General features: G+C 46.5%; 2 protein-coding genes across 2 annotated transcripts in view; both read left to right on the forward strand.

The window, feature by feature from the left end:
• Positions 1 to 5871: 5871 nt before the first annotated feature.
• CPNE2 (copine 2) lies at positions 5872 to 120865 on the forward strand. The gene is made up of 16 exons (XM_075325843.1): positions 5872 to 6204; positions 51926 to 52119; positions 68274 to 68453; positions 70453 to 70527; positions 80041 to 80112; positions 80235 to 80318; positions 80707 to 80796; positions 80886 to 80984; positions 82150 to 82236; positions 85897 to 85956; positions 88083 to 88216; positions 98807 to 98861; positions 101878 to 101929; positions 104393 to 104526; positions 105640 to 105876; positions 114454 to 120865. The coding sequence occupies exons 2-16, from the start codon at positions 51952 to 51954 to the stop codon at positions 114559 to 114561; spliced, it is 1635 nt and encodes a 544-aa protein (XP_075181958.1). The 5' UTR covers positions 5872 to 6204; positions 51926 to 51951; the 3' UTR covers positions 114562 to 120865.
• An 11872-nt stretch (positions 120866 to 132737) lies between these two features.
• GAN (gigaxonin) overlaps positions 132738 to 144179 on the forward strand; it is a 97921-nt gene continuing 86479 nt past the window's right edge. The window contains exon 1 of the mRNA XM_075325431.1: positions 132738 to 134144. Within this exon, the coding sequence (XP_075181546.1) occupies positions 133969 to 134144 (176 nt within the window). The 5' untranslated portion in view covers positions 132738 to 133968. The remainder of the gene's footprint in view (positions 134145 to 144179) is intronic.

The raw sequence follows: 144179 nt of genomic DNA on the forward strand, positions 1-144179 counted from the left end.
TGGTGGGAAGGAAGTGAGTCAGTTGAGTTGAGCTGAGTGAGAGCGTAGTGAGAGCCCTCAAAGAGTGAGGAGTTGGGGAGAATGAGCTCCCGGAGAGCTAGACCATGGTTGGGTCGCAGACGGTGGTACGGGAACAGAGGAGCCGGGGACCGGTGGCAGTGACATTGGAAAGGGGTGCGACGGACATAGTCTAAGAGGACTGTCGGCACTAGCAAGCCCAAAAGAAACTGACCGGTACCGAGCATGATGGGGTACAGGACCCTAGGTCAGGAGCCGATTCAAAGTCCTGGCAATTAACCTGCAGAAGAAGGAGACCTTCAGGGAGTTTCCCACAGAGCTCAGGGATTGGGGGCATCAGCACAACGCGGGGGACAGGGTTTTCCAGCCAAAAGTAGCCCACTGAAGTCCCAAGTGCCAGAACTCAAGAGCACAGCTACACTTCACAAAGGTAGCGGGGCCCTAACAGCTTCAAGCCGAGGGGCCACAGACAGATAATTAATTTGTGCATGGAGGTAGGCTCTGGATTATCAAGTGACACCGGTGGGAGCGGACTCCTGGACGGGCTCCCCCGCAGTGACTGTGGCACACAGAGGACTTGGTTTACTTGCAGCGTGTGTGTCTTCTTTGCAATCCTCATATTGCACCACGACTACCCACAGTGAGTACCCTGGTCCCCTGCTCCCTACTCTCCCAAGCAACCACCAACACCCCTCAGCCCGGGGCCATCCCTACCTATGGAAGCACTAACATCAGGCTGCTTAACTCCATCTACCCCGGTACTCCTTACAACAGTGGCGGTACTCTCATTACCGCAACCCACAGGTGGGGTCACAAACTTCTCCCCTGTAAATACCCCCCCCCCTTTTTCACGGATCCAAAGTGTCCGCCAACCCGGGTCCGGGCCCCTCGTGCCACCACGAGCCCGGATCCGAGCAGCCCGACCAACATCGGGGCGGTACATATATACCCTGCAGTGATGTCTATGCATCCCAACGGTGTCTATGTCTCTCAGTGATCTCTGTGCTTCAGCATCTTCTGTGACGTATATACCCCCACTCCCTCTTTTGATGTATATACACCCAGCCCCTCCAGTGATGCATATGCCCCCAGCGTCTCCTGTGATGTATATGCAAGAGCCTCTCTTTTGATGTATATGCCCCAAGCATCTCCTGTGATGTATATGTGGCGCCACTGAGGCTTCAGTTGCCACAGTGTACTGTGCCTCACTTAAGATGCAGTATTCATCTCGGGTAAGGAGGGGGTTAATCACTGGTGTTTCCACATTTCACTTTACATGCAGCTTAGGTACCTTCTCACTGGTGACTGGACTAGGATAGGCTGGGGGTGGCCATCACGAGGCATGGGACTTTCCCGGTCACTTGGACAACCACCTGGGGGGCGGGTTCCACTTGGGGTAGAAGAAGGAGCAACTCACACAATCTTCAGTCAAGTCAGGACTACAATTCTGGCAACACGACACCACTTTCTTCTACACAGAGCCTGAGGCTTGAAGCAGGACGCTCAGCCCGGGTTCCTCACTTCTGAAGGGGCATCCCTTAGGAAAGGACACTTTCAAATACAGGTGGCTATATCTAACTAATCCGGGATCGGCTGGGGCCCATCACAGCGGCGACCGGTACCTCCAGGCAGCCCACGGTAAAGACCTTGAACCGCAACCACTGCGTCAGCCCGTCATTGCTGTCGTCCCGTGCTTTGGCGCCAACAGCCACTAGTACCTCCCTCATCCTCCCTGGGGCCTAGCTTCACCTGCGGGAAGCTGAACTATCCTAGCTGTGACACCACCCACCCCAGAGGACAGCGACCACAGCGACGGCTAATCCCTGGCCGCATATCGCAGGTGACATCATGAGACAACTACTACTCCCAACATCCTCATCATTCCACCATCCTCATCCCATCCTTTAATCTCACTTTGGTGTACACCTCGGGGCCACGAAGCTGGGCAGGGCCACTCGTGACATCCCAGACCCGACATTACTGGCCCAGCGATGAGTATTTCACCCCTGGCCCATGGGTGCTACATATATGCCCCCAGTGTATATGCCTCAAACGTCACCTGTGGTGTATATGCCCCCAGCATCTCATGTGATGTATATGCCCCCAGCGTCTCATGTGATGTATATGCCCCTGCGTCTCCTGTGAGGTATACACCGTGTGTAAAATTATTAGGCAAGTTGTAGTTTAGAGGATTTTTTTATTATTACTCAACAACTATGTTCTCAATCAACCCAAAAGACTCATAAATATCAAAGCTTAATATTTTTGGAAGTGGGAGTGGGGTTTTTTTAGATTTGGCTATCTTAGGAGGATATCTGTGTGTGCAGGTAACTATTACTGTGCAGAATTATTAGGCAACTTAATAAAAGCCAAATATATTCCCATCTCACTTGTTTATTTTCACCAGGTAAACCAATATAACTGCACAAAATTTAGAAATAAACATTTCTGACATGTAAAAACAAAACCCAAAAAAATGAGTGCCCAATATAGCCCCCTTTCTTTATGATGACACTCAGCAGCCGACCATCCATAGATTCTGTCATTGCTTGATCTGTTTACGATCAACATTGCGTGCAGCAGCCACCACAGCCTCCAGACACTGCTCCGAGAGGTGTACTGTTTTCTCTCCCTGTAGATCTCACATTATATGAGAGACCACAGGTTCTCTATGGGGTTCAGATCAGGTAGACAAGGGGGCCATGTCATTATTTTTTCATCTTTTAGATCTTTACTGGCCAGCCACGCTGTGGAGTAGTTGGATGCATGTGATGGAGCATTGTCCTGCATGAAAATCATGTTTTTCTTGAACGATACCGAGTTCTTCCTGTACCACTGCTTGAAGAAGTTGTCTTCCAGAAACTGGCAGTAGGTCTGGGAGCTGAGCTTCACTCCATCCTCAACCCGAAAAGGTCCCACAAGTTAGGCTGCTTTCACACATCCGGCTTGAGCTGTGCGGCTCAATCCGGCTGTGCAAGCTATGCAACGCATGCGGTGAAAACACCGCATCCTTTGCATAAGTTTTTCCCTTGCGGCCCGTCCGGTTTTTGCCGCTTGCGGCATGCTACTGAGCATGCGCAGTGGCAAAAACCGCATGTGGTGGCCGGATGCGGTTATTGCCGCATCGCGCCGCATCCGGCCGCCATAGGCATGCATTGAAAAATGCGCCGCATCGGCCGAATGCGGCGCGATGCGGTTTTTTTTTGCCGCACGAAAAAACGTGCCAGGCAACGTTCCATCCGGCCGCCGCATCGGCTAAATCTGCCGCATGCGGCAAAAACGGGCGGAACGCAAGGCCATGCGGCAGAATGCGGCACTAATTAAAGTCTATGCAGGAAAATCGCAACCGGCAGCAAAAAAAACCGGTTGCGATTTTCCTGCAAAGTGCCGGAGTGTGCCGCATTGCAGAAACCGGAGGTGTGAAAGCAGCCTCAATCTTTGCTGATACCAGCCCATACCAGTCCCCACCTCCACCTTGCTGGCGTCTGAGTCGGAGTGGAGCTCTCTGCCCTTTACTGATCCAGCCTCTGGCCCATCCATCTGGCCCATCAAGAGTCACTCTCATTTCATCAGTCCATAAAACCTTTGAAAAATCAGTCTTAAGATATTTCTTGGCCCAGTCTTGACGTTTTATCTTATGTTTCTTGGTCAGAGGTGGTGGTTTTTCAGCCTTCCTTACCTTGGACATGTCCCTGAGTATGGCACACCTTGTGCTTTTTGATACTCCAGTAATATTGCAGCTCTGAAATATGGCCAAACTGGTGGCAAATGTCATCTTGGCAGCTTCACGCTTGATTTTCCTCAATTCATGGGCAGTTATTTTGTGCCTTTTGTGCCCAACACGCTTCTTGTGACCCTGTTGGCTATTTGCCAAGAAATGCTTGATTGTTCGGTGATCACGCTTCAAAAGTTTGGCAATTTCAAGACTGCTGCATCCCTCTGCAAGACATCTCACAATTTTGGACTTTTCAGAGCCCGTCAAATCCCTCTTCGGACCCATTTTGCCAAAGAAAAGGAAGTTGCCTAATAATTAAGCACCCCTTATATAGGGTGTTGATGTCATTACACCGCACCCCTCCTCATTACAGAGAGGCACATCACCTGATTTACTTAATTGGTAGTTGGCTCTCAAGCCTATATGTGACGCCCTGGACTAGCCAGGTAGTCACAGGTAGTTACCAGTCCCACACAGGTAACACCAGCCAAACACAGTCACCTCCCTCAGGCTTTGATGGACACACCAGGGGGGGCGGAGCCAGGCGGTTGGCACACCCACCGAGGAGTCCAGAGGGCCTGAGGCAGGAAGGGCAAGTCAGTCAAGTCAAGTGGAGTCAAGTGCAGTCAGTTTTGAGGAGTGGAGTTGGAGAGTTCAAGTGTAGCAGACCTGTGCCCAGGTCTGCCGCAGACTGACAACAGGTGTCTGGGTCGGAGCCCAGTCACCTCTGGCTAGGAGGCAGACGGTGGCCTTAGCCTGCAGGAGCCGGGAAGACAGCCAGGTGGAACTATAAGGGACCGGGACAGGGTAGTGGCCCGCCGGTACCGAACCGGGGAACCGACTGGAAACCGGAGCACACAGGGGGGTACTCAGACCCTGAAACGAGGTCCAGAAGCCACTGGACTGAGTTAATTCACTGATTCAGGTCTGGGCTATAGGTCCTTTCCCACCCAAGTCCCGACTGAAGACAACAGCCCACCGAGGGGGATAGAAAGCCACCGCACAGGCAGAGAGATCCCACGGGCCTGCGTCGGCGGGCAAACGGGCTTTCCCGACACACATATTGCCGGGGAGCGGACTCCCGTCGCTGAAGCGAAGGCACTCTACATACACACTACACGGTGCAGGAGAAAGGCAAAGACCACCGAACCGGGTGGGGGACCAGACGCAGCTGGCTGCGGGCACCGACCACCATCATCTTGGGTTACCAGAGACTCTTGTGCATCAATCATAGTGAGTACAACTGTGTCCTCAGGCCGCGCACCGCCCTGCACCGCCAATCACCGACATACCATCCCAATTGGGTCCCGGGGCCATCACCCCTACCCACCGAGGGGTTAACACCTTTGCTGCACAACATCTCCCCCGGGTGCCTAGTAAACAGCAGCGGTGGTGTCTACACCTTCACCACAGCCCATGGGTGGCGTCACGAACGTAACTAAAAACAACGGCCCCGGCCGTAAACCTAACCCCCTACGTAGCGCCAGCATCCTTTCAGAGCGAAGTGACCCCGGGTCCGGAGGCGCTCGAGCCACCCACTAACGAGCCCGGATCCAAGCGGCTTGGCTGCAGCTGAGCACGGGGCGGTACATATACAGCTTGGAGTAGGACAACATGTATAAAAAGTATCATGTGATCAAAATACTCATTTGCCTAATAATTCTGCACACAGTCTATGTCTATGTCTCCAGTAATGTATATGCCCCGGGATCTCCTGTGATAAATATACCCCTGTGTCTCCTGTGATGTATATGCCCCCAGCGTCTCCTGTGATGTATATGCCCCTGCGTCTACTGTAAGGTATATGCCCCTATGTCTCCAGTAAGGTATATGCCCCGGGATTTCCTGTGATGAATATACCCCTGTGATGTATATGCCCCCAGCATCTACTGTGATGTATAAATGCACCAGCCTCTCCTGTGATGTCTATTCCCCAGTCCTTCCTGTGATGTATATGCCCCAGCATCTCCTATGATATATATGCCCCCAGCCTGTCCAGTGATGTATAGATGCCCACAGCCCCTACAGGAGATGCACATGCCCCCAGCCACTCACTGCACACACACACGGGCACACACACACACGGGCACACACACAGGAGGGCACCAGTGGATGGCTGGCACCCCGGCCGTGCTGTGGGGGGACAGTCTTGCTCAGTCTCTGCCTGTGTCAGTGCTGTCTTCTTACTATATTCCCACCCAGAGGGAGGAGACGCCTGAGAATCAGAAGAGTCACACACAGAGCGGAGATCAGCGCAGCTGAGGGAAGGAGCCGCGGAAAGTGGCAGCGCCATGACCCGGAGCCCGGGCAGCTGCTAGGAGCCGGCAGGGAGATGTCCCGGAGACCCCCAGCACCGCCCGGCTCCTGAGGACTCAGCGGGACCCCGGACACCGGAGCCACAGCCGGGAAGTGGCGGCACCGAGCGGCAAAGCACTCACATGGGAGAAGTCTGCGGCAGAGGAGCCTGAACTGTGAGTAACAAGTGCTGCCAGACTGTGCCATGTGCTGCCAGCCCAGTATATAGCAGCAGAGCCCGGTATATAGCAGCAGAGCCCGGTATATAGCAGCAGAGCCCGGTATATAGCAGCAGAGCCCGGTATATAGCAGCAGAGCCCGGTATATAGCAGCAGAGCCCGGTATATAGCAGCAGAGCCCGGTATATAGCAGCAGAGCCCGGTATATAGCAGCAGAGCCCGGTATATAGCAGCAGAGCCCGGTATATAGCAGCAGAGCCCGGTATATAGCAGCAGAGCCCAGTATATATAGCAGCAGAGCCCAGTATATAGCAGCAGAGCCCGGTATATAGCAGCAGAGCCCGGTATATAGCAGCAGAGCCCGGTATATAGCAGCAGAGCCCGGTATATAGCAGCAGAGCCCGGTATATAGCAGCAGAGCCCGGTATATAGCAGCAGAGCCCGGTATATAGCAGCAGAGCCCGGTATATAGCAGCAGAGCCCGGTATATAGCAGCAGAGCCCGGTATATAGCAGCAGAGCCCAGTATATAGCAGCAGAGCCCAGTATATAGCAGCAGAGCCCGGTATATAGCAGCAGAGCCCGGTATATAGCAGCAGAGCCCGGTATATATAGCAGCAGAGCCCAGTATATAGCAGCAGAGCCCGGTATATAGCAGCAGAGCCCAGTATATAGCAGCAGAGCCCGGTATATAGCAGCAGAGCCCAGTATATATAGCAGCAGAGCCCAGTATATATAGCAGCAGAGCCCAGTATATATAGCAGCAGAGCCCAGTATATATAGCAGCAGAGCCCAGTATATATAGCAGCAGAGCCCAGTATATATAGCAGCAGAGCCCAGTATATATAGCAGCAGAGCCCAGTATATATAGCAGCAGAGCCCAGTATATATAGCAGCAGAGCCCAGTATATATAGCAGCAGAGCCCGGTATATAGCAGCAGAGCCCTGCACAGCCCAGTATATAGCAGCAGAGCCCAGTATATAGCAGCAGAGCCCTGCACAGCCCAGTATATACCAGCAGAGCCCTGCACAGCCCAGTATATACCAGCAGAGCTCAGTATATAACAGGAGAGCTCAGTATATAGCAGCATAGCCCTGTGTATAGCAGCAGAGCTCCGTATATACCAGCAGAGCCCTGCACAGCCCTGTGTATAGCAGCAGAGCCCTGCACAGCCCTGTGTATAGCAGCAGAGCCCTGCACAGCCCTGTGTATAGCAGCAGAGCCCTGTATATAGCAGCATACTGCAGGCTGCTGTGCTGGGTATAATGGCTGCAGGCTGTGCATGTGTTGTACTGATCTGTATGCCAACCTGTGTGACCATGTAATAAATGTGCTGCACCCATGTGCACCATGCCTGCCCCTGTAATGTACCACTTTTCCCATTATATATCTGTAATATATCAGCCGCTACCCCCATTCTATCACCTGTAATGTACCGCTACCCCCATCATATCACCTGTAATGTACCGCTACCCCCATTCTATCACCTGTAATGTAAAGCTACCCCCATTCTATCACCTGTAATGTACCGCTACCCCCATTCTATCACCTGTAATGTACCGCTACCCCCATTCTATCACCTGTAATGTACCGCTACCCCCATTCTATCACCTGTAATGTACCGCTACCCCCATTCTATCACCTGTAATGTAAAGCTACCCCCATTCTATCACCTGTAATGTAAAGCTACCCCCATTCTATCACCTGTAATGTACCGCTACCCCCATTCTATCACCTGTAATGTACCGCTACCCCCATTCTATCACCTGTAATGTACCGCTACCCCCATCATATCACCTGTAATGTACCGCTACCCCCATTCTATCACCTGTAATGTACCGCTACCCCCATTCTATCACCTGTAATGTACCGCTACCCCCATTCTATCACCTGTAATGTAAAGCTACCCTCATTATATCACCTGTAAGGTACCGCTACCCCCATTTTATCACCTGTAATGTACCATTACCTCCATTTTATTACCTGTAATGTACCGCTACCCCATTAGATCACCTGTAATGTACCGCTACCCCCATCATATCACCTGTAATGTACTGCTACCCCCATCATATCACCTGTAATACCAGTGGGAGTTGTAGTGGCCGTATTGATTATGGCTCAGTTTTTTTGAAAGAAGGTGAATTTATTACAAGACTCCTCCTCTTCCAAAAAGAGCGCCATACCTGTCCATAGGCCGTGTGTGGTATTGCATGTCCCCTTTATATTTTTCTACACTGAGTTGCAATTCCTGGCACAACCTGTGGCTAGGGGTGGCGCTGTTTCTAGAAGAAAGCAAACCATGTATTTCCAACTTTCTGAAAAGTTTTGTTGCACTACGTAACTAATCCTTTCCGGGTGGCGCTGTGTTCTCCGTTCTTGCGCTTTGTATTGGCAGCACTGATCGTCCTGTTGTTGTGGGTAGAGATGGGAGTACACGGACTTGCCATCACTTTGTGCGTTTCCGGTGCCTGCAGCTTGATCCGCTTCAGCTTGAACCTCACACCTAAAAGAGGAATGTGAGCGCAGGAAATAATGTGTGTGAGTGGCACCCGGGAGCCTCCGTGTGACTGGCATCTGATGACGCACGGGGCGGCTGTGATGTGGTGCCTGCAGCATTGTCATAGAGCTGCCGGTTACGTGCGGCTGGACCCAAAACCGGCTGATGCTCTGCAAAAAAAAGGAATCAATCTCACATAAATCATCAGCATCAGTGCGGAGCCATAAGGGAGAATGGAGCGTAATGGAACGTACGGATGTAGCAGAGTTCAGTGTCATTAGGACAAGGATGCACATGGCGTCTAATATTTGTGTGATTGCATGGCAGCGAGTAACTTCCCAAAATAGCACTTTATCCCCTTTACATAAAATTAGCGATCACTAGGGATCCATTACTTTTGCACCCCAGCGATCCTGAGAATGAGTCTGTGGATCTCTAAGGAAAAGGTTCTGTAGAGCCCCTTGGAAAGTTCGGAGGCGCCCATGGTCAACCTCTGCTCCTTTCACTGTCTATAGGACCGCCGGAAATATCCAAGTACAGCGCTCCGCTAATTCTCAGCGTTCCTTGTGCAAGGCCAATCCATTGAAGACGAGGGTCTGTAGAGCCCAGTTCTCGAAAACGCAAGGAGTCAAAGTGGTTGGAAATTTGTCCCCTTCCCTATGAATAGTGTGTGGCTTAGTATCTTGGAAATAACCCTCTAAAGCAGAGATCCCCAATCTTTCTGACCTTCAGTCACATCTGGCGGTGAGATGAGGTCTGGAGCCGCATCCAGCCGTGAGAGGGCGTCGCAAGCCACATCAGGCTATAAGAGGAGGGTCTGGAGCCGCGTCCGGCGGTGAGAGGGGGTCTGGAGCCGCGTCCGGCGGTGAGAGGGGGTCTGGAGCCGCGTCCGGCGGTGAGAGGGGGTCTGGAGCCGCGTCCGGCGGTGAGAGGGGGTCTGGAGCCGCGTCCGGCGGTGAGAGGGGGTCTGGAGCCGCGTCCGGCGGTGAGAGGGGGTCTGGAGCCGCGTCCGGCGGTGAGAGGGGGTCTGGAGCCGCGTCCGGCGGTGAGAGGGGGTCTGGAGCCGCGTCCGGCGGTGAGAGGGGGTCTGGAGCCGCGTCCGGCGGTGAGAGGGGGTCCGGAGCCGCGTCCGGCGGTGAGAGGGGGTCCGGAGCCGCGTCCGGCGGTGAGAGGGGGTCCGGAGCCGCGTCCGGCGGTGAGAGGGGGTCCGGAGCCGCGTCCGGCGGTGAGAGGGGGTCCGGAGCCGCGTCCGGCGGTGAGAGGGGGTCCGGAGCCGCGTCCGGCGGTGAGAGGGGGTCCGGAGCCGCGTCCGGCGGTGAGAGGGGGTCCGGAGCCGCGTCCGGCGGTGAGAGGGGGTCCGGAGCCGCGTCCGGCGGTGAGAGGGGGTCCGGAGCCGCGTCCGGCGGTGAGAGGGGGTCCGGAGCCGCGTCCGGCGGTGAGAGGGGGTCTGGAGCCGCGTCCGGCGGTGAGAGGGGGTCTGGAGCCGCGGCCGGCGGTGAGAGGGGGGGGTGTCTTCTTTTAGCAGGCACTTCATATCTTTTTGGGATTCAGCCCATTTCATGGAAACATTCGGTGCCAGAAATCTGTCCCTTTTCTAACGCAGATGTTACAGTGGAAGTGAGAAAACGGCAGTAAAATACCCGAGGATCTTTACATTTTCCTGCTCGGCTGCCCGCCGCACCGAGACAAAAAGTGACGACATACCTTACTACTCGGTCACATAGAGAATGAGTGGCACAACGCTGCTCATATTCGGCCGCCGCTCCACCCATGGACCTGTTTTTGAGTTCGGTCGGACCTTCACCCCTCGGCAAATTACATGATCCGAAGCTTCTCTGACACGTGGACGTACAAGTGACTGTTTTGAAGCCGGCGAGTAACCCTGGAGGGCGCTGTTACTTCATAACCCTGGTCAGCTTCAGTGCAGTGGTCGGTTGCCTAGGTAACGAGCTGTAAACAAAGAAGGTTACTAACTTTTGTATCGTAAGCAGCACGTTTTTGTTACAAGCTTTGTCCGAAAATATCCATCTATGAAGATGGGAGTAGTCTGTGAGCCTTAGTAGTAAGTGGCTTTCCTGCTTGCTGATGGTTTCCATGTAGCCATCATTTTTTTTTTTTTTGTTTACATTTGATAGCACTTGTGACAAGAGGGAAAACTTTACAGCACAACAGGTTATATGTATCCAGCCCCTCCTGTGGCCGCCATATGCATCATGAGATAAGTGGACAAAGACAAACCCAAGGGCCTGAGAGATAAGGACAACCACAAGACGACTACAATTAGAAAGATGTAGCAGAGCCGAGCCAGACATCTCTTGATTAGAGTAGATTTTCCTGCAGTCCTATGTAAGAACACAGCTGTAGAAACTTCCTGACCTCACAATGCACTGCCACCACCTGTGCCTTTGCATAGGACTGCAGCCAAACCTCCTGAGCTCTGCTACACCGTGTGATATCAGCGCGTCATATATTCACTGTGGTCACAATGAGAGATTTTGTGCGTTAGTATATTGGGGAGGGGGTAGTAAGATAAACTCAAACATGGGGTTGGAATATATTGGTGCACATAGACGTAGCAGGGATCGGTTTGTTTATTATCAGTACCAAGATGAACCCTTCCCCTCCCCCGAGTTGTGGTGATGTAATGGGATTTGGTTGCAGCCCTATGAAAAGCCACAGACGACATTCTAAAACCATAAAGTATATAGATGTAGCGGAGTCAAATGTGTGCTGCAGCTCTAGCCGAAACCACAGGAAACCATATTGTGAACAGATGTAGCAGAGTTGAGTTTGTACGCAGCCCAACTACAATATGTTTGTCATGCGTTTCTGCAAATAAGGTAAAAACTCGCCAATTTCACTGCTTTTTCTGAAAATCATGGCACAAAACCGCATTGGGAACTGCCTATGTTCCTGCCTGCAAAAAACATTGCTGTTTTTTTCTGCTGCATTTTCCTATCTTCTTTATTGCATTTCGGCGTTTTTTTTTTTTTAATATATATAATATATATATATATATATATATATATATATATATATATATATATTTCCCCTTTTGCCTTTTTTGTGCATATTGGTGCCAATTTGAAACATTATTTTTGTGCAGAAATGCTTGTATTCAGTACTACGCAATTGCATTTTTTTTTTTATGCGCCTTATAAAAAAAAAAATATGCAGAGCTGAGTCATGTAAAAAAAAAAACCCCGAGGCCCCTATTACTGAAAGCCTGAGGCTGCCAGGAGGAATAAAGTTTTAAGGATTATTTCCTCCTGGCAGCGTGGCTCTCTGTGTGCAGGCGGCAGGGCTCTCTGTGTGCAGGCGGCAGGGCTCTCTGTGTGCAGGCGGCGTGGCTCTCTGTGTGCAGGCGGCGTGGCTCTCTGTGTGCAGGCGGCGTGGCTCTCTGTGTGCAGGCGGCGTGGCTCTCTGTGTGCAGGCGGCGTGGCTCTCTGTGTGCAGGCGGCGTGGCTCTCTGTGTGCAGGCGGCGTGGCTCTCTGTGTGCAGGCGGCGTGGCTCTCTGTGTGCCGGCGGCGGGGCTTTCTGTGCCAGCGTCAGGCAGTTGGGCTCTGTGTGCCAGGCGGCGGGGCTCTCTGTGTGCCAGGCGGCGGGGCTCTCTGTGTCAGGCGGCGGGGCTCTCTGTGTCAGGCGGCGGGGCTCTCTCTGTGTGCCGGCGGCGGGGCTCTCTCTGTGTGCTGACGTCCGGCAGCATCAGCTATTATCCTACAGATTAACCCCGTATCTGCAGGTTAATAGTGTTTTTTACATGAATGGTTCCCTTTAAACTCTCGGAGGGGGTGAGTTTTCGTGCAATCACATATATTTTGCTTGAACTGATACGTGTGTTTTTACATAAGATTAAAGTGCAAAGACACTACATAAGATCGCAGAATCACAGTGCGCACAGATGTAGCAGGGCTGAGTTTGTCAAGTGTTTATATTGGGGACTCGCTGCAGGTGTAGTGGAGTCAGTACAGCCCATACTTTCTAATGAAGCTGTACCCCACTCTGGGGGTCTATTGCACGATCAGTGGGGTCTGCGTCTTATCCTCAGGCAATAAGTCGCTTCCAAAGTTTAGTTACTCTTTTAGATCCAGCACATTCACGCCCACAAACCACATACTACTGCTTGGCCAAATGTTTACCCTGCTGTAAAATCTGAAAAGTCAAAATGGGAAACGAGAGGTGAAAAGAGTAACATAAATAAATATAAAATGATGTAACAAAGTTATGAATAGTGGAGTTTGTCACGAGGCGCAGCTGTCTGCAAAAAGAAAGTCTGCTGCAAAACTGGAAATGTGAGCACAAGCTGCATATTGGTGCAGAAGAGCTCGCGGTTACTTCTTGTATTTTCCTGTACAGATCTGCCACATCATTACTGTAAGTGCTACAGTGTATAAACTGGAGGGAGAACAAGAAGAAGCGAAATTAATCCAGATTCATGCGCTCGGTGCTTTTCCTTACATTCTGCATAATAAGAGACGTGGATGTTTCAAGAATAACTGCAGGCTGGATATATCGATTGCCTTCAAGCAGTAATATAAGTAACATGCAACAGCTGCTTTAATTGTAGTTGGTGTGACTGTGCAAAGCAAGCACAGGCATTTAGTGCACCCTCGGTGAGCGGTCCCCTGCACCCTCGGTGAGCGGTCCCCTGCACCTTCGGAGCCGGTGAGCGGTCCCCTGCACCTTCGGAGCCGGTGAGCGGTCCCCTGCACCTTCGGAGCCGGTGAGCGGTCCCCTGCACCTTCGGAGCCGGTGAGCGGTCCCCTGCACCTTTGGAGCTGGTGAGCGGTCCCCTGCACCCTCGGAGCTGGTGAGCGGTCCCCTGCACACTCGGAGCTGGTGAGCGGTCCCCTGCACACTCGGAGCTGGTGAGCGGTCCCCTGCACACTCGGAGCTGGTGAGCGGTCCCCTGCACACTCGGAGCTGGTGAGCGGTCCCCTGCACCTTCGGAGCTGGTGAGCGGTCCCCTGCACCCTCGGAGCTGGTGAGCGGTCCCCTGCACCCTCGGAGCTGGTGAGCGGTCCCCTGCACCCTCGGAGCTGGTGAGCGGTCCCCTGCACCCTCGGAGCTGGTGAGCGGTCCCCTGCACCCTCGGAGCTGGTGAGCGGTCCCCTGCACCCTCGGAGCTGGTGAGCGGTCCCCTGCACCCTCGGAGCTGGTGAGCGGTCCCCTGCACCCTCGGAGCTGGTGAGCGGTCCCCTGCACCCTCGGAGCTGGTGAGCGGTCCCCTGCACCCTCGGAGCTGGTGAGCGGTCCCCTGCACCCTCGGAGCTGGTGAGCGGTCCCCTGCACCCTCGGAGCTGGTGAGCGGTCCCCTGCACCCTCGGAGCTGGTGAGCGGTCCCCTGCACCCTCGGAGCTGGTGAGCGGTCCCCTGCACCCTCGGAGCTTTTGGGTTAGGGCTAGTAATGAGCGAATTCACAGATAACCGGGACCGGCGGGTCCATGTTATCTGGTTTCGAACCATATTCTGGTCCCCATATAAGTCTGTAGGGACCAGAATCCAGCGATTCAAAATGATGGTAGAAGGGATAGGGGAATGGGAGCATGTGCACTGTATTTACTGAGGCTGATTCCAGGCTGCACATTCATTTCCGGGGCCACGCATTATGTTAATTTCATATGCACTGCTTTCCCCGCCTACCAGCTTCTGTGATTGGTTAGTCAGACGCACCCCCACACTGAGTGTCTGACCCTTTCCAATCACAGGAGCTGTCTGCATCTATTGTAGTGTAAAAATAAATAAATAAAAAAGTTGGCGAAAGGTCCCCCATATTATGATAGCCAGCACAGATAAAGCCGATGGCTACAAGATGCAGCCCCCAGCTGTGCACTTATCTTGGCTGTGCATTAAAATATGAGGAACCGCATGCGCCTTTTTTTTTAAGAAAAAAATATTTAAAAAAATAATTTTAAAAAAAGTGTGCCGTCCCCCCCGATTTTAATACCCAGGCATGATAATGCCCAAAAGCTGGGGGCTGGTATTTTCAGGCTGGGGAGACCCATGGTTATTGGGACCCCCCAGGCTAAGAATAGCAGCCTGCAGCCGCCCCAAAATTGTTGCATCTATTAGATACAGCAATCACAGCGCTTTACCTGGCTCTTCCCAATTGACCTGGTGCGATGACAAAGTAATAGGGGTTAATGACAGCGCACAGCTGTCACTAAGCCCAGAATTAGTGATGAGTAGAGGTCTATGAGCCCCCCCCCATCACTAATCCTATAAGTCAAAAGAAATAAACACAAACACCAAGAAATGTCCTTTATTTGAAATAAAATACAGCACCCTTTTTCCCTCCTTATTAACCCAAAAAAGATCCTTGAAGTTCCGCCGTAATCCACATGACACCTCACGACTGTCCTGGCTCTGCTACATCCGAGCCTGGAGAGACCAAAAACGTGTCCAATCTCTCCAGGCTCCAGGAAACACTGATGAAAGGGATCTGGCTGGCAGCAGTGATGTCACTCAGTTCACCGGAGGTCATATCCGGGTTCCAATGGTATGACCTGGTGAACTGACAGTGGCGGCCAGGAGTCAGGGAGTGCGGGCCAGATGACTGTGAAGTCACCAAATGTCCTTGGACCGTCTCAACCTTGGACCGTCTCAACCTTGGACCGTCTCAACCTTGGACCGTCTCAACCTTGGACCGTCTCAACCTTGGACCGTCTCAACCTTGGACCGTCTCAACCTTGGACCGTCTCAACCTTGGACCGTCTCAACCTTGGACCGTCTCAACCTTGGACCGTCTCAACCTTGGAATACAAATGCCCCTGAGAAATTGCTCAGTTTGATTCCCCCAAACGCCGGCCCTGACTGTAACTAGGGCTTATTTTTTAAGTAGGACTTCTATTTAAAGCATACTCCAAAAATTCTCTAATGTCAACTTGGGGCTTCTTTCCAGGGCAGGTCTTTTTTTTTCGGGAAAACACGGTAGCTCTGACATTACAGGAGCCAGAGGAAGGTGGAAAAAGATGGTAAGGTGGTGAGGTGAACTGTTCGACCACACCAAAGCTGCACCAAGCACTTATGCTTGGTTTGAACAGTCAATTTGTCCTGATGGTCGAGTGTAGCCCCCAGAAAGACTGAGTATTCGTTACCAGCTTCTCCTGATATCTGCAAATCACTTGCTGCTGGACTTTACAAAACAGAAGGTATAGGGGTAGGACGTGTATGTGGTGGAAAGCTATGCTGCCCTCTTCAAAAGCTTTATGTAAACTGCTGTTTGCCTGCATGGAAATTACAAAGCATCTAAGAAATACACTGGAAACTATTTAAAACCTAAACAAAACCCATTTTCTCTCTAAAATCGACTACTCACTTTCATTACCTGATTCCTTCTGACCTCCCCATACTCGTGCACGCTCAGCTCAGGTGAGCGTGCATGTGTTTTAAATGAAGAGAGGGGGATAAAGCGCTGCTTGATATTTCTGTAAAAACAAAAGGATTGGGCATGTTGAAATCTTAACATGCCCAATCCTTGTTACCTCTTCCCTCTGGAGTGTGTTGAGATTCAGTGGATAGTTAGCCGCTCTCGTTGAAATCAGCCCGATATGTATGAGGATGTCCCTACTGTCCTCCAACCAGGGGCGTAACGACCGCGGTCGCAGCGGTCGCCACTGCGACCGGGCCCGCAGGGTTTTAGGGGCCCGGCAGCCGCTCTGCACAGCCGGCTCCTCTCTGTAACAGAGGAGATGCGCTGTGTAGTGGCCGACTACGCGACCGCCAGGGGGCCGGCCTGTGAGTCAGGGGGCCCGGTGTCAGCAGGGGGCAGAGGGGCCCCCTGACCTGGAGAGACCCACCAGGCGTTTCTGAGCTGCGGCAGAGCAGAAGCGCTCCTGCACAGCAGACGAAATCCATCCTTCCAGGACCTGCGATGATGTCATGCCCATGTGAGTGTGTGGGAGGAGACACAGGATGCCGGCAGAAAGCATCAGAAGATACGGATTCCTGAAGGAGACATGGACACATGATGACTGGTAATGAGAAAAGAGGGGGCACGAGGGGGAGGGGAGTGCAGGGTGAGTGGCATATGAGGGCTGCAGACTGTGACAGAAGGATGTGAAGGGGTGCAGAGTGTTTGAGAGGGGTAAGTTGGGGTACAGGCAGGGTGAGATATGTGGGGCAGGGTGTGTGACATATGGGGGTGTAGTGTGTGTGCTATGGGGGGTGCAGGCTGTATGGGGAGCAGTGTGTGTGACATATGGGGGCAGGGTCATAACTACCGTGGTTGCAGGGGTCAAAAGGAGAAGAGAGGTACTTGTTTTTTTATTTTGCTGGCTCCATGACACATGGAGGCCTGGAGGGGCCTTGCTGCATGACACATGGAGGCCTGGAGGGGCCTTGCTGCATGACACATGGAGGCCTGGAGGGGCCTGGCTGCATGACACATGGAAGCCTGGAGGGGCCTTGCTTCATGACACATGGAGGCCTGGAGGGGCCTGGCTGCATGACATGGAGGCCTGGAGGGTCCTGGCTGCATGACATGGAGGCCTGGGGGCCTGGCTGCATGACACATGGAGGGCCTGGGGTGGCTGGCTGCATGACACATGGAGGCCCTGGGGTGGCTGGCTGCATGACACATGGAGGCCTGGAGGGGCCTGGCTGCATGACACATGGAGGCCTGGAGGGGCCTGGCTGCATGACACATGGAGGCCTGGAGGGGCCTGGCTGCATGACACATGGAGGCCTGGAGGGGCCTGGCTGCATTACACATGGATGCCTGGAGGGTCCTGGCTGCATGACATGGAGGCCTGAGGGCCTGGCTGCATGACACATGGAGGCCCTGGAGGGGCCTGGCTGCATGACACATGGAGGCCCTGGGGTGGCTGGCTGCATGACACATGGAGGTCTATGGGACTGCATAAAAAACATGAAGGACACCTTATACATGGACTAGGGGTACATTATACATGGAGGAGTATGGGGCTGCATAATACAATATGAAAATTGATGGGGCTGGATTATAATACATATAGGACTATGGGGGCTGCATTATAATATATGGAGGACTATGGAGGCTACCTTATACATGGACTATGGAAGTGCATTATAAAACATGGAGGACTATGTGGTGCAGTATAATATATGGAGAACTATGGGGTGAATTTTAATACATGGAGAACTATGGGAAATGCATTATAATTGAAGGGCTACTTTATACATGGAGGATTATGGGGGTGCATTATAATATATGGAGGGCTATGTATCTGCATTCTAATATATGAAGGGTTATGTGAGACCCTTTATACAATTATTTGGAAGGCTATGTGGGGGCTGTTATAGTATTTTGAGAACTTTATACAGGGGGGACAAAGATACAAGTATGGGATGGAAATGTTTTGTGCTGAGGGAAAAAGGCTCTTTCCCTCAGCAGCCAACTTTCCCATGCTCTGCTATACATCTCTCAGCACCCAGCTTTCCCATGTTCTGATATACATCTCTCAGCACCCAGCTTTCTCATGCTCTGATATGGGAAAGCTGGGTGCTGAGGACAAGATAAATATCAGAACATAGGAAAGCTGGGTGCTGATAGAGGGATTTCAGGGTGCTGTGGGTGAGAGCCAAGTGTCAGCGTCATTATCCTGTACCCCGAGTGTCAGTGTCATTATCCCTTACCCCATACCTCCCAACCATCCCGGATACAGCGGGACTTTCACGCTTAACGTTGTTTGTCCCGTTGCCACGATCGGGACGGCCGGCTCCCGGGCTCCGCCCACCCACTCTCTCTCCGCCTCCCTGCTTTTCCCTCCTACCATCCCAGTAGACGTGGCATAACAGAGAGGAGCGCTGCCTGTGCTGCTGCTGGTACAGTAAAATCTCCCCAGCGCTGATTTCCCTCCCTCCCCCCCCCTCACCCCCGGCCGGAGCCTCTCTGTGCGGTCGGCCGGCCGCCTGTCTGTGCGGTCGGCCGGCCGCCTGTCTGTGCGGGCGCCCCCCGGCCGCCTGTCTGTGCGGGCGCCCCCCGGCCGCCTGTCTGTGCGGGCGCCCCCCGGCCGCCTGTCTGTGCGGGCGCCCCCCTGCCGCCTGTCTGTGCGGGCGCCCCCCTGCCGCCTGTCTGTGCGGGCGCCCCCCTGCCGCCTGTCTGTGAAGGCGACCGGCCACCTCACTGTGTGGGCGACCGGCCGCCTCACTGTGGCTCCCTGCGTGTCCATGCTGGAGGCCCGCCGGCTGCCTGCGTGTCCATGCTGGAGGCCCGCCGGCTGCCTGCGTGTCCATGCTGGAGGCCCGCCGGCTGCCTGCGTGTCCATGCTGGAGGCCCGCCGGCTGCCTGCGTGTCCATGCTGAATGGGTGTGGATGGGGAGTGGATATGGGCGTGACTGTGAAATGGGTGTGGTTAGGGGGCGTGGCTACGCGCGCCGCAAACTTTGTCCTTCTTTTCCTTCTTTAAAAGTTGGGAGGTATGCCTTACCCCAAGTGTCTGTGTATGTGGAGGGGGGGGCCCAGGTCTAAACTTTGCACCGGGGCCCATCCAACTCTAGTTACGCCACTGCCTCCAACATAGGTATAGTCCCTGTCAGTCTTGTGTATTTATTACAATGTATGATACTGGCAACAATGGCTGACATTTCCAACAAGTTTTGGGACGATGTTTCATACAGCCCCATATATACATTCATGCCATTCATGCCTGCAATTCGTAGCCTGTATAATCCTATAATAGAAGTGACGGTTACTATTTCTTCCCTTCCCTTCCCTCCAGCTAGTCTGTAGCTATGTAAGTGAGATACTCTAGTTAAAAAACTAACTACTGATTTTCCCAGCACTATCATGTTTTTAGAAGACGCGTGCCAAGCTTCAAGGCAACTCCAGACATACAAAGACACTAGGTTATTGTCACGCTAGGTACAGGGAAGTACCAACTGAAAGGGAAGAGAAACCCTCTGGCTGGGGAAGAGGGAGATGATGACCCCTGACCAAACCTACTTAGCTGGTCCCTGGGGTCCCTCACCACCATAGATAGGTTCCGCACCTATGCGCCGAGCCGGATATCTGACCCTAGGTATCCCTAGTGCTGGTCCCTGGCTTCCCTCACCACCCTAGATAGGTTCCGCATCTATGCACCGAGCCAGATACCTGACCCTAGGTATCCCTAGTGCTGGTCCCAGGGGTCCCTCACCACCCTAGATAGGTTCCGCACCTATGCACCGAGCCAGATACCTGACCTAGGTATCCCTAGTGCTGGGCCCTGGCTTCCCTCATCACCATAGATGGCTTCCGCATCTATGCGCCGACCCACATACCTGACCCTAGGTATCCCTACCGTTGACCCCTGGTTTCTCTCAACATCCTAAATAGGTTCCGCACCTATGTGCCAAACAGGATACCTGACCTAGGTTGACCCTTATCTGGGGCTCTAGGTAGGGAACGGATGGGATGAGAGCTTAGTCAACCCCACTAAGCTCTAATAGAACGTACAGGGAGCTTAAACAAGGAAAAGTGAACGAATAACTTATCTCCAGATGACTAAGAAAGAGGAACAGCAACAACAACAAGGTTTCTCCAGATGAATACAAGCCGACTGCTTGCACTGACGACTTGTTAAGGGTATTAGACCTATCACCAGCACAGAGTAAGGGGGAATGAAAGTATATAAAGACATCAAGGGAAGTGTTGATGAAAAACAGCAGCTGAAAAGTTGAGGAAATCTGCAGGGTCCTAAAGAGAAAGGGATAAACTCCAAGCAGGTAAAAAGGGAAAGTCAGAGAACAGCTTGTGTAGCCAAATACTGCGACCTTCTACAGCCGGAAACTACATGAGTGTCTGAGGAGCGTGACACGCCCGGGACAGTTACGACACCACTTGAATTATGTAAAAATTGTATTGTGTAACTAAAATTGTTTCACAGTGAAAACATGTAACTAAGAAGGCTCACCTTTTCATTATAACATCACAAGACAATACTTTGTGACATACAAACGTTCTGCCTTATCGAAGGTCTTGATACCATAAAACCAGACCATTCAGCTGCTCAGCACATGGAAAGAAGGGACTTAACAGAGGACTTATTAGCAAGTTAAAAGTGGAAAGTTTTTGCTCTTATTTTATTCATGTTCCTCTCCTGAGTTTAGCGTTTTTTGTTGTTTTTTTTTTTTTTTTACAATCCGCTATTTGGTTCCAGAAATATAGACCCTTATATTTATGGTCTATATCAAAGGAAGTGTGGCGCACAGGATCCTCAGGGGCGTGTCTTTAGGCTGCTCTGCATAATTACCTTTGAGCCACACCCCCTTGCAAAGACCAGAAGAATCAACACTAAGTAGCAAGGCCCAGATCTCTGGAACCGTATAGCGGATTGTGAAACCCCTCTCCCCCCCAACCCCCCCAAAAATGGAATACTCAGGGGAGCAGCAGGAATAAGACAGGCACAAAACTGATCTCTTTTCACCTGGTGGCAGTTAATCTTTAAGCCCTCCATACACATTTGATAGCTATGGGCTGACTGGTACCCCCCAGACTCCCACTACATACACCACCGAGCGATTTCTGAGAGAGATGCTAGCAGAATCCTCTGACAGTGTCTTGGCTCCTTGCTTAATAAAAGGATCAGCTGTTGAAATAATATCGTATGATTAGAGCAAGAGGAGCTAAATGGATTGATGTATAGTTTAATGGCTTGCTAGTCAATGAAATCCCTGCTCATTCTAGAGCTGGGAGTCCGGTGGGTGGAGTTGGGAATCTCGAACTGGCCAATTAGTGACTTCTGTTGGGGTTCAGGTCAAGTCTGGATGTCAAACTAAACTTTTTCTAAAGTCTGGCTGAACCAAACTTTCACGGGATCGCTCATCCCAACTTGGGAGTCCAGTGGGCAGAGTAGGTAGTCCAGTGGGTGGTCCTCCCAAGTGAGTGACAGCCTCACCTTTTATCACTGTATAGGCAGATATAGTTGCCAATTAGTAGGACCTCCTTCTGGACTCCGCCCCTCTGCCGGCTGGACTCCGCCCCTCTGCCGGCTGGACTCCGCCCCTCTGCCGGCTGGACTCCGCCCCTCTGCCGTCTGGACTCCGCCCCTCTGCCGTCTGGAATTCCCTCCTCTGCCCGCCGGACTCTGCGCCTGGGCCCCGCCGGACTCTGCGCCTGGGCCCCGCCGGACACCTAACTGTAGAATGAAAAGGGATTGCAATTAATAAAGGACTTTATGCTAATTGCAGAGTTCACAGCATTTTTATTGTGACTGGTTCCCTTTATATAATGGATTATTAAAGGTGTTTTTCCATTTCCAAAACTCATTTTTCTCTGCACTTCTATTATTCTTTTTTTTAAAACAAATTACAACCAGGGGAAAGGAGTTTTCTGAAAATGGAAAAATCCCTTTAATTTATTACATTCAATTTTTATATAGTGTGGCAAGGCTATCGTACAAAAAAAAGATAGTCATATGCAATATATATATTTTTTGTTGTGTTCACAAAAGCATAAAAGGACTATAAATCAATGTCTCACTTAGGAGAACTATAAATTCATGGTCGTCGCCCCGTGTGAGTGACAGGCGTGCCTACAATGACTTCATAATTGCTGTGATGTCACCGTCTCCTCCCGGCAGCGGCGGCGGCGTACACTACAGTTGCTTAGAAACCCTGGCTCGTATTGTATGGACATCTTGTTCTTATACATTTACACTGGTGCTTGCGGCTGCAGCGTGGAATCCGTCCCAGTGTCCAAATGTGCGTGAAGATTTCCATGCAACTGAATCAATTCCAGACATATGCTTGTAATCTCGTAGTAGCAGATTACAACGATGCTCACTGCGGGCAGAGCCGTATACATGTAATAGGGAGGAAAATCCACATATGTCATTTCAATGCTGGTGTCGTGTCAACCTGATTTACTTTAGTAATGCTGCTCAGTAGATGAGGAATTTCTTGCTTTTTCCTATTTTATTTGGATGGATTCTGCTCTTTGCCGTAACATGTCTGGTCTACCCCCTTCTGTATGATGTCAAATATAAGGCTCAGATATTATAATAGTTGATTAAAAGATGCCACTGGGTGGTTGCATAAATGGCGCCACTAAGCGGTTGTATAAAAGCCACCACAGGACGGTTGCACAAAAGACGCGGCCCGGAGGGTTACATTAAAGACGCGGCCCGGAGGGTTGCATAAAAGACGCGGCCCGGAGGGTTGCATAAAAGACGCGGCCCGGAGGGTTGCATAAAAGACGCGGCCCGGAGGGTTGCAGTAAAGACGCCGCCTGGAGGGTTGCAGTAAAGACGCCGCCTGGAGGGTTGCAGTAAAGACGCCGCCTGGAGGGTTGCAGTAAAGACGCCGCCTGGAGGGTTGCAGTAAAGACGCCGCCTGGAGGGTTGCAGTAAAGACGCGGCCCGGAGGGTTGCAGTAAAGACGCGGCCCGGAGGGTTGCAGTAAAGACGCGGCCCGGAGGGTTGCAGTAAAGACGCGGCCCGGAGGGTTGCATAAAAGACGCGGCCTGGAGGGTTGCAGTAAAGACGCGGCCCGGAGGGTTACAGAAAAGACGCGGCCCGGAGGGTTACAGAAAAGACGCGGCCCGGAGGGTTACAGAAAAGACGCGGCCCGGAGGGTTGCACAAAGGACGCGGCCCGGAGGGTTGCACAAAGGACGCGGCCCGGAGGGTTGCAGAAAAGACATCTCCAGTTAGCTGCCTAAATAACACTCTGCTGCATAAAATAACATTGCACTGTCAACAATCTAGTGGGTGCAATTGCCATTCCAAAATGTAATTACCAATTGTAGGATTGTGGTGCGTAGTCTGGATGCAGAGGGCAATAGGGTCATTGACAAACGACCCAGACATTTTAATGTAGCTCTATTGTAATCTGACTTCTTAGCCAAAAACATTCCAAGTAAAAGAAATATCCAAACGGTGTCCATTTCCTTGAAGACCCTTGTCCATCTCCTTGAAGATCCTTGTCCATCTCCTTGAAGACCCTTGTCCATCTCCTTGAAGATCTGTACTTGTCGTTTAAAAATAAAAAATAATAATTCTAAGGCAAAAAAATGGATATCCTGATGTAACCTGTCAGATTTGTGTGGGGTCCGTAATGGCATCAGTCATCTGTTATCAGCCGCACAAATCTCTTTTTTGTCTTCATTGTTTGTTTATGTAAAATGTATCTGGTTGTTTTGCTCATTGAAGATTTGCATAAACCGAAACCTTTATCTGCCTCTTTGCTGGCAGGTGGTGGTCAGGGTTGGTTTTCGGCTTCTGGATGAAAAAAATGAGTAAGCAGAGATCCTGGTAGGCCTGATATAACTTCCATGACCACCCAGTAATGCTCTGTGTATATACACTACCGTTCAAAAGTTTGGGGTCACCCAGACATTTGTCTTTTCCATAACAAATCATACTATTATTTATCTAATGAGTTGCATAATGAATAGAGAATATCGTCCAGACAGTGACGAGGTTAGAAATAATGATTTTTACATGAAATAATCATTTTCTCTTCACACTTTGCTTTCGGCACAGAATGCTCCTTTGCAGCAATTCCAGCTTTGCAGACCTTTGGCATTCTAGCTGTTAATTTGCGGAGGTAATCTGGAGATATTCCCCCCCCCCCACAAGTTGGATTGGCTTGATGGGCACTTTTTGCACCATACGGTCAAGCTGCTCCCACAACAGCTCTATGGGGTTGAGATCTGGTGACTGGGCTGCCACTCCATTACAGATAGATACCAGCTGCTGTTTCTTCCCTTCATGGTTCATGCATAATTTGGAGGTGTTGCTTTGGGTCATTGTTCTGTTGTAGGATGAAATTGGCTCCAATCAAGCGCTGTCCACAAGGTATGGCATGGCTCTGAAAAATGGAATGATAGCCTTCCTTATTCAAAATCCCTTTTACCTTGTACATATCTCCCACTTTACCAGCACCAAAGCAACCCCAGACCATCACATTACCTCCACCATGATTGACAGATGGCGTCATGCACTCTTCCAGCATCTTTTCAGTAGTTCTGTGTCTCACAAATGTTTTTCTGTGTCATCCAAGCACCTCAAACTTCGATTCGTCTGTCCATAACACTTTTTTTCCAATCTTCTGCTGTCCAATGTCTGTGTTCTTTTGCCCATATTAATCTTTTGCTTTTATTAGCCAGTCTCAGATATGGCTTTTTCTTTACCACTCTGCCCTGAAGGCCAGCATCCCGGAGTCGCCTCTTCACTGTAGACGTTGAAACTGGCGTTTTGCGGGTACTATTTAATGAAGCTTCCAGTAGAGGACCTGTGAGGCGTCGATTTCTCAAACTGGAGACTCTAATGTACTTGTCTTGTGGCTCAGTTGTGCAGCGCGGCCTCCCACTTCTCTTTCTACTCTGGTTAGAGCCTGTTTGTGCTCTCCTCTGAAGGGAGTAGTACACACCGTTGTAGGAAATCCTCAGTTTCTCGGCAATTTCTTGCATGGAATATCGTTTATTTCTAAGAACAAGAATAGCCTGTCGAGTTTCACATGAAAGTTCTCTTTTTCTGGCCATTTTGGTGAGTTGAATGGAACCACCAAATGTAATGCTCCAGATTCTCAACTAGCTCAAAGGAAGGTCAGTTTTATAGCTTCTCTAATCAGCAAAACTGTTTTCAGCTGTGCTAACATACTTGCAAAAGGGTTTTCAAGGTATTTCTAAACATCCATTAGCCTTCTAACACAGCAAACACAATGTACCATTAGAACACTGGAGTGGTGATTGTTGGAAATGGGTCTCTATACACCTATGTAGATATTGCATTAAAAACCAGACGTTTGCAGCCAGAATAGTCATTTACCACATTAACAATGTATAGAGGGGATTTCTGCTCAATTTAATGTTAGCTTCATTGACAAAATGTGCTGTTCTTTCAAAAATAAGGAAATATCCAAGTGACCCTAAACTTTTGAACTGTAGTGTAGGTCTTGATGGAACCTAGGAGATTTAAAAATTGTTGTGAATACTTGAAATTTCACCCCTTTTTCTAGAAACCTCTTGGACATTTTGTTGTAAAATATGTATTAATGCCCCCATACAAATTGGATGAAAGCCGGCGAAACTCTCCGATTTCTGCAGTACAGACCGACTATCTGATTAGTCTAGGGGTCTCCATTGAAAGATGATGTCGAGAGGGAAGGATTGGACAGTTGGAATTTCAATGTTTCAACCTTTTGTTTTCAGGGGAGATAAGCCACTGCCACCGCTATTTGGCAGCGGCTTTTTCCTCTCTCCCCATTGACCGCATGGATGCTTGGCCCCCAAAAGTTCTCTTGTTGATTGGAAAACTGTGAACATGAGCTATTCTTTAATGTTAATGGCCAATCAAAATACATTAAACTAATGTTTGTTGAAACCTAAAAATGTCACCTGGTTGTGCTGATAGCCTAGTACCTTGTTTCCCAAAACATAAGCCCTACCCCTTAAAAATAAGCCCTTGCAGGATTTTTAAAACATAAGCCTGCTGCAAAATTAAGCCCTAGTGTCTGTTCATTTTAGCATACCTCACTGATATATGGTTGTATCCTTAAATAGGGCTTGGGCAGCCCTTTCAGGATATGTAACTTTTATCACTGTGTGTTGCCCCGTTGTGTTTCTGTAAGCCCAGGAAAATGTATAGTAGTGCGCCTGGTGATTGGGTACAGTCAGACTGCTTTATTTCTTGCCCGTTAATGCAAAATAAATATTCACCACTTCCCCGAACCCGCCCCTCTGTTTCGGCATCAGTGATTGGGTGCAGTCAAACTGCCATATTACTTGCCCAAGGATTGCGTCACAATCCTGACTGGCCGTCAGATCTCCTGACCTGAGAGTGACAGCATGTATTTCTATGAAGCTGACTCCAGCACAGAGGGGTGGGTGGGGGAAGGGGTGAATATTCATTATGCAGTAAGAGGCGAGTAATACTGAAGAGTCACTGCACCCAATCACTGAAGCCGAAACAGAGGGGTGTGCAGGTGAAGGGGTAAATATTAATTTTGCATTAGCGGCCGAGTAATATGACAATCTGTCTGGACCCAATCAATGACGTCAGCACAAAGGGGTGGGCGGGGGAAGGAGTGAATGTTCAGTTTACATTAACGGGCGAGTAATTTAGCTGTCTGACTGGACCCAGTCACTGACGCTGGCACGGAGGGGTGGGCGGGAGAAGGAGTGAATATTCATTTTGCATTAATGGGCGTGTGATCTGGCAATCTGACTGCACCCAATCACTGACACCAGCACAGCGTGGCAGGCAGGTGAAGGGGTTAATATTCATTTTGCATTAACGGGTGAGCAATATAACAATCTGACTGCACCAAATCACAGACGCCGCCACAGAAAGCTCAGTGGGGGAAGGGGTGAATATTCATTTTGCATTAACGAGGGAATAATATGACAATCTGACTGCACCCAATCACTGTTACCACCACAGAAAGCTCGGTGGGGGAAGGGGTGAATATTCATTTTGCATTAACGGGTGAGTAATATGACTGCACCCAATAATCTGACTGCACCTAATCACTGACGCCAGCACAGAAGGGTGAGCAGGTGAAGGGGTGAATATTCATTTTGCATTAATGGGTGCATAATCTGGCAGTCTGACTGCACCCAATCACTGACACCATTACAAAAGGGTGGGTAGGTGTAGGGGTGAATATTCATTTTGCATTAAATGGCTAGTAATATGACCATCTGACTGCATCCATCACGGACGCCGGCACAGAGGGGTGGGTGGGCGAAGGAGTGATTATTCATGTTGCATTAACGGCCAAGCGACTATACATTTCCCGGGGTATACATCAACACAACAGGTCAATGTACAACAAAAAAAAAATCTAAGACCTATTTCTTCCTTACTACGTCCCTCGTGCACATTTACGTCCACAGGACCTCCGATATCGTGCATCACCGCAGCGTAGCCCAGTCCTAAGTGTTATTTTTACCACGGATTTGGCAATTATTCCATTCTGTGCTGCTGCGTCTGACCTTACGTTACCTCCCGTGGATGTTTCCTTCGTCATACTTTGCAGCCTTTTCGGCTTGTTTGGTAAATAAAGAAACATTTGAATGATCCCGATTCATTCGAGCCCCAACCAGACATTCCGTAGTATTTATATCTGCCTCTAACAATGGGTGTTTTCCTTGTCAAGGCGCCTACCCAAATTGTAAGGTCCCCAGTAATAAACTCTTGATCCATGATGGAACTGGAGCTGATGCAGGTTTTCTGATATTTCAGCACCCATCACTGCTCCCAGTAATTTGTAGTTCTAGTGCTGAGGGCATGCTGAGAGTTGTAGTTTGACAGCAGCTGGGGGCCGCAGATTGCAGATGGCTGCTGTCTATCATGAGCGGCCGCACACAGCTGTATGGGGCATAGCCGACATCCGGCTGCGAGTTACTGTTTGCTTTGGTGTCCTTGTTATTATTTGTTTTGGCGAGCGGCCCTGTTCTTCCTCGTGGGGCTCGGCTATCGTGCAAAAGTCATAGAACACTGTTACTTAGTGCACATTATTTAAGAAAAGAAATGTTTAGCAAAGGTCTAAATATGCGGAAAATAATCCCACATATCTCCTGCCTTTTGCCTTTTTCTTGCACATGAAAAAAGCAATCCGGGCTGTAAAATAATAAACTGTCTGATGCATAGGAGATAATATAAGTCTACAAAGCCCGTACTGTCCCTTTTAAATTCCCCGTTGCGCCAGAGGCGCCACTATATGGTCTATGTTTACATAGCTGCAGCTGTGAGGGGCCATTATAGTCACATCCATAAGTGCACAAATAGCCAAAATTGTCAAAATCATTGGTTATGTTCACACCTTGCATCTTTTCAAACCACAAAGATGCAGCCTTTTTTGCCCCAAAAAATGAACCAGCGGCAAAAAACGCTTGCGTTTATTACGCAATTTTGCCCAATGCGGTTTTTAAGTCAAATCCATTGATTGATTGGAAGGGCTCAAAACCGCTGGAAAATGCAAAAAAGAATTGAAATGCTGCATCTTCAAAAACGCAGCCAAAAAAAGATGCACAGTGTGAATAGCAGGATAGAAATCTCATAGGCTTTGCTGGGAGAAGGAAATGCATGCATTGATGTATCTGTAGGAAATAATGGAAACGAAATGCACCAGTGTATAATGCTGATGAACGCCATAGCATTGCCGAGTTGTCCTGCTCTTTCCCCAGAACCATTTTTCGAGCCCGAGCAATTAAAAATAAAATTGGGTATATTCAGAAAAATGGTGCCGAATTAGAGGTCCTGCGCAGGCGCACTTTGATTGTAGTGCGCCTGCGCAGGACCTCAGTGCCGGCGAGTTTGGATGACGTAGGACGCGTCGTGCACCCCGGCTTCAGAATAAGGAGGACAAAGATGGCCAAAAGGGGAGGCACCGGAGAACGGAGACACCCATCCAACCAGTCTGCACTGCACCGCCCCTTAGGTGAGTATTATAAAGTGATTTTTACGTTCTACACAGCGGCCTGGGCTCTGATATACAGCATGTTAGAATGCTGTATGTCACAGGGTCGTTCTCCCATATCACACAATCAGCAGAGCGAGAGATGGATGAACAATCCAAAGAATATTTATTCCATTCAATCCAGAAGGTCCATCAAATAATCCACCACACAGAGGCTAAAATAGTCCAGGAACACTGATACAGTCCAGTAAGTGATAAATGTCCAGGTCTCTCTGGGTAGCCTCAGCTTCTTCCACAGAGGATGAATCTTCCTGCTTCTCTCTTGAATTTCTCAGACAGACTGATTAATCTCCAGGTAGCAGAGAGTTTGGTTAGATTCCAGACCCACCTCCCCCAGACCTATTGACAGAAACACTGTAGGGGGAGAGTGCCAGTATTTGAGGTGCTGGGGAGTAAACTATGGACAGTCAAGAAATGGTTTAACAAAAAGAAATCAAATGGTAACTGAGCTAAGTTAATTAACTTGCAGACAAGATAACAAATACACAGAATGAATGTAGCAAGGCTCCTAAAATATGAACCTACACAAAATTATACACAACCCCCCATACTGTATATAAGAGCCCACTGGTGGTGGCCGCAGCTTATACAAATCTGGTGACAGGGTCCCTTTAAGATAGGAGTCGGAGGGGAGGCAGAGCTCCTTGAAGAGTGGTAGTCCTGTTTGGATTAAATCCTTTTGAGTTTGACGCCTGTTGGACTGCGTCATGTAAGGTATTTGCCTCCTTTTTTAGTTACATGGTGTCATTTGGGATCCTGGGAAGGTTGAATGACCCCCTCCGGGGAGCTGAGATCATGGGAATGGTTTTCTTCAGTTGGGCAAAGCCACCAAGTCTTCCAAGAAGAAGATGCTTCAGGAAACACCAGGTTTTTTGGGGCATATTTTTTTTTTTTTTTTGTCTGGTTGATTCATTTTTCGACTTTTGGCCATTTTGAATCGAAGTCAATGGGATAAAGTTCATAATGGAAAACCCCTTAAGTATGGACAGGTCACTTCTTTTGGCGTCTTTGGAAACGTGAAGCTCTTAAATGACCCTCCTTAGCCCGAACATATGAACAGTGAGTCGTTATTCCATAGAAATGCAGATGTTCATTCTTCAAAGAGTTTATCGTCGAGCGTTGATACCCTAATAGTGGCCGTGCTGGTGGTCACCATGCATCCAGAAATAGCCATGGCTAGCACACAGCTGGAAAGGACATTAGTACAACACCTTCCATGCTTAGCACACAGCTGGAAAGGACATTAGTACAACACCTTCCATGCCTAGCACACAGCTGGAAAGGACATTAGTATAACACCTTCCATGGCTAGCACACAGCTGGAAAGGATTTTAGTACAACACTTTCCCTGGCTAGCACACAGCTGAAAAGGACATTAGTTCAACACCTTCCATGGCTAGCACACAGCTGGAAAGGACATTAGTACAACACCTTCCATGGCTAGCACACAGCTGAAAAGGATTTTAGTACAACACTTTCCATGGCTAGCACACAGCTGGAAAGAACATTAGTTCAACACCTTCCATGGCTAGCACACAGCTGGAAAGGACATTAGTACAGCACCTTCCATGGCTAGCACACAGCTGGAAAGGATTTTAGTAAAGCACCTTCCATGGCTAGCTCACAGCTGGAAAAGACATTAGTACAACACCTTCCATGGCTAGCACACAGCTGGAAAGGATTTTAGTACAACAGTTTCCCTGGCTAGCATACAGCTGGAAAGGATTTTAGTACAGCACCTTCCATGGCTAGCACACAGCTGGAAAGGACATTAGTACAACACCTTCCCTGGCTAGCACACAGCTGGAAAGGATTTTAGTACAACACCTTCCATGGCTAGCATACAGCTGGAAAGGATTTTAGTACAGCACCTTCCATGGCTAGCACACAGCTGGAAAAGACATTAGTACAACACCTTCCATGGCTAGTACACAGCTGGAAAGGACATTAGTACAACACCTTCCCTGGCTAGCACACAGCTGGAAAGGACATTAGTACTACACCTTCCATGGCTAGCACACAGCTGGAAAGGATTTTAGTACAACACCTTCCATGGCTAGCACACAGCTGGAAAGGACATTAGTACAACACCTTCCATGGCTAGTACACAGCTGGAAAGGACTTTAGTACAACACCTTTAGTCACGTTTGACCATCACATACCTGCTCCCTGTGATAATTAAAGCAAAGACAACAAAAGTCAGGTCTGATAGAAGTAGTAATTACTCCCCGTGTTACACCCAAGCAAATTTCCATCTAGAAAATTACATATTAGCAGAGTCTGTGTCATTTTTCCATTGCATCATTTTGCCTTAAACCGTTAAAAGCCGTTTCCCCCAATGGATAACAGTGCGTTCTTTCCAGCAGCGGTCCGACATGTGCTCAGTGTTCAGCCTCCACAAGGCTCTGGAGACGGACGGTAAGTGGGCAGGTAAAGGTTTGGACGCTTAAGGGACCCTGTGTATGCTGTTTACTTTTCCCCCACCCCTGTCCTTCACCTAAAATCCCCAGCTCCGGAATCTCCGCATGTAGAAGCGATTTCTCATTTATATGTTGTATAAACTTCTGCAATGTAAGTTTATGTTCCATTTTTTTCTGTGGATTTCTAACAAATTTGCAACAAAAAAAAAATTTGCTAGCTGGTTAAAATTTTTGCAATGTATCAGTCCCATGTGGACATAAGGTCCCTGAAATGTCCGCTTGCGAACAGTCACCCTGCTATCCATCTATTACTTAATAAAGAGACAGTTGCACTCTGAAATGCTAAGATAAGTTAACAATGAATATAGGAATATGAACAGGCATTACTGCTAAGAAAATACACATTAAAAAATGAGATACTTAGCATATAAAAAGGTCAGTTTTATGTGAGCCCAACAGCCAACGTCAAGGCGTATCTCTTAATGTTGAATCCCTATTCTCTCTAATGCTTCTCTTTGGGTTAAAAAAACCCCTCCAATTTATGGATGAACAGGAACCTGATATTAAGGAATTAGAATTACCTAAGGTCAGTCAGAAAGCATGACCCTATAATCAAAGGAAAAAGATGAAACATTAAGCAATACGCCTTGAAGTTGGTTGTTGGGCTCACATGAACCTGGTCTTTTTCATATGTTAAGTATCTCATTTTTTATGTATGTTCTTAGCAGTAATGCATGTTCATATTCCTATATTCATTGCTAACATATCTTAGCATTTCAGAGTGCAACGGTCTCTGTATTTGTTGCACCGTATATCTCATGGTCAGTATGCACCTGTTCATGAAGTGCCTTTAGTCTTTTTTTCTTAGGCAACTCCTTTAGGCCTGGCTAGACATTCATAGTCTATGTCCAGGCCGGGGAGCTCCAAATCCAGGCCGGGGAGCTCCAAATCCAGGCCGGGGAGCTCCAAATCCAGGCCGGGGAGCTCCAAATCCAGGCCGGGGAGCTCCCAATCCAGGCCGGGGAGCTCCCAATCCAGGCCGGGGAACGCCCATCCAGACCCAAACCCAAGAGCCTAATGTATGCTTTATGAGAGGAGTTTATCCTCCACTGGCGATCCGGACGTGGCGTCCATCCTCGGCCCGTGGCTTTTGGACATGTGAAATCAGCGTCACTTGCACCCTCTGACTATGTTCACACGTTGCATTTTTGCAAGGTTTTTTTTTTTTGTTTTGCAGGAAAAAAACCTGCTCTTTTGCAGCAAACAAGCTGCTTTACAAAACAAGGTTTTGCTGCTTTTTTGCACTTTTTAATTATTTTCAATGGCAAAAAAATGCTGATTTGGTTGTAGAAATGTCTGCATCTTTTGGCATTAAAAAAATCTGACGTTTTTGATGCTTTTTTTTTTTTTCGTTTTTTTGCATGCAATTTTTCAATGCGTTTTCTATGTATTCTGGGGTGGAAAAACACTGAAAAAATTGACCTAATGCAGATCTGCAAGGGGAAAAAAAGCAACATGTGCGCAAAACTTCAGGATTCTCATTGACTTTGCTGGTGTAAGGCTATGTGCGCACAGCGTTTTTTTGGTGCTGCGTTTTTGTGCGTTTTGCAGCGTTTTTGATCACTGCATTTTGCTGCGTTTTCTTTGTCGCTCCATTGGGAGACCCAGACAATTGGGTGTATAGGCTATGCCTCCGGAGGCCGCACAAAGTATTACACTTAAAAGTGTTAAGCCCCTCCCCTTCTGCCTATACACCCCCCGTGCTCCCACGGGCTCCTCAGTTTTTTGCTTTGTGCGAAGGAGGTCAGACATGCACGCACAGCTCCAGAGAGTGGTCAGCAGCAGCTGCTGACCATGTCGGATGGAAGAAAAGTGGGCCCATATAGAGCCCCCAGCATGCTCCCTTCTCACCCCACTCTTGTCGGCGGTGTTGTAAGGTTGAGGTATCCATTGCGGGTACGGAGGCTGGAGCCCACATGCTGTTTTCCTTCCCCATCCCCCTCAGGGCTCTGGTGGAAGTGGGATCCTATCGGTCTCCAGGCACTGAGACCGTGCTTCATCCACAACTCCTGTGGAGCCTGCTGGATAGGAGCCGGGTATCGTTCAGGGACATGGCCCTGCTACTTGGAGGTACTCTGTATCCCGGTGGGGACCGCGCACAGCAACACTCCAGCTTTGCTGGGTGTGCTAGTGCACCGGGGACCGCGGCGCTGACCGGGTTAATATGTGCCATTACACACTCAGCGTTGCTGAGTGTGTTTATGTATAGGGACTGCCGCACTGACCGCCGCTGCCATGGAAACACTGCGGCGCGGCTGGGACTTGTAGTGCGCCGGGGACTTCCACGCGGCCGCGCTTTTACGGCGGCCGCGTTTATTACTAGAGTCCCCGGCTTTTTTTGCGGCCTAGTTTCCTTTCCTCCCACCCCCAGCCCTGACAGGCAGGGGAAGGGCGGGACGCTGCACAGAACGAGCAGCACGGAGGGCTGGAGCATGCTTTGCATACTCCACCCCCCTCACTGTGCACAGTGCGGGCACCAGTTCCCGCACTTTCTGGGTCACGCCCACGGCTCCCTCCTCTCCTCAGGACGCCGGCAGCCATTCCTGTCAGCTCCTCGGACGCTGCAGAGGGGGACAAAGTCTGGGAGACCCAGGCAGGGACTCTGGTGGCCTCACAACCGCTTTAAGCGGGTGGTAAGCAGCACCTGTGGTGCTAGCCCCATTGTGCAGTAGTGTAACATTATATGTTTATTTTACACTGTATGGTGCACAGTTGATTTCTGGCTATATACCCTATTGTGTTGCTCAGGGAAGATAATAGCATGGCGCCCACGAAAGGCAGGGGTGCCAAAACACAGGCTTATTATGTTGCCTGCGCCGCATGTACGACCCCGCTACCGGCAGGTTCCACTGACCCTCATTGTGTGCACTGTTCGGCCCCTGTGGCACTTGCTCAGCCAGAGCCTCTGCTAGGGGGGGCCCAGGGGGAGCCACCTGCTAACACTGTTCAGGTGACGGGGACGGAGTTTGCAAAACTCTCTGAGACTATGGCTAAGATACTAGAAGCCTTGCAGTCCAGGCCGGTATCTCAGCACAGGGACTCTGTTGAATCTTTGTTCCCTGGCCCACCTCAGCTGGACCAACAATGTCCTCCCGGGGTATCTCATGGATCCCAGGCTGAGGGTTCTGACACAGACCCCAGCCCCAGACCGACTAAGCGAGCTCGCTTAGATTTTCCCTCGACACCATCATATTGTGCAGGGTCTCAGAGGGGGGAATCTCTGGTTGATGATGCGGAGACAGCTGATCAGGATTCTGATCCTGAGGCCGCTCTCAATCTTGATACTCCGGACGGGGACGCCATAGTGAACGACCTTATGGCGTCCATCAATCGTATGTTGGATATTTCTCCCTCAGCTCCTCCGGTGGAGGAGTCAGCTTCTCAGCAGGAGAAATTCCGTTTCAGGTTTCCCAAGCGTACACCGAGTATGTTTCTGGACCACTCTGATTTCAGAGAGGCAGTCCAGAATCGCCATGCTTGTCCAGATAAGCGTTTTTCTAAGCGCCTTAAGGATACACGTTATCCCTTTCACCCTGACGTGGTCAAAAGTTGGGCTCAGTGTCCCAAAGTGGATCCTCCAATCTCCAGACTGGCAGCTAGATCCATACTTGCAGTGGAAGATGGGGCTTCACTCAAAGATGCCACTGACAGGCAGATGGAGCTCTGGTTGAAATCCATCTATGAAGCTATCGGCGCTTCTTTTGCCCCAGCATTCGCAGCCGTATGGGCGCTACAAGCTATCTCAGCAGGTCAAGCGCAAATTGACGCAGCCACACGCACGTCCGCGCCACAGGCGTCGGCATTTGCGTCTTACGCTATTAATGCTGTCCTGGACTCTGCGAGCCGTACGGCGGTTGCAGCCGCCAATTCGGTGGTGCTCCGCAGGGCTTTGTGGCTACGGGAATGGAAGGCAGATTCTGTTTCCAAAAAGCGCTTAACCAGTTTGCCAATTTCTGGCGACCGATTGTTTGGCGAGCGTTTGGATGAAATCATCAAACAATCCAAGGGAAAGGATACATCCTTACCCCAGCCCAAACCGAACATACCCCAACAGAGGAAGGGGCAGTCGAGGTTTCGGTCCTTTCGGGGCGCGGGCAGGTCCCAATTCTCCTCGTCCAAAAGGCCTCAGAAAGATCAAAGGAACTCTGATGCATGGCGGTCTAAGTCACGTCCTAAAAAGACCACCGGAGGTGCCGCTACCAAAGCGGCTTCCTCATGACTTTCGGCCTCCTCACTCCGCATCCTCGGTCGGTGGCAGGCTCTCCCGCTTTTGCGACACCTGGCTGCCACGGGTAAAAGACCGTTGGGTGAGAGACATTCTGTCTCACGGTTACAAGATAGAGTTCACCTCTCGTCCCCCGACTCGATTCTTCAGGTCATCCCCGCCTCCCGAGCGAGCCGAGGCTCTTCTGCAGGCGCTGGGCACTCTGAAGGCAGAAGGAGTGGTGGTCCCTGTTCCTCTTCAGCAACAGGGCCACGGTTTTTTACTCCAACTTGTTTGTGGTCCCAAAGAAGGACGGGTCTTTCCGACCTGTCCTGGACCTGAAACTTCTCAACAAACACGTAAAGACCAGGCGGTTCCGGATGGAATCCCTCCGCTCCGTCATCGCCTCAATGTCCCAAGGAGATTTCCTTGCATCGATCGATATCAAAGACGCTTATCTCCACGTACCGATTGCTCCAGAGCACCATCGCTTCTTGCGCTTCGCCATAGAAAACGAACACCTGCAGTTCGTGGCACTGCCGTTCGGTCTGGCAACAGCCCCACGGGTTTTCACCAAGGTTATGGCTACTGTAGTAGCGGTCCTCCACTCTCAGGGTCACTCGGTGATCCCGTACTTGGACGATCTGTTGATCAAGGCACCCTCTCTAGAGGCATGCCAACACAGCCTCGACGCTACCCTGGAGACTCTCCAGAGTTTCGGGTGGATCATCAATTTTCCAAAGTCAAATCTGACACCGGCCCAATCGCTGACATATCTTGGCATGGAGTTTCATACCCTCTCAGCGATAGTGAAGCTTCCGCTGATCAAGCAGCGGTCACTACAGACAGGGGTACAATCTCTCCTTCAAGGTCAGTCACACACCTTGAGGCGCCTCATGCACTTCCTGGGGAAGATGGTGGCAGCAATGGAGGCAGTTCCTTTTGCGCAGTTTCACCTGCGTCCTCTTCAATGGGACATCCTACGCAAATGGGACAGGAAGCCGACGTCCCTCGACAGGAACGTCTCCCTTTCTTAGGCGACCAAAGCTTCCCTTCGGTGGTGGCTTCTTCCCACTTCATTATCGAAGGGGAAATCCTTCCTACCCCCATCCTGGGAGGTGGTCACGACGGACGCGAGTCTGTCAGGGTGGGGAGCGGTTTTTCTCCACCACAGGGCTCAGGGTACGTGGACCCAGCAAGAGTCCTCGCTTCAGATCAATGTTCTGGAAATACGGGCAGTGTATCTTGCCCTGAAAGCGTTCCAGCAGTGGCTGGAAGGCAAGCAGATCAGAATTCAGTCGGACAATTCCACAGCGGTGGCATACATCAACCACCAAGGCGGCACACGCAGTCGGCAAGCCTTCCAGGAAGTCCGGCGGATTTTGATGTGGGTGGAAGCCACGGCCTCCACCATCTCTGCAGTTCACATTCCAGGTGTGGAAAACTGGGAAGCAGATTATCTCAGTCGCCAGGGCATGGACGCAGGGGAATGGTCCCTTCACCCGGACGTGTTTCAGGAGATCTGTTGCCGCTGGGGGGTGCCGGACGTCGACCTCATGGCGTCCCGGCACAACAACAAGGTACCGGCGTTCATGGCACGGTCTCAAGATCCCAGAGCTCTGGCGGCAGACGCCTTAGTTCAGGATTGGTCGCAGTTTCAGCTCCCTTATGTGTTTCCTCCGCTGGCACTGTTGCCCAGAGTGTTACGCAAGATCAGGGCTGACTGCCGCCGCGTCATCCTCGTCGCTCCAGACTGGCCGAGGCGGTCGTGGTACCCGGATCTGTGGCATCTCACGGTCGGCCAACCGTGGGCACTACCAGACCGACCAGACTTGCTATCTCAAGGGCCGTTTTTCCATCTGAATTCTGCGGCCCTCAACCTGACTGTGTGGCCATTGAGTCCTGGATCCTAGCGTCTTCAGGGTTATCTCAAGACGTCATTGCCACTATGAGACAGGCTAGGAAACCAACGTCCGCCAAGATCTACCACAGGACGTGGAAAATTTTCCTGTCGTGGTGCTCTGCTCAGGGTTTTTCTCCCTGGCCTTTTGCCTTGCCCACTTTTCTGTCCTTCCTTCAATCTGGACTGGAAAAGGGTTTGTCGCTCGACTCCCTTAAGGGACAAGTCTCAGCGCTCTCTGTGTTTTTCCAGAAGCGCCTAGCCAGACTTCCACAGGTACGCACGTTCCTGCAGGGGGTTTGTCACATCGTCCCTCCTTACAAGCGGCCGTTAGAACCCTGGGATCTGAACAGGGTGCTGATGGTTCTTCAGAAACCACCATTCGAGCCAATGAGAGATATTTCTCTCTCACGCCTTTCGCAGAAAGTGGTTTTTCTAGTAGCAGTCACTTCACTTCGGAGAGTGTCTGAGCTAGCAGCGTTGTCGTGCAAAGCCCCTTTCCTGGTGTTTCACCAGGACAAGGTGGTTCTGCGTCCGGTTCCGGAATTTCTCCCTAAGGTGGTATCCCCCTTTCATCTCAATCAGGATATCTCCTTACCTTCTTTTTGTCCTCATCCAGTTCACCAATGTGAAAAGGATTTGCACTTGTTAGATCTGGTGAGAGCACTCAGACTCTCTACATTTCTCGTACGGCGCCCCTGCGCCGCTCGGATGCACTCTTTGTCCTTGTCGCTGGCCAGCGTAAAGGGTCACAGGCTTCCAAATCAACCCTGGCTCGGTGGATCAAGGAGCCAATTCTCGAAGCTTACCGTTCGGCTGGGCTTCCGGTTCCCTCAGGGCTGAAGGCCCATTCTACCAGAGCCGTGGGCGCGTCCTGGGCTTTGAGGCACCAGGCTACGGCTCAGCAGGTGTGTCAGGCGGCTACCTGGTCGAGCCTGCACACTTTCACGAAACACTATCAGGTGCATACCTATGCTTCGGCGGATGCCAGCCTAGGTAGATTAGTCCTTCAGGCGGCGGTGGCCCACCTGTAGGAAGAGGCCGTTTTACGGCTCTCTTACGAGGTATTATTTTACCCACCCAGGGACTGCTTTTGGACGTCCCAATTGTCTGGGTCTCCCAATGGAGCGACAAAGAAGAAGGGAATTTTGTTTACTTACCGTAAATTCCTTTTCTTCTAGCTCCAATTGGGAGACCCAGCACCCGCCCCTGTTTTTTTGTGTACACATGTTGTTCATGTTGAATGGTTTCAGTTCTCCGATATTCCTTCGGATTGAAGTTACTTTAAACCAGTTTATAATTCTTTTTCCTCCTTCTTGCTTTTGCACCAAAACTGAGGAGCCCGTGGGAGCACGGGGGGTGTATAGGCAGAAGGGGAGGGGCTTAACACTTTTAAGTGTAATACTTTGTGCGGCCTCCGGAGGCATAGCCTATACACCCAATTGTCTGGGTCTCCCAATTGGAGCTAGAAGAAAAGGAATTTACGGTAAGTAAACAAAATTCCCTTCTTTCCAATGCATTGCATGGGTGAAAAACGCAGGAAAGAATTGACATGTCCATTTTTTTTTAATTTTTTTAAGCTCAAAAACGCAGCAAAAAAAGAAAAAGCAAAGTCATGCAGTTTTGAGCCCAAAAACGCACCCGAAAAATGCTCAGTGCGCACATAGCCTAAGGGTTTGCATGGAGTTTTGTGACAAAACTGCACACAAAAAAAAAACCCTTAAAAAAGTGATTAAAAACAAAGTTTAATTTTCATTTAAAAAATAGTTTTAAAATGCAGCAAAAGTCAAAAAAAAAAAAAAAGCTGTAATTTTACCTTTATGCAGAAAGTCACTTTTTTATCGTACCATTATTTATTTCTGAACCAGGAGGATCAGGATGAGCACTATTGTGCGTGACACCCAGGAGTAGAATTCCGGCCCCGCCTGCATTCCGAGATCACAGATCAGTTTTGCACTTTCTTCCTGTGTAATATTTTCCACTGGATTTGTACTTTGATAATAGGAAAGTGAAGGTTGTATAATATTAGTACAGTGCCAAGATTATCCGCTGAAGTTTGCATGCAGCCAATAATGCCAGCATGTCTACCCAGGTCTCGCTTCTGACCCGAGTGACAAAACCTTTTTTTTTTTTTCGAGAAACAGTGCCACCTTTTATCTATAGGCCATGCCTGGTATTGCAACCCAGATCAATGCATTTGAATATAATGGGGCTTATTTGTGGATTACCCAGACCTTCTCATGTGGATCATGTCACGCTTAGTCTTTTACTGCCCCGACCCCCCCATATTTCATGAGACACGTGTCAGACTAGATCGTCCCATGGCCGCTCCCTTATGACTTTTTTTTCCCCACCGATCAATACATGGTTTTATCCCAGTAAACACATCAGTGACTAGTTACTTTGCTGGACGGCAGAATTTACTATAAGACGTTTGGGGATCTCTAAAGGGGCCGTCCGGCATCTTTTTAGGGAGCGTTGAGTCCCTCGGAGTCGAGAGCAGCTACAAAGAGCATGTTTGCCTGGAGGAATCAGCATTACACACAGTACAGTGATTTTAGTATAAGTGGTGTAATACTTAATTTGCCCTGCGGAGGCGCTGTAGGGAAACAATACTTCCTGTGGCCACTCTATACAGATTACAGCTGATTGCTCCAGGTTGTAGTTGCTGAATTCTGTACACAACAATCCGCAGCAAAAATGTAGAAGGATGTGCATCTGTATTCAGCCCCCCCGTGACGATACTTTGTAGGATCTCCTTTTGCTGCAGTTACTGCTGCAAGTCTTTAGGGGAAGTCTCTACCAGCTTTGCACATTTAGAAGGTGTAACATGTTTGCTCATTCTTCTTTGCACACGAGCTCTCGCTTGCAATTTACAGGTCTTGTTAGATTTTGAATGGGATTTAGGTCTGGACTCTAACAAGGTTGTTCACACACATGAATATCCTTTGATATAAACCATCCATTGTAGATCTAGCAGGATGTTTGGGGTTATTGTCCTGCTGGAAGGTGAACCTATGTCCCTGTCTCAACTCATTTGCAGCCTCTAACAGGATTGTCCTGTATTTAGTTCCATCCATCTTCCCATTAACTCTGGTCAGCTTCCCTGCCCCTGCTGAAGAAAAGCCACCACCATGTGTGACTGTGGGGATGGTGTTTTCAGAGTGATGTTCAGTATTAGTTTTCTGCCACACATAGTGCTTTACATTTAGCACAAAAAGTTCTACTTCTCATCGCACCGTCTTCCAAATACTCGCTGTGTCATGGGTTTTTGCAAACTGTGAACAGAAGTTCTTATGGCTTGCTTTCAAAAATGGCTTTCTTTTTGCCACTTTTCCATTAAACCAGCTTTGTGGAGTCTACAACTAAGGCCAGGGTCACACTGGCATATAGCATGCGATGATTCTATTATGTGAGAGCATTGGATGCTATAAGCATCCATACAGCAGACACACTTGGCTCTGTGTCTGCTGTGAGCGCAATCCAAGTGTCGTTCTACTATGATATGATTTTCTCCAATGCGACAATCGGAGAAGATGGAAAGATTAATTTCTCCATCTCCTAAATTGTCTGTCTCGGCGTAGCACTGCACATAGAGGACATCCAAGTGCAGTCTAATGAGATGCATGCACCCATAGGCTTGTATGGGTCTGAGTGAGCTGATATACTCTGCCAATCGCGGCATGCAGCAATTTTTTCATAATGCCAAATTGGCATGAGAAAACCCTGCTGATCTGCAGTGCTCCATAGTAAAACATTGGAGCGCGTGCTATCCAATCACATATCAGATAGCACTCAGCTGTGTTATACAGTGCGTATGGAAAGTATTCAAACCCCTTTTAAATTTGTCACTCTTTGTTTCATTGCAGCCATTTGGTAAATTAAAAAAAATCTTTTTTTTTCTCATTATTTACACACTCTAGATTTTTTCACCACCAGGGGCAAAACAGTAACAATGCAGTGACATGACAAGAATCTGCATTGCTAATCCTATTCTAAATAGCTGCAAGTCAAATTTATGTATGAGATTGCCAAGATGATTGTGTATAAAATGAAGGTCGTCTCACGCTCAAAGCTGTAGTGGATGGTGAGATATGGAGCCTGAAAGCTAAAAATTCAAAACATTGTTACTCTTTTGCTTGTCACTAAACATTCACCCCATCCTGATGTATATGTCCCCAATCCTGAGCCCAACCTGTTGTGTATGCTCTCTCTGCAACGGTGATTGTTACAGTCCTGGATAGTGAACCATGGAACCTGAAAGTGAAAAGTTCAAAACATTGTTACCCTTTTGCTTGTCAGTGTAAATGTGATTGTTTATTTTTATTTTTTTTGTTGTTTCATTACTATTTTTTATGTTTTCATATTAGTCGCTGGCTAATATTTCCTGTTTTTATGCAGCTCAATTTTAAGCTTTGCAGTGTAGTTGAAGTAAGAATTAGCAGAGTCATCTCATTTACAGGATGAAGGATTTAATAACCGCTACTGTATGCTTGTGTGAGCGAGTCCTACTAGTTGTCTTCTGCAGCTCTTCCAAAGTAACCATGGGCCTCTTGGCCTCTTCTCTAATTAGTGCGCTCCTTCCTTGGGATGTTTAGATTAGGTGGACGGCTCTGTATTTTTAGTTTTGCAGTTGTATCCTACTTCTTCCATTTCTGGATGATGGATTGAACAGTGCTCTATCAGATATTCAGTGCTTTGGCTAATTTTTGTCACTGCTGAGATCATACACTGTATCAATTTGGTCTGCATGGCTGTTGTCCCAGAAGGAAGCCTCTTCTAAAGATGATGGACAAGAAAGCTGCAAACAGTTTGCTGAAGGCATGCAGACTAAGGACATTGATCACTGGACCGTCCTCTGGTCTGATGACCAAGATAAACTTTTTTGGTTAAGAGGGTGTCAAGCGTGTGTGATGGCAACCAGGTGAGGAGGACAACGACAAGTGTGTTCTGCCTACAGTCAGGCATGGTGGGGGGAGTCTCATGGTTTGGGGCTGTATGAGTGCTGCCGGCTTGGGGGGGGGGGGTTACAGTTCATTGAGTGAACCAAAAGTGCCAACATGTACTGTCACATACTAACGTAGAGCATAATCCCCTCCCTTCATATTCAAACATAACGACCCCAAACACCTCCAAGACCACCACTGACCCACTAAAGAAAGTGAGGGTAAAGGTGCTATAGTGGCCAAGCATCTCCAGACCTAAACCCTATTGAGCACCTGTGGGGCCTCCTCAATCGGAAGGGGGAGAAGCACAAGGTCCCTAACATCCATCATCTCTATGATGTCCTCATGGAGGATGGAAGAGGATCCAGCGGCTCCTGTAAAGCTCTAGTGACCCTCCACACCCAAGAGAGTTAAGGCAGTGCTTGGAAGTAATGGTGGCCACACAAAATATTCACAATTTGGGCATTTTGACTTAGGGGTGTACTCACTTTTATTATCAGCGGTTTAGACAGTAATACCTGTATGTTGAATTATTTAGAGGACACCAAATTTACACTGTTATACAAGCTGCACACTGACACTGTATAACAGTGTTACATCTTCAGTGTTGTCCCATGAAAACATATAATACAAAATTTACAAAATTGTTAGGGGTGTACTCACTTAAGTTGCTGGCAAAGACTGGATGTGTGGTTGGGCACTGATGATCTCTGCCCCCGCAGGTGCGCTGAACCTCACGTCACAGACGTCCCCTGTCTCCTGTGTAATCGGTATTTAGTGTATATAGTGGGGATACATCAGGCGGTCACTGGACAGGAACATCGGTCACCCTGGAAAAATCTGAGGTCATCAAAGAAACATTTCTTCAATAGGATTCCTGAGAAAATACAGAAGGAAGAAGACGTATCCCTGACGAGCCTAAGCAAGGTCATGGCAGCTGTCATCTCCACAGGGACTAATGACCTGGATAGAGAGGGAGGTGGGGAAGGAGATGTTTTATGGATACAGGGACAGGAGAATCTTCCATCTGGAGGGGAATTTGTGACGAGGTTTTAGTATGTAAGAATTATGTGCATTGAATGCAATGAGAAGAGTTCTTGGCAATGTTTGATTTCAAGGCATGTTCTGCAATCCCCTGGTGCAGATTGGCTGCTTCTAAGGGAACCTCCTCCCTGCTGCTTCTGAGTCTTCACTCACCTATACAGACTGGCAGCTGCTAAGTGTCCCTCTTCCCTGCTGCTGAATATTCACCCACCTATATGGATTGGCAGCTGCTCAGTGTCTCTCCTCCCTGCTGCTGAGTCTTCACCCACCTCTACTGACTGGCAGCTGCTCAGTGTCCCTCCTCCCTGCTGCTGAATCTTCACCCACTTAAAGGGATTAGCAGTTGCTCAGGGTCCCTCCTCACTGCTGCTGAGTCTTCACCCACCTATACAGACTGGCAGCTGCTCAGTGTCCCTCCTCCCTGCTGCTGAGTCTTCACCCACCTATATGGACTGGCAGCTGCTCAGTGTCCCTCCTCCCTGCTGCTGAATCTTCACCCACCTATACGGTCTGGCAGCTGCTCAGTGTCCCTCCTCCCTGCTGCTGAACCCTCACCCACCTATACAGATTAGCAGCTGCTCAGTGTCCCTCCTCCCTGCTGCTGAGTCTTCACCCACCTATACTGACTGGCAGCTGCTCAGTGTCCCTCCTCCCTGCTGCTGAGTCTTCACCCACCTATACTGACTGGCAGCTGCTCAGTGTCCCTCCTCCCTGCTGCTGAATCTTCACCCACTTAAAGGGATTAGCAGTTGCTCAGTGTCCCTCCTCCCTACTGCTGAATATTCATCCACCTATACTGGTAGATTCTCAGTGTCCCTCCTCCCTGCTGCTGAATATTCATCCACCTATACTGGTAGATGCTCAGTGTCCCTCCTCTCTGCTGCTGAATATTCATCCACCTATACTGGTAGATTCTCAGTGTCCCTCCTCCCTGCTGCTGAATATTCATCCACCTATACTGGTAGATGCTCAGTGTCCCTCCTCTCTGCTGCTGAATATTCATCCACCTATACTGGTAGATGCTCAGTGTCCCTCCTCTCTGCTGCTGAATATTCATCCACCTATACTGGTAGATGCTCAGTGTCCCTCCTCCCTGCTGCTGAATCTTCACCCACTTAAAGGGATTAGCAGTTGCTCAGTGTCCCTCCTCCCTACTGCTGAATATTCATCCACCTATACTGGTAGATTCTCAGTGTCCCTCCTCCCTGCTGCTGAATATTCATCCACCTATACTGGTAGATGCTCAGTGTCCCTCCTCTCTGCTGCTGAATATTCATCCACCTATACTGGTAGATGCTCAGTGTCCCTCCTCCCTGCTGCTGAATATTCACCCACTTATACTGACTGGCAGCTGCTCAGGGTCCCTCCTCACTGCTGCTGAATCTTCACCCACCTATACGGACTGGCAGCTGCTCAGTGTCCCTCCTCCCTGCTGCTGAGTCTTCACCCACCTATACGGACTGGCAGCTGCTCAGTGTCCTTCCTCCCTGCTGCTGAGTCTTCACCCACCTATACGGACTGGCAGCTGCTCAGTGTCCCTCCTCCCTGCTGCTGAGTCTTCACCCACCTATACGGACTGGCAGCTGCTCAGTGTCCTTCCTCCCTGCTGCTGAGTCTTCACCCACCTATACGGACTGGCAGCTGCTCAGTGTCCCTCCTCCCTGCTGCTGAGTCTTCACCCACCTATACGGACTGGCAGCTGCTCAGTGTCCCTCCTCCCTGCTGCTGAGTCTTCACCCACCTATACGGGCTGGCAGCTGCTCAGTGTCCCTCCTCCCTGCTGCTGAGTCTTCACCCACCTATACGGACTGGCAGCTGCTCAGTGTCCTTCCTCCCTGCTGCTGAGTCTTCACCCACCTATACGGACTGGCAGCTGCTCAGTGTCCCTCCTCCCTGCTGCTGAGTCTTCACCCACCTATACGGACTGGCAGCTGCTCAGTGTCCCTCCTCCCTGCTGCTGAGTCTTCACCCACCTATACGGGCTGGCAGCTGCTCAGTGTCCCTCCTCCCTGCTGCTGAGTCTTCACCCACCTATACGGACTGGCAGCTGCTCAGTGTCCTTCCTCCCTGCTGCTGAGTCTTCACCCACCTATACGGACTGGCAGCTGCTCAGTGTCCCTCCTCCCTGCTGCTGAGTCTTCACCCACCTATACGGACTGGCAGCTGCTCAGTGTCCCTCGTCCCTGCTGCTGAGTCTTCACCCACCTATACGGACTGGCAGCTGCTCAGTGTCCCTCCTCCCTGCTGCTGAGTCTTCACCCACCTATACGGGCTGGCAGCTGCTCAGTGTCCTTCCTCCCTGCTGCTTCCATCTCATACTCATCCACTCAGGCCCTCATGAGCTATGTAGCTATTTAATTCTGTCAGACCTCATCAAATTCTTATCTCCATAGATTTTTCAAAGCAAGTACACCAGCTTCATTAGGAATAATAGATCTGTATAATAATAATAATAATTGATGTTTGTATTATGACATTTACTGGCATATCACTTTTATTTTGTTATATATTTAAGGCTGCTTTCACACTACGTTTTTTTAGCATGCGTCATGAACGTTTTTTTGCTGCAAAAGCGGATTCTGTTTTTGCAAAGAAAAACGCATGTGTTATTTTGCAGGATCCTGTCACTTGAGGTTTATGGGCGGGCATTGAAGTCATGGGATCGGGAGTGAGGGGAACTGAACGTGATGGACTGGGAGCCGGCATCTGACAGCTGCGGTAAGCTGTAACCAAGGTAAATATCGGGTAACTAAGTGAAGTGCTTTGCTTGAATACCCGATATTTACCTTGGTTACGATCCCGCAGCTGCTAGGAGCCGGCTCCCTGCACACGTAACCAAGGTAAACATCGGGTAACTAAGAAGCGCTTTGCTTGGTTACCCGATATTTACCTTGGTTATGAGCGTCCGCCGCTCTCAGGTGGGAGAGAGAGAGAGGGGGAGAGAGACAGAGGGGGAGGGGGAGAGAGGGAAGGAGAGAGAGAGAGACTGATCACGTGAGGCTGGTTTCTGGGCATGCTCAGTAGAGCAAGCAGGATCCTGTCTATCAGCATGCCAGCGTTCATATGCGTCTGCGTGCAGTATAATAGTCAGGATCCAGCGATTTGCAGTATTTGGACGCAGTTCAAAAACGCTACAAGTAGCGTTTTTGAAAAAAGTTAAAAAAAACTGCAAGTCGCTGGATCCTCACTATAACGCACGCAAACGCAGGTGAACGCATGTTGACGCGAGTCCATTGCACATGCATTGAAATTAAAACGCATTTGCACTGGATCAGTTTCTGCGTTAAAAAAAACGTAGTGTGAAAGCAGCCTAATAAAGACTTGTGTTCCCTGTGTGATCATAATAGATTTGGTGTTTTGTATTATTCCTCTGTTATTCCTCCTGGAAACTGAAGAATGACACAATACATGGTCCGAACTGTCAATCATTCAGGAGTTCACAGCCCCCCCTCCCAACAAGAGGAGGTTGGGAGGCAGAGGAGCAGTGGTCTTCTGAAGTCAAGTGTATTGAAGGGTCTTAGATACTGTGTTAGGCAGAGTTCTTCTCCCTTCAGAGGACTCAATGGTCACTGACTTCAATGGGTGCCATGTCCGCTGAAGCACCAGCAAGCTCACTGTCTGTGTGCGGTCACGAGTATGTTATATCATGTATTGTAGTAGATTTACTTTTCATTTTACCCTTTCCCTTCTGGCTGAGATTACTTCTAGCCTTAAAATCACAACTGCAACATCTTATCTTCATTCCCTTCCTCTATATTTACCCACTCCTGGCTTCACTCCATGCCGGTGATAGATCTTCTATACTGAACACTTTGAAGGTGTTTTTTTCTGGAGGAGCTGAGGTGTTCGTTTCAGTTGCAGCTGTAAAGTTTCCTGCTGGAACAAACCTGAGCAGTGCTCTTTGTTGTGTCTTACCTCACCCGTTTTTATTTTTAAACCAAGTTCAAAAAGTCAGCGTAGGGGTGATAATTAAATGCAATTTGCCAAAAGGCAACTAAATGCCTAAACTAACGACTCTCATTAAAATATAACTTTTAATAATTTCAAATAATATAACAATGAAAACTCACTATTCAAGTATTTAAAACTACTTAGTGCAGCGATAGGTGTATTAATTGCTGATCAACTTTCTTAGGTGAAGTCTACAGACAGCCCTGATTTGTTGTATAGATTGCATATAGCTGAACATTGAAAAATAGAATAATATGCTTCTTACCTTACCGATTTGTGTTTTGTTTTGTTTTTTTACAGTAGCGAGACTAGTGTCTCATTGGCCTACTCACTAGTCAGGGTGAGTTCAGGGACAGCAAGGGCCTAGGCATATCATGGCGCACGGGGAAACGTTAGGAAGTTCAGGGATCAGACTGTCCCTATATTCAGGGCCTTCCTTTACATCTTGTATTGTAGCGCATGCCACGTGTCCTCTCGCACCCGCGTGACAGATGCTTTGCTCATTGGACATCCCCTATAAGGTGACCATACTTTACCAAAGCTGATTTTTCCCTTTTATTAAATATAGTTTCCTCGTAATATAAATACTAAGGAAATAATACTGAAATACTAGTGCGCGTTCCACTTACAGTTAGGTCCAGAAATATTTGGACAGTGACACAATTTTCGCGAGTTGGGCTCTGCATGCCACCACATTGGATTTGAAATGAAACCTCTACAACAGAATTCAAGTGCAGATTGTAACGTTTAATTTGAAGGTTTGAACAAAAATATCTGATAGAAATTGTAGGAATTGTCACATTTCTTTACAAACACTCCACATTTTAGGAGGTCAAAAGTAATTGGACAAATAAACCAAACCCAAACAAAATATTTTTATTTTCAATATTTTGTTGCAAATCCTTTTGGAGGCAATCACTGCCTTAAGTCTGGAACCCATGGACATCACCAAACTCTGGGTTTCCTCCTTCTTAATGCTTTGCCAGGCCTTTACAGCCGCAGCCTTCAGGTCTTGCTTGTTTGTGGGTCTTTCCGTCTTAAGTCTGGATTTGAGCAAGTGAAATGCATGCTCAATTGGGTTAAGATCTGGTGATTGACTTGGCCATTGCAGAATGTTCCGCTTTTTTGCACTCATGAACTCCTGGGTAGCTTTGGCTGTATGCTTGGGGTCATTGTCCATCTGTACTATGAAGCGCCGTCCGATCAGCTTTGCGGCATTTGGCTGAATCTGGGCTGAAAGTATATCCCGGTACACTTCAGAATTCATCCGGCTACTCTTGTCTGCTGTTATGTCATCAATAAACACAAGTGACCCAGTGCCATTGAAAGCCATGCATGCCCATGCCATCACGTTGCCTCCACCATGTTTTACAGAGGATGTGGTGTGCCTTGGATCATGTGCCGTTCCCTTTCTTCTCCAAACATTTTTCTTCCCATCATTCTGGTACAGGTTGATCTTTGTCTCATCTGTCCATAGAATACTTTTCCAGAACTGAGCTGGCTTCATGAGGTGTTTTTCAGCAAATTTCACTCTGGCCTGTCTATTTTTGGAATTGATGAATGGTTTGCATCTAGATGTGAACCCTTTGTATTTACTTTCATGGAGTCTTCTCTTTACTGTTGACTTAGAGACAGATACACCTACTTCACTGAGAGTGTTCTGGACTTCAGTTGATGTTATGAACGGGTTCTTCTTCACCAAAGAAAGTATGCGGCGATCATCTACCACTGTTGTCATCCGTGGACGCCCAGGCCTTTTTGAGTTCCCAAGCTCACCAGTCAATTCCTTTTTTCTCAGAATGTACCCGACTGTTGATTTTGCTACTCCAAGCATGTCTGCTATCTCTCTGATGGATTTTTTCTTTTTTTTCAGCCTCAGGATGTTCTGCTTCACCTCAATTGAGAGTTCCTTAGACCGCATGTTGTCTGGTCACAGCAACAGCTTCCAAATGCAAAACCACACACCTGTAATCAACCCCAGACCTTTTAACTACTTCATTGATTACAGGTTAACCAGGGAGACGCCTTCAGAGTTAATTGCAGCCCTTAGAGTCCCTTGTCCAATTACTTTTGGTCCCTTGAAAAAGAGGAGGCTATGCATTACAGAGCTATGATTCCTAAACCCTTTCTCCAATTTGGACGTGAAAACTCTCATATTGCAGCTGGGAGTGTGCACTTTCAGCCCATATTATATATAGAATTGTATTTCTGAACATGTTTTTGTAAACAGCTAAAATAACAAAACTTGTGTCACTGTCCAAATATTTCTGGACCTGACTGTAGATAGACCACGGGCAGTGAATCAATGTGGTTTGATCTTTTTCCTTGTGATATACGGCTTTCTGTAAGTGAAGGTCGTCTTTCAGCAGGTAACGCGGCGCGTCCCTCGAGATAAGCGACAATAGGACCGCATACGTCGCCGCGTGTCACAGAAATCATGGAACGGTTGTAGGATTTTCACAAGGACGATGTGAGATGAACAGAAGAGCAAGAACGTTCCTTGCTATAAACACCCGAGGACAGGGACTCTGCGCAAGAAAAACCATTCCATTATACATAGAAGGAACAATCTAGTTTGTATCTGCAGCAAAGAGATGACAACATAGTTTAAAGGGTTATTTCTCCCCCCCCACCCCCGTTGGGGTATGACCATTGGGCCCCCAGAGATCATGAGATCAGGGTTCTTAATCTCTATTCTGAATAGTGTGGAGGTGTCGGGCGCTCAACCTCCCCTCCATTCATTGTTTATGGGACTGTTGGAAATAGCCAAGTGCTGTACTCAGCAGTTCTATAGATAATGAATAGATTGGAGGCCAAACGTGTGCACCTCCGCTCCATTGTATTCTTAGGATAGGGGATAATGTTCTCTTCTGGGGATGCTGAGTGACCAAAAATGACCTCTTACAAAGATGCCACTAATGGATGACCGTGCACTGGGGCGGTGGGTATGCCATATCAGAGCCCGGTGCGCTCCAACCAGTATCTCTGATCAGTCATCCCTCTTTCCTTCTCCAAATTCACCTCGCAAAATGACGCCATCCCGCTCACCTTCTGCGGCTAGTTGTACCGTACAGTCTAGATCCGTCTTGTATTATGAAGGTGGGGTGCCCCTCTACAGGTGGCCTTCTCTAGATCTGTCTTATATTATGGAGGGGTGCCCCTTTATACAGGTGGCCTTATCTAGATCTGTCTTGTATTGTGATGGTGGGGTGACCTTATACAGGTGAGCTTATCTAGGTAGGTTTTGTATTATGAAGGTGGGGTATCCCTTTATCCAGATGACCATTTCTTGATCTGCCTTGTATTATGAAGGTGGGGTGCCCCTTTATACAGGTGCTGTTATCTATATCCATCTTGTATTATGAAGGTGGGGTGCCCCTTTATACAGGTGCTGTTATCTATTTCCATCTTGTATTATGAAGGTGGGGTGCCCCTTTATCTAGATGACCGTTTCTTGATCTGTCTTGTAGTATGAAGGTGGGGTGTCCTTTTTGTACAGATGACCTTATCTTGATCCATTTTGTTATTATGAAGGTAGGGTGCCCCTATACAGGTTGCCTTATCTTGATGTGTCTTATATTATGAAGATAGGGTGCCCCTTTATCCAGATGACCATTTCTTGATCTGCCTTGTATTATGAAGGTGGGGTGCCCCTTTATCCAGATGACCATTTCTTGATCTGTCTTGTAGTATGAAGGTGGGGTGCCCCTTTATCCAGATGACCATTTCTTGATCTGTCTTGTAGTATGAAGGTGGGGTGCCCCTTTATCCAGATGACCATTTCTTGATCTGCCTTGTATTATGAAGGTGGGGTGCCCCTTTATCCAGATGACCATTTCTTGATCTGTCTTGTAGTATGAAGGTGGGGTGCCCCTTTATCCAGATGACCGTTTCTTGATCTGCCTTGTATTATGAAGGTGGGGTGCCCCTTTATCCAGATGACCATTTCTTGATCTGCCTTGTATTATGAAGGTGGGGTGCCCCTTTATCCAGATGACAATTTCTTGATCTGTCTTGTAGTATGAAGGTAGGGTGCCCCTTTATCCAGATGACCATTTCTTGATCTGTCTTGTATTATGAAGGTGGGGTGCCCCTTTATCCAGATGACCATTTCTTGATCTGTCTTGTAGTATGAAGGTGGGGTGCCCCTTTATCCAGATGACCGTTTCTTGATCTGTCTTGTATTATGAAGGTGATGTGTCCTTTTTTATAGAGATGACCTTATCTAGATCCGTCTTGTATTATGAAGGTAGGGTGCCCCTTTATCCAGATGACCTTTTGTTGATCCATTTTTTGCTTTCTTCCTTTCAGATTGCCGCGCCCTGTTGCTGCCACCCATGGCGTACACTTACAGCTCCTCGTCCGCCGCTCCGGTGGGATCTCAGTACTGCGTGTGCAGAGTTGAACTTTCCGTCTCCTGTCAGAACCTCCTGGATCGGGACGTCGCCTCCAAATCTGACCCCTTTTGCGTCTTACTGTTGGAAGTAAATGAAAAATGGACTGAGGTACCGTTATAAACGTGTAATGTGTCTCACTGCATTATATAGTGCTGGGGAATTATTGATTACGGTTCATCCAGAGTCTCATTTCTCCGAACTGGAGCCATCACATGAGAGGTATTAAGTGGTCATAGCCAGGGTTTTAGTATCCCCGAGGATCAGAAAGGTGACCTTATAATTCACTTGCTTTCGTCTCCGAGCTCAGAAAATAGATTTTCTGTTTTTTTTGCTTTCTGATCTCATGGGGGTCACAAGGTGCACGGCTGTACTGTAAATGCTCATGTAACAGGACGAGATGACTTCATCTATGTGTTGTCCCATATTCCTTTTATAAAGGATTTATGGATGTCCTCTAAGGAGAAAAAGGAGTGTCTGCTCTGGAGGACTTAACGCTTGCACCATTGATAGATGGGTCAGACAATCTTTTTATTTTAATGCAGCTCCCCCCCCCCTTCCCATTTCCTCTCTGACAGATATTGAGGGAGAAAAAGGTTCCGGAATGTTGGATTTAAAAATTTAAAATGTAACTGACATTTCAGGTGAACTTGCAGCAGAATGTCTAACTCCTCCCCTCTCCATAGAACTTTGAGCACCAACTGTCCTCTCCTCTCATTTAAAATGTAACTGACGTTTCAGGTGAACTTGCAGTAGAACGTCTAACTCCTCCCCCTCGCCATAGAACTTTGAGCACCAACTGTCATCTCATTTGAAATTTAACTGACGTTTCAGGTGAACTTGCAGCAGAATGTCTAGCTCTTCCTTCCTTCATAGAACTTTATAAGCACCAACTGTCATCTATCTCAGTTATTGCAAAATCTGTATTCATTAAAGGGGTTATCCGGCTTCTTTGACATTTTTTTTTTTATTTCCCTATTGGGCTACATTGGGGCAGGTGAGTAGATAGAGACCACTTATCTGCCCTGCTGTCAGCCCCTCTCCCCCGGCTCAGAGCGGTCATGTGACCGCTCCTGCCGCGATTTTGCTGCTTCCGGTCATTTCATGTCAACATGGGCAGGGCCATGTTGACATGCAAATGTGGAACAGCTTGTCGCCTCCCTGCTGGGTGTCTACAGTGTGAGCCCCGCCCCCTTCCCTGCACCCTCCCACACATTCCCCCGCACCTCTTTTGCTCTCCAGTAACCTCCCCCTGCACTGCTTTGGGGTCTGTGACCTGGGGGAGGGGCCTGGCGGCGGCTGCCGTGGTGTCAGCTCCAGCACCGGGCCCCCTGCTCAGGATCACACATTCAAATGTACCGGCATCACAGATCACAGATGCCGGTACATTTGAAAGTGCTGATGAGAAGCAGCGCAGCGCTGCTTCTCATCACTGTCGCTCCCGCTGTCTGTGCTCTCTTCAGCACAGCGGTGACATCACTACTGTGCTGAAGAGAGCACAGACAGCGCGCGAACGTGCAGGAGCAGCGGGGACCGAGGACGGGTGAGTATGTACTCCACATGTGTTCCCGATGGGGATGGAGATGGGGGGGTTGCAGAGCCATATGTGTGTGGTGCAGAGCCATATGTGTGCGTGTGTGGTGCAGAGCCATATGTGTGTGTGTGCGGTGCAGAGCCATATGTGTGCGGTGCAGAGCCATATGTGTGCGGTGCAGAGCCATATGTGTGCGGTGCAGAGCCATATGTGTGCGGTGCAGAGCCATATGTGTGCGTGTGCGGTGCAGAGCCCGATGTGGGGCTGTTATTTGCAATGCTGTAGTGATACCAGGTCAGGTGCTGGGGCAGAATACTGACAGGGAATGTGTGTGTAGGGGGCGGGCAGGGGGCGAGGCTGGACACTGGGGTGGGTGGTGACAGCTCTGACTGAGGTTTTGCACAGGAAGTGGTCAGTTTGCTGGTTCTAAATGTAAACAAGAAGCTGCACAGAATAAAGGGATAATTCAAGTGGAACAAAAGTTAGAAAACAAAAAATAACAATGTAGGTGTGATTTATATGACAATACAGCACAGATAAACTCAAAAATTTTTGTTAAGCTAATGTCGGACAACTCCTTTAAAAACAGATTTTTCCATTAATTTAGATAAAAGCACCAGTCCAGGAGGAGCAAGAAGTAGATTTTGCTGATAAGATAAATTACAAAGTTGCTAATTTTTAAGTGTCCTATTGATTTATTAACTAAAAATTAAAACGACGGTCACTATTTAAATTTATGATCCTTTTTGTTCTTTACGGATATATGTATTTTCCAGAGGTGTCTGTCTACAGATTACTGCTCTCTTCCCATACAGAGAACATGGGGTGTAACTGTCTGCTTATTCGGCGACAACTAGTGAACATATTCGCCCAATTAAAAGGGGTTTACTCACCAACAGCTGTAATACCCGGCGTTGCCTGGGATAGTAATTGTCTCTCTCCCAGTCTCTGTCTGTGTGTCGCTGTCTGTCTGTCTCTCTGTCTATCTCTTTCCTTGTCTATCTGTGTCTGTCTGTTTCTATCTCTCTGTCTGTATTTGTATCAGTCTATCTGTCTCCATCTCTGTGTCTGTCTCTTTGGCCGTCTGTCTCTTTGGCCGTCTGTCTCTTTGGCCGTCTGTCTCTTTGGCCGTCTGTCTCTTTGGCCGTCTGTCTCTTTGGCCGTCTGTCTCTTTGGCCGTCTGTCTCTTTGGCCGTCTGTCTCTTTGGCCGTCTGTCTCTTTGGCCGTCTGTCTCTTTGGCCGTCTGTCTCTTTGGCCGTCTGTCTCTTTGGCCGTCTGTCTCTTTGCCCGTCTGTCTCTTTGCCCGTCTGTCTCTTTGCCCGTCTGTCTCTTTGCCCGTCTGTCTCTTTGCCCGTCTGTCTCTTTGCCCGTCTGTCTCTTTGCCCGTCTGTCTCTTTGCCCGTCTGTCTCTTTGCCCGTCTGTCTCTTTGCCCGTCTGTCTCTTTGCCCGTCTGTCTCTTTGCCCTTCTGTCTCTTTGCCCTTCTGTCTCTTTGCCCGTCTGTCCGTTTTGCCCGTCTGTCCGTTTTGCCCGTCTGTCCCTTTTGCCCGTCTGTCCCTTTTGCCCGTCTGTCCCTTTTGCCCGTCTGTCCCTTTTGCCCGTCTGTCCCTTTTCCAGGTGTGTCTCTTTGCCCATCTGTCCCTTTCCAGGGCAGTCTCTTTGCCCTGCTGTCTCTTTCCACGTCTGTGTCTGTCTGTTTCTCTGTCTGTCTCTATCTCTTTCTGTGTCTCTGTCTGTCTCTATCCTTCTCACCACCGACATCTTATTACCTCACACATAAGCTTCTTATACTAACAGTTTATTTTGTTCCTATAGCAACAACTGACAGTTGCTATTAATAACCTATAGCTCCCAACTCCATTCAGTTTAATGGAGGCAGGATTTTTGAAGAGTAACTCTAATGAGCGGGGTTAAATTTTCCCGCCCAAACATAGTCTATGACGTTCCCTGAGTCACATGGGGCGTCTGTGCAAAATTTCGTGATTTGTAAATGCGACGGTGCGGATAGCTTTAGCGGACATACATATCCACACATACACTCAGCTTTATATATTAGAGAGAGAGATATTTTATATATAGATAGATATATAATATCACAAAAAAAATATTGCAATTTTCCCACTGGACACCAGGCCCAATATTACACTTTTTTTTTTTTCCTGTTGGAAGAAAAAAAAAATACTTTTCAGCATTGAACTGAAACACCTAGAAGCCCAGCCGCTGTTGGGTCGTGGTACTGTTAGCAGCGAAATGTGCGATCATGACCTGCAGACCAAAAAGAAACATAAAAGGAAATAAAAACATGCAATATTTAATATGAAAACTAAGAATTAGTCCAGGATTTAAAAAACATGGCTGCTTTGCACGATGGGTTCCAGGCAGTATAGCCACTGAGCTCCATTCACCTTAATGGGGATGAGTTGCAATATCAGACTCCACCCATGGGCAGAGGTGGCGCTATTTCTGAAAAAAGCAGCCATGTTTTTATCATCCTGGGCAATCCATTTAAGGTATACACCTTCCATGATTTATAAAAATTTAGCCAACAGCAGAGAATGGGTTAAATACCAAACACCCTATATTTACCCCTTCAATCACTTGTCTCTGTGTTCACTTGCCATACATGTCAGCATTACCTCTAAGCTCAGTAATTGGCTGCAGCAGCCACATGAGTAATGTATGCCATGTAGTTACTGTAAGATGTAGAGGATGTGGACACCTTTTTAACTTAATTCCATGTATTTTGGTCTAAAATATCATTTTTGCAAATGGTTCTATTAAAAAGTTTGCCCTTTGCTTTCCCTGACTCAAGAATGAGTTACCCGAGAATCCATCAGTGAGTTCCTACTGACTTGTAGTTTGAAATACTTTGATATGTCTTTTTCTGTGCTTCTGTCAGCTAATTAATGACCACATCAAAGTGCAGCTCAACTTTTGAGCTTGTCTCAGCTTAATAATGACCACATCAAAGTTCAGCTCAACTTTTGAGCTTGTCTCAGCTTAATAATGACCACATCAAAGTTCAGCTCAACTTTTGAGCTGGTCTCAGCTTATTAATGACCACATCAAAGTTCAGCTCCATTTTTGAGCTCATCCCAGAGGATTAATCACCACATCAAAGTTCAGCTCAGCATTTGAGCTTGTCTCAGCTTAATAATGACCACATCAAAGATCAGGTCAACTTTTGAGCTCATCTCAGCTGATTAATTACAACATCAAAGTTCAGTTCAGCATTTAAGCTAGTCTCAGCTGATTAGTGACCACATCAAAGTTCAACTCAACCTTTTGAGTTCATCTTAGCTCATTAATGACCACATCAAAGTTCAGGTCAACTTTTGAGCTAAATGAACTTAGAGACGGTCAATCAATATCGGGACACTCCCATAAACGCAAGCAATTCATCATGAAAAAATTGATAATATATTTTCTCAAAAAGAGGAGAGTACAACCTCCAAATCACATCAAAATTAATTTTATTATGCAACAAAAATTGACAAAATATTCCCACACCAATAAAAGAGATATATGCAGAGTATCGATGTGATGACAGGACTAGCAGCATACAAAAAAATGGCATAAATGTCTTATTACCATCCAGATAAAGTGACATGTGCCTGAAAAAACAGTAAAAAACTACTCTGGATAACAATACCTACTCCAGTTAAAATGTACATAGTGTCCAAATTGCACATATCCCACTAGTGAGGTAGTTAGGTAAACAGGATCCAAAGCTGTTGTAAAGTAGACAATCAGCCAGTCACTCCTGGAGGTTTAAAGACATTACATGCCGCCTCCCGGTAAAGGAATCATTTATGCTTACAATATGGTAATCAAAGCGGAGGCACACTCTCAATGGTGCACGTGTTAAGTACAAGCTGTAAGTATAATGACATATACGTTACACCGCACACCGCAATGAAAGTAAACTATATATTAGTAAATTACCTTAATGGAGGATATAACATGTGCTGCTGTCCCGAACAACCCGACGCGCGTTTCGCACCCGGCTTGACTTTTGAGCTAGTCTCAGCTGATTGATGTGGTCACTAAAGTTCAACTCAACCTTTTGAGCTCATTTCAGCTGATTAATGACCAAATCAAAGTTCAGGTCAACTTTTGACCTCGTCCCAGCTGATTAATGACCACATCAAAGTTCAGCTCCGTTTTTGATCTTGTCCCAGCTGATTAATGACCACATCAAAGTTCAGGTCAACTTTTAAGCTAATCCCAGCTGATTTATGACTACAGACCTCATCGGAGGACTAAAGACTAACGGACAAGACGAGTCCAATAGTGCAAATGATTTTTAGCCTAAAAAAAAGCCTGGTTGGCTGGTCCCAACTAAGAAAATAACAGATGATGATTCATGACTACTATGATGGGGGTTGTCACATATGCAACGTTATTATCAATTTCATGACTCCTGTTCTTCTTGCTCTTCAGTTTCCATGTCTGGCATTCAATCCCTGAATCAGGAGGCTCTGGATGAGCAGGTGCTGCTTTTTCCGAGCCTTTTTGGAACCACCAGACGTTCCGAGCATACCCCTTGATGGCCGCACTTTCTCCTGGATTTTGCTTCTTCTCTCTCCTTTCCTCCTGGGTTGTGGCGAAATGTAAAAAAGAGAACAAGCCGTTCCGATGTTGGCTAAATACGGCTGGAGATCAGGCTGATAATCTTTTGCGTGGGCAGTTTTTTTCTCGTACAGTAAATTAAGACAGCGGGACCATTTACCCGCGCAGTGGGGCTAATTTTATGGTAATTTTTTTTTTCTCTGAGGTTCCTTTATGGCTAAAAGTGCAGAAAACGGTGACCTTTTAAATCCGTCTCTAATGGAAGCCGCGGGAGCTCTTATGGTGCCTAGAAAAAGTATTTTCACCGTTCTGAAATAAAGGCGAGTGTTTGCAATATGCAGAAAGAGCGCCACATAATAACAGTCTTTATGTCTATTTGTAGCACATTGTCTGCGGCGCTCGGATTGTACCGGTGAGTCTTTCCTCCCTCCGCTCCCGAGGGCCCGTTCTCCCATTAATTGACACGTCTGTGATGTTCATTTACTTCGTACAATACTAAAAGTCATTTTCTTGATATATAAGAAAAAATTAATTGGGAATAAAATAATGAAAATGGAATAAACGCCAACATGTTCTCTTCTGGAGGAGAGTTAAAGATCACCAGATAAAAAGAAGTACAGGAACGAATACCAAAGTATAAGAGTGGGACTATTAGTAGGGTTGGCGCATCATTACCGTATGGACACCATTGTCTCACATTTTAAAGTTATCCCCCTGGTCCATGGATTTGGATGTTCAAGCGCTGGGATCCCCACCAATCCCAAGAATGGAGCGGTGATCAATTTTGTGCATTGACACTACATTCATCCTTATGGGAACCGCCAGAGATGCTTCCAACGCCACCGAGTGAGTCATATCTCTACAGTTGGGCACAAATCCTAAGGCTGGTTTCATAGATCAGTTTTTTGCCATCAGGCACAAACAGATGCAACTGATCCGGCGAAAAATCGGATCCGTCGCATCAGTTTTTTTTCATGCTGTCCTTCCGTTTTTTTTAAGGCTCCGTTGTGATACGGAGCATGCGCAGTTCAAAAAAACGTTGGCTTCCGTCATGCCGGATGACGACGGATCCGGCGCCCGTAGGCTTCCATTATACAACATGCCGGCGTGGTCCGTTTTTTTGCCGGAGACAAAAACTGCTGCATGTTGCGCTATTCCGGCAGCCGGATGAAGACATTTCGCCGGACGTCACATGCAACGCAAGGCTATCCGGCACAATCGGGCGCTAATACAAGTCAATGGGGAATAAAACGGATCCGGTGCCAGTTCCGTTTTATCTGTTTTTTGCCGGTTTGTGCCTGATGCCAAAAAACTGATGTGTGAAAGTAGCCTTAGGGGCGCGTGTCACTGTCGCAAGGAAACTGCACGTCATGGGTAAAAGCGACAACTGGAGTGAAAAGAAACAACATGGAGGAGTTTATAAAGCAGTGGAAGCGATGGCTGCAGCAGGAACAGCGACGGCTGCAGCAGGAACAGCGACGGCTGCAGCAGGAACAGCGACGGCTGCAGCAGGAACAGCGACGGCTGCAGCAGGAACAGCGATGGCTGCAGCAGGAACAGCGACGGCTGCAGCAGGAACAGCGATGGCTGCAGCAGGAACAGCGACGGCTGCAGCAGGAACAGCGACGGCTGCAGCAGGAACAGCGACGGCTGCAGCAGGAACAGCGACGGCTGCAGCAGGAAGCGACGGCTGCAGCAGGAAGCGACGGCAGGAGCGACTGCAGCAGATGGCAGTCCTGGATCAGATGCTCCGTCTGAGGGAGGCCACACCACCCCCATGTCAAGGTGATGGTTCACACATGCGGAAGACAGTAAAGAGAGCCTTGTAAGCGATGACATCGGGTGATGTTGTTGAGGCATTTGACTGTTTTCGAAAGGGTGGCGGAACTGGAGAAATTACCTCCGGAATAGTTGGTGGAAGTGCTTTTAAGCCATATCTAACAGGGGAACCGCAGAAGACCGATTATGACCTTGCTCTTCATGCCGCAAATGAGTAGGCCAAGTTGAAAACTGAAATCTGGATGCGGCTAGGAATAATTATGACTGTCCGGGCGCAACGGGTGCATTGCGGTGACAAACCTCTCTTCATCCAAATGTTTGATTTGTTACATCTGGTCCAGAAGTGGTTGCAACCAGAATCTTCTTCCCCAGCACAGATGATTGAAAGGGTCGTCATGGACAGGTTCATTCACTCCCTTCCGTGGGCAGTTCAGTCCTGGGTTGTCCAGAGAGATTCCCAGAAAGTTACCAGGCGGTTGAGAAGTCCTTGAGGAAACAAGGGGCTGTAGCTTCTCCATACTAGGGTTCCCAAAGAGCGAATCACACCCAAAACAAGGGAACTAGAATCGCAGATGGGGCATCCAAGGGCCGTTTGAGTTGTCGCCAAAGGACCCAGCTAATAACGTGATTTGTTGGACATGTCCTGGTGAAGATCACATAGGCGGCCATTGCCCCATGACAACCAAGCCAATATACTGCAACATGGGTCGGCGTTGCTCATATTAAGCCCTTCACCCCCGTGCGATTTTTCGCTTTCGTTTTTTGCTCCCCTTCTTCCGAGAGCCGTAACTTTTTTTTTTTTTCCAATCTTGTCATATTACTGTTTTATTTTCAATAAGGTGAATGGGGGAGGGAGGGTTTAAGTTTAACTTTTAGTTGTTGTTTATATATATATATATATATATATATATATATATATATATATATATATATATATATATATATATATATATATATATATAGTTTATATATATATATATAGTCTCCCTAGAGGACTTTATGGATCAGCAGTCTGATCGCTTGTTCATTTCCGTTGGTCAGAGCTGTACAGCAGCGTTCCTGTGAGAACAGTTGGCTCTCACAGGAAAAACGTCATGGTCACGTCAGAGGTCATCACATGCCCCTGTGCTACCATGGCAACCATCGGCTCCCCATGATCATATCAGGGGGCGTCTGATGGCGGCAGGGAACGGTGCGGTGGTCCCCGCCACAGCCATTTACATCACGCTGTGACAGCATGAGCTAAGTGGCAAGCAGTCACGGGTGGATTGCCGATCCACCAGCGCCTTTTAGCCCTACATGTCTGCTGTTCAAATCAGACATGCGCTTCAATCACAGCGACATGACCGATGACATACCAGTACGTCATTGGTCATGAAGGGGTTAAGCATACCCTGCCTGAAGTGACTGCAGCCATGTCCCGTGTAAGTGAATGGGATACAAATGACTGGTCTGTTTGACTCAGAGAGGTTGATGACCCTAATAGTGGCCACACTTCCTCACCAGCTGATTCCTGGAAAGATGGTGGGTGTTCACTATATCAACGGGAATGCTAAGGACCACCCAGTGGCACTGGTGGACATACAGGCAAACTGTGGTCCTAAGTTCCATAAGGTTGGCATAGTCAAGGAGTTGTTACACACTGTTATAAAAGGGCGGGACTTCTTTTGGGGCTTGCAGGGAAAAAGGGAATTGCCGAGTTGCTCGGACAAAAACCGGGGCACCACTAAAGAAACCTGTTGTAGCCTGGGTTTGCTGGGTTTCCCCTTTGTGTGCTAGCTCTACAGGCTACCTCTTAGGCTAGTTTCACACTTGCGTTGAACGGTATCCGTTGCATTGCGTTGTGTGACGGATGCAACGGATGTGTTGCATATAGTGGCACAACGGATGCAACGGATGCTGCAAAACAACACAATTCGTTTTGTTTTGTTTTTTTTTACAGTTTTGCCGTCGGCAGACTACTGTGAACGATCAGCTGATCGCTAACAGTAGTCGGCCGCCGGGTGATCAGCCGATCACTCCCAGTAGCTGGCCGCCGGGTGATCAGCTGATCGTTCGGTCGCCGACAATGTGTGCGGGGGCGGGGGCGGAGTGTGAAGTGGGTGGAGCCGAGCGGGGCCATGGCTGAGGACGTCAGTGCCGCGGGGACTGCATCGCTGGGGGACAGGTGAGAGAGAGTGTGTGTGTGTGTGTGTGTGTGTGTGTGTGTGTGTGTGTGTGTGTGTGTGTGTGTGTGTGTGTGTGTGTGTGTGTGTGTGTGTGTGTGTGTGTGTGAGCGGAGCCGAGCGGGGAAGTGTCGGGCTCACGGCACACGTAACCAGGGTTCCTTGGTTACCCGATGTGTACCCTGGTTACGGGTGGAGGGAGCCAGAGAGAGCATGCGCAGTGAAATCCAAAGGATTCCGCTGCTCAAAAAAAGTTACATGCTGCGTTCCTTCCGCCCGACGCAACGTCAAAATAACGACGCTGTGTCGTCCGGCGGATGCAACGCTGACACTTGCGTTACAGTGCGTCATCCATACAAGTCTATGGAGAATAGCGAAGTGCGTTAACGGACTGCGCTATTCTCCAGAGTGACGGACTCCGCTGAACGCAAGTGTGAAATTAGCCTAACACCCCTCCTCTACGAGCAGACGATATGTGGATTCTGCTGTGTCTGGGAGCACAAGGCCATAGTGGCAAAACCCCGAAGAAGAGACAGGGAACAGTGGAAAGCGAAAGTGACTGTCATGAATTGGACTGTTAGGCTGGGTTTTCCTGGGATTCACAGGGCCAGTAAGAATGGAAGCAACCCAGCTGGAAGATGAAGATGAACCATTAAGTAGAGAGTTGTTGGTGAAACTGAACTGGTGGTCTCCTCGTGAAAGCGAGTCATCATTTGGTCCTGGCCAGCCAACAGCAACATGCGGGCCTACACGGGATACAGTCCACACGACACAAGTCCACATACTCTGGCAGGACCATATCATTTATGTAACGTGTCGGGGCGTCAAGAGTCAATCACTTGCCCATGACTACTGCTCCATTGCACTCTACACTTCGGAACAGTTTTTAGAAGGCCTTTTTCTGTTCCTCATCACTTTGCTCACTGTGCAAAGCAAGATTCATGAATACAAGGTTGGAGGAGTTTAGTGGAAGAACATGACCTCAGGCCCATCCTACCTACACCTTTGGGATGAACTAGACTGGTGATTGTGAGAGTTGTCTCCCCTCCAACATGTTTCTGACCTCACAAATGCTCCCTTGGATGAAGGAGTGAAAACTCCCCCCAGATAAACACGTGGTCAAAATTGTTATTACCTCTCGTCCCTCGTTTAATGAAAGAAAAACCCACAATGGTCACAGAAATAACTTGAATCTGACAAAGTAATAATAAATAAAAAATCTATGAAAATGAACAAATAAAAGTCAGCCATGTGACCTCCAAAAATGTCCTTTTGGCCCATATCCACTTTGTCGCCTTTTGCAGATCTCCATTTTTCCCCCTCTTCCTCATTCTGCTTAGCTTGCTCCTCGTTCTTTTACTCACCCACTTTGCTTTGAGTCATTTCTAAAGCATTTCTCCTGCAATAAAAAAAAAAAAAGCAGCAGAAAAAAAACTTTCAGGGTAAAGACATGTTATTTATTCATGTGCAGTGGCAGATGTTTATTACGCCCATTACTCTGTATATGCTGGTCTTTACTCAGATTTCCTCTCACCCGAAAGACCTATACAGTTTATAAACTTTCACTTTTGTACAGATTTAAGCCTCACGAATGTGTCAGACCTGTTTGCAGGAGGCTATAAGATGGCACATGGTGTTTGAACAGCTGCCTCCACCATGCTTCACTGTGGGTATGGTGTCTTCTTGGTGTTGAGCAGTGTTGACCTTGCACCTAACATACCTTTTGGAATTATGTCCAAAAAATTTTACATTTTAGTCTCATCAGATCATATCTTGTTTTTGCACATGATTTTGGAAGACTTGATGGAGGTTTTGCCAAAACACAGCTGGGCTTGGATGTTTTTCGTAGTAAAAAAAAATCTAAGATATCCAAACTTCTATCTTGCCACCTTTCACCACAGACCAGGCATATGAAATATGTGAAAAATTGTTGTCAACTAGTACTTGCCAGAAATTTCTGCAGCTCTTTTAATGTTGCTTTAGGCCTCTTGGACAATTTTCTCCTTGCACGTTCAACAATTGAGTGACATCCAGTTTGGGGTAATGTCACTACTGTGCTTGAAGCCATTTCTTGAAGACTATTTTCAGTGTTCCATAGTCTATCTAATGCTTTGGGGAAAAAAAAATTGTATCCTCCTCCTGACTGATTAACTTTCAACAATGAGATACCTTTGCTGTGTTGTAAGCTGTTTAGGGTCCATGACTTTTGCTGTAATATGCAACTAGGCAAACTAGACTGGAAGTGCACTGGTGGCATGTCAAAGTAGTTAGAAGAAATTCATGTGCAGTGACACACCCCATTGCACTTCCATCCTGATTTGCATCCTAATTTGCATATAGCGGAGATAGATTCTATGGCGCTTGCAGTAGAATGTGTCAGCTTCCAGCTCCTCCCTTCCCTCATAGAACTTTAAAAACACTGTCATCTCGCTAATGCGGACATTTTCTCTTTACAGAATACAGATTTTATCCATGAATTAGGAGAGAGAGTTCAATCCAAAATTCTCAACGTAGCAGGATAATTTGTCTTCAGTGACTACACATTTTCTTATTACTGAAATAAGAGATGACAGTTGGTGCTCATAACTTCCTATGCAGAAATGTAATGGTTGTTTCAGGAGAACTTGCAGCAGAATATCTGCCTACAGCTTCTCCCTCCATAGAATCTTCCAGAGAACAAATGTGGAAAAGGGTTTTCAATGCCGCGCCAAATGATCACTGGTTCAAGTCGTCCGATTAATGAATTTTTATTTTGCACAGGTCTACGCGTTTCTGGAGGCAGCTCCCTTCCTCAGGACCGTCAGGCATAGGAAAACATCAATTTGTTTCAAGTCGTCATTAATCGGACGACTTGAACCAGTGATCATTTGGCGCGGCATATGAAAACAATTTTTCCACATTTGTTCTCTGTTATCTGCCACTCGGGTTGCTGCTGCCGTGATCTAATTTATCCATGCTTATACAGTAGTTGTGACTTTCGCAACTATATCTGGTGAGTACTATTGCTCCCTGTCCTCCTCCCCATACATTATTGGGGTAAGACCCTATTGCGCTTGTTTCTCCACAGCTCTTCACTTATCCATAGAATCTTATAAGCACCAACTGTTTGTTATCTCCCATCTCCGTAATCTGAATATCTGTCTTCACTGAATCCAGCAGTAATGACGTCTGATACTTCAACTTACAAGTCACCGCAAGTGCAGGAAGAAAGCAAATGTATCATTCCCAAAACTCCAAGGAGGATTAATCATCTAACAGCCCTTATATTTATTAGATTTCGAACAGGTCTTATGTCTATGGGCAATTTATGCATCACTTGCAGCAGGAAGGGAATGTGAATATTCAAGCTAATGTCTGAATGGGATGGGCTCCTGTGTTTTAAAAAAAAAACAAAACAAAACCCTATTGTTTAAATCAGGTGTGTTTTTTATGATATCAAGCTTTAAGAATTGTTTAAAAAAACCCGAAATGATCCTGTAATTTTCACATTGGCCCCTAGGGTTTTTTTAGGCTCATAGTTCCTGTTCTTTCAGGAAATGTTTTCAGCAGGCTCTTTATCAGCAGAGCTGATAAATGACTCCTAAGCTGTCCATCAAGCTAGGGAGCTTTATGCTATCCCTAATCTTAGGGATACTCTTGATGGTGGAGATGCCTGAGTCTCCTTCCTTGCCCTGCTACTGACCAGTCCTGATCTGATCCCCCAAGGATGCACGGGACAGGAGAGTACTGAAATTCTGAAATTCACAGAGTTTTGGTTTCCCTCCTCTGTCTATCACACAGCGCACATAACGGTAAAGACAATAAGAGATTTAGGAGGAAACAAGAGAAGGAAGGAAGCAACAAGACAACAGGGGTAGACTTCCATAACTGCACCAAGCAAATAGCACAATTTTCACCAGAGAATCTGGGACACCACACATCATAGACCAACATAGAAACTATAGCTGGCATAGGTGGAAGGATTCCTCCAGCATAAATAGGAGGGGAGCAGATGTGATAGGTCTCCTCACAACATGTGATTAAAGTGGCCTAACAAGCAGACTAGCAGAGATTAACTCCCACTAGCCTACCTATGAATCAGCACACACCAAGTCGATTCCCGAGTCTGCCTATGTTTATCCCAGACACCAGAGAAACCATCAGTCGGAGTGTCAGAATCTGCAATCTGAACCGACTGAAATGAGTCCAATGACGCCAACATAGCAGTGGGCAAAGTTTGTGCAAAACTCTGTGTGTGTGAGAGAGGCAGGATTACAATGACAAGACTTATGCACAGCTGACAACATGGGATGCACCAATTGTAATAGGCGATGTCACAGCTGACCTGCTCCCCCTCCCTTCACTTTTACACATGCTCATTAGATGCTTCAATACAAAAGATAATGTACATGTGTTGTTTCCTGAAACACAGTCTAAAAAAAAAAAGTTCCAGAGGAATCTGTGAAAATTGCAAGAGTTTTACTTTTAATAAAGTTTGTAATATGGAGGGGGAAAAAAAAAAATAATAAATAAAAAAAAGATATATATATATATATATATATATATATATATATATATATATCTATATATATATATATATATATATATATATATATATATATAAATAATTTTTCTCAAAACTCAGTTTAAACATTAGGTAATTTTTAGATGACACGTTCCCTTTAAACATAGATCCTTATGAAATGTAGTGTGTCGGCCTGATAGGGTTAATTGTCTCACAAGATAATGACACTTATCATTTTGTCTGTTTTTACCCCAAACATTGGAGCCCTTTGTGACTGCATCCTCCACATCCCTAGCACAATCCCTCCTAATTATCACAGCAATCATTACCGCTATCCAGTGATCCATAAGCCGAGCCGTGAAATCTATGTGCATTGTTATCTCCAATGCACAGCTGCACTGATATTACTGTAATATCGGTCGGGGCCCCGTCGTGGGTCTTTTCTCGGGATCAAATGTGATTAAAAGAGCCTTGTACAAAACATTGTCAGATATTCCATTGCGAAGATTTGCATCTGCAGAGAAAATGTGTGCACCAAAGAGATGGCCACATTACACCGCTCATAGCCGTGCTCACAGTAGAATAATCCTCACTGTATAAGAAGGACAGTATGACCCTAGGACTAATTGCCTTCCCCCTTCAGGGTTAAGGATAAAAAAAAGCCTATTTTTCACACTCTCACTCTTATCAATGCACTGTGTTTGATCATGTTCTACAAAATAGGTCTTAGAGGATCTGTCAAAAGTGCCCAGTGTTTCTTATGAATTTATTCCCTCTGCTCCCCTGAGTATGACATTTTTTGTTTTTTTCAAATCCGTCATACGGTTCCAGAGATAGGAGCCTTTTTATTTGGTTCATATTTATTATGGTGTTTACAAAGTGGGTGTGGCTCAAGGGGTAATTATGCAGAGCAGCCTAAAGACACGCCCCCGAGGATCCTAGGTTTAAATAAAAAGGTCCTTATCTGTGCAACCGAATGGCGCATTTCTAAAAAATAAAATGCAGAATGCTCAGGGGAACGGTGGGAATAAAAGCAACAACTGGCCACTTTTGAATTGTTGGTATGGTCTCTTTTTAAAGGGGTTCTCTGCTCTAGAACATTTCTGCCAGTTAGAAGAGTGACCCATTTGTGGTCAATAAGTATTTAGTGTTCCTGCAGCACCACCACAGTTGAAATAAAGTGCCCATTCATAGCCATGGACTTTGTGTAATGTAGGACAGAACAAGTCATTCTTTGTATTCAGCTGGATTGTACCTTTTAAAGCTGAGTATGACTTATGACATATATCCCAAAGTAAGAAATGGTGGGAAATTTTGTGAGCTTTCCTAGGCAGATCATTCCAAGGCTTAAAGGAGTTTTCCAAGCATAATATATTGATCCTTATCCTTCGAATAGGGGGTTGATAACAGATCGGTGGGGATCTAACACCTGACTCCACCACTGATCAGCTATTTTCAGTTCCTATGTGAACAGTGGCTGAAGCCAAAACACTGCTGCTGCTCCACTTTTATTGAAGTGAATAAGGACTGAGCTGCAGCTGTCAGGAAAAGAATGATAGGGCATGTTGGATTTCAGCATGCCCAATCCTCTTTTGTTTTTTTTTTCTTGGGGAAATATACCACTTTCTGGGACATTGAGGTGCATAAAGAACAAATTACTTTATTATTAAATCTTTACAGCATAACTGATGAAGTTGCTGCTCTCTTCTAGATTGACAGGACGGAGACGAATGTTAACAATCTGAACCCCGTGTTTGCAAAGAAGTTTACAATCAACTACCACTTTGAAGAAGTGCAGAAGTTAAAGTTTGCCATATTTGACCAGGACAAGTCGAGCGCTCAGCTTTATGAGCATGACTTCCTGGGGGAGTTTGTATGCACGCTCGGATCGGTGAGTGGCCACTGATTTGTATACATGGCAGTTCAATTAAAATATAGTTTAAATGTTTTAGCCGTAGTTCCCGTTTTGCGTATTTGATGTCAAGAATAAAAAAGGGGTAAAAAAAGGTGTATTGTCCAAAAAAAAGACTGCTATTCATCAGCCCCAGATGAAGCTCATAAGCGAAACACGCGTTAGTTGTTGTTAGCTGTTTAGACTCATACTTTTACTTGGTAATATTTGTATTTTTGTATTTGTCTAAGCAGTTACCATTACCCGAAGCGCGTTTTGCTTATGAGCTTCATCTGGGGAGACAAATCTCAGTCCTTTTAGCCTCCTGTTTTCTGGTTTTCTCACACCTGTTGTATTTATGTGCAATAAATATGTATATTTTTTTCATCTATCCTGTCATTTTAATGAGTAACTTGTCTCCTGCACTGGTTTGCAGAAATATTGTGTTGTGCAATGGTTGCGGAATTTGCCAAGCAGAAAATTTTCAAAGTAATATCAGCTAAGTAGATGAGATTTAGACAAATCTCATGTACACATTGTGTATATTTTCTGCATATAAATAGATCTGCAATGTGGATTTAAAAAAAAAACCAAAAACCTCTTTGCATGGATTCAGCTCAAATTTCACCATTTGCACCAAAATTCATGGCAAATACCCAAAAAGCTAAGATAACCAATATAAAGGGAAATGATATTCATAGACTGCAAACAGTAACTTAACCCATAGATATGACCATTTTTATTGTATGGAAGAAGCCACGGCGAAACGTGCGTCAAGCATTAAATAAGCTAACATATATCTTGCACTCTGCGTACTTTCTTCATAGGTACATTGTACTTTTGCATATGATACCACTATGATATATGTTTTCCTTTTACCTGTTTTCGAGTTTATCATACATTATTTGTTGTGAATTATCTGAATATCACCTTAAAAATTAGTCCTAATACTATTAATTGTTTAACTTGTTTATGTATTTCTTGTACTCAGCTATTGTTATCAGTGCATTTTATATATCCACCTTTTATAAAGGCAAAAAAAAAATCACCATTTTTTTTTTCTGTATATATTATGTTTTCAAACAATAAAAATTATTAATTTCATACATGTGTGGTCATATCTATAGCTTAAGTTGCCACATACTTTTTTCAGATTCAGATTCTGCTCTGAAAATTTGAGGAATAGCTCATGTGTGGTATATAATTGTGGCAGAAATCAGAGCATTAACCTCATTTTCTGCTGTGAATTTCAGTTACATTTTTTCATTTAAACGGAGTACACCCTTTAATTGCCGCTGTTCTATTGATTTGAGAACAGTTTTTCTTTTTCTCCTGGGCCCCTTGGTTCCAAAGTTATAGTGCAAATTTTCCTTTCAACTAACTGGGCGCGTGCATGTGTGCATGTGGGTGTGGCCTTGTTTTGATTGGCCAGTATCTGAGGAGGAAATGCAAAAATCTCACAGGGAAGTTCCGTGACTGGAAAATTTGCACCATTACCAGGGGGTCATAACTTTGGAACGGAGGGGCACATAAGAAAAAGAAAAACTGTTCCAGTATCAGTGGGGTAGTGGCAGTTAGATGAAAGACTCAGTTTAAATTTAAAAATCCAGTGAAAAGTCCCCTTTAAATATTTTTTGTGTTTGGAAATTAAAAATCCGATACATCTGAACATCCCCCGACGTTTTTCCTCTCTGCGACGCATTTTCCCAGTACAATTTGTACAATGCCCTAATATAAATGATTAAACCGGCTGCGACCCAGAGCTTCACATTAACCAATTCCTAAATAATAGTACAAAGTGTCACCTCCCGTTGTATCGGTTCCTTCAATATCCAGTGGGACACATTTACCAGCGAGCGCCATTAGTCAGGCTTATTATGTGCGGCACGGAGGCAGAGAAAGCCGCAGATGACAATTATGTCGGCGATCGTTAGACACTCGTCAGAGGTCTAAATCTAGCAAATAATAATTGCCTTGCAACTTTTGTTTGATATTTCAGATTGTTTCCAGCAAGAAGGTAACACGACCCTTGGTTTTAGGAAATGGGAAGCCAGCAGGGAAGGGAGTCATAACGGTAAAGAGGTTTCTTTTTCTGTACCGCCTGTGTCATTCTAAAAGCTGTTTGAACTTCATACTGAGATAATCGCCTGATTATTCCTCCGGTTAGCAATCATTCTGTTTCTAGTAAAAGCCGAAAGACATCGTGCATCATAGCAACAGTAACCTAGCAACAAGATAACGGCGTCGGGATAACAATGTGCTGCGTGTTCCTCGGTGCGGAGACCAACTCGAGAGCGCCAATTGTTCCATTATTCCTGCAACTTTGTAAACAAAGTGAACATTGTGCGCGGCCGACTATATTATATCTCATGGGAAATGCCGCTGTTCTCCTAAATCCGGCCATGTTTTCCTTTTGTTCCTGGCGTTCTCCGTTGCTGAGGTATGGCCGTCTCTGATTTGTATATACAGCTAGTCTATTTAACCAACTGGGCGTGGTTCACAAGAACAGCCCCATGCTGGGGACCACACCCACTAAAAAACCCCTACATTTATATACAGGGAAGAAGGGGCCCGTATCTCTGGAATGGAGAGGAACAAATGAAAGACAATGCAGAGATAGATACAGGAATGAATACAGGGATAGATAGATGGATACAGGGATGGATGGATACAAGGATAGATGGATAGATACAGGGATAGATGGATGGATAGATACAGGGATAGATGGATGGATACAGGGATGGATGGATACAAGGATAGATGGATGGATACAGGGATAGATGGATGGATACAGGGATAGGTGGATGGATACAGGGATAGGTGGATGGATACAGGGATAGGTGGATGGATACAGGGATAGGTGGATGGATACAGGGATAGATGGATGGATACAGGGATAGATGGATGGATACAGGGATAGATGCATGGATACAGGGATAGATGGATGGATCCAAGGATAGATGGATGGATGCAAGGATAGATGGATGGATGCAAGGATAGATGGATGGATGCAAGGATAGATGGATGGATGCAAGGATAGATGGATGGATGCAAGGATAGATGGATGGATGCAAGGATAGATGGATGGATACAGGGATACATGGATGGATACAGGGATAGATGGATGGATACAGGGATAGATGGATGGATACAAGGATAGATGGATGGATACAAGGATAGATGGATGGATACAGGGATAGATGGATGGATACAAGGATAGATGGATGGATACAAGGATAGATGGATGGATAGATGGATGGATACAGTGATAGATGGATGGATGCAAGGATAGATGGATGGATGCAAGGATAGATGGATGGATGCAAGGATAGATGGATGGATACAAGGATAGATGGATGGATACAAGGATAGATGGATGGATAGATGGATGGATACAGGGATAGATGGATGGATACAAGGATAGATGGATGGATACAGGGATAGATGGATGGATACAAGGATAGATGGATGGATACAAGGATAGATGGATGGATAGATGGATGGATACAGTGATAGATGGATGGATGCAAGGATAGATGGATGGATACAGGGATAGATGGATGGATACAGGGATAGATGGATGGATACAGGGATAGATGGATGGATACAGGGATAGATGGATGGATGCAAGGATAGATGGATGGATACAGGGATAGATGGATGGATACAGGGATAGATGGATGGATACAGGGATAGATGGATGGATACAGGGATAGATGGATGGATACAAGGATAGATGGATGGATACAGGGATAGATGGATGGATACAAGGATAGATGGATGGATACAAGGATAGATGGATGGATACAAGGATAGATGGATGGATAGATGGATGGATACAGTGATAGATGGATGGATACAGTGATAGATGGATGGATGCAAGGATAGATGGATGGATACAGGGATAGATGGATGGATAGATGGATGGATACAGTGATAGATGGATGGATGCAAGGATAGATGGATGGATACAGGGATAGATGGATGGATACAAGGATAGATGGATGGATACAGGGATAGATGGATGGATACAAGGATAGATGGATGGATACAAGGATAGATGGATGGATACAAGGATAGATGGATGGATAGATGGATGGATACAGTGATAGATGGATGGATACAGTGATAGATGGATGGATGCAAGGATAGATGGATGGATACAGGGATAGATGGATGGATACAAGGATAGATGGATGGATACAAGGATGGATGGATAGATGGATGGATACAGGGATAGATGGATGGATACAAGGATAGATGGATGGATACAGGGATGGATGGATACAAGGATAGATGGATGGATACAAGGATAGATGGATGGATAGATGGATGGATACAGTGATAGATGGATGGATACAGTGATAGATGGATGGATGCAAGGATAGATGGATGGATACAGGGATAGATGGATGGATACAAGGATAGATGGATGGATACAAGGATGGATGGATAGATGGATGGATACAGGGATAGATGGATGGATACAGGGATAGATGGATGGATACAAGGATAGATGGATGGATACAAGGATAGATGGATGGATACAGGGATAGATGGATGGATACAAGGATAGATGGATGGATACAAGGATAGATGGATGGATAGATGGATGGATACAGTGATAGATGGATGGATGCAAGGATAGATGGATGGATACAGGGATAGATGGATGGATACAGGGATAGATGGATGGATGCAAGGATAGATGGATGGATACAGGGATAGATGGATGGATACAGGGATAGATGGATGGATACAGGGATAGATGGATGGATACAGGGATAGATGGATGGATACAGGGATAGATGGATGGATACAAGGATAGATGGATGGATACAGGGATAGATGGATGGATACAGGGATAGATGGATGGATACAGGGATAGATGGATGGATACAGGGATAGATGGATGGATACAGGGATAGATGGATGGATACAGGGATAGATGGATGGATACAGGGATAGATGGATGGATACAAGGATAGATGGATGGATACAGGGATAGATGGATGGATACAGGGATAGATGGATGGATACAGGGATAGATGGATGGATACAAGGATAGATGGATGGATACAAGGATAGATGGATGGATACAGGGATAGATGGATGGATACAGGGATAGATGGATGGATACAGGGATAGATGGATGGATACAAGGATAGATGGATGGATACAGGGATAGATGGATGGATACAAGGATAGATGGATGGATACAAGGATAGATGGATGGATACAGGGATAGATGGATGGATACAGGGATAGATGGATGGATACAGGGATAGATGGATGGATACAGGGATAGATGGATGGATACAAGGATAGATGGATGGATACAGGGATAGATGGATGGATACAGGGATAGATGGATGGATACAGGGATAGATGGATGGATACAGGGATAGATGGATGGATACAGGGATAGATGGATGGATACAGGGATAGATGGATGGATACAAGGATAGATGGATGGATACAGGGATAGATGGATGGATACAGTGATAGATGGATGGATACAGGGATAGATGGATGGATACAGGGATAGATGGATGGATACAGGGATAGATGGATGGATACAGGGATAGATGGATGGATACAGGGATAGATGGATGGATACAGGGATAGATGGATGGATACAGGGATAGATAGATGGATGGATACAGGGATAGATAGATGGATGGATACAGGGATAGATAGATGGATGGATACAGGGATAGATGGATGGATACAGGGATAGATGGATGGATACAAGTAGGGATGGGTGGATACAAGTAGGGATGGATGGATGGATACGGGAATGGCTGGATGGATGGATACAGGGATTGATGCATGGATACAGGGATTGATGCATGGATTGATGCATGGATACAGGGATTGATGGATGGATGGATAGATGCAGGAAGGGATGGATGAGTCCAGGGATTAATGGCTGAATGAATGGATACAGAGATTGATGAATGGATGGATACAGGGATTAATGGATGGATTAAGGTATGTATGGATTGATATAAGGATGGATGAATACAAGGATAGATGGATGGTTAAAAGTATGGATGCATTCAGGGATTGAAGGATAAACAGATGGATACAGGGATTGATGGATGGATAACAGTATGGATGGATACAGGGGTTGAAGGGTTGATGTATGGATACAGGGATTGATCAATGGTCACAGGCATGGATGGATACAAGGATGGATGGATACAGAGCTGGATTGATGGATAAAGGTTTGAATCAATATAGGGTTTGATGGATGAATACAGGGATGCATGGATAAGAGGGATTGTTGGATAGACAGTTGGTTGGATACAGGGATTGATGGAAGAATGGATGTATACAGGAATTGGTGGATTGGTACATGGATGGATGTATACAGGGATTGATGGAATGAAGGATGGATGGGTAAAGGGGATGGATGGATGGATGGATATAGAGATGGATGGATACAGGGATAGATGGATGGATGGATATAGAGATGGATGGATGGGAACAGGGTTGGTTGGATTGAAGGATGGATGGATACAGAGATGGATGGATAGATACAATCTAGAAGATTGACAACATCAGAGCAAGCTTTGGCCCACAATCACCACAGCCCCTCATCATCCCTACTCAGCCCTCGTCCTCCAAATCCAGCTTCTCCACCATGACAGAAAACAATCTTTCCACTCTACTCTCAAGATCCCATCTAACCACCTGTGCACTTGACCCGCTTCCCTTCGCACCTCATCCCCAACATCACCGCAGTCCTCATCCCAGCCCTAACCCATCTCTTCAACCTATCACTAACAAGTGGTGTATTCCCCTCATGCTTTAAACATTCCTCCATTACACCCATCCTCAAAAAGCCCCCCCTTGACCCATACTCTGTGTCAAACTATCGCCCCATATCCCTTCTCTCCTATGCCTCAAAACTACTGGAACAGCATGTCCATCTTGAATTGTCCTCATCTCTCTCCTCCTGCTCCCTCTTTGACCGGTTACAGTCTGGCTTCCGACCACATCACTCTACTGAAACTGCCCTAACCAAAGTCACCAATGATTTACTAACCGCAAAAGCCAAGCGACACTACTCTATCCTCCTCCTCCTGGAACTGTCCTCTGCCTTCGACACAGTAGACCATTCCCTCCTACTAAAGATTCTCTCATCTCTGGGCATCACAGACTTGGCCCTATCTTGGATCTCCTCATACCTAACCGACCAAACTTTCAGCGTCTCCCATTCTCACACCACTTCCTCATCTCGCCCCCTATCTGTCGGTGTCCCCCAAGGCTCAGTTCTTGGACCCCTGCTGTTCTCCATCTACACCTTCCGCCTGGGACAGCTCATAGAGTCCCACGGCTTTCAGTATCATCTCTACGCTGATGACACACAGATCTACCTCTCTGGACCTGACATTACCTCTCTACTAACCAAAATTCCACAATCTCTGTCTGCTATTTCATCCTTCTTCTCTGCGCGATTCCTAAAGCTTAACATGGACAAAACAGAATTCATTGTCTTTCCTCCTCACTCATCCCCTCCAAGAAGCCTTTTCATCAAACTTGATGGTTGCTCACTCTCCCCAGTCTCACAAGCTCGTTGCCTTGGAGTAACCCTCGACTCTGCTCTATCCTTCAAGCCACACATCCAAGCCCTCTTCACCTCATGCAGACTACAACTCAAAAATATCTCCCGGATCCATGCTTTCCTTAACCAAGATTCAGCAAAAACATTAGTGCATGCCCTCATCATCTCCCGCCTCGACTACTACAACCTCCTGCTCTCTGGCCTCCCTTCCAACACTCTTGCACCCCTCCAATCTATCCTAAACTCTGCGGCCCGCTTAATCCACCTCTCCCCTCGCTATTCCCCAGCCTCGCCACTCTGCCAATCCCTTCACTGGCTTCCCATCGCCCAACGACTCCAGTTCAAAACATTAACCATGACATACAAAGCCATCCACAACCTGTCTCTTCCATACATCTGTGACCTAGTCTCCCGGTACCTACCCGCACGCAACCTCAGATCCTCACAAGATCTCCTTCTCTGCTCCTCCCTTATCCCCTCTTCCCACAATCGCGTACAAGATTTCTCCCGTGCATCCCCCATACTCTGGAACGCTTTACCTCAGCATATCAGACTCTCCCCTACCGTGGAAAGCTTCAAGAGGAACCTCAAAAACCACCTCTTCCAACAAGCCTACAACCTACAATAACCCTCAGTCCAGTAGACCACTGCGCAACCAGCTCTGTCCTCACCTATTGTACCATCACCCATCCCCTGTAGACTGAGAGCCCTCGCGGGCAGGGTCCTCTCTGCTCCTATACCAATCTGTTTTGTACTGTTAATGATTGTTGTATGTATACCCTCTTTCACTGTAAAGCGCCATAAATAAGAAGAATAATAATACAAAGATTGATGAATGGCTGGATGGATAGATGGATGGATATAGGAATGTATGGTTGGATGGATACAAAGATGGATGGATGGGTGGATGGGTGGATGGATGGATGGATGGATGGATGGGTGGGTGGGTGGGTGGATGGATGGGTGGATGGATGGATGGGTGGGTGGGTGGATGGATGGATGGATGGATGGATGGATGGATGGATGGATGGGTTCAGGGATAGATGGAGAGATGAGAGAGATAGTAACAGAGAATTATCTGGACACTGCACACGCTCTCCAGTATTAATAATACTATTGATCTGTATTACCATTACCCGTTATTACATTACACCATATCACAGAATACCATTGGCCTTTGTGGGTTTCAAGGACGTGTTGTCTCAGGTGGTGTGATCACCGGTGTACGGGCAGCTCCAACATCAGCATTGTGGGATCCCGGGGCCGGGCGTTACATCCGTGATCAGTGTGTGTCCCCTGTACGGGGAAGGCCCCGATCAGCCTTATCCTCCTATTAATAAGTACAGATCCGTGTGCCTTAGACGTCTTAGTAATTCATTATCAGGAGGAGCCTATACAGATACAGTTAGGTCCAGAAATATTTGGACAGTGGCACAATTTTGGCGAGTTGGGCTCTGCATGCCACCACATTGGATTTGAAATGAAATCTCTACAACAGAATTCAAGTGCAGATTGTAACGTTTAATTTGAAGGTTTGAACAAAAATATCTGATAGAAATTGTAGGAATTGTACACATTTCTTTACAAACACTCCACATTTTAGGAGGTCAAAAGTAATTGGACAAATAAACCAAACCCAAACAAAATATTTTTATTTTCAATATTTTGTTGCGAATCCTTTGGAGGCAATCACTGCCTTAAGTCTGGAACCCATGGACATCACCAAACGCTGGGTTTCCTCCTTCTTAATGCTTTGCCAGGCCTTTACAGCCGCAGCCTTCAGGTCTTGCTTGTTTGTGGGTCTTTCCGTCTTAAGTCTGGATTTGAGCAAGTGAAATGCATGCTCAATTGGGTTAAGATCTGGTGATTGACTTGGCCATTGCAGAATGTTCCACTTTTTTGCACTCATGAACTCCTGGGTAGCTTTGGCTGTATGCTTGGGGTCATTGTCCATCTGTACTATGAAGCGCCGTCCGATCAACTTTGCGGCATTTGGCTGAATCTGGGCTGAAAGTATATCCCGGTACACTTCAGAATTCATCCGGCTACTCTTGTCTGCTGTTATGTCATCAATAAACACAAGTGACCCAGTGCCATTGAAAGCCATGCATGCCCATGCCATCACGTTGCCTCCACCATGTTTTACAGAGGATGTGGTGTGCCTTGGATCATGTGCCGTTCTCTTTCTTCTCCAAACTTTTTTCTTCCCATCATTCTGGTACAGGTTGATCTTGGTCTCATCTGTCCATAGAATACTTTTCCAGAACTGAGCTGGCTTCATGAGGTGTTTTTTTCAGCAAATTTAACTCTGGCCTGTCTATTTTTGGAATTGATGAATGGTTTGCATCTAGATGTGAACCCTTTGTATTTACTTTCATGGAGTCTTCTCTTTACTGTTGACTTAGAGACAGATACACCTACTTCACTGAGAGTGTTCTGGACTTCAGTTGATGTTGTGAACGGGTTCTTCTTCACCAAAGAAAGTATGCGGCGATCATCCACCACTGTTGTCATCCGTGGACGCCCAGGCCTTTTTGAGTTCCCAAGCTCAACAGTCAATTCCTTTTTTCTCAGAATGTACCCGACTGTTGATTTTGCTACTCCAAGCATGTCTGCTATCTCTCTGATGGATTTTTTCTTTTTTTTCAGCCTCAGGATGTTTTGCTTCACCTCAATTGAGAGTTCCTTAGACCGCATGTTGTCTGGTCACAGCAACAGCTTCCAAATGCAAAACGACACACCTGTAATCAACCCCAGACCTTTTAACTACTTCATTGATTACAGGTTAACGAGGGAGATGCCTTCAGAGTTAATTGCAGCCCTTAAGGCCCCGTCACACTAAGCAACATCGCTAGCAACATCGCTGGTAACGAACAACTTTTGTGACGTTGCTAGCGATGTTGCTGTGTGTGACATCCAGCAACAACCTGGCCCCTGCTGTGAGGTCGTTGGTTGTTGCTGAATGTCCTGGGCCATTTTTTAGTTGTTGCTGTCCTGCTGTGAAGCACACATCGCTGTGTGTGACAGCGAGACAGCAACAACTAATGTGCAGTGAGCAGGAGCCGGCTTCTGCTGAGGCTGGTAACTAATGTAAACATCGGGTAACCAAGAAGCCCTGTCCTTGGTTACCCGATATTTACCTTTGATACCAGCCTCCTCCGCTCTCACTGCCTGTGCTGCCGGCTCCTGCTCTGTGCACAGATAGCTGCAGCACACATCAGGCAATTAACCCGATGTGTGCTGTAACTAGGAGAGCAAGGAGCCAGCGCTCAGTGTGCGCTGCTCCCTGCTCTGTGCACATTTAGCTGCAGCACACATCGGGTTAATTAACCTGATGTGTGCTGTAACTAGGAGACTGGGGGCTGGTCACTGGTTGCTGGTGAGCTCACCAGCAACTCGTGTAGCCACGCTCCAGCGATCCCTGCCAGGTCAGGTTGCTGGTGGGATCGCCAGGTTGCTGGTGGGATCGCTGGAGCGTCGCAGTGTGACAGCTCACCAGCAACCTCCTAGCAACTTACCAGCGATCCCTATCGTTGTTGGGATCGCTGGTAAGTTGCTTAGTGTGACTGGACCTTTAGAGTCCCTTGTCCAATTACTTTTGGTCCCTTGAAAAAGAGGAGGCTATGCATTACAGAGCTATGATTCCTAAACCCTTTCTCCGATTTGGATGTGAAAACTCTCATATTGCAGCTGGGAGTGTGCACTTTCAGCCCATATTATATATATAATTGTATTTCTGAACATGTTTTTGTAAACAGCTAAAATAACAAAACTTGTGTCACTGTCCAAATATTTATGGACCTAACTGTTTGAGGAGTGCTCTGCTCATTTAGGACAAAGAAAAAAGCAAACCAATAATAACGTAAAACATATATATATACGTTAGATTCTCTGGATGTCGTATAGATATAGGAACCAGGGATCGCTTACGTGGAGGGTCCCTTATTTTTTAGATATTTACGTGTCAATAAATCTCAGAATTCATATTTATTTTACATCTGTCCACCATTCTAGGTTATTGCAGAAGAGCTGTCTGATAACCGGGTGATCACACTCTCCATGGCCGGGAGAAAGCTGGATAAAAAGGTGAGAGATCGGCCGCCATCATTCACACCGGGCCATACCCTCTGCTTCCGGGGCAAGGACATTTTATTTATTTATTTTATTTATTTATTATTTTATTTTTTTTTTAATTATTTTCCCAACAGGATTTATTCGGGAAATCCGATCCATTTTTGGAATTCTACAAACAAGGAGATGATGGGAAATGGATGCTGGTGCATAGGACAGAGGTGAATGTATAGTGCAATATTCCGCTGGACCTCCGTGTAAATATAAAACTTTCCATGTAGTGTCCACCTCTGACGTCTCGGGAGACGAGAATTGGACGTTGATCTTCAACAAAACATCATTTTGCTTTCCCCGGAGAAAATCTGCTGCCAAAGGAGACACAGCGGCTTACTCCCCTTTGCCCATGCAGAACGCATGCACATTCCGCCAAGCTGAGCGTGAATGGGTGTAGGCGGCGGGTAGAAATGGTCGTCGGATCATCTGACTCCTATCTGACGCATATAGGCAGATTTTGCTGGCAGATTTTGCACATAATAAGTGATTTTTAATTTATATATATTTTTTTTTTTTTTTTTTTTTTTTTACGGTCATGTTTTTTCCTGTTGTCAGGTCATAAAATATACGCTAGATCCAGTGTGGAAGCCGTTCACTGTGCCCTTACAGTCTTTGTGCAACGGAGACATTGAGAAGCCAATAAAGGTTAATTCTGTGCTACTGACAGTTTTACGTTGGAGTGTGTGTGGGGGTTTTTTTTTTACGTATTTCCGCTAATAATTATATGTTTACAGATTATATGCCATGATTATGACAATGACGGAGGACACGACTTTATTGGGGAATTTCAGACTACAGCAATCAAATTGTGTGAAGCTCGCGATGCCATGTCTGTGAGTAGCCACCGATTCCACGTCAGCAGGTTTTTGCTATGTAATCTGAAAACGGCATGCTGTAGAGGTTAACCAACAGATTTCAGCTGTGCCTCACTTATCAGGGTTGTGCTGTTCTTTTCCAGCAATGTTTGTTTTGGCTTCAGGAAATTATCATTGCTGAACTAGTCCATCACGCCTCCTGCTGTCATTAGCAGCACATTCTGCTTAGGTAGAAGGCGTGGTTAGCTTTCTTAGCTCTGCTGCACTGCTAATTCTAAAAGCCCTGATTGTGTCACAATTGCTGCAACCAATAAACTAAGTGATATATCACTGGATTCACTGTGTCGTTGCCTACATCATGCTGCACACGGATGACGTTCCAAAAACCTGCTCACAGATTTCCTTTAAGAGGAACATACATGTTAGGATTAAAGGGGTGGGCCACTACTTGTACACTGCACATCCGCCTCCCATTCTAATCAATAGGAGGCAGATATGCAATACCCTGCCATGTCCACTATCAGAAGACACACAAGCTGTGGCACTAAGTATTTCCGGCTGCCTAGTGCTGTCGCCGTGACCAAGAACAGCTGATCAGCGGGGGTGCGGCGTGTCAGATCCCGGCCGTTCAGACATTGATGACCTGTCCTAAGGATAGGTCATCAGTGTAAAAGTAGTGGACAACCTCATTAACAATAGGTGGCTGATCGCTGGGGGGCCAGCTGCTGGGGGTCCAGCTGGGGGGGTCACAAAGTCCCTTGTGTGAATGCAGCTGTACTGAGCATGTGCAACAAGTTGCTCCGGCAGACAGTGGTTGCACATGCTCAGTACCTCTCCATTCATACAAGGGGGAAAAAAAACCCAACATTTTTGGCAGCGATCATTTTAATGCCCCAAAGTTGGGTGGTTGTTAGCCCTTATCAAGAAATCCAGACTTAATAAAAAAAAAAAACGCCCAGGAAAGCCACAGATTACGAATAGGTAATGATTTACATCACGAAGAGGAAGAACCCTGGAAAGTGGTTTTAATAAAATGAGCCAACCGGACAGCTTTCCAGGATTTCCTAAAAGTTTTAATAAATTACATGTCCTCCTCAATGTTGTGCTACCCTCTAATTAAAGGGGCTGAACAGAACAACCCCTTTAAGTATAACCTAATACAGGAATCTTTTTCCTTTTTTAGGTGGAGTTTGACTGCATTAACCCAAAGAAGCAAAAGAAGAAGAGAAGCTACAGAAACTCTGGAGTAATCATAATTAAATCTTGTAAGGTAAAGAACTTCTCCTAAACGTTGAATTTCTTAGTTTAAAGGGTAATTCTGCTTTTATCAGCTTTGTGTCGTCTGTTTGGGGTTTCTCGAGTGGAGAATCTTATGTGAGATATGGTTGATTTTAGCCCAAAGTGCTCACATCACTGTCATAGTCGCTTTATACGTGTGCGGGAGCAGTTGGGTTCCTTTTTTAATCTTTTGAACCATGGAGATTATCGGGGTCCATACTTAATGGACACATCTAGAAGGGAGTCTGTGTAAGGTAGTGTTCATATGTTTGTGCCCGATGTTTAGTGTGTATGCCATCAAAGCTTCTGACGTTCACACTAATGTGTTCATAGGACTCTGTTGAAAGATGGAGGTTATCTAAAATATATTTTTGGCTTTTGTCTAGCCATATATGTTAGCATATTTAAAAAAAAAAAAAATGACCATTCTTTTCCATCTGTTGGATGCAGTAAATATAAATAAATAAAATTATCTATGTATTAAATGGAGAGCAGTAGGGGAATCTGTTATCAAGTTTTTGCTGTGTAATCTGAGACCAGCATCATGTAGGGAGAGAGATCCTGATTAAAAGAATGTGTCACTTATTAGGATGTATGCTGTAGTTTCAATAGTCCTCCATAAAGAATAATGGTCCCACATAGCCCTCCATACAGAATAATGGCCCCACATAGCCCTCCATACAGAATAATGGCCCCACATAGCCCTCCATACAGAATAATGGGCCCCAGATAGCCCTCCATACAGAATAATGGGCCCCACATAGTCCTGCATACAGAATAATGGGCCCCGTATAGTCCTCCATACAGAATAATGGGCCCCACATAGCCCTCCATACAGAATAATGGCCCCACATAGCCCTCCATACAGAATAATGGCCCCACATAGCCCTCCATACAGAATAATGGGCCCCACATAGTCCTGCATACAGAAAAATGGGCCCCACATAGTCCTCCATACAGAATAATGGGTCCTGCATAGCCCTCCATACAGAATAATGGGTCCTGTATAGCCCTCCATACAAAATAATGGGTCCTGCATAGACTTCCATACAGAATAATGGGCCCCGCATAGCCCTCCATACAGAATAGGCACCATATAGCCCTCCATACAGAATAATTAGGCCTCACATAGCCCTCCAATTAGAATAATGGGCCCCACATAGCCCTCCAATTAGAATAATGGGCCCCACATAGCCCTCCATACAGAATAATGGGCCCCACATAGCCCTCCATACAGAATGAGCCCCACATAGCCCTCCATACAGAATAATGGGCCCCACATAGCCCTCCATACAGAATGAGCCCCACATAGCCCTCCATACAGAATATTGTGCTCCACATAGCCCTCCATACAGAATAATGGGCCCCATAGTCCTCCATACAAAATGTGCCCCATATAGTCCTCCATACAGAATAATGGACCCCACATAGCCCTTCATACAGAATATTGTGCTCCACATAGTACTCCATACAGAATAATGGGCCCCACATAGTCCCCCATACAGAATAATGGGCCCCACATAGCCCTCCATACAGAATAATGGGCCCCATATGGTCATCCATATAGAATAATGGGCCCCACATAGCCCTCAATATAGAAAAATGAGCCCCACATAGCCCTCCATACAGAATAATGGGCCCCACGTAGCCCTCCATATAGAAAAATGAGCCCCACATAGCCCTCCATATAGAATAATGGGCCCCACATAGCCCTCCATACAGAATAATGGGCCCTACATAGCCCTCTATACAGAATAATGGACACCGCATAGCCCTCCATACAGATTAATGAGCCCACATAGCCCTCCATACAGAATAATGGGCCCTACATACAGTCATATGATAAAGTTTGGGCACCCCTATTAATGTTAACCTTTTTTCTTTATAACAATTTGGGTTTTTGCAACAGCTATTTCAGTTTCATATATCTAATAACTGATGGACTGAGTAATATTTCTGGATTGAAATGAGGTTTGTTGTGCTAACAGAACATGTGCAATCCACATTTAAACAAAATTTGACCGGTGCAAAAGTATGGGCACCCTTATCAATTTCTTGACTTGAACACTCCTAACTACTTTTTACTGACTTACTAAAGCACTAAATTGGTTTTGTAACCTCATTGAGCTTTGAACTTCATAGGCAGGTGTATCCAATCATGAGAAAAGGTATTTAAGGTGGCCACTTGCAAGTTGTTCTCCTATTTGAATCTCCTATGAAGAGTGGCATCATGGGCTCCTCAAAACAACTCTCAAATGATCTGAAAACAAAGATTATTCAACATAGTTGTTCAGGGGCAGGATAGAAAAAGTTGTCTCAGAGATTTAAACTGTCAGTTTCCACTGTGAGGAACATAGTAAGGAAATGGAAGAACACAGGTACAGTTCTTGTGAAGCCCAGAAGTGGCAGGCCAAGAAAAATATCAGAAAGGCAGAGAAGAAGAATGGTGAGAACAGTCAAGGACAATCCACAGACCACCTCCAAAGACCTGCAGCATCATCTTGCTGCAGATGGTGTCAGTGTGCATCGGTCAACAATACAGCGCATGTTGCACAAGGAGAAGCTGTATGGGAGAGTGATGCGAAAGAAGCCGTTTCTGCAAGCACGCCACAAACAGAGTCGCCTGAGGTATGCAAAAGCACATTTGGACAAGCCAGTTACATTTTGGAAGAAGGTCCTGTGGACTGATGAAACAAAGATTGAGTTGTTTGGTCATACAAAAAGGCGTTATGCATGGAGGCAAAACAACACGGCATTCCAAGAAAAGCACTTGCTGCCCACAGTAAAATTTGGTGGAGGTTCCATCATGCTTTGGGGCTGTGTGGCCAATGCCGGCACCGGGAATCTTGTTAAAGTTGAGGGTCGCATGGATTCAACTCAGTATTAGCAGATTCTTGACACTAATGTGCAAGAATCAGTGACGAAGTTGAAGTTACGCAGGGGATGGATATTTCAGCAAGACAATGATCCAAAACACCGCTCCAAATCTACTCAGGCATTCATGCAGAGGAATAATTACAATGTTCTGGAATGGCCATCCCAGTCCCCAGACCTGAATATCATTGAACATCTGTGGGATGATTTGAAGCGGCTGTCCATGCTCGGCGACCATCAAACTTAACAGAACTGGAATTGTTTTGTAAACAGGAATGGTCAAATATACCTTCAATCCAGGAACTCATTAAAAGCTACAGGAAGCGACTAGAGGCTGAGATTTTTGCAAAAGGAGGATCTACAAAATATTGTCACTTTTATGTTTAGGTGCCCATACTTTTGCACCGGTCAAATTTAGTTTAAATGCGGATTGCACATTTTCTGTTAGTACAATAAACCTCATTTCAATCCAGAAATATTACTCAGTCCATGAGTTATTAGACATATGAAACTGAAATAGCAAAAACCCAAATTGTTATAAAGAAAAAAGGTTAACATTAATAGGGGCACCCAAACTTTTTCATATGACTGTAGTCCTCTATACACAATAATGGGCCCCACTTAGCCCTCCATACAGAATAATGGACCCCATATGGTCATCCATATAGAATAATGGGCCCCCATAGTCTGTAATTCTTTGCCCCATGGTGCCCATTATTCTCCATAGGTATCGTGGCCATATTACCAAGTATGAACTGCTGCCATGTCTGCCTTTCAGATTACAAGAGACTACTCCTTCCTGGATTACATACTCGGAGGATGCCAGCTCATGTTTACAGTAAGTATTCGCTGCAGTTATTATATTTACACAAGAAGTGACCCGTTCTATAGGAAATGAGTCCTTGTATTTCGTGGAAATAAAAACTTATTCCAATGTTGTTCGAGGTTAGCTCATGTGACTTTTATAAAAATATCAGCCCTGCAATGATTATAGATTTATAAACCTTACAAATAGTCCTGGAATTAATAAAAATCGTATTATTCTCTGTCCACAGCGTGTATGCAGACCTATGTGTCTCCATAGCAACAGACTACAAACAAATCCTGTGTGTAGTCTGACCCCGCTTTTATGACTTTTTTCACCTTTCGGACTCTAAAAGACAGGGCAGGACATAGACAACCCCCCTTCCCCCCCTCCCTCCAACCTGGTGATCTCTAAATATGTCTCTCCCCTTGAAATCAATGAGAATTTCTTCAAGGAACTGCAGCCTTAAATCTAAAAAGCATTAGAAAATGGATTGCATAATATCCACCCCCTCCTGCAGATGACTGGTAGACATAGGGCGAGTCTATACCTGCCACACATGTATTTATAGGGATTTTTTTGCAGTGGTTCTTGCCTGATTCCTGTAGCACAATGTGTATTCTATGGCAATATATCTGTAAAAATCACGGCCGTCCATATCCGTAATCTCTGTATTTATCAAAGCTCTAGGATACCATTCACGTAATACCCTTCCTAATAGATGGGATGGATATACGTTTCTTCATAATTTTGTCCCAGAGGAAAACAAGGGCTAGAAATAGTAGTAGTAGTAATAATATTAGCAAATTACTCCAGTTAGAAATGTAGTATAGTTCTTCTGATTAACTATGCCTCTTGCCTCATGTGCAGGGCATTGCAGCAGCTTAGGTATCCATGGTTACATCCACTCACATCCTATCCTAATATGTAGTAGGTATAATAATAATAATTTTAGTAAATACCTCCAATTAGATATGTAGTATAGTTCTCCTGATTAGCGATGTCTCTTACCTCATGTGCAGGGCATTGCAGCAGCTTAGATATCTAAGGTTATATCTATTCACATCCTATCCTAATATGTAGTAGGTATAATAATAATTTTAGTAAATTCCTCTAATTCGAAATGTAGTATAGTTCTCCTGATATAGCCATGTCTCTTACCTCATGTGCAGGGCATTGCAGTATCTTAGGTATCCATGGTTATGTTCACTCACCTTCTAACTAAGTATGTAGTAGGTGTAATAATAATAATTTTAGTAAATATCTCCAATTAGCAATGTAGTATAGTTCTCCGGATATAGCTATGTCTCTTACCTCATGTGCAGAGCATTGCAGCAGCTTAGGTGACCGTGGTTACATTCACTCGCATCCTAACTCAATATGTAGTAGGTGTAATAATAATTATTTTAGTAAATGCCTCCAATTAGAAATGTAGTATAGTTCTCTTGATTAGCCAAGTCTCTTACCTCATGTGCAGGGCATTGCAGCTTAGGTATCCATGTTCCCCTACCCCTGTATTTATTAAAGCTCTAGGACATGGTTCACATAATACCCTTAATACAAATTGGGATGGGTACATAGGAGAATTTTTTCACATTTGTCCCAGAGGAAAACCAGGGCTAGAAATGTGGAAATCTGCACAAAACACTGATCAATAGGGAAAAAAGACCATCATATCTTGAAAATGTTAAAGGGTTATTCCCATCTCCAGGATCCTATCCCAATATGTAGTAGGTGTAATAATTATTTTAGCAAATACCTCCAATTAGAAATGTAGTATAGTTCTCCTGATTAGCTATGTCTCTTGCCTCATGTGCAGGGCATTGCAGCTTAGGTATTCATGGTTACGTCCACTCATATAGTGACAGATATTTATGGTTACGATCACAAGTAAATAACTATCACTATATGAGTGGACGTAACCATGGATACCTAAGCTGCAATGCCCTGCACATGAGGTAAGAGACATGGCTATATCAGGAGAACTAGACTACATTTCTAATTGGAGGTATTTTCTAATATTATTATTATTATTATTATTATTATTACTACAGCTCCTACATATTAGGATATGATCTTGGGGATAGGAGTCCCCCTTTTAAGTCATTATTTAATATGACTTTTTGTACTTTACTCATGAGGTTTCGCTTTATCTGCAGGTTGGAATTGACTTTACAGCATCGAATGGAAATCCTCGAGACGCCTCCTCTCTGCATCATATTAACCCTATGGGCACAAACGAGTACCTTTCTGCATTATGGTCCGTCGGACAAATCATTCAGGATTACGACTCGTAAGTATTTATTGGCCGCTAGATGTTATAGTAGACTCATACATTGTGTTACTGACTTTTCAGCAGTCTCATTATCATATTCCGTATATACAATAGGCGATGTCACAGCTTACCTGTTCCCCCTCTCTTCACAATGATCTTTATCCTGGTGACAGCACACTCATTAAACTCACCATCACTAGTTGTCCATCGACAACTTTATATCTCATATTTGTTGCTGCATTCCCAATAAATGAGCGTTTTAATACATATGCAAATGGAATGTTCGGTGCTCTGGGCGTGACAAAGCACTTCCAGAGCCTCTTCCTCCTTAATTTTGACTGCTGAGCACCAGCCTCTTTGACATAGTCGATAGCTCACGGTCTGATTTTTTTTTTTTTTTTTTGCCTGACACTGTCAAGGGAGAAATTTAGGTAAGACTGCTAATGGAGTCTTTGTTCAGGGCAAATCCAAAGGACGGGTCCAAATTCGCTATCTGCGCAGATTTAATAAATAACTCAGTAGCAATGACCACAGAAACTGTGTTCACCCTTTGAGCCAGTATAGGCGTCTGACTCGTGTATTTCAAAAGACTCGTAATTATACCATACAACATTCGACTTCAACCTTGAAACAAGAACAGGGAGTGATCATCCCACATATTACATCCCTTATTTCAGCTGTGAGAAAATCATAATTATAAAATTCTCTCAGTATATTATGATATACCTCTCTATTCATTATTTATTCTGGCCTGATTATCTAGTTAGCACATGCCTTCTTAGTGTGATATCACTGATAAGACTCTCACTAAAGGGTGCTTTACACGCTGCGACATCGCTAGCGATCTCGTTAGCGATGTAACACACCAGATCTCACATACGATTTGCCGAGATCGCACACGTGACCGACGCTACAAAAATTGACCTATGTGCGATCTCTGCAAATCTTATCTGCAATCTGGCGTGTCACATCGCTAACGAGATCGCTAGCGATGTCGCAGCGTGTAAAGCACCCTTAAGGGCTTCACTGTTCATTGTTTATACATCTGTTCACTCATCCTTGGTTAACCCCCTCTTGAACATACAGCTTGGAATCATATTATGGCGTCTGTGCCATTGTCATATAGACAGACAGATAATTATACAACTACATCTATATTTTGATTATTTACATACACAGATAATCTTATTACATTTGAACAAACAACCTATAGCCCAGGCTACCTTCACAACATCACACACACAGTGAAGCTATATATTAAGTGAAAGAGGCTAGTGCTGGGCGGGGAGGCGGAATCCAGCAACAAATATAAGATTTAAAGACATCGATGGCTTTCACTTTCAAAGACCTAAATGCCCAGAAATGTGGTTTGCAGAAGGTTGATGTCAATGAGAGGTTTCTATTTCGAGTCATTTAGAGGAATGTAATGATTCGCTTAAATTTAAACTGGCCCCAACAGCGCTCACTGGAACCTTCAGTAGTTTAGAGATTCTTCTGTAACCAATACAGTCAGTATGTTTTGCAATACAATTGTGAAAGTTTTGAGACAGCTCACTAATTTTACCCATCATGAGATGTTTCTTGTGTGGCAACTTGCCTATATAGATTGGATGGACTGTTAAAGAAATCTAGCTTAATTGGTGACGTGTTCAATACTTATTTCACACGCTGTATATTAAAAAATTAGAAGGACGGAAGCCCATTGTATCTTGGTGCTCTCCATACAATCTTCGTAGGACAGAAATACTTAGTCATTGAAATTGGATATTCTGCCTGCAGACGCCATTTATCATACAATCTAGCATTGCAGGTATGGGTTAATGCGTCTTCTCCCTGTATGGATCGATCTTTGTTACTTGACCACCCATAGCCATCCATCATGGATTGTCTTACCGTTTGGAGGAAGGGTCAGCTTACCGCTAATAGGTGACGTTTCGCTGACTTGCATTATTTGAAGATTATTTGTATCTTTCATCATTTTTAAAAACCATTCTAAATGTCATCTTTGGGGCATTTGATTTATTTTTCTTAAATAAAGGGACGTATTTAACATATTTTGGATCATTTGGCTTCTGCATCCTCTGTATATTATAGTGCATTCCAGGAAGAGTGCACAGAGAATTAGTCAGTGAGTTCCTATGATTATTATTAACTGTTATCTCTGGCCTCTTGAACCATCTTCTAAGTGTAGATTTCTAACCAGTTGATGGTTGAGGTTCATTGAAATATTTACCAATCGGGGGTCTTTTAATAGTCTGTTGCCACAAGCCCACAGCATTTCAGATGCCCCCAGAATGATTAGTAATAGATCTCTCAGTGGGCACAGGTTGCCATTGCACCCTGCAGCACAAATCTTGTTTACATGAGATGACCTGCAACAGAGAATGATGATATTTTGTACAGCACAACAGATCATTTCACCCGACGAACAAGTGTTTTGCTCCTTTATTGGGTGATCGTCAGCCTGCCCAAATATTAGGAAACCGCGTTCCTTGTTTATGACTAGACTGTCAGAACCATGACCGGGTCAGAAGACAAATAAGGGACGTTGTGTTGGTGAAGATGGAATTCTATGTAATCAATCACTGTAGTGATTGCAGCAGCAGGAGGTGATTGTGTTCATTATATCCGATGCAGTGACCTTTCAGTTTATGAGCTGATGTGAGATCAGATCCGTATGTGATTGGTTGGTGACATGGATGTAGAGACAAACAAAACATATTTTGCCCAATCAGATGATAGTAATGATCATAGCAGCAGGAGATGATTGTGTTGATTATGGCAGATGCAGTGACCTTTCAGCTCACGAGAGGATGTGAGAACATATCCATATGTGATTCCATATGTGATTGGTTGTTAAAGTGGACGTAGGGACAAACAGAAGATATTTTGCCCAATCAGATGGTAAGAAATGATCATAGCAGCAGGAGATTATTATGTTGATTATGTCAGATGCAGTGACCTTTCAGCTAACGAGATGATGTGAGAACAGAGCTATGATCATTCCTATCATCTGATTGGGCAAAATATGTTCTATCAGATGATAGGAATGATCATAGCTCTGTTCTCACATCATCTCGTTAGCTGAAAGGTCACTGCATCTGACATAATCAACATAATAATCTCCTGCTATAATAATAATAATAATAATAAACTTATTATTATTATTATTATTATTATTATTATTATTATTATTATTATTGCAGCAGGAGATTATTATGTTGATTATGTCAGATGCAGTGACCTCTCAGCTCACGAGATGATGTGAGAACAGAGCCATATGTGACTTGTAGGGACAAATGGAACATATTTTGCCCAATCAGATGATAGGAATGATCATAGCAGCGGGGGACGAGTGTGTTGATTATGGCAGATACAGTGACCTTTCAGCTCACGAGGTGATGTGAGATCAGATCCGTATGTAATTGGTTGGTGACATGGATATAGGGACAAACAGAACATATTTTGCCCAGTCAGATGATTGGAATGATCATAGCAGCAGGAGATGATTATGTTGATTATTTCAGATGCAGTGACCTTTCAGCTCACGAAATGTGAGAACAGACCCGTATGTGATTTGTAGGTACAAACAGAACATATATTGCCCAATCAGATAGTAGGAATGATCATAGCAGCAGGGGACAAGTGTGTTGATTCTATCAGATGCAGTGACATTTCAGCTTACAAGATGTGAGAACAGGGCCGTATGTTATTGTCCCTACATTGCGTCATCAACCAATCACATATGGCCCTGTTCTCACATCATCTTGTAAGCTGAAAGGTCACTGCTACTGATATAATCAACACACTCGTCCCCCGCTGCTATGATCATTCCTATCATCTGATTGGGCAAAATATGTTCTGTTTGTCCCTACATTCACGTCACCAACCAATTACATACGGCTCAGTTCTCAAATCATCTCATGAGCTGAAAGGTCACTACATCTGACATATTCAACATAATCATCTCCTGCTGCTATGATCATTCCTATTATCTGATTGGGCAAAATATGTTCTTTGGTTGATGACGCGATGTAGAGGCAAAGAACATATTTTGCCCAATCAGATGGTATGAATGATCTTCGCAGCAGGAGATGATTGTGTTGATTATGTCAGATGCAGTGACATTTCAGCTCACAAGATGATATGCGAACAGGGCCGAAAATGATTGATGATGCGATGTAGGGACAAACTGAACATATTTTGCCCAATCAGATGATAGGAATGATAATAGCAGCAGGAGATGATTGTGTTGATTATGTCAGATGCAGTGACCTTTTAAGCTCACAAAATTATGTGAGAACATATCCATATGTGATTGGTAAAGTGGATGTAGGGACAAACGGAAGATATTTTGCTCAATCAGATGATAGGAGATGATCATAGCTGCAGGAGATGATTATATTGATTATGTCAGATGCAGTGACCTTTCAGCTCAAAAGATGATGTGAGAACATGGCTGTATGTGATTGGTTGGGGACGTGCATGTAGGGAGAAACAGAACGTATTTTGCCCAGTTATATATGTTGCCCAATCAGAAGATAGGAATGTTCATAGCAGCAGGAGATGATTGTATTGATTATTTCAAATGCAGTGACCTTTCACCTCACGAGATGAGAAAACAGGGCCGTGTGTGATTGGTTGATGACATGGATATAGGGACAAACAGAACATATTTTGCCCAATCAGATGATAGGAATGATCATAACAGCAGGAGATGATTGTGTGGATTATATCAGAGGCTGTAACCTTTCACCTCACGACATGATGGGAGAATAGAGCCGTATGTGAGTGGTTGATGACGTGCATGTAGGGACAAACAGAAAGTAGTTTGCACAATTATATATTTGCCCAATCAGATTATAGAAATGATCATAGCAGCAGGAGATGATTGTGTTGATTATGTCAGATCCAGTGACCTTTTAAGCTTATGAGATGATGTTAGAACATATCCATATGTGATTGGTTGGTAAAATGGATGTAGGGATAAACGGAACATATTTTGCCCAATCAGATGGTAGGAATTATCATAGCAGCAGGAGATGATTGTGTTGATTATGGCAGATGCAGTGACCTTTCAGCTCACGAGATGATGAAAAAACAGGGCCTCATGTGATTGGTTGATGACGTGAATGTAGGGACAAACAGAACATATTTTGCCCAATTATATATTTTGCCCAATCAGATAATAGGAATGATCATGGAAGCGGGGGACAAATGTGTTGATTATGTCAGATGTAGGGACCTTTCAGTTCACGAGATGATGTCAGAACAAGGCCGCATGTGATTGGTTGGTAACGTGGATTTAGGGACAAACGGAACATGTTTTGCCCAATCAGATGATAGGAATTATCATAGCAGCAGGAGATGATTGTGTTGATTATGTCAGATGCAGTTACCTTTTAGTTCATGAGATGAGGTGTGAACAGATCCGTCCGTATGTGATTGGTTGGTGATGTGGATGTAGGGACAAACAGAATATATTTTATCCAATCAGATGTTAGGAATAATCATATCAGCAGGAGATGATTGTGTTGATTATGTCAGATGCAGTGACCTTTCAGCTCATAAAATGTGAAAACAGGACCGCATGTGATTGGTTGATAACGTGAATGTGAGGACAAACAGAACATATTTTGCCCAATCAGATGATAGGAATGATCATGGCAGCGGGGGACGAGTGTGTTGACATTGCTGTAGGCAGTGACTTGGAGAAGGACAGTGTCACGATCAGAGGGAAGATGATGCCGTAGATCGCTGGAAGGCACAGGCAATGCGAGATATCCAGTGATGCTCATAAATCTAAAAATGATAGTGTCAGACACTTCCCTGCGTGAGGGAAAACTTCTTTTCTTCTCCACGTTGGACAGTTTCTTTGATAATAAAATTGTCATTAATTGTCAGTTGTGGCATTTCACATCGAAGTACAAGAAGCCCCTCACATAAGAAAAAAAGAAAACCCTGTGCGCGGAGAATGTTAAGTGATTATACTGAAATCGGCACAACAGTTACCATGGCAACGCAGTCATTTGTCTTCTGTCGCTTGCTGGGATAGAAAAATGGATTCCTGTCAAGTGACAAAAAAAATCATCTTAAGTAAAAGCTTTCGTTAGTCAGAAATCGTTGTCTTGTCAAGAATAAATATGATGTGGATGACATGGGGAAAATAAAAAATATATATACAGTATGTCACAAAAGTAAGTGCACCCCATGACATTTTTTTTAATAAATATTTCATTACGGGACAACACTGAAGATCTGACACTGCATAACAGGGTAAATTTGGTGGCCTCTAAATAATTCAACATTAATGTCTAAACCGCTGGCAACAAAAGTGAGTACACCCCTAAGTGTAAATGGCCATTTTCCTTCCCCGGTGTCATGTGACTCATTAGTGTGACAGGTCTCAGGGGTGTTACATTTGGTGTTATCGCTCACATACTCTCTCATACCGGTCACTGGAAGCTCAACGTGGCTCCTCATGGCAAAGAATTCTTTGAGGATCGGACAAAAAGAACATAAAGATGGCCTAGGATATAAGAAGATTGCCGACACCCTGACACTGAGCTGCAGCACAGGGGCCAAGGCCATACAGCGGTTTAACAAGACAGGATCCACTTAGCACAGGCCTCGCCATGGCCGACCAAAGCAGCTGAGTACACGTGTTCAGTGTCCTATCCAGAGGTTTTCCTTTTAAGAATAGACGTATGAGTGTTGCCAGCATTGCTGCAGAGGTTACTGGGGTGGGGAACCTGCCTTTCAGTGCTCAGACCATACACCGCACATTGTATCACATTGGTCTGCATTACTGTCATCCCAGAAGGAAGCCTCTTCTAAAGATGATGCACAAGAAAGCCGCAAACAGTTTGCTGAAGACAAGCAGACTAAGGTTATGGAACCATGTCCTGTGGTCTGATGAGACCAAGCTAAACTTATTTGGCTCAGATTGTGTCAAGCGTGTGTGATGACAACCATGTGAGGAGGACAAAGACAAGTGTGTCCTGCCTACAGTCAAGCATGGTGGTCGAGAGTCATGATTTTGGGCTGCATTAGTGCTGCCAGTTGTGGGGAGCAACAGGTCATTGAGGGAACCATGAATGCCAACATGTACAGTCATATGAAAAAGTTTCGGCACCCCTATTAATGTTAACCTTTTTTCTTTATAACAATTTGGGTTTTTGCAACAGCTATTTCAGTTTCATATATCTAATAACTGATGGACTGAGTAATATTTCTGGATTGAAGTGAGGTTTATTGTACTAACAGAAAATGTGCAATCCGCATCAAAGATGCAAAGATGGCCAAAGCAAAACACAGCAACACAGCAAATGTAATTTATACAGAGACTGTCCCAAATTCCGTGCTATGCAATCAGTTAATTGATGGACAGCAGATTATCTTATTACTCTATATTTCAACTCTCATTTAGACATGCATGAAAAAAAACAATACTCACTGGTGATGCCAGAGCCTTACCCAGAATATTCGGGAAGTCAGAGAGAGTGAAATAAAGTGTAAGAATAAAGCTTCTCACCTTGCTGCAGCTGAAATTTCACTGTCTCAAGAGTCCCCAACTTCTTCCGAATAGGCTGGTTGGCCACGGCTCCACGTTGGGCACCAAAAACTGTTGTAGCTGTTCTGTTTCAAAAGTCAGCTTATGGGATCACCAGTGAGGTCCTCTGAATTAGGCCTCTTCAGGCCTAATCAAGATTGAGCGCTCGGGGAAAAGACCTGCATTCATGTGAGCATGATCAGTTTTCTGTTTATTTAGCCAAGGTACAGTTTATTTATACCATTTACAGATCAATGTGATATTGCAAAAAAGGCTTCTAGCTGGAATTTACAAGTTGATCATTTGACCTTTTAAGTTTTAGAAAAACAAAAATGTAGAGTCATACATATGAGATAAGAAGAACATTTAGCAGACAATAATAATCCTTGAGCTTGTTTCTTATTCCGAAGGCTCCATAATGACTATGAACGACCACCAGATATACTTACTAATGGAACAATAAAATATTTAAAATCAAGAAATAGAGAAACTATTAACCCTTCTATATCAACGGGGAAAGAGACAGACAAACTGGGAAAGATAGAGACGGGGAAAGAGACAGCCCGGGAAAGAGACAGACAGGCAGGAAAAGACACAGACAAAGAGATAGACAAAGACGGACGGGGGAAAGAGACGGACGGGGGAAAGAGAGAAACAGACAGACACTGAGATAGAGAGACAGACTGATACAAAGACAGACAGAGAGATAGAAACAGACAGACAAGGAAAGAGACAGACAGACAGACAGAGACTGGGAGAGAGACCGTTACTATCCCGGACAACGCCCGGGTACTACAGCTAGTATATATAGATAGATAAATACTGTGTGTATATATATATATATTTTATACTATGTATATGTACAGTATATATTTTACACACGCACACACGGTTTTATATATTTATACCCCTCATTGCAAAATAGGCGGTGATGCTTTTTGCAATTAAACCAATCAGACTGGAAAATGTAAACAAAACTAATATAATAAGTGGTTTCTCCAAATTCAGAACAAAATGTAATTTTTTTTTCTGACAACTGCAGCCTCACTCTTTGTATAGTCCCTCATTAGTTAACACATTTACAAATCAGGTGTTTTGTTAGTTGCATCTGTTTTGCTCCAGATAAAACATCCAATATCTGACCTGGCTGGTGGTTAAGCAAAGCGAGTGGTTAGAAAAGCCAAAAGAAGAGATCATTGCCTTGTCCAAACAAGGAAAAAGATACAAAGGCATTGGTAGTTTCTACAGATGTATTTGGAAGTAGAATTCACAAATTGAAAGTTAAAATTACAGCGGCTAAAATACCTGAACATGACAGAAAGAGGAAGATGTCAGCGGCTGCCACCAGATTGCAGAGCTGAGGAGGCACGTAGTCAAAAACATGAGAACATACCTGGTTAATTGCTCAGCGATATGTCTGGAGAAGGAAGAATGATCCATTTGTTGAAAAGAACCCCCTTGCCCAAAGTATAGCATGGTGGTGGTCGGTGATGTCTACTGTGAAGCATAGATCAAATGGAAAGAGGTGGGCTTGTTCTGCGCTGTGTGAAAGATCAACCATGCTGAAGAAGTCAAGGACAAACAAGTGGAGAATATTCTGTTTGTTCTACATGTCGTAATGTGGGGATCCTGAAGAAGCTAGATAGCTTGGATTCCCATGGAATAAACAACATGTTCAGCACTCGTGTGCCCTGGACTTCTTCCGCATGATTGATCTTTTACAGAAGCGCAGAACACGCACACCTCTTTGCGTTTGATCTCTGCTGCATCTCCATGTGTTTCTGCAGCTGCTGATGTTTCATACTTATAAGGTGTTGTGTTCGACACAATCCACCAGGTGAGCCCACCACTGTCATCTCCAGCCTGTGGGGTTTTTTTTTTATCCAGTTAAGACCGTATTGCTTTTTTTGTTCTGTCATTTACTGTGAAGCATGGCAGTGGCACAGTGATGCGTACAGTGAAACATGCCGGTGGCTTGGTGATGCCTACATTGAACCATACCGGTAGCTAGCTGATGCCTACAGTGAATCATGGTGGTTGCTAGGTGATGCCTTAAGTAAAACATGCCGGTGCCTAAGTGATGCCTACAGTGAAACATGCCGGTGACTAGGTGATACCTACAGTGAAACATGGCAGTGGCTAGGTGATGGCTATAGTGAAACATGGCAGTGGCTAGGTGATGCATACAGTGAAACATGGCAGTGGCTTGGTGATGCCTACAGTGAACCATACCGATGGCTAGCTGATGCCTACTGTGAATCAAGATGGTTGCTAGCTGATGCCTACAGTGAATCATGATGGTTGCTAGCTGATGCCTACAGTGAATCATGATGGTTGCTAGGTGATGCCTACAGTGAAACATTGTCGGTGGCTTGGTGATGCCTACTGTGAAATATGCCGGTGGCTAGGTAATGACTACAGTGAAACATGGCAGTGGCTAGATGATGGCTTAAAGTGCCATTGAGGCTTTGTCTCGGAAGAAGTCCTGGGAAATTCTGGAGTGGATGTCAGAGTCACCTGACTTGAACCTGATAGAAAATCTTTGAATGGACTTGAAGAAGGTGGTTCCAGCAGCAAATCCAACAATATAAGTGACCTGGCACTCAGGTTGAGGAACGGGCTAAGATTCCTCAGGAACTCTACCAGAAGCTGAATTAAATCTGCACATGTATCATGTTTACAGCAGGTTATAACAGCCAGAATGGATCTATTAAGTACTAAACACATTTGGATGAATAATTGTGAGACTGTAGTATCCGAAAAAGTGGCATTTTGTGCTGAATTTTTGGAGAAACCACTTGTTATATTACTTGTGTTGAGTAATATACTTTGTTCTTGTTATAGAAGAAAGTTTGTATATGTTCCTAATAAACTAATTTTGCACTGCGGTGAATAATCTTGATTACAACTGTATCTAATCATTCTAATGAAAATTATTCTATAGAATATGAATGTATAAAATCAGACGTGAATGTACCGATATGATCATATACAGTGTGTGTGCACTCATATTGACTGACCGATCATTTATATATTTTTCTGTTTTCTTTACTCAGTGACAAACTTTTTCCTGCCCTTGGGTTTGGTGCTCAGCTACCTCCAGACTGGAAGGTATCTAATCTGCCTGTATATTGGAGCCTTATTGCACTGTGCACTGTGACTATACTTTAGTCAGAGAGGTTTAGATCGGTTTTATATCGGTGTAATTGGGGCATAATGACCCAACCTGTCAAAAGGGTTGTCAAAAATGACGACTTTTCATTTTAGGATGTACTCAAAAGTGTTGGTTTCCTTGAAATTGTTCCACAAAATGAAATATTTCTCCCAGAAAATTATTGCAATTACACATATTTTGTTAATCACGTTTATTTACTTTGAGTGTATTGGAACAATACAAAACAACTAAGAAAAAAAGCAAATGGGACATAATTTCACACAAAACCCCAAAATGGGCCGTACAAAATTGTTGGCACCTTTCCAAAATTGTGGGTAAACCACTTTGTTTCAAGCATGTGATGCTCTTTCAAACTCGTCTGTAGCAAGTAACAGGTGTGGGCAATATGAACATCACACCTGAAAGCAGATAAAAAGGGGAGAAGTTGCATTATGTGTCTGTGTGTGCCACACGAATTATGGAGAACAGAAAGATAACTGTCTGAGGACTTGAGAACCAAAATTGTTGAAAAATATCAACAATCTCAAGGTTACAAGTCCATCTCCAGAGATCTTGATGTTCCTTTGTCTACAGTGCGCAACATAGTCAAGAAGTTTACAACCCATGACACTGTAGCTAATCTCCCTGGATGTGGACAGCAGAGAAAAACTGATTAAAGGTTGCAACGCAGGATAGTTCAGATGGTGGATAAGCCCCAATCAAGTTCCAAAGAAATTCTAGTTGTCTTGCAGGCTCAAGGGGCATCAGTGTCAGTACAAACGATCAGTCCACATCTGAATGAAATGACACACTATGGAAGAGACCCAGGAGGACCCCACTGCTTACACAGAGACATAAAAAAAACTGGACTGCAGTTTTGCCAAAATACATGCGAGTAACCAAAATCCTTCTGGGAAAGCGTCTTGTGGACAGATCAGACCAAGATAGTTTTCTGGTCAAGCACATCATTCTACTGTTTACTGAAAATGGAATGCGGCCTACAAAGAAAAGAACACCGCACCTACAGGCAAATATGGTGGAAGTTCAAAGTTTTGTTTGGGGTTGTTTTGCTGTCTCTGGCACTAGGGACCCTGACTGTGTGCAAAGTATTATGAAATCTGACTAATAACAAAGAATTTAGGGTGGCAATGTAGTGTCCAGTGTCAGAAAGCTGGGTTTGTGTCCTAGGCCATGGGCCTTCTAGCAGGACACTGACCCCAAACATACTTCATGAAGCCCCCATAAATGGATGAAAGCGTTGGAGAGTTCTGAAGTGTCAGCAATGAGTTCAGATCTAAATCCCATTGACCCCTGTGGAGAGATCTTAAAATTGCTGTTGTAAGAAGAGAAGACTCCTTCAGATATGAGAGACCTGGAGCAGTTTATAAAGAAGAGTCCAAAACTCCAGGTGAGAGGAGGAAGAAGCTTGTGGACGGTTATAGGAAGCGACTGATTGCAGGTATTTATTCCAAAGGGCGTGCAACCAAATATTAAGCTGAGGGGGACAACAATTTTGTCCGGACCATTTTGTGTGAAATTATGTCCAATTTGCCTTTTTTTCTAATTTTATTTTTTTTGTGCTCTTCCAAATCGCAAAGTTAATAAACATGGAACTGAAATAATTTTCTGGAACAATTTCAAGGGTGATCCATCCATCGATCTATGCTATCTATCTATCTATCTATCTATCTATCTATCTATCTATTCTATCCATCCCATCCATCCATCCATCCATCCTATCCATTGATCTATGCTATCCATCCATCCTATCCATTCATCCATCCATCTATGTTATCCATCCATCCTATCCATTGATCTATGCTATCCATCCATCCTATCCATTCATCCATCCATCTATGTTATCCATCCATCCTATCCATCCATCCATCTATCCATCTATGATATCCATCCATCCATCCATCCATCCATCCATCTATCCTATCCATGCATCCATCCTATCCATCCACCCATCCATCCATCCATCCTATCCATCCATCCCATCCATCCATCCTATCCATTGATCTATGCTATCCATCCTATCCATCCATCCATCTATCCATCTATGCTATCCATGCATCCATCTATCCTATCCATCCTATCCATTCCATTGATCTATGCTATCCTTCCATCCATCTATCCATCTATGATATCCATCCATCCATCTATGCTATCCATGCATCCATCTATCCTATCCATGCATCCATCTATCCATCTATGCTATCCATGCATCCATCTATCCTATCCATGTATCCATCCATCTATCCATCCACCCATCCATCTATCCTATCCATCCATCCATCTATCCCATCCATCCATCTATGCTATCCATCCATCCTATCCATCCATCTATGCTATCCATCCATCTATCCTATCCATGCATCCATCCATCCATCTATGCTATCCATGCATCCATCCATCCATCTATGCTATCCATGCATCCATCCATCTATGCTACACATGCATCCATCCATCTATGCTATCAATCCATCTATCCTATCCATGCATCCATCCATCCATCTATGCTATCCATGCATCCATCCATCCATCTATGCTATCCATGCATCCATCCATCCATCTATGCTACACATGCATCCATCCATCTATGCTATCAATCCATCGATCTATCCTATCCATGCATCCATCCATCCATCTATCCCATCCACCCATCTATGCTATCCATCCATCCTATCCACCCATCTATGCTATCCATCCATCCATCCATCTATCCTATCCATCCATCCATCCATCCATCCTACCCATCCATCTATGCTATCCATGCATCCATCCATCTATGCTATCCATGCATCCATCCATCTATGCTATCCATGCATCCATCCGTCCATCTATCCTATCCATCCATCCAAACATCCATCCTTCTGTGTAATGTACTGTATATATTCTAAAGGGCATCACTCGCATACATATATGATATTATAATGATATGAAAAAAATCTCTTCTTTTCTCTTTTCCAGGTGTCTCATGAATTTGCCATCAATTTCAATCCTACCAGCCCTTTCTGCTCAGGTTAGTCCTTGATCCGTCAAAATATTTGATCACAGAAATTACCAGTCCCCATGTCTCTTAAAGGGGACTGGTAATCCCTTTAATCAATTCAGGACCCCCATTGAAATAATGTCTGTGTATTGTACCCCCTACAGCAGCGCTGATCCAGCTCACCGGCTGCAGCTGCCATGTAACCCAATAAGTCACGCCACTCTCCGATTATAGCGGCACCTTCATCGGAGAGTGGCTGATTGTGTCACGTGCCGGTGCAGCCTCAGGCTATGTGCGCACTAGAAAAGTGATTTTTCTCAATAAAATTTCTTGAGAAACTTCTGGTAGTTGAAGATTTCCGCACCTGCGGAAAAATCCGCGGGAAAAACGCATGCAGATTTGCCGCGGATTTACCGCGGATTTACCGCAGGTTGGTCCCTGCGGTTTTGCAATAAATAATATAGATAATCGATAGACAGATAATGGATAGAGGGAAAGATGGATAGATGAATCGATAGATAGATGAGAGAGACCTATATAATGTCCCACCCCCCTGCATATTCTAAGCTGGCACCCTTTAGTGACTTTCATGTTTTTTTAGTGACTTTCACTTTCAGCCATAAAATAAATAAATAAATAATTAAAAAAAAAAAAACGACGTGAGGTCCCCCCATCTTTTGTAGCCAGCTAGGGTAAAGCAGACGGCTACAGCCTGCAGACCACAGCTGGCAGCTTCACCTTGGCTCGTAATCCAAAACAGAGGGCACCCCACGCTGTTTTACATTAAATAAATAATTTAAAACAAAAAACGTGGGGTCCCCCCAAATTGCATCACCAGCCGAGGTAAAGCGGACAGCTGTGGTCTGGTATTTTCAGACTAGGGAGGTCCACTGTTATTGGACACTCCCCAGCCTAAAAATAGCAGGCCGCAGCCACCCCAGAAGTGGCGCATCCATTAGACGTGCCAATCCTGGCACTTCGCCCCAACTCATCCCGTTGCCCTGGTGCGTTGGCAAACGAGGTAATATATGGGGTTGATGCCAGATGTGTAATGTCACCTGGCATCAAGCCCTGGGGTTGGTGAGGTCAGGCGTCTATCGGATACCCGACATCACCAACCCAGTCAGTAAGAAATAAAAAATAGACGACAAAAAAAGTTTTATTTGAAAAAACACTCCCCAAAACATTCCCTCTTTCACCAATTTATTGAAAAGAACAATCAATTCCACGTCCGGCGTAATCCAATATGGGGGAGGGTCCCACGGCGATCCATACCATAGTCGCTGTCCCAGTCAATGAAGAACAGAATGTTCCCCATTGGCTGGGAGAGCAATGCAGTGACCTGAGCTAACATCAATAGCCCAGGTCACTGCATGGGATGCCGAGCGCTGCTGCCAGGAGGATAGATGAGATCATTACCTGCTGTGATCATCTCCTGTACTGCTGACGTCAGCGCTGTCACTGACTTCTATGCCCGCCGCATTGTCAGAAGTATCGCGAGAGCCCGTGACGTCACCGCTAGTGACAGTCTCAGGCCGCTCGCGAGACGGGCATAGACAGCAGTGACAGCGGTGACGTCAGGAGGCAGGAGATCGTCACAGCAGGTAATGATCTCACCTCCTGACAGCAGCGATCGTCATCCCCGCGGCTGCCAGCACTGCAGGGTGTCAGTGTCTGCCTGCGCTGCCACGTGACAGGCTGCTGACACTGCGGGCAGACACTGACACCCTGCAGTGCAGTGTCAGTGTCTGCCTGTGTCAGTGTCTGCCTGCGCTGCAGCGTGACAAGCTGCTGACACTGCGGGCAGACACTGACACCCTGCAGTGCAGGCAGCCGCGAGGCTGCAGCGGGACACAGACTGCACGGGCACCTGGAGGTCGCACGGAAGTGCTTCTGTGCGGCGTTCAGGGAGTTTGACGTGTGTGTTTAATCTGCTCCGCTTACTCTTCTGGCATAATGACATTGCTTTCTGCAAAACCGCAGGGAGCGATGAGCATTACCGCAGGTAAATCGCGGCTATACCGGGGGTATATCGCACATCATTTGCTACCTGCGGAATACCCCCGGAATTTCGCGATTACATTACAGTGAATGGAGTGAAATTCCGGGGGTATTCCGCAGGTACCTGCGGAAAATAATGGACATGCTCATTTTCTCAAGAAATTTTCTCAAGAAATTCTTCTCAAGGAAATTTCTTGAGAAAAATCCACAGCGTGCGCACAGCTATTTTTTTTTCACATAGGATTTGCTGGGAAATGTCTGCACAAAGATTGCAGACATTTCTCAAGAAATTTCCGCGGCAAATCCGCGGGTAAAACGCACTAGTGCGCACAGGGCCTCAGCCTCTACTATTTCATCGCTGCTCCCGAGTCTCCAGTTGGCAGTGTTATAATGCCCTGGGTTGCACGTGGGCTGTTATGTGGGTATTTCCACTGTATCGCAAGAATGATTCACCCTTCTGCACAAATAATTGCTGATGTCTTCTTTCTTTAGGTGTGGAGGGCATTATAGAGGCCTATTCTACTTGTCTCCCTCACATACGGTTCTATGGACCCACCAATTTTTCACCCATCATTAATCATGTGGCACGATTCGCAGCTCAAGCAATCCAGCAGCCATCAGCAGGGGTGAGCACCTTACCAGAAGGGCGACTGTTTCCACCATCTATATCATCATACTGTAAACCTGGCCACACACATTAGATTACTGCTGATTTCATGGGGACTGGCCAATCTTCTATGTCCCTTTACATAGCCATCTACGTAGATGCCCAGCAATCAGCAAGTTACCATCTTTCCACAGGGTAATTGTGACAACCCCTTTAAGGTCTATTCACACTTTGCACCTTGCAGGGTTTTTTTAGACAATGTCATGCTCAGACTGGCGGGTGTCCGAACACACGGCATGACAGAAGTGCATGGACCAACGAGTGTCTGATGCACGGTGAAATATACCGTTGTCAACGGATATGGTAAGGGAGAGGAAGGCCCTTTCAGTGTGGAGTGGAGGTTGGGAAACTGCCTTACACTAAACTGAGTCTATCCTATAGGCCCCCCTAAGATCCCTAAAAGAGTCCTTCCCCTCTTCGCTGGCACATGCCTAGTCCCTAACTGTCCCTCCACTCACCCTGTATAGTGCCAAGGCCAGTGAGTGCACTAGACGTCACCACTTTGCTACGATAACACAGAAAAACATAGACGAAAAAAGGATATACATCAACTTCACCGTTCCAGCCAGACACCAGGGCTGCAGGCAACATGGCTTCAACAACAGGTCTCTAGCAGCAGGTCACCAGCAGCTCCTAGATGCTTCCTTCCTCCCTGCTGGCTAGTTAGCAATGATGATTCTATTACCGGCATCATGTGATGGAACATGTGACTATTTAAAGGAGATGGGAGTAGTCACAAGCCAGCTTCTTCTGAGGAGAACTAACTAGAAGCTGCTTGGAAATAAAATGACCTTAACCCTTGTTGTACCAAGAGAAGGCAAATTCCAGTTTCACAGAGCTGTCCCAAGTCTCCTAATAACAGGAGACACTTGTGACACATATTTTAGTCAAACACTGAAGTGGACTTGTCTTGAGCACAACAGGCACTTTATGGAAATAGTTGTGTTACTAATCATGGAGGATCTCACTGCCAAATTCCTATAGGGAAAAGTAGCCATGGAAAATCATCACATAAGCTGTGTGCGCTTCACTCACCACTTTCTTTTTTTTTTTTTTTTCCTTTCTCCACCAGCAATACTTTATCCTCCTCATTATAACGGACGGGGTCATCAGTGACATGGACGAAACGAGACACGCCATTGTCCAAGCATCTAAGCTGCCCATGTCCATTATCATCATTGGGGTAGGAAACGCAGACTTTTCTGCCATGGAGTTCCTCGATGGAGACAACCGAATGCTCCGATCTTACACCGGGGAGGAGGCGTCCAGGGACATTGTGCAGTTCGTACCATTCAGGGAGTTTCGTAATGTAAGTCGCAGGCAAACCAATCTCCAAAAATAACAAACTGGGCTGGGGTGATTTTCTATCTACACCCCTAGAGATAGGATTGATCTATACTTATACATCCAGCTATCTATGTGACCCTAGAGCAGGGGCCTCCAGCTCGGCTGGGTGTATGGGCCGCACATAGAAAAAAATTATTTGGGGGTTGCATTGATTGCGCGACAAAGTGACATTTTTATTGGCACCATGTTTCTTTTTTTCTTTACACTTTTTGGATCACTGTTTTTGAACAATTTTTGCTAGTTTATTATCACAAACGTGCACTTTGTTGTTTTAATATATATATACACAAAAAAACATTTTTAATGGTAAAAAAAAAGTCCTGCTTTATTTTTTTTTTGTTTATTTGTATCCCTTACTTGTAAGTAATTTAGATTTACAATTGGCATCATATAGTAATTTTGGCCAACATCTTTTAGTAATGACCTCCATCCTGTTCCCCTTCTTGAAGTAATGTTCCCATACTGGTTCCCATTCTACAGTAATTAGTGATGAGCGAGTACCAAAAAGCTCGGGTGCTCGAGGCTCGGGCCGAGCATCCCAAGATACTCGTGTACTCGGCCCGAGCACCGAGCCCAATGTTATCCTATGGGAGACCCGAGCATTTTTCTGAAATGACCCCCGGCAGCATGTAGAAACCCTAAAAATGTCACAAAAGTCTCAGAAGAGTGCTCAAATGACATGGCAACAGCATGGGGAAGACCCCTTGAAGCATTTATCACTCAAAAGTCACAGCTGTGAACAATTTTGTCCGCGTTTTACGCCATTTTTACGGACTCACCAGAAAACCTTCCAAAATGACACCAAAATTAATTTTCATGGCGGAAATGTTAAGGGCAAATACCCAATAGTGAGATAGAGCTAATGTATGTTACTTTTTGAGATTACATGAAAGATTTTACATGAAAACATTGTGTGGCACTCCGATGTCCCTGAGAAGAGACGTGCATAAAGGCCTCTTGAGTCTAATGTGCCCATTTTGAGGAAGTGAGTCTTTGTAGTATTTTCCTTTGCCAGGGCAGTCCAAAATTGTGAGGTTCACCAATGCCCCTGCATACAGACGTGCATGATGGCCTGTAAACCTGAAGTGCCCATTGTAAGGAAGTGGGTCTATTGTAGTAAAGCCCTTAGGCAGGGCAGCCAAAAATTGGGAGGCTCCACGTTGTCCCTGGATAGAGACGTGCATGATGGCCTGTAAACCTGAAGTGCCCATTGTAAGGAAGTGGGTCTATTGTAGTATAGCCCTTAGGCAGGGCAGCCAAAAATTGGGAGGCTCCACGTTGTCCCTGGATAGAGACGTGCATGATGGCCTGTAAACCTGAAGTGCCCATTGTAAGGAAGTGGGTCTATTGTAGTATAGCCCTTAGGCAGGGCAGCCAAATATTGGGAGGCTCCACGTTGTCCCTGGATAGAGACGTTCATGATGGCCTGTAAACCTGAAGTGCCCATTGTAAGGAAGTGGGTCTATTGTAGTATAGCCCTTAGGCAGGGCAGCCAAAAATTGGGAGGCTCCACGTTGTCCCTGGATAGAGACGTGCATGAGGGCCTGTAAACCTGAAGTGCCCATTGTAAGGAAGTGGGTCTATTGTAGTATAGCCCTTTGGCAGGGCAGCCAAAAATTGGGAGGCTCCACGTTGTCCCTGGCTAGAGACGTGCATGAGGGCCTGTAAACCTGAAGTGCCCATTGTAAGGAAGTGGGTCTATTGTAGTATAGCCCTTTGGCAGGGCAGCCAAAAATTGGGAGGCTCCACGTTGTCCCTGGCTAGAGACGTGCATGAGGGCCTGTAAACCTGAAGTGCCCATTGTAAGGAAGTGGGTCTATTGTAGTATAGCCCTTTGGCAGGACAGCCAAAAATTGGGAAGCTCCACATTGTCCCTGGATAGAGACGTGCATGAGGGCCTGTAAACCTGAAGTGCCCATTGTAAGGAAGTGGGTCTATTGTAGTATAGCCCTTTGTCAGGGCAGCCAAAAATTGGGAGGCTCCACGTTGTCCCTGGATAGAGACGTGCATGAGGGCCTGTAAACCTGAAGTGCCCATTGTAAGGAAGTGGGTCTATTGTAGTATAGCCCTTTGGCAGGGCAGCCAAAAATTGGGAGGCTCCACGTTGTCCCTGGATAGAGACGTGCATGAGGGCCTGTAAACCTGAAGTGCCCATTGTAAGGAAGTGGGTCTATTGTAGTATAGCCCTTTGGCAGGGCAGCCAAAAATTGGGAGGCTCCACGTTGTCCCTGGCTAGAGACGTGCATGAGGGTCTGTAAACCTGAAGTGCCCATTGTAAGGAAGTGGGTCTATTGTAGTATAGCCCTTTGGTAGGACAGCCAAAAATTGGGAAGCTCCACGTTGTCCCTGGATAGAGACGTGCATGAGGGCCTGTAAACCTGAAGTGCCCATTGTAAGGAAGTGGGTCTATTGTAGTATAGCCCTTTGGCAGGGCAGCCAAAAATTGGGAAGCTCCACATTGTCCCTGGATAGAGACGTGCATGAGGGTCTGTAAACCTGAAGTGCCCATTGTAAGGAAGTTGGTCTATTGTAGTATAGCCCTTTGGCAGGGCAGCCAAAAATTGGGAGGCTCCACATTGTCCCTGGAGAGAGACGTGCATGAGGGCCTGTAAACCTGAAGTGCCCATTGTAAGGAAGTGGGTCTATTGTAGTATAGCCCTTTGTCAGGGCAGCCAAAAATTGGGAGGCTCCACATTGTCCCTGGAGAGAGACGTGCATGAGGGCCTGTAAACCTGAAGTGCCCATTGTAAGGAAGTGGGTCTATTGTAGTATAGCCCTTTGGCAGGGCAGCCAAAAATTGGGAGGCTCCACATTGTCCCTGGATAGAGACCTGTTAGGTTCTTAGTGCGTCCGTGCTTGCATTTAAAAACCGCACGTGTGTGCCTGTTGGTGACAGCGTTCAGGTGCACTTGTGTGCGTTTTGCACAAACTTGGATATAACGCCCAAGTCTAGTGAATACACGTCAGCACAGCATTGCAAAATGCGCAAGGGCGTTGGCAAGGAACAAGGAAGTGGACGTGATGGTGGTGCAGGCAGAGGCCGAGGTCGTGGGCAAACTCTAATTTCGCCACAACAAAGGGCCACATCTAGTCGCTCGCACGTCCTGTCCCAAATTCTTGGGGACCGCAGCAGTACACCGCTCTTGAACCAAGACCAGTGTCAACAGGTTGTTAGTTGGATAGCGGATAATGCTTCCAGTCAGATTGGCACCACCACAAACACTCTGTCTTCCACACGGTCAAGTGTCAGTAGCCGTGATACTGCACCGCACATTTCAGAACCTGATCCTCCTTCCTACCACAAGGCTGAGTACACGTCCTCGGACATTAATGATCCCACACTTGGACACTCGGAAGAGCTGTTCACGTTTCCATTCGCACATTCTGGCCTCTCGCCAGCTCCTGTTGAAGTGGGTCATGACGAGATCGTATGTACAGATGCCCAAATATTTGAGCAGCCACGTTCTCACGAAGTTGGCAACGTGTCTCAACAAGGGGTGGACGATGATGAGACACAATTGTCAGGAAGTCAGGAGGAGGAGCAGGGTGCGGAAGAGGAAGACGACGTGGTGGATGATCCAGTAACTGACCCAACCTGGCAGGAGGATATGCAGAGCAAGGACAGCAGTGCACAGGGGGAGGGAGGCGTAGCATCCCAACAGGCAGTAAGAAGCAGGGTGGTGGCCCCAGGCAGACGTCAGGCAACCGTTCCCTGGAACAACAACACGACACAAGGTGCCTGTACAAATGTTAGGTCTTCCCGAGTCTGGCAGTTTTTTAAGTTGGCTCCAGATGATTCTAAAAAGGCCATTTGCAACACCTGCCGTGCCAGCATCAGCAGGGGTACCAAAACTAGCAGCCTGACCACCACCAGCATGATCAGGCACATGTCAGCCAAGCACCCGACTTTGTGGAAAGTACAACAGAGTCGAGGAGCAGTGCTTGGTGATGTCACTGCTGCGTCTTCGCTTGTTGTGCATGCGAGCCAATCCCCTGTCCATGCTGCCTGCGAACAAGCCTCCTCCGGCCCTGCACCTGCAGTTGCCTACGCAGAAAGAACACCATCATCAAGCACGTCCTTGTCCCAGCGCAGCGTTCAGTTATCCATTCAGCAAACCTTTGAACGCAGGCGCAAATACACTGCCAACGCCCCACATGCCACAGTTCTAAATGCTAACATTTCGCGACTGCTTGCGCTGGAAATGTTGCTTTTTAGGCTGGTGGAGACAGAAGCATTCCGCGACCTGATGGCGGCAGCTGTCCCACGTTACTCGGTCCCCAGCCGCCACTATTCCTCCCGGTGTGCCGTCCCCGCATTGCATAACCACGTGTCACAAAACATCACTCGTGCCCTGAACAACGCTGTTTCACCCAAAGTCCACCTAACCACAGACACGTGGACAAGTGCTTGTGGGCAAGGCCGCTACATCTCGTTGACGGCACACTGGGTTAATATTGTGGAAGCTGGGACCCAGTCTGAGCGAGGGACGGAACACGTGCTTCCCACACCAAGGTTTGCAGGCCCTACCTCAGTCAGTGTTTCACCCACACTCTACAGCTCCGGAATGTCATGCTCCTCAGCCTCCTCCTCCTCCTGCGCATCCTCATCCACTTTACACTCCACACCAGTCCCAAGCTGGAAGCACTGCAGCACTGCCTCGGCGAAGCGGCAACAGGCTGTGCTGAAGCTAATCTGCATAGGTGACAAACCACACAATGCAGAAGAGGTGTGGACATCTCTGAAACAGCAGGCAGATCACTGGCTCACACCTCTGAACCTAAAGCCAGGAAAGGTCGTGTGTGACAATGGCCGGAACCTGGTGGCGGCTTTGAGGCGAGGCCAGCTGACACATGTTCCATGCGTGGCCCATGTGCTCAACCTCGTGGTTCAGCGGTTTCTAAAGTCATACACAGAGCTGTCTGATCTGCTGGTAAAAGTTCGCCGCCTGTCTGCACATTTTCGAAAGTCACCTACTGCTTCAGCCGGCCTTGCTGGCTTTCAGCGCCGTTTGCATCTTCCGGCTCAGACTGGTGTGTGATGTCCCCACGCGTTGGAATTCAACTCTGCACATGTTTGTCAGGATATGTGAGCAGAAGAGGGCAGTTGTTGAGTACCTGCATCACCTAAGCCGTCGGGAAATGGGTCAAACTCCACACATAACACCTGAGGAGTGGAGATGGATGTCCGACCTATGTACCATCCGCCAAAACTTTGAGGACTCCACCAAGATGGTGAGCGGCGATGACGACATTATTAGCGTCACCATACCGCTTCTCTGCCTTCTAAAATGGTCTCTGATCAAAAATAAACATGATGCATTGCAGGCGGAGCGCGATGAGTTGCAGCAAGAAACAGTAGTGGGTGTGGGTGATAACACACAGCCCAGCCTCGTCTCATCACAACGTGCAGTGGAGGACTATGACGAGGAGGAGGATGAAGACATGGAGCAACTCTCCGGCCAAATTGAGGATATGACATGCACACCAGTCATATCCTCGGTTCAGCGTGGCTGGCCAGAGGACAGGGTAGATGAGGAGGAGGAGGAGGAGGACAGCATGTTCAGTCATCGTGTTGGTCAGGATACCGAAGTGATGGCTGTTAAGAGTCTGGCGCACATGGCTGACTTTATGGTAAGCTGCCTGTCTCGTGACCCTCGCGTTAAGAACATCTTGGCCGACAATCATTACTGGTTGGTAACACTGTTAGACCCATGCTACAAGGAGAACTTTATGTCTCTTATTCCCGAGGCGGAGAGGTCAGGCAAAATGCAGCAGTTCCAGAAGGCCATAGACACGGAAGTAGGCAAAGCATTCCCCTCACAAAACGCTAGCGGCATAGGTCAGGAATCAGTGGACAACCAAGGCGTACAGCCAAGAGGGGCACAAGTCCAATCCGCCAGAGATAGGGAAACAGTCTTTAAGATGTGGGACAGTTTTCTCAGCCCCTCACGTACCACAGCCTCTGAGGTGCGGGGTAGTGCCACAAGAAATCCTAAGTTTGCCCAGATGCTCAAGGAGTACCTTGCAGATCGAACAACTGTACTCCGACATTCCTCTGTGCCTTACAATTATTGGGTATCCAAGCTGGACACATGGCATGAATTGGCTCTCTACGCCTTGGAAGTCCTGGCCTGCCCTGCCGCTAGCGTTTTGTCACAGCGTGTTTTTAGTGCCGCAGGTGGAATCATTACAGATAAACGCACCCGCCTGTCAACTGTAAATGCTGACAGGCTGACTCTGATCAAGATGAACAAGGGTTGGATTGGGCCAGACTTCACCACACCACCAGCAAATGACAGCGAAATTTAAAGTTTGTAACGGGAATTTGCCATGTACCTCCAGTCACCCATGGGTACACACTTCTGGAGTTTGGCTAATCACTGGACTGCACCTCCTTCTCCTCATGCGCCACCATGATGATGACCGTTACAATAGTTAGGCCATTGTTTCAGGTATACCCCCAGTGGTAAATTTTTTTGCCCATTCTTTCAGAATGGACATTACAACGACAGGAGACCTGCTCCTTTGCAATGGGAACAATGTTTTGAGGCCCTCATGCACGTCTCTATCCAGGGACAATGTGGAGCCTCCCAATTTTTGGCTGCCCTGCCTAAGGGCTATACTACAATAGACCCACTTCCTTACAATGGGCACTTCAGGTTTACAGGCCCTCATGCACATCTCTATCCAGGGACAATGTGGAGCCTGACGCTGCCACCGACAGGCACACACGTGCGGTTTTAAAATGCAAGCACGGACGCAATAAGAACCTAACAGGTTTTTAGGAGCGACAATTACTGAGAAGTCTGACACTATCAGGACTGTTTTAGACTGTGTACACCAGCCCCAGATATGATGAAGGCTGGTATACGGTCACCACTAGGAATGGCTATATACCCTGCCTGCCTGCCTGCCTGCCTGTATACTGCTACAATAGTCCTGACAAGGACTCTTCTGGTCACTAGCCTGTATTCCGACCTGGCTATACCCTGCCTGTATACAGCAACAATAGTCCTGAGAAGGACTCTGCTACTGTACTCCGACCTGGCTATACCCTGCCTGCCTGTATACAACTAGAATAGTCCTGAGAAGGACTTCTGGTCACACTGTTTGCAGCCCTGCTACGGAAATAACTATAAAGGCCCGCAAACCTTTCCCTGAAGCAGCAACACTCTCCCTGCACTGACTGTCTGGATGGCTGTGTGCAGAGCACAGCGCGCCCGCCGGTATAAAGGCTCGGTCACGCTGTGCGGGCCGGCCAATCACTGCAATTCCACAACTAACAGGGCTGTGGCATTGCAGTGGTCTGCCAGCCAATCCCTGCATGAGGGCTGGCTCTCAAAAGAGCGCCAACATGCTGGGTTGAAGACCACGAGTACAGCACGAGTATCGCGAGATTACTCGGTCCCCGCCGAGCAGCCCGAGTACAGTGATTCTCGTGCGAGTACCGAGTAGTGACAAGCATACTCGCTCAACACTAATAGTAATGTATCCATCCTATAGTATTGTGCCCCAGCCTTATCCCTATCTTGTAGTAATGTGGCCATCCTGTAGTGATGTGGCCATCCTTGCCCCTTTTTAAAAATGCTCCCCATCCTGTAGTAATGTGCCCCATCTTTGTCCCCATCCTGTAGTAATGTGTCCCAGCCTTGTCCCCTTTAACTAATGTGCCCCATCCTGTAGTAATGTGCCCCATCCTGTAGTAATGTGCCCATCCTTGTCCCCTTTTACTAATGTCCCCCATCCTTGTCCCCATCCTGTAGTAATGTGCCCATCCTGAAGTATTGTGCCCCCTCCTTGATCCCATCCTGTAGTAATGTGCCCTATTCTGTAGTAATGTGCCCCCTTATTATACCCTTTTACTAATGTACCCCACCTTGTCCCCATCCTGTAGTAATGTGCCAATCCTGTATTAATGTCTTCTTTTACTAATGTGCCCATGCACGTCCTCTTGTCCTCTTGACTGATCCTCTTCTTGTAGCAATGTCCCATCCTGGTTCCTATTGTACCATTCTACACACAGACACACACACACACACACACACCGACAAAAACACACCAAAACATCCTTCTCACCTGTCCTCCGTTCCCTCGGCATCCTCTTCCCTGCTTCTTGAAGCCCGCAGGCATGAACCCCCATTGGCGATGGCAGCAGCTGCCAGCACTTCATCTAAAATTCAGATGAACAGTTGGCTGCCACCACGCAGAGTCCAGTTCTCTCTGCACTATTCCAATGTGAGGCGCTGGCCAATCAGCTGCAAGCAGGTGACGTCATACTCCTCAGCTGCTCGCCTCTGATTGGCCAGCGGCTGCCATTGGAATAGTGCAGAGAGAGCTTGACCCTGCGCAGAGCTGGTAAAACGTTCATCTGAAATAAAGCATTGACGGTTGATCGTCAAGGGGGGTATATGCCTGCGGGCCTTAAGAAGCAGCCTGTCTGGCTGCACGCGGGCCACATGCTTGAGTCCTCTGCCCTAGACTCACGATCACACATTTACTTTTGAGAATATTAACTTTTTGTTTCCTCTTCACTCCTCAGGCCCCTAAAGAAACTCTGGCCAAAGCCGTACTTGCCGAACTTCCGCAACAAGTGGTCGATTACTTCAAGAGCCACAATCTCCCACCCATCAAGGCCGAGGGTGTATAACTGTCCGCGTAATAACTCCCCACATGCCATAAGCCCCCCCGTGGGGCGACCTTGTACAAAACCAGCAACCCTGAGGTGTATGACCATTTTGATGATGACGCTTAAGACACGGACATCGGTTTCTGTTATTAAAGCCATTGTGTAATTTTCTAAGGCCGGAGACTGCGATAAGCTCCGGCTCTGGATTGCTGCTATCGTGTCCTGGTCATTTTTGGAGACATCCACTGAATTATATGGCATTTCTAGTTGTCGGGTAGACTCCTGACGGACAAGACGTTCAATAATGCACTTGTTTAGAGATGAAGGACAATTGGGGATGGCAAGATGCTGATATTTGGAGTTGTGGTGGGGGTCATAGATTCCGGTATGTTACTAATGAGACAAGTATCTTGTAACCCGTGGCTTTCCAGGGATCCTACAACGTCAAGCGTGCCCTAAGCAAATGGAGAGCCTACATCCACCCCCTTGGTGGAAAGTCAACAGATCAGGGGTCCGTACAAAGGGTAAAAATATTTTAGATAAAAATGTGACAAAGGTAAAACAGACGCACAGGACGAGGTGAGAAGGTGAACGCCGCTGACGTCAAGGGGTGAACGCCGCTGACGTCAAGGGGTGAACGCCGCTGACGTCAAGGGGTGAACGCCGCTGACGTCAAGGGGTAAACGCCGCTGACGTCAAGGGGTGAACGCCGCTGACGTCAAGGGGTGAACGCCGCTGACGTCAAGAGGTTACTACATACTGGATGATGTTATCCTATATTCTCATAGCCATAGGTGCTTGCTAGATATCTGAGTGAGAGGAATATTAAGGTGCATACAGACTGGTGAGCGGATGCGTCTAACAGCCGCACGTCTGATTTCAACCCATAAACTAGCACCGATCATCTATATACAAGTTGATCTGTGCTTGCTAAAATGGACACAAACTATCCAAACAAATCAGCATTAAATGAGTTTTCCATTTTCGGAAAACCCATATCTGCTGGTTGTTTAATAAAAAAGCAGCTTGTGCTTTACTCAACCTCCCCGGGTCCAGTGCGAAGTCTCCACCTCTGCTCCCATTGTCATTTCTGCAGCGCTGATGGAGCTCAGTTGATGGCAAGACTCTCTCAAATCCACTGATTGGCTACAAACAATAGCAGACAACAGAGTTTCGGCTCTGAACCCGGGGAGAGGGGATAAAGCACAGTTTTTGCAGTTGGTAAACAGTTTTCCAAAATTGGTAAACTCATGGTAATACAACCTTTTACTCCCCATACAGCATGCATATCGTTAGCAGCACATTCATAATTTACACCGAGAGATGTGCTGTCAACATTGTGGCGGCAGAAATGACCCACTCAGTTGACTAATGAGCGTTTTGGCTAATCGGCAATGATCGGTAACGAGCGTTTCTATGGTCTCACATTATTCGATTCTGGACCTCAAAAATGATAGTAGATTAAAGGCCCATTTAGATGGGAACTCATTTCCCCGATTATCGACCGGTCTAATCGGATAGCCGGTGATTCTGGTCGGAGTTGCAATGTCAGTGAGGAAATAGTCACATGTATTCGGCAACATCTCATATCACAGTTGACTAGAGAACACGGAGGAAGTAGACCTTTGTGCAATTTTCTTCCTGCAGAGCATCTTGTGCCGAGCTACGATTTATCTGACAATTTCAACTTTTACTTGAGCAAAGCCCTCAGCAGCGTCTCGTAACCACTGCGTGCCGGGGTAATAGACCTGGTGGACGTTACCATTTTTAGATTTTTCACACAATCCAAATACAAAGCATATTAATGTTTTTTATTAGAAAAATCCAGCTCGACTGTCAATCTTCAGGAGCACACTGCTCCCACTGCCTCGTGAAGATTTGATAGTTCAGTCAGGATCCTTCTAATTTTCTGTTTTCAGGAGCACAGTTCTCCCCCTGCCTTCTGAAGAGTGACAGTTCAGGCTGAGTGCATCTAATTTTCCATCTTAAGGAGCACACTGCTCCCCCTGCCTCCTGAAGATTGACAGAAAATTAGAAGGACCCAGTCCGAACTGTAGATCTTCAAGAGCAGGGGGAGCAGCGTGCTCCGGAAGATGGAAAATTTGTTGCACCCAGCCTGAACTGTCAATCTTCAGGAGGCAGAGGGAGAACTGTGCTCCTGAAGAAAGAAAATTAGAAGGATCCAGCCTGAAGTGTTAATCTTCAGGAGGCAAAGGGGAGCAGTGTGCTCCTGAAGATAGCTCAGGCTGGGTACATCTAATTTTCCATCTTCAGGAGCACACTGCTCTCTCTGCCTCCTGAAGATTGACAGTTCAGGTTGGGTCCTTCTAATTTTCTCTCTTCCGGAGCACACTGCTTCCCCTGCTCTTGAAGACTGACAGTTCGGACTGGGTCCTTCTAATTTTCTGTCAATCTTCAGGAGACAAGGGGGAGCAGTGTGCTCCTGAAGATGGAAAATTAGATGCACCCAGCCTGAATTGTCAATCTTCAGGAGGCAGGGGGAGAACTGTGCTCCTGAAGACAGAAAATGAGAAGATCCAGCCTGAACTGTCAATCTTCAGGAGGCAGGGTGAGAACTGTGCTCATGAAGACAGAAAATTAGAAGGACCCAATCCAAACTGTCAATCTTAAGGAGGCAGTGGGAGCAGTGTGCTCCTGAAGATTGAAAATTACAAGGACCAAGTCCAAACAGTCAATCTTCAAGAGCAGGGGGAGCTCTGTGCTCCTGAAGATGGAAATTAGAAAGACCCAGACTGAGCTGTAAAATCTTCAGTAGGCCGAGAGAGCTATGTGCTCCTGACAACAAAAATTTAGAAGGCCCCAGTCCAACTGTCAGTCTTCAGGAGACAGGGGGGCACTATGCTCATGAAGACAGTAAAATATTACAAAAGTCAGATAACTGGGCCTCAATATTACATTGCTGTTATCCCTCTCCATTGAAATGAATGAGAATAGTCTCCCATAGTAATAGTTGTAGCACTCATAGCTTCCTGTGACCTCAGACCACAAGTATCGAAGCTGATGGACCCCACCATTCTGATTAGTATTGTCATATTCATATATGGGACGGTACGTAGTACATGTAAATATATAGAGCGAGTCGATGGATGTGCTGATGTGAGTGGACCTGATTGAAAGCTACTAGTAAATGTCAAAAAGCCCTCGTGGGTAAAAAGATATAACTTATATATTAATGATCCTTAGTATTATCATAGATGTGTATCTTACAGCTTAAAGAGGTCTTATCAAAACCACCCCTGGTCCATATGCCATATAGGTGTTGTAGTGGAGGTACTCCCATTTGGGACTCCCTCTATTAGCTGGAGCACAGAGCCAAAAGGGTAAAAAGAGCTCTGTGTACAACGGAAAGTATTAGGCACGATCTTCACCCATTTAATGTATAACGGTGAATCCACAGTGGTTGGAGATTTGTACGACCCGTGGTTACACCACTGACACTTAGTGTCCAAATTCTACCATGCAAACTGTGTATATTATGAAATAGATCTGTTGGACCTGATGAAGCTGGTGTATTTACTATGAAAATCCATCCCAGAATGACTGTACAATCCCTTTTTTAACATTTAGTTGCATTTTATGAGCCGAGCTAGACTCTTATTATTATTATTATTATTATTATTATTATTATTATTATTATTATATTTTTTTTATTTTTTTTTTATTTAAATACATTTATATGGGGTTAAAAAATAATTTTTGCTATTATTATAAATTTTGCACCAGTTGTTTTTTACAGACTTTGTTTCTCTGCACATTCAACTTTGATGACAGATAAAGGAGTTACAAGCTCCAGAGAGCATCATAGCGCGCTCACTGATGGATCCTCAGTTAACTCATTCTGCAATACATAGGCTATAGAAAGGAAATCGTACAACGTTTTTAACAAAAACCGAACTGCAATTGTTTTTTTTTAGCCACGAATACATGGAGTTAAATGGGAAAAATAAGATTCATCGAACAAAGGTGGACAACCCTCCCCAAAACTCCTAATGTAGGATTATGTCGTCATTCTGAGATGGATTTTCACAGCAAGTATATCAGCCTCATCCGGTCTCAGAAATCTCTTTATTAATGTATGGCCTTTTTACTGTAAAATTTGGTGACAGATCGGATTACACTCTGCAGCAAAAATGCTGATATTCCAGCGGGGATTGGGAATTTCTCCTTTAGCAATAGCCGATAATGACCATTGACTCTGTTCACACGTTGCGTTTTTCCTGCGTCTTTTCATGACTTTTATGCAAATTAAAAGCTGCTTTTTACAGTATAAGTAAAAGCTAGGAGATTTCAGAAATGTAATGTACACAATTGATATTTTTTTCCTGACTGAAATGGAAAGTTGCTGCGTTTTTGTAAGAAGCAGCATGTCCATTGTTTCAGCTTTTTTTCACCATTAAAAGCAATGAGAGAGTGCAGAACCACAACCACTGCGTTTTTGCTCAGTGGTTGGCACTGTACACCGTGGCTCAGTGGTTGGCACTCTACCTGGTGGCTCAGTGGTTGGCACTGTACGTGCTGGCTCGGTGGTTGGCACTGTACGCACTTGCTCGGTTGGCACTGAACACGCTGACTCGGTTGGCACTGTACGCGCTTGCTCGGTGGTTGGCACTGTAGGCACTGGCTCAGTGGTTGCCACTGTACATGGTCGCTTAGTGGTTGGTACTACGCGCTGGCACAGAGGTTGGCACTGTACGCTGTGGCTTGGTGGTTGGCACTGTACACTGTAAATGAGGGAGGTTGAGATTGATCCAACGGGGAGCTGAACTTGTTTATTTATTGTACACTCTAGCTCAGTGGTTGGCACTGTACATTCTAGCTCGGTGGTTGGCACTGTACGCGCTGGCTCGGTGGTTGGCACTGTACGCGCTTTCTTGGTGGTTGGCACTGTATACGCTGGCTCGGTGGTTGGCACTGTACACTCTAGCTCAGTGGTTTGCACTGTACACTCTAGCTCAGTGGTTGGTACTGTACGTGCTGGCTTGGTCGGCACTGTACACGCTGGCTCGGTGGCTGGCACTGTACGCGCTGGCTCGGTGGTTGGCACTGCACGCGCTGGCTCGGTGGTTGGCACTGTACACTCTAGCTCGGTGGTTTGCACTGTACACTCTAGCTCGGTGGTTGGTACTGTACATTCTAGCTCGGTGGTTGGCACTGTACACGCTGGCTCGGTGGTTGGCACTGTACACTCTAGCTCGGTGGTTGGCACTGTACACGCTGGCTCGGTGGTTGGCACTGTACACTCTAGCTCGGTGGTTTGCACTTCAGTCATGCAGTGCTGGGGTCCTGGATTGAAATCCCACCAAGGAAACATCTGCAATGCTCTCCCCATGTTGGCTTAGCTTTCCTCCGGGTTTTCCGGTTTTGTCCCACACTCCAAAGATATACTTATAGGGTATTTACATTGTGAGCTCCAATGGGGACAGTGGTGATCAATGTGTAAATCGTTATGGAATTAATATCTCTATGTAAGTTAGTAAAATGAATAATGAAAAAATGCAGCAAAAATGCATCGTGTGAACATAGCCTAAGAGTGACTGGTGACTAGTGATGTACATAGCGCACAGAAGAAGCTATAGTAAAACAAACACTGGACCTGCAAAACTGGACTTTAAATGCGACTTGTGCAGATACCAAAATCCGGCCAGATGCAGGGATGTCTATGGCCACCAGTGGTATCACACCGGCCCTGATAGACCCAGCCGGTATTTACCCTGCTGCTAAGAAATCCTGGGGTAGAGGGGGATCACCAATGCAGGGGCAGGAGTATGGAGCCACGTGTGCTGAGCACTATGGCAGGGGCCACGTGTCACATAGGGGCCGTGGATGGCATACCATGTATCATACATCAGTGTCACTGTATAATAGATTATTGCCAAGCAGCGTTACTATTCTGAATGCCAAAGGTTCTGCAGGAGAAGCTCAGCCGTTCCCCGGTCCAGGGTTTGGCCATCCTACGTCAGATCTCTGAGAACGTACAGTGCCGAACAAGCAAGAGGGTCGCGGCTTGCCTACTTGCCTATTTCCGGGGCCAGCCTTTTACCTTGAGATGGATTTTTGCTGATGATATATATATATTTGTACATTTTTCCTTTGTATATAGACGTGTGGACAGCCCGAAAATGGAACAAGAGCTCCTCCTGCTGGTGGAGCAGTGGTGGTGCCTGTTGTACTTTGCCAGCTCAGTTTTGGCTATGTTGAAGCTTATGTACTGTCAGTGTCATTCTACGTTCCTGTGTTTTTGTATTATAATGCATTGCAGAACTGATGCCATCGCCCAATAAATGCTTCAAAGATCTCATTCTTATCCACGATGGTTTGTTGCTTATTTAGTGCCGGAGTCCCCTACTTCTATAGGATATATCGGATTTTTATGCAGTTGCTTTACCCCTCCGCACTCTACTGTTATGTTTTACTGATACATTTTCATACATAGGGGCAATCCACATTTATTCTTGAGCAAAAAAAAATAAACATTTATTTAGATATAATTCGGTCATCACATTCCGGAACGTCCACATCATGTGTTATCCTATTACTGGGTCAGATGCACATTTTCTTACCTGATCCGCTATTCTCATGGTGCAGACCCAGTCCTATAGTGGAGGGTATATACCATATTTACAAAGGGTTAAATATATTATTCTTTATGTCCTGCTACGTTTACCCCCAAAAGAAAGCAGACACCCCCTAATAGAATTACTCTTATCAGACACCAAGCAATTAGAGTTGGCAAGTGAATGGGCTCTCACATACAGATCTGTGTCGCTGTCAGGTCCCCCTACGTTCTACAGTAGTTGGGTCCCCCTGGTGACTGGAAGATGTATCACTAGTGTAGAGTGATACTGGTACTCAATCTGTTTGCGAGAGCTGCAGTTAAATGCAGCTGGAATGGTGAGGACCTGACAGCGACACAGATCTCTGTGTGAGAGCCCATCCACCTTTGGCACTTGCCAACTGTAATTGTTTGGGTTCTCTTGAGTGCAATTTATTTGGGGGGTGTCTGCTTTTTGGGGGGGGGATGTCTGCTTTCTTTTTGGGGGGTGTCTGCTTTATTTTTGGGGGAGTGTCTGCTTTCTTTTGAGGGAGTATGCTTCCTTGGGTGGAGGGGGGTCTCCTTTCTTTTGGGAGGTGCCTGCTTTCTTTTAGGAGGAAGTCTGCTTTCTTTTGAGGGGTGTCTGCTTTCTTTTGAGGGGTGTCTGCTTTCTTTTGAGGGGTGTCTGCTTTACTTTGAGGGGTGTCTGCTTTCTTTTGAGGGGTGTCTGCTTTACTTTGAGGGGTGTCTGCTTTCTTTTGGGGGTATCTGCTTTTGGGAGGTGTGTGCTTTCTTTTGGGAGGTGTATGCTTTCTTTTGGGAGGTGTGTGCTTTATTTTGGGGGTGTCTCCTTTTGGGGGGTTGTCTGCTTTCTTTTGGGGGGTTGTCTGCTTTCTTTTGAGGGGTGTCTGCTTTCTTTTGAGGGGTGTCTGCTTTCTTTTGAGGGGTGTCTGCTTTCTTTTGAGGGGTGTCTGCTTTCTTTTGAGGGGTGTCTGCTTTACTTTGAGGGGTGTCTGCTTTCTTTTGGGGGGTGTCTGCTTTCTTTTGGGGGTGTCTGCTTTTGGGAGGTGTGTGCTTTCTTTTGGGAGGTGTGTGCTTTCTTTTGGGAGGTGTATGCTTTCTTTTGGGAGGTGTGTGCTTTATTTTGGGGGTGTCTCCTTTTGGGGGGTTGTCTGCTTTCTTTTGGGGGGTTGTCTGCTTTCTTTTGGGGGGTTGTCTGCTTTCTTTTGAGGGGTGTCTGCTTTCTTTTGAGGGGTGTCTGCTTTCTTTTGAGGGGTGTCTGCTTTCTTTTGAGGGGTGTCTGCTTTCTTTTGAGGGGTGTCTGCTTTACTTTGAGGGGTGTCTGCTTTCTTTTGGGAGGTGTGTGCTTTCTTTTGGGAGGTGTGTGCTTTCTTTTGGGAGGTGTATGCTTTCTTTTGGGAGGTGTATGCTTTATTTTGGGGGTGTCTCCTTTTGGGGGGTTGTCTGCTTTCTTTTGGGGGGTTGTCTGCTTTCTTTTGGGGGGTTGTCTGCTGTCTTTTTGGGAGGTGTCTCCTTTCTTTTTGGGAGGTGTCTCCTTTCTTTTTGGGAGGTGTCTCCTTTCTTTTGGGGAACTCACCTTAGGCACACCTGTGCAATAATCGTGCTGCCTAATCAGCACCTTGATATGTCACACCTGTGCGGTGGATTGATTATCTCGGCAAAGTAGAAGTGCTCACTAACACAGATTTATACAAATTTGTTACAATATTTAAGAGACAAAGTCTTTAGATCTTTTAGTTCAGCTCAATTGTGTCAAGAAGTAAATGGAAAGGAATGACGAAGACTGGATGGATGGATAGCAACGTCTCATTGACTTTCTAATGGGACATAGTATGGAGTCCAGTAGGCGGTCCTATCCTTCAAGTGATTGGCAGCCTTCCTTTTAGCACATAGCTGTCTCTATCAGTCACCTTCCACCAGACTCCTGAGTCTGAAAATAACAAGTTATAATGAATCTTTCCACACAAAGCTATGTATCAATCCTCTCCGACCCAATAACCAGCTGCCCATTACCAAGACTGCATCTTCCATGTGAACGGTTCCCTAAAATTCACTTCTGTTTACAATACAATAAAGGCCACAAACACGTTAGATTAACCCCTTCAGGATGCAACTATTTTGGTCCTCGAGCGCACGGTTTGTTATTATTACAGTTACCAAGGGATTTTTTTTGCTTTAATAGTTATATTTTTAATCTTTAGGGTACATATATAGTGTTGAAAAACTTTGTATGGAGTGTGGCAGAGAGAAACAAAACAGCAATTTTCTGATTCTGACAGTTTTTTTTTTTTTTTGCTAAACAGTATTCATAGTGCGATTTAAGTTACCTGTTAACTACAGCGCCTTGCAAAAGTATTCACCCCCTTTTGGTTTCCAATTGGGGTGTGATATGATTTCTAATTCAATACCCACCATTGTTTAAGTTACAGCAGTAAATAGTCTAAGCTGGGGAAATTTAAAAAAAAAATCGGCAAAAATTTAATTTTAATGGGATAAAATTAATAAAAATTGCCATGTGCATATATATTAACCCCCTATGTTCTAAAGCCTCTAAAAATTTCTGGTGCAAGCAATTAACTTTATAAATCACATGCTTAGTGAGAGGAAACCCACTGTGTGCAGTCTAAGGCTATGTGCCCACGGGCGCTCGTACCTGCGGATGTATGCGCAGGTACGAGCGCATGTTTCCCGCAGCTGCCCGCCGGCGTCCGCAGCTATTTTTAGCTGCGAGATTCCAGCGGAATAGCTGCGGGCAACATGCGGACATTCATGCGGCTTACCTGCGGACATCCCGGCCTCTATCTCCATAGCAGAGGGCCGGGACATCCGCAGGTAATTCCGCATGAATAATTGACATGCAATTATACCTGCGGTTGCGGACATCCGCAACATGTTGGTGGCCGCACTTTCCGCAGCGTGGACACAGCACTCCCCATGTCCCATAGGATAACATGGGGAGTGACTGTACATGCTAAAACCTGCGGATTTATCTGGAAAATCCAGAAAAATCTGGAGGTTTTCCACGGCAAAATCCGCATAAACAAGCTCCCGTGGGCACATAGCCTCAGTCTGCTGGGATGTGTCAGTGTATATATAAGATCGAGGAGATGTCCAAACCACACCATGAAGCCCGAGGAGATGTCCAAACCGCACCATGAAGACCGAGGAGATGTCCAAACCGCACCATGAAGACCGAGGAGATGTCCAAACCGCACCATGAAGACCGAGGAGATGTCCAAACCACACCATGAAGACCGAGGAGATGTCCAAACCACACCATGAAGACCGAGGAGATGTCCAAACCACACCATGAAGACCGAGGAGATGTCCAAACCACACCATGAAGACCGAGGAGATGTCCAAACCACACCATGAAGACCGAGGAGATGTCCAAACCACACCATGAAGACCGAGGAGATGTCCAAACCACACCATGAAGACCGAGGAGATGTCCAAACCACACCATGAAGACCGAGGAGATGTCCAAACCACACCATGAAGACCGAGGAGATGTCCAAACCACACCATGAAGACCGAGGAGATGTCCAAACCACACCATGAAGACCGAGGAGATGTCCAAACCACACCATGAAGACCGAGGAGATGTCCAAACCACACCATGAAGACCGAGGAGATGTCCAAACCACACCATGAAGACCGAGGAGATGTCCAAACCACACCATGAAGACCGAGGAGATGTCCAAACCACACCATGAAGACCGAGGAGATGTCCAAACACCACCATGAAGACCGAGGAGATGTCCAAACACCACCATGAAGACCGAGGAGATGTCCAAACACCACCATGAAGACCGAGGAGATGTCCAAACACCACCATGAAGACCGAGGAGATGTCCAAACACCACCATGAAGACTGAGGAGATGTCCAAACACCACCATGAAGACCGAGGAGATCTCCAAACCACATCATGAACACCGAGGAGATCTCCAAACCACATCATGAACACCGAGGAGATCTCCAAACATCACCATGAAGACCGAGGAGATCTCTAAACATCACCATGAAGACCGAGGAGATCTCCAAACATCACCATGAAGCTCGATGAGATCTCAAAAAAAGTCAGAGACAAAGTGGTGAGAAGTTAGTGAGGGTTGGGTTCTAAAAAAATGTATATCAAACTTTGATGATCCTCCCAGAGTACCATCAAATACATTATCATCAAATGGAAAGAGCATACTACAACAACAAGTCTGCCAAGAGCGCACTGTCCACCAAAACTCTCAGCTTGGGGAAAAAAGGGCATTAATCTGAGAGTCAGCACAGAGACCAAAGGTAATCCTGAAGGAGCTGCAGAGCTCCCAGAGACTGGAGTATCTGTCCATACGACAACAATAAGCCGTACATGCCATAAAGCTGGCCTTTAAGGATGAGTGGACAGAAAAAAGCCTTTACTTGCAGCCAAAATTTGCAAGGTTTGTTTTGATTTTGGCAAAGGACATGTGGGAGACTCCCCAAATGTAAAGAGGAAGGTGCTGTGGTCAGATTAGACCAAAATGTAACTTTTTAGCCTTCAAGTAAAACGCTATGTCTGGGGACAAACCAAGAAAGCTCATCACCCCAAGTACACCATCCCCACAATGGAACATGGTGGTGGCAGCATCATGTTGTGGGGATGTTTTTTGGCGGCAGAAACAGGGAAAATAGTCCGAGGAGGAGATGGATGTTGCAAAATACAGGGATAGTCTTGAGCAAAACCTGTTTGTCAGTGCTCTGAGATTGGGACAGAGGTTCACCATCCAACAAGACAATGACTCAAAGCAGACAGCTAAGGACACATTCGAGTGGTTTAAGATGAAACATGTAAACGTATTAGAGCGGCCGAGTCACAGCTCAGACCTTAATCCAATGGACAATCTCTGGTCAGACTTGAAGTTTGTAGTTCACTAGAGGAAACCATCAAACTTGAAGAAGCTGGAGCAGTTTTGCTTTGAGGAATGGACAAAAATCCATGCAGCACTCTCAGGAACCAGAGTGATATTGTATCCAAGATAAAAAGTTTTATTGATGCTGGTAAAAATTAATAATTACAACACGTTTTGGCCATGCATGGCCTTCATCAGCTACAAATGCATATATTTATATGCATTTAAATAGTTGGTATATGCATAGAAATGTATTATTTTTATTTATGATCATCTAGTGGGGGTGGGTGTTGATGGGAGAACAAGGGGCACCCTCCATCTAACTACTTAGATTCCCCTGTCAATACAATAGTATCTACAGGGTTAAACTGTTTGGATTGTAGTTCTGATTAGTGATGAGCGAGCACTACCATGTTCAAGTGCTCAGTACTCGTAACAAACAGTTAGTGCTCGGATGGGCGCAACAGAGAGCTCAGTATAATGGAAGTCATTGGGAACGCAAGCATTTTTGTGGGTAATTTTCTGGGAAAATGCTTGAATTCCCTATTGACTTCCATTATGCTTGGTATAAGAGTTTCACCCATCTGGGCATCCCACTGCTAGTTACGAGTACCGAGCACCCGAGCATGGTAGTGCCCGCTCATCACTAGTTACGAGTACTGAGCACCTGAGCATGGTAGTGCCCGCTCATCACTAGTTACGAGTACTGAGCCCCGAGCATGGTAGTGCCCGCTCATCACTAGTTACTAGTACTGAGCACCTGAGCATGGTAGTGCCCGCTCATCACTAGTTACGAGTACCGAGTACCCGAGCATGGTAGTGCCCGCTCATCACTAGTTACTAGTACTGAGCACCTGAGCATGGTAGTGCCCGCTCATCACTAATTACGAGTACTGAGCCCCCGAGCATGGTAGTGCCCGCTCATCACTAGTTACGAGTACCGAGCACCCGAGCATGGTAGTGCCCGCTCATCACTAGTTACGAGTACTGAGCACCTGAGCATGGTAGTGCCCGCTCATCACTAGTTACGAGTACCGAGCACCCGAGCATGGTAGTGCCCGCTCATCACTAGTTACGAGTACTGAGCACCCGAGCATGGTAGTGCCCACTCATCACTAGGTACGAGTACGGAGCACCCGAGCATGGTAGTGCCCACTCATCACTAGGTACGAGTACGGAGCACCCGAGCATGGTAGTGCTCTCTCATCACTAGTGATGAGTAGCGTGCACACGAACATGGCAGTGCCCGCTCATCACTAGTTACGAGTACTGAGCCCCCGAGCATGGTAGTGCTCGCTCATCACGTTACGACTACAGAGCACTGAGCATGGTAGTGCCCGCTCATCACTAGTTACGAGTACTGAGCACCCGAGCATGGTAGTGCCCACTCATCACTGGTTACGTGCACTGAGCACCCGAGCATGGTAGTGCCCGCTCATCACTGGTTACGTGCACTGAGCACCCGAGCATGGTAGTGCCCGCTCATCACTAGTGACGAGTAGCGTGCTTGCGAACATGGTAGTGCCCGCTCATCACTAGTTCTGATTGATTCCTGATTACATACTGATGGCCCATCGATTTCAGTACAGGTGAAAAATCGTCCATTTCCTTTAAATGAAAAACAGATGATTTGTCATGCACTCGTCTGACCCGGCCTTGTTTAAAATGAAGTGTTTATACAAGCACTGAATATAATACAGGTAAGGCTGGAGTCACATTAGTGTATGTCGTCCAATGCGAGCGCATCGGATGCGATATGCTAATGACCCCCGGCTCAGGCTCTGCTGTGAGCGTGAGCCGAGTGTCATGCGACTGTGACTCGATCTTGTGATCAGGTCACCGCTCCGAAGCTAAGGGCTGGCACTGCGGAGGAGAGGGAAGGGTTAATCCTCCCATCTCCTCCATTGTCAGCCTGTGAGTATATTGCATTGCACTGGGATAACATTAGGGTGCAGTCCGATGTTTCTCTCGCACCCACTCACTTGAATGGGTGCGAGTGATACGGGTCTCGCAGACAATTGCAGCATGCTCTGATTTTTTTCCTTCGTCCGATTACAGCTGAGGAAAAACATGCAGATCTGAGCTGCAGCATTGTCTAAAGGCCCCGGCACACACAGAGAGAAATCTTTGGCAGATCTGTGGTTGCAGTGAAATCATGGACATATTGTTCCATTTGTACACAGCCACAAACCTGGCACTGATTGTCCACAATTTCACTGCAGCCACAGACTTATCTGTGTGTGACAGGGTCTTTACATGGGGCCGAGTGCAATGTGAGATTTTCTCACATTGCACTCGTGCGACTCATATGCAAGTGTGACTCCAACCTAAGTGAATATTCCCAATGATTTAGTTGAGGGCTACAAGGGCACCATTGTCTCGAATGATTTCCTATGGTGTCATGTTTCAAAATGTATTGCATTTTCACATGATTGCACATGATTCTTTTGCCATAGGTAGCACAGTTACTCAGTACTTAGCCCTGTATACAGTGACCCAGTGGTTGGCACTGTACACAGTGGCTCAGTTGTTAGTATTGTACATGGTGGCTAAGTGGTCAGCACTGTACACAGTGGCTCAGTGGTTGGCACTGTACACGGTAGTCAGGGGTTGGCATTGTACGCGGTGGCTCAGGGATTGGCACTGTACATGGTGGCTTAGCGGTTAGCACTGTACACGGTGTCTCAGGGACTGGCACTGTACACGGTGTCTCCGGGACTGGCACTGTACGCGGTGGCTCTGGTTGGCACTGTACGCGGTGGCTCTGGTTGGCACTGTACGCGGTGGCTCTGGTTGGCACTGTACGCGGTGGCTCAGGGATTGGCATCAGGGCCGGCGCCAGCACCCGGCAAACCCGGTCAAATGCCGGGGCCCTAAGCTGCCGGGGGGGGCCCACTCGCGGTGGCAGGAGTGGCGCATCGCTACTCAGGGGGGCCCGGTGGCCGCGCTGTCACCGCCCCCCGCCGAGGATCGAGCTTTCAATTGCATCGGCATCGCAGGTGCCGATACAATTGAGAGCAATGATGAGAGAGTGAGCGGCGCTCTCTCTCTTATCATTCTCCCCGCTGTGACTGTCGGCGTTCTTCTGACAGCTCTGCAGAGGACCGCGGTGACGTCATCACTGCGCGCCTGCTGAGAGGTCAGAGCGAGCTACAGCAATGGACGACGCGTCGAGGAGACGTGAGCCGCCCCTCTACTGACACTGGGCTCCCCTGACTCACAGGCCGGCCACTACACAGCGGCACTAGTACTCTGCAGAACCGGCTGCCGGGCCCCTATGTGTAGTGCCGCTGTGTAGTGGCCGGCCTGTGAGTCAGGGGAGCCCAGTGTCAGTAGAGGGGCCCCTGACCTTGAGAGGCCACCAGCCGTGTCTGAGCTGCAGGAGGGCTCCTGACCTGCACAGCAGACGGGATCTCCATCCTGCAGGACCTGCGATGATGTCACGCCCATGTGACTGTGGGAGGAGACACAGGAGGCCGGCAGAAAGCAAGATACTGAATCCTGAAGGAGATAATGGACACATGATGACTGGTAATAAGAAAAGAGGGGACATGAGGGTGAGGGGGGCTGCAGGGTGAGTGACATATGAGGGCTGCAGACTGACAGAAGGATGTGAAGGGGTGCAGAGTGTTTGAGAGGGGTAAGTTGGGGTACAGGCAGGGTGAGATATGTGGGCAGGGTGTGTGTGATATGGGGGTGTATTGTGTGTGATATGGGGGGTGCAGGCTGTATGGGGAGCAGGGTATGTGACATATGGGGGTGTAGTGTGTGAGATCTGGGGGGGTGCAGGCTGTATGGGAAGCAGTGTGTGTGGGATATGGGGGGTGCAGGCTGTATGGGGAGCAGTGTGTGTGGGATATGGGGGGTGCAGGCTGTATGGGGAGCAGGGTGTGAGAGATATGGGGGTGTAGTGTGTGTGATATGGGGGTGCAGGCTGTATGGGAAGCAGGGTGTGAGAGATATGGGGGTGTAGTGTGTGTGATATGGGGGTGCAGGCTGTATGGGAAGCAGGGTGTGTGAGATATGGGGGTGTAGTGTGTGTGATATGGGGGTGCAGGGTGTGTGACATTTGGGGGCAGGGGCGTAACTACCGCAGTCGCAGGGGTCGGAAGGAGAAGAGAGGTACTTGTTTTTTTATTTTGCTGGCTGCATGATACATGGAGGTCTATGGGACTGCATAATAAACATGAAGGACACCTTATACATGGACTAGGGGTGCATTATACATGGAGGAGTATGGGGCTGCATAATACAATATGATGATTTATGGCGCTACATTATAATACATATAGCACTATGGGGGCTACATTATAATAAATGGAGAAATATGGAGGCTACCTTACACATGGTCACACATGGGTGTGCGTTATAAAACATGGAGGACTATGTGGTGCAGTATAATATATGGAGTACTATGGGGTGAATTATAATACATGGAGAACTATGGGGGTGCATTATAATATATGACGGGTTATGTGGGACCCTTTATATTATATGGAAGGCTATGTGGGGGCCATTATAGTATTTGGAGATCTATATACAAGGGGGGACAAAGATACAAGTATGGGATGGGAATGTTTTGTGCTGAGGGAAAAAGGCTCTTTCCCTCAGCACCCAGCTTTCCCATGCTCTGCTATACATCTCTCAGCACCCAGCTTTACTCTGTTATGGGAAAGCTGGGTGCTGAGGGAAAGATGGATATCAGAACATGGGAAAGCAGGGTACTGATAGAGGGATTTCAGATCATGGGAAACCTGGGTGCTGAGGGTAAGAGCCAAGTGTCAGCATCATTATCCTGTACCCCGAGTGTCAGTGTCATTATCCCGCACCCTAAGTGTCGGTGTACGTGGAGGGGGGCCCCGGTCCAAATTTTGCACCAGGGCCCATCAAACTCTAGTTACGCCACTGAGTATTAATCACTGTATTCTACATGAGGGTGCCTACTGCTATCTGGTTCTGCACTGTGCTATATACAGGCTATGCTATATACAAGCTGTATGCTACATGAGAGTGCCTAATGCTATCTGGGTTTCCACTGTGCTGTCTGGGTCTGCACTGTTCTATATAGGTCTGTGTACTACATGAGGGTGCCTAATGCTATCTGGCTCTGCACTGTGGTATATAGGTGCTGTGTACTACATGAGGGTGCCTAATGCTATCTGGCTCTGCACTGTGCTATATAGGTGCTGTGTACTACATGAGGGTGCCTAATGCTATCTGGCTCTGCACTGTGGTATTTAGGGGCTGTGTACTACATGAGGGTGCCTATTGCTATCTGGGTCTGCATTGTGCTATATGTGTGCTGTATACTACATGAAGGTGCCTAATGCTATCTGGGTCTGCATTGTGCTATATGGGGGCTGCATAGTGCATATGGGGGCTACATAATACTATATGGAGGACAATGGGGGCTTCATAACACAATATGGGGCTGCATACTACTATACCCCCAGAGTTGTATGTCCCCTCCACCCAGGTGCTGTATGTCCCTCCCCACCCCAGAGCTGTATACACCCAGAGCTGCATGTCAACCCCCCACCTCACAGCTGTCCCCCCCCACCTCAGTCACTGCCCTCCTCTAGAGCTGTATACCCCTTTCCTCAGTAATATGTATTCCCCCCAGTATTGTGTTTGTCCCCAGCCTCTCTTGTGATGTATATACAGCAGTGTTAGTGTGCCCTATGTGCGGCCATGTCTGTTAGACAAGCCGGGAAGTGAATGAGGCTGTTGCCGGCTTCCCAATATTAGAAATATATATACAGGATAAATATATAAAAATAATGTGTGTGTATGTATGATGTGTATCTATGTATGTAAGTGTATATGACTGTGTCTAGATTTATGTCTATTTATGTGTTTTTGTGAATTTCTCTTTAAATAAGTATGTGTACGTGTGCCTGTATGTGTATGTATCTGTGCATGTCTATGTGTGGATGGGGCCCACTGAGACTCTTTCGCCCAGGGCCCACAAAAACCTGGAGCCGGCCCTGGGCATTGTACACGGTGGCTCAGTGGTTGGCAAAAAGTCAGGTTAATCTCACCAAAGTGAGCTAATGCATAGCCATATGTACAACTAGCTCCCACTAGTGGCGGCTACAATTGCACTGAATACTATGGCAGCCTGTAGGTAGGTATACTGTTGGGAGGTAGAGCAGTCTTTTTTTTTGTGCCCGGTAGCTATGGGCAACTGACCCAAAAATAAAACTAAACTTTTGTCAGACTCGGTCACCCTTTATCGGAGCCTGCGCAACAACTCTGGTTGTCACGTGACCGCCCTGCACGCCTTGCAGGCTTGTTTTGACACGTGGTTAGGGCGCTTTCTGATGACGTCATGCGGGCTGATCAGCAGCAAGGGCTGTCGGCTGCGCCCGGCAGAGCAGCAGGAGTAGCAGCCGAGGGAGGAAGAGGAGCGGACGTCCGGCTTCCGTACACCGAGCACAGGCTTTCCGTACGAGGCTGACGGTGTTTTTCTCTACTCCGTAGTAACCGGTCCTCAGCCCCGACCCTTAGTACGTGAGCCCATGTGATAGCTCAGTGCAGCCCGGCAGTGTGCGGGGGTCAGTGTGCTGCGGCTGAGGCAGAGCTCGGATATAACAACAGCCTTGTAGCCCTGTATACCCTCTATACACAGCATTACTGCAGCCCTATATACCCTCTATATACAGCATTATCCCTATATAACCTCTATATACTGCTACTGCAGCCCTATATACCCTCTATATACAGCATTATCCCTATATAACCTCTATATACTGCTACTGCAGCCCTATATACCCTCTATATACAGCATTATCCCTATATAACCTCTATATACTGCTACTGCAGCCCTATATACCCTCTATATACAGCATTATCCCTATATAACCTCTGTCTATAGCATTACTGCAGAATACTCTCTATATACTGCAGCCCTATATACCCTCTATAGCATTACCCCAGAATATTCTCTATATATAGCATTACCCATATATACCCTCTATATATAGAATTATCCCTGTATAACCTCTATAGCATTACCCCAGAATATTCTCTATATATAGCATTACCCATATATACCCTCTATATATAGAATTATCCCTGTATAACCTCTATAGCATTACCCCAGAATACCCTCTGTATATGGGATTATCCATGTATTCCCTCTATATATAGCATTACCCCTGTATACCCTCTATATACACATTACTGCAGTCCTATATACTCTCTATATAGCATTATACCTGTATACCCTCTCTATACTATTACTACAGCCCTATATACCCTCCATATATACTGTAAATCACATTACCCCTGTATACCTTTTATATACTGGCCCTGCAGCTCTATATATCCTTTTTATATAGCATTACCCCTATATACCCTCTACAGACCATTGCCTGAGTATCTTTTCTATACCCGCATTCCTATCCTCCATCCCCCCTGTATACCCTCTATACACAGCATTACTGCAGCCCTATATAGCCTTTCTATATAGCATCACCCCTCTATACCCTCTACATACCATTACCCCAGAGTATCTTTTCTATACCGGTATCCTATCCTCCATCACCCCTGTATACCCTCTATATAGCATTACTTCCATGTAATCCAGCCGTTGTTCCTCTTCTAGCCCTCCGTGCACAGTGCAGGGTTACACTCCATGCATATTGCATGGTCCCATCACCTGCAGCCTTAGATCAGCTCCATAGACCTTGTGTATAGTATATACATTGCCCTATGCGTTCCTATCCTCTATAATGTATGCCCTCCTATCATTCCAGTATAGCTGATAGTCTCCATTCCTCCCCCAATATAGGATCGTTACACACCATTCTTGCCAGTATCATCATCTTCTAGATCTCTGCTGATCTAGATCTGGTGAATGAAGCCGGCGACACTGTAGGGCTGTGTATTATTTACTGTAGCTCTATTAGAGATTACCCCACTCTCCGCACCCTCCTCCTCCTCCTCCTCCTTTCTGTTGCCCAAAAATGTCTGAGACAAATTCTATGACTGTGGTGTCAGATCCCCAGCATGCCATTAAACTTCTCCGGGCTCTGAGCTGTTTCCGGGAAGAATCTGACTTCTGCGATGCCGTCCTGGTGGTCGAGGAGCAGGAGATCCCAGTGCAGAAGAATATTTTGGCAGCTGCAAGCCCCTATATCAGGTAAATCATTGTCTCTGTGATATTGGGGGTAGTAGTACCGTTGTCCACTGCCTTCCATCATTACGTGGTCACAAACTTTAAATAGATTAGTAATACCAGTGCATATAATGTATCGGGCGGCACGGTGGCTCAGTGGTTAGCACTGCAGTCTTGTGGTGGCTCAGTGGTTAGCACTGCAGCCTTGCAGCTGGGGTCCTAGGTTCAAATCCCACCAAGGACATCATCTGCAAGGAGTTTGTATGTTCTCCCCGTGTTTGCGTGGGTTTCCTCCGGGTTCTCCGGTTTCCTCCCACACTCCAAAGACATACAGATAGGGACTCTAGATTGTGAGCCCCAATGGGGACAGTGTTCCTGATGTATGTAAAGCGCTGCGGAATATGTTAGCGCTATATAAAAATAAAGATTTGATTTTTATCTTTTAGAAATATTCTGTGACTCAGAATACTAAATTCCTTCTTGGTCAAAGCAAGAAGGCTTACCAGCTGATTGGGAGATCAGGTTACAGCTGCCCATTAAAGTCTATGGAGAGGGAAGCTAAAAAAAAATAATAGGCACAGGTAGTGCTGCTTTCTAGCATTTAGGAATATGCTCAGTAAGATTAATCCAATATGGTCGGTTGCAGTCATCCAAAAAGTTCCCAATTCCCCCCCAAGAAAGTAGATGTTTTCTTTTGTTTTACGCACTTATGCCTGTGTTCCCAAAAACTAATCAAGGGAACTTAAAGGGAACCTGTCTGGTTCATATGCGCCTAGTACCACGAGCAGTTCTGGGTGTATATTGCTAATCCCTGCCTAACCGTCCCTGTATACACTAGTATAGATAGAGAGCTTTAGAAAAAGTATTTCTAAAGATCTATCGTATGCTAGTGAGCGAGGGGACTAGTCCATAGGGCGTTATGCCCCCTGGCCACCCTGTGGGTGAGCTAACATGCTAATGAATACGCAGCGTCAGAGCTACTATACTTTACTATAGTATATACTGTGCTACTATAGGCTGGGACTATCAATATGTACCCAGAACTGCTCATGGTTCTGGGTGTATATTGCACCTGACAGGTTCCCTTTAAGATTCTACCTTTCAGTGTTATTTATTTTTCATCCCAGTGCTGGATTAACAGCCACACTGCTCAATACTTATATACAGGGTGGTCCAAAAGTAGGTGGACAGTATGTGTAGTAGGGTTATCAAACATGGTGTAAAGTGAAACTGACTCAGTTGCCCTTAGCAACCAATCAGATTCCACCTTTCATTTTCCAAAGAGTCTGTGAAGAATGAAAAGTGGAATCTGATTGGCTGCTAAGGGCAACTGAATTTCAGTTTCACTTTACAGCATGTTTGATAACCCTATTACACATACTGTCCACCTACTTTTGGACCACCTTGTCATACCGCTTCTGAGATTAAGCTACTTAGACACAGGAGAGCAGTAATCCCTCATATCTGTGTGCTGTGTATGGGAGACATCATGGCAGCTAATCTCCACCCACTATAATGGGATCCAGCGCTACCACTGTGGGATCGACAAGGCCTGAAATAAACAACAAAAATCTAATTCGACTGTCTGTGCACAGTGTAGATAAACGGCACCACATTTACAGCTCTCAATGGGGTCGTGATCACCATCAATCCCAAGTAATGGGGCTGAGGGAGGTCGGTGTGGGTCAAGTATGAAGGGGCACCCCAAAAAAAGTATATTACTTATTTAAAACATTTTTATTCAAGATAAATATTCATCCCCTTTAAATTATATGGACATTTTGTAGTGCCTCCAGCTATTTTTTTTTCTTAACCTCCTCTATGTCCTAAAAACTTTCCCTTTTAGGTTTTTCTTATTACTTGGGAAAGAGAAGTTGCAGGGGGGCCAGGTCGGGCGAGTAAGGCGGTCGAGGAGCCATTGTCATGCCATTTTTTTTGCCAAAAACTGGTTGATTTTTAACGCTGTGTGGGCAGCGCGTTGTCATGATGAAGCAGCCCATCCTTTTTGGGTCATTTTTGGGGGGTACCCCCTCGCATGAAGTCCATTTTTTACGTTAGGAGTGCAGTGTTGGGAACATTTAGCAAACTATGGAGTAAAGAAACTGCCTTTCAGCGCTTGTCACTCCGTTGGGTTAATCCCCGATTTTTATTTTTTATTTATTTTATTTTAATATTGTTTTTTTTTGGGGGGGGGGGGGGGGCAGAGCTATTATTTTTAGCAGCAGCACCAATAATCTCCCCAGATTGGCTTGCAGAAACACCGTTTATATTTGAGGGATTCAGATTTTTCTGCAAATTCCGACACATGTAAATAGTAATGATTAGGAAAACATGGCTAAACAGCGCCACCCCTGACCTTAGGTTGTTTGTGGTACTGCAGCTCAGCTGAATTCTCTTCATTGGGGCACAGACATAACCTATGGTGAGGGTGGCATGATATCTGACATGTTTTTCCAACCCCTTTAAGCAGCGATGGTTCTGTAAATCTTAATGAGGCTGCAGATTTTTAGCTACAGAATTGACATTGGTTATAACCAGAAAAGTCACTTTAATCTGCACTAATATGCACCTCTTATTAGAGCCGACATTTTCTGCAGGCAAGTAAGTGGTTAATGATGCAGCACAAAAGTGACTTTTCGGTTCCACCCTATCCTGTGACTCATCTAGTGCAGAGTCTGAGTAATCCCGCGTATATAATCTGCGTGACCGTGAAGTGGTTAACTTAAGCCAGTGAGTAAAAGTGGCTGACGTTGCAAGTATTCAAAAAAAGGGAGGCTCCCGTGAGTGTGCCCCGCAGGGCCAGCCCCAGGCCGCACAGCAAAGCTGTCTCCAATTCCAAGCCTTTACACCCTGATGTTACAGATGCTCCTTCATTGCCAGGAGTCGTCTGTTCTGTTGAGTTGTTACTTTTTGCAATACATGCTTTACTTATGTGTCAGTTTCATAAGGCAGATGGAGTCAAGAACTCTACATTGTAAAAAGATAAACTTGTGCCGTTCCTTTGTTGCCGTGCCCTAGAAAAGTGCTATACTGCACTATAATGCAAAATGAGATTTTTAGCTAACAATTGATCAATAATTTGAGCCACCCCTGCCACGTCTCGGCAAATCTCAATAGGGGGGGTCCTACTCTGTTATATAATTTACCATTGTGCCATACGGCCTCTTAAATATTTTAATAAGCAGAGCCATATAAAAGCAACACATATATACCTGTGACATCTCAGAACCACTCCTATGTTGCAATGACCGATAACTGCAAATAAAGGCAACCCAGGTCCCAGCATGTGCAGCAAAGGACACATACAAAAGCAGAATGTCAGAACCTGAGAGGTCACAGGTATATGTCTTGCTTTTATATGGTTCTGCTTATTAAAATATTTAAGAGGCTGTATGGCACAATGGTAAATTATACAATATAGAGTAGGATCCCCCTATTGAGATTTGCGGTGACGTGGCAGGGGTGGCTCAAATTATTGATCAATTGTTTGCTAAAAATCTCATTTTGCATTATAGTACAGTAGGAATGAATTTGTGAATATTACACTTTTTATTTGTTGCATGCCATTCACAGGCAGTGCTGGCTCCCCCTGTCTATAATGAAATGCACGGTATGTCAGTATCAGGAGGTGCGATGACTTTACAGACGCAGAAATCTTCTTTCCTTTATGAAATCATTCACGGCACCAAGTAATGACTGTTTTCAGATCTCCATCCATAGCAATTACAGACGCCTCGTCCCGGCAGGGTGCGGCTCCTGCATGCCAGGTCTCCAGAATCCACATTAACCCTGATGTGACTATTAGAACTTTTGTCCCTTATTTCGCCCAGTTCCATGACTTATTTCTGTGCATTAGATTCCTCGGTCATGGAAAGCTCTGAGCCCTGGAGATGGAAGCCCCCTACTTGGAGAGGGTCTCGGAGCAGAGGAACCTTGTCCTTCTGATTGCTCGCACTGGATGTTTTTTGTTATACCGGTATATCAGCTTCTTGGCAATGATTTCACACCTTTTTTTTTTTAATAGATTTTTCTCTTCTTTTTAAAGGGATCCTGTCACCAGTTTTTTCACTATTAAAACAAAAGTCAGTCCAACATTCCAGGAGGCGTCAGTCCGACGTTCCAGGAGGCGTCAGTCAGTCCGACGTTCCAGGAGGCGTCAGTCAGTCCGACGTTCCAGGAGGCGTCAGTCAGTCCGACGTTCCAGGAGGCGTCAGTCAGTCCGACGTTCCAGGAGGCGTCAGTCAGTCCGACGTTCCAGGAGGCGTCAGTCAGTCCGACGTTCCAGGAGGCGTCAGTCAGTCCGACGTTCCAGGAGGCGTCAGTCAGTCCGACGTTCCAGGAGGAGTCAGTCAGTCCGACGTTCCAGGAGGAGTCAGTCAGTCCGACGTTCCAGGAGGAGTCAGTCAGTCCGACGTTCCAGGAGGCGTCAGTCAGTCCGACGTTCCAGGAGGCGTCAGTCAGTCCGACGTTCCAGTAGGCGTCAGTCAGTCCGACGTTCCAAAAGTCAAAGAACTTTATAAACTCTCACCATTTCCTATGCGACTGACATGTTTTGGCCAGATGGGCGGGCTCTATTTCGGCTCCTGTCCACCCTCCTGCCGCTGTTCGCCGTCCTCCTGTCATGATTGACATGGATGACGCCGTCATCATCCACGCTGCTGGCGAAGTCTTGCGCAGGCGCAGTTCGCTGTGCCCCTATCGCAGACCTGAGCAGAAGACTGTTTCCCTTGTGCGTGTCGGTGATGTATTTGCGCAGGAGCGAGATTATGGGTGGGTAAGAGGATGATGCTGTTGAGGTCATGCATAGCGCCGCACATAATCTCGCGCCTGCGCAAACACATCACCGACGCGCACAAGGGAAACAGTTTTCTGCTCAGGCCCGTGATGGGGGCACAGCGAACTGCGACTGCGCAAGACTTCACCAGCAGCGTGGATGATGACGGCGGCGGCGGCATCCATGTCAATCATGACTGGGGGACTGCGAACAGCAGCAGGAGGGGGACAGGAGCCAAAATAGAACCCGCCCATCTGGCTGACGCAGGTCATTTGCATAGGAAACAGTGAGAGTTTATAAAGTTCTTTTTGGGGTCTGTAAGGGGGGTCAGGAACAAGGTGCACCTTCATAGAAAGCAGCCCAGGAGCTGCAGAAGGGGACACTTTTGTTTCAATAATGAAAAAACTGGTGACAGGTTCCCTTTAAATGCCACTGCAGATTTATATCCAATTAATAGGAATATGAAATATGCCGAAAGGACGGATGGACTCCCGGAAGGTGGGATGGACTCCCGGAAGGTGGGATGGACTCCCGGAAGGTGGGATGGACTCCCGGAAGGTGGGATGGACTCCCGGAAGGTGGGATGGACTCCCGGAAGGTGGGATGGACTACCGGAAGGTGGGATGGACTCCCGGAAGGTGGGATGGACTCCCGGAAGGTGGGATGGACTCCCGGAAGGTGGGATGGACTCCCGGAAGGTGGGATGGACTCCTGGAAGGTGGGATGGGCTCCTTCCTACTTGTGGCAAAACACAGTAGTCGCGTTTTCCCCCCCAAAAAAATGCTGTGTGTGAAAACGTCCTCATAATGTATACGTCACACACAATTGGGCGTGTGTTTATCCCTAGAACTCCTCTCCCAGGGCTGTAGAAATAAGCACACGGGCAACACCCCGGCCTCAGATCTCCTAATCCAAGGTGGAGCACGGCGACAAAAGAAAACTGATAATTTATCTGCCATTTTCCATGACGAATCCAACCCAAGTTGTCATCATAATTTCTCATACTTTCGGTATATGTTCACTAACCCCCCCCCCCTCCCCCAAAAAAAATTTTTAGGGGCTTGTCCCATCTCATATCCACAGGATTACCATTGACCACAAAAGCAAGCAGAGACTGCGGATATATTCTTAGTCCGCTGATTTCGATCTTACATTTTGCTTTGCTCCGCGTCTTGGAGTCATCCTTGGACAGATACCAACAATTGTTTAGTTTAATGCATTTCTCTGCGGCGCTGCCAAGTCTTTGTTTATGTCATATACCCGGGCTAAACATGGGCTGGACAGAATAAAGAGCTTCCCCGGCAGGCCCGTGTCTTGCTGCATTGCTAACAGTGACACTATCCGGTGCTGGCAGCTCCCTGGTGCTTATGACAACTCTTCCTGTCAGTGATCTGACCTTAGATGCCCTTTTTGCAATGTTGAATATGTGCAGCTAGTGCACAGAAATAAAACTGGACACAGATTACCAGGTACAGGAAGCAAAGCCACCTTTTAAAGCGTAACCTTAGGTTTGTTATACATGTTATACCGTGTTTTTCAAATAAGACTCGCCAGACCATGAGGTGCACCTAGGATTTAGAGGACAAAAATAAAAATTTGAAGCAAAAAATTGGGTCGTGACTCACTGTTATGGAGAGATCTTCTGCTGACACTGTTATGGGGATAATGTCCCCCAATTCCACGCTAATCCTGGACCCCTTCCAGGTTTGTGTGTCCCACTTACTGGTGTATTTGTCCTCTATTCTGGTATATATGTTTCCCATCCTTGTCCCATCCTGGTATATATAATCTCTATCCTGCTGTGTATGGCCCTCATCCTGGTATATATGGCTCTCGTTCTGGCCCCATACTGGTAGAAATGATCCTCATTCTGGTGTATATGGCCCACATCCTGGTATATATCTTCTTCATCCTTGTGTATGTGGCCCGCATCCTTGTGTATGTGGCCCGCATCCTGGACCCATCTTGGTCAATATGATCCCCATCCTTGTGTATGTGGCCCGCATCCTGGACCCATCTTGGTCAATATGATCCCCATCCTGGTGTATATGGCCCTCAGCCTGGTGTATATGCCTCCCATCCTGGTATATATGGGTCTAATCTTTGGTCCCATCCTGGTATATATGGCTCTTATTCTGTATCTCGTCTTGGTACATATGATCCCAATCTTAGTGTATATGCCTCCCATCACGCCGCTCACATAAAAAAATTAACAAGTATACTCGCCATTCCTCTACTCCTCCGGTGCACATTGTCCTTTTCTGATTCCTACAAATGACTTCAATGCGTAAGCAGCACCGCGCATAAAGTCATTACCATGCACACACAGTTACACGCCGACATCAGCTGCTAGAATGTTCACTGCTTGGCATGCAAGGAGTTATGAGGGTAGGGAGCAGTGAATATTCATTATCTTTAATAACAGGCGTATGTGATTGCCTATCTGATTCAGGAAGCTGGTGGCTGGGGTGATCAGCGTGCCTGCTATTAAAGAGAATGAATATTCACTGCTCCCCACTCCCATAATCCCGCCCACCTCTAGGCGCTACCTTCATTGCCGAGAGGGGGGCGGGATTCTGGGCCTGGGGACCAGTGAATATTCATGTACTTTATTAGCAGGCACATTGTTAGTGCTAGCTCTTCCTCCTTGTGACAGTGTCTTCCATCACCACTCCCCTCCACAGGCATGTACATCCGAACTATAAGACGCACCCCCTACTTTCTTCTCAAGCTTTTGGGGAAAAAAGTGTGTCTTATAGTCCCAAAAATACGGTGTATCAATAGGACGTGGGAAAACAAACAACTTTGTAAGATATCTTCTGAGAAAAGTCTCTGTTATTCTTCTCCAGGATTGGTCAGTCACTCTCACAATTCTAAGTTCCCTGGTATAATCTGTACTCAGGGAGGATACATTACTGAGAGAGGAGATGACAGTTGGTGCCGATAAGATTCTATGTGGAGGGGAAGAGAAATGAGGAGCTACAGGCAGAGACGCTCCAAGCAATTTTGCAGTTTACTGCTTAAAAACATTTTCAGCTGTTCTTGAGATATTAACACTTTTTTCTTTGTCGCTCCATTGGGAGACCCAGACAATTGTTTTTGACAATTGGGTGTATAGCTTCTGCCTCTGGAGGCCACACAAAGTATTACACGTTAAAAAGTGTAACCCCTCCCCTCTGCCTATACACCCTCCCATGGACCACGGGCTCCTCAGTTTTATGCTTTGTGTTGAAGGAGGCACACATCCACTCATGAATTCTCAGACTTTTTATGTCGGTTGGAAGAAAAGAGGACCCCCACGGGGTCCCCGGCATGTTCCCTTCTCATCCCACTATGTCGGCGGTGTTGTTAAGGTTGAGGTACCCATTGCGGGTACAGAGGCTGGAGCCACATGCCGTCTCCTTCACCATCCCTGAGCGGCTCTGGGAGAAGTGGGATCCTGAGCGGTCTTCCATTTACTGGGACCGTGCTCCATCCGCAGCCCCTGAGGGAACCTGCCGGACCGGAGCCTCTTCAACCCCAGGGACCGGGCCCTGCAACTTAAAGGTACTCTGTATCCCTGTCGGGGATCGTACAGAGAGCGCACCTTCTTCCCGGGAGCCGCGGTACTTTTAGAACTCAGAAGGCCGGTGGACTTCCGCGCCGACCGTGCCTGCTTGTCGGCCGCGGCCTCAAATTTAGTCCCCGGCTTCACCGGGGCCTAGTCACAAAAATCCCGCCCCCGGGCCTGCCTGTCAGGGGTAAGGGCGGGTTCTCCGGCATGACGTTGGAGGTGAGTGCTGGAGCATCCTGCATGTCTTCCTCCCCCCTCACTGACCACTGTGGGGACCCCAGATTCCCGCTCTTGGCTGGCGCCGCCCTCGGCTCCACTCCTCCCCTGAGAGCTCCGGCGGCCATTTTCTGGCATTTTGCCGGTGGATGCTTCTCAGTGAACAGCTCAGCAGCTCCGGGGGATCCAAGGCAGGGAATCTGGAGGACACACTCCGCTCGTTAGCGGTCGGTAAGCCACACCGGCCACCCGGTGCTGGCCCCCCTGGGGTGCCGGTATAGATATAGAGATATATATATATATATATATATGTGTGTTTATATATATATATATATATATATATATATATATATATATATATATATATATATATATATATATATATATATATATATATATATATATATATATATATATATATATGTGTGTGTGTTTATATATGTTTATTCAATAGATATATATATATATATATCTGTTCGGTCAGTCCGTATACCTTGGTCCCTATATACCCTCAGTTGGTCACTCTCCTAGGAGACAACAGCATGTCGTCCACAAGGAGCAAAGCTACTAAGGCGCAGGTTTTTTTCGCGGCCTGTACCTCTTGTGGGGCTATGTTGCCTGCGGGATCCACGTACCCTCACTGTGAGCAGTGTTCAACTCCTGCCACGCTTGCTCAGCCGGAGCCTCGGGCACTGGTGGGCCCCTCGGCTCAGGTAGACCCCCCTGCTCCCCCTGAACATGCAGGGACAGAGTCACAGGGATTGGCCTCTTTTGCTGAGAAACTCTCTGTCCCTTTCTCAATCCATGGCACAGTCTTTGGACAAATGGTCTTCTAGGCTCCTGGAGGCATTGCAATCCAGACCGGTCCCTTCACAGGCCCCGGTTCCTGTTAGCTTGTCTCCTCCAGGCCCCTCTCGGTCTGCGCCGCAGCGCGCTCCCAGGTTGGCCCCTAGGTCTCAGGCGGAGGACTCCTGCCCGGACCGCAGTCCCAGACCGGCAAAGCGGTCCCGCTGGGACTCTTCCCCGTCTTCCTCACGCTGCTCGGAGGACTCTCAGGAAGACGAGGCGGATGTGGGAGCTCAGGGCTCTGACCCTGACTTCGCCCTTAACCTTGATACACCTGAGGGGGATGCCTTAGTAAATGATCTTATCTCATCCATCAACCAGGTGTTGGATCTCTCTACCCCGCCTCCTCCTGTGGAGGAGTTGGCTTCGCAGCAGGAGAAACACCAGTTTCGGTTCCCCAAACGTACGCGAAATACGTTTTTTGATCACTCTAACTTCAGAGATGCTGTCCAGAAGCCCAGAGTGGTCCCGGACAAGCGCTTTGCTAAGCGTCACACTGACACGCGTTATCCCTTTCCATCTGAAGTTGTTAAGGGCTGGTCTCACTCTCCCAAGGTGGATCCGCCAGTCTCCAAATTGGCTGCTAGATCCGTTGTGTCTGTTGCAGATGGCTCATCCCTGAAGGATGCCACTGACAGACAGACAGAGCTCTTGGTGAAGTCCATCTATG

The sequence above is a fragment of the Anomaloglossus baeobatrachus genome, chromosome 10, assembly GCF_048569485.1.
Source record: "Anomaloglossus baeobatrachus isolate aAnoBae1 chromosome 10, aAnoBae1.hap1, whole genome shotgun sequence".
Classification (NCBI taxonomy): domain Eukaryota; kingdom Metazoa; phylum Chordata; class Amphibia; order Anura; family Aromobatidae; genus Anomaloglossus; species Anomaloglossus baeobatrachus.

Bases quoted from the DNA above. Each gene is read 5' to 3' on its own strand.
- CPNE2 (XM_075325843.1), top strand. From the start codon at position 51,952: ATGGCGTACACTTACAGCTCCTCGTCCGCCGCTCCGGTGGGATCTCAG. The intron at 80,985-82,149 runs GTGAGTAGCCAC...TTCCTTTTTTAG, and splicing joins AAGCTCGCGATGCCATGTCT to GTGGAGTTTGACTGCATTAA. The intron at 82,237-85,896 runs GTAAAGAACTTC...TCTGCCTTTCAG, and splicing joins TCATAATTAAATCTTGTAAG to ATTACAAGAGACTACTCCTT.